General features: G+C 40.2%; 12 protein-coding genes and 1 non-coding gene across 32 annotated transcripts in view; 7 read left to right on the top strand and 6 right to left on the bottom strand.

The window, feature by feature from the left end:
- Window positions 1–240: 240 nt before the first annotated feature.
- On the bottom strand, window positions 241–4655 carry LOC114570175 (cd7 antigen-like). The gene is made up of 4 exons (XM_028600432.1): window positions 4546–4655; window positions 2647–3000; window positions 2442–2548; window positions 241–1151 (listed from the first exon to the last, which is right to left on the bottom strand). The coding sequence occupies exons 1-4, from the start codon at window positions 4592–4594 to the stop codon at window positions 939–941; spliced, it is 723 nt and encodes a 240-aa protein (XP_028456233.1). The 5' UTR covers window positions 4595–4655; the 3' UTR covers window positions 241–938.
- A 9571-nt stretch (window positions 4656–14226) lies between these two features.
- LOC114569408 (uncharacterized) lies at window positions 14227–20330 on the top strand. The gene is made up of 18 exons (XM_028599208.1): window positions 14227–14752; window positions 14829–14944; window positions 15038–15141; window positions 15212–15386; window positions 15828–15945; window positions 16035–16117; window positions 16209–16378; window positions 16500–16658; window positions 16759–16851; window positions 16927–17117; window positions 18333–18725; window positions 18821–18933; window positions 19012–19106; window positions 19210–19387; window positions 19461–19578; window positions 19688–19773; window positions 19972–20066; window positions 20166–20330. Exons 1-18 carry the CDS (start codon window positions 14315–14317, stop codon window positions 20219–20221), a joined length of 2781 nt encoding a protein of 926 aa, XP_028455009.1. The 5' UTR covers window positions 14227–14314; the 3' UTR covers window positions 20222–20330.
- A 4377-nt stretch (window positions 20331–24707) lies between these two features.
- On the bottom strand, window positions 24708–34203 carry LOC114569023 (BUB3-interacting and GLEBS motif-containing protein ZNF207). 6 transcript variants are annotated; one of them, XM_028598781.1, is made up of 12 exons: window positions 33201–33929; window positions 32641–32767; window positions 32427–32565; window positions 32164–32346; window positions 31527–31602; window positions 31359–31429; window positions 31061–31215; window positions 30777–30869; window positions 27761–27982; window positions 27407–27545; window positions 26382–26569; window positions 24708–26133 (listed from the first exon to the last, which is right to left on the bottom strand). In XM_028598781.1, exons 1-11 carry the CDS (start codon window positions 33239–33241, stop codon window positions 26406–26408), a joined length of 1410 nt encoding a protein of 469 aa, XP_028454582.1. In that variant the 5' UTR covers window positions 33242–33929; the 3' UTR covers window positions 24708–26133; window positions 26382–26405. The 6 variants fall into 6 exon arrangements, with proteins under 6 accessions (XP_028454582.1, XP_028454584.1, XP_028454581.1 ...); XM_028598783.1 differs by lacking the exon at window positions 24708–26133 and adding an exon at window positions 34043–34203 and having other exon boundaries at window positions 26284–26569; window positions 33201–33395; XM_028598780.1 differs by lacking the exon at window positions 24708–26133 and having other exon boundaries at window positions 26284–26569; window positions 33201–33395; window positions 33676–33929.
- c15h17orf75 (chromosome 15 C17orf75 homolog) lies at window positions 33125–39770 on the top strand. Of its 2 annotated transcripts, XM_028598786.1 has the most exons (10): window positions 33125–34177; window positions 34622–34696; window positions 35081–35206; window positions 35489–35617; window positions 36576–36636; window positions 36723–36842; window positions 37228–37292; window positions 37443–37582; window positions 37670–37773; window positions 38132–39770. In XM_028598786.1, exons 1-10 carry the CDS (start codon window positions 34035–34037, stop codon window positions 38345–38347), a joined length of 1179 nt encoding a protein of 392 aa, XP_028454587.1. In that variant the 5' UTR covers window positions 33125–34034; the 3' UTR covers window positions 38348–39770. The 2 variants fall into 2 exon arrangements, with proteins under 2 accessions (XP_028454587.1, XP_028454588.1); XM_028598787.1 differs by lacking the exon at window positions 34622–34696.
- Window positions 39771–42670: 2900 nt separating this feature from the next.
- On the bottom strand, window positions 42671–62164 carry rhot1a (ras homolog family member T1a). Of its 3 annotated transcripts, none has more exons than XM_028599189.1 (20): window positions 61734–62164; window positions 59674–59732; window positions 59514–59595; window positions 59365–59408; window positions 59214–59267; window positions 59001–59053; window positions 58400–58508; window positions 56940–57041; window positions 56560–56658; window positions 56260–56368; window positions 55949–56069; window positions 54188–54272; window positions 53410–53555; window positions 53121–53221; window positions 52460–52590; window positions 52098–52181; window positions 51834–51956; window positions 51526–51728; window positions 50516–50638; window positions 42671–43884 (listed from the first exon to the last, which is right to left on the bottom strand). In XM_028599189.1, the coding sequence occupies exons 1-20, from the start codon at window positions 61768–61770 to the stop codon at window positions 43767–43769; spliced, it is 1983 nt and encodes a 660-aa protein (XP_028454990.1). In that variant the 5' UTR covers window positions 61771–62164; the 3' UTR covers window positions 42671–43766. The 3 variants fall into 3 exon arrangements, 2 of the variants coding, with proteins under 2 accessions (XP_028454990.1, XP_028454991.1); XR_003694399.1 differs by lacking the exon at window positions 50516–50638 and adding an exon at window positions 45216–45332 and having other exon boundaries at window positions 43798–43884; XM_028599190.1 differs by lacking the exon at window positions 50516–50638 and having other exon boundaries at window positions 61734–62163.
- Window positions 62165–63353: 1189 nt separating this feature from the next.
- adap2 (ArfGAP with dual PH domains 2) lies at window positions 63354–68846 on the bottom strand. Its single transcript, XM_028599812.1, has 11 exons — window positions 68393–68846; window positions 67711–67835; window positions 67284–67375; window positions 66931–67019; window positions 66527–66639; window positions 65699–65848; window positions 65518–65601; window positions 65243–65305; window positions 64844–64921; window positions 64520–64748; window positions 63354–63854 (listed from the first exon to the last, which is right to left on the bottom strand). The coding sequence occupies exons 1-11, from the start codon at window positions 68472–68474 to the stop codon at window positions 63826–63828; spliced, it is 1134 nt and encodes a 377-aa protein (XP_028455613.1). The 5' UTR covers window positions 68475–68846; the 3' UTR covers window positions 63354–63825.
- Window positions 68847–68972: 126 nt separating this feature from the next.
- On the bottom strand, window positions 68973–82161 carry atad5a (ATPase family AAA domain containing 5a). The gene is made up of 22 exons (XM_028600296.1): window positions 81766–82161; window positions 81097–81160; window positions 79203–80983; window positions 78991–79075; window positions 78690–78848; window positions 77995–78139; window positions 77662–77904; window positions 77083–77231; window positions 76592–76742; window positions 75868–76188; window positions 74850–74946; window positions 74595–74677; window positions 74367–74500; window positions 74115–74286; window positions 73773–73940; window positions 73399–73641; window positions 73232–73296; window positions 72677–72866; window positions 71797–71954; window positions 70778–71622; window positions 70510–70668; window positions 68973–69849 (listed from the first exon to the last, which is right to left on the bottom strand). The coding sequence occupies exons 2-22, from the start codon at window positions 81145–81147 to the stop codon at window positions 69771–69773; spliced, it is 5478 nt and encodes a 1825-aa protein (XP_028456097.1). The 5' UTR covers window positions 81148–81160; window positions 81766–82161; the 3' UTR covers window positions 68973–69770.
- Window positions 82162–82984: 823 nt separating this feature from the next.
- On the top strand, window positions 82985–93583 carry LOC114569489 (far upstream element-binding protein 2). 2 transcript variants are annotated; one of them, XM_028599327.1, is made up of 18 exons: window positions 82985–83205; window positions 86889–86991; window positions 87268–87327; window positions 87580–87616; window positions 87786–87841; window positions 87972–88043; window positions 88157–88214; window positions 88567–88738; window positions 88937–89035; window positions 89140–89238; window positions 89327–89429; window positions 90752–90873; window positions 91101–91394; window positions 91479–91594; window positions 91727–91815; window positions 92186–92392; window positions 93131–93318; window positions 93490–93583. In XM_028599327.1, the coding sequence occupies exons 1-18, from the start codon at window positions 83077–83079 to the stop codon at window positions 93496–93498; spliced, it is 2013 nt and encodes a 670-aa protein (XP_028455128.1). In that variant the 5' UTR covers window positions 82985–83076; the 3' UTR covers window positions 93499–93583. The 2 variants fall into 2 exon arrangements, with proteins under 2 accessions (XP_028455128.1, XP_028455129.1); XM_028599328.1 differs by lacking the exons at window positions 93131–93318; window positions 93490–93583 and having other exon boundaries at window positions 92109–92277.
- A 5058-nt stretch (window positions 93584–98641) lies between these two features.
- On the bottom strand, window positions 98642–109854 carry rfx1a (regulatory factor X, 1a (influences HLA class II expression)). Of its 8 annotated transcripts, none has more exons than XM_028600079.1 (19): window positions 109723–109854; window positions 107647–108027; window positions 107177–107286; window positions 106999–107094; window positions 106470–106751; window positions 106178–106275; window positions 105641–106055; window positions 104749–104930; window positions 103910–104029; window positions 103475–103602; window positions 103127–103245; window positions 102669–102775; window positions 102415–102566; window positions 101573–101670; window positions 100699–100848; window positions 99839–100047; window positions 99280–99433; window positions 99153–99198; window positions 98642–99051 (listed from the first exon to the last, which is right to left on the bottom strand). In XM_028600079.1, exons 2-19 carry the CDS (start codon window positions 108005–108007, stop codon window positions 98891–98893), a joined length of 2988 nt encoding a protein of 995 aa, XP_028455880.1. In that variant the 5' UTR covers window positions 108008–108027; window positions 109723–109854; the 3' UTR covers window positions 98642–98890. The 8 variants fall into 8 exon arrangements, with proteins under 8 accessions (XP_028455880.1, XP_028455878.1, XP_028455879.1 ...); XM_028600077.1 differs by lacking the exon at window positions 109723–109854 and adding an exon at window positions 109419–109520; XM_028600078.1 differs by lacking the exon at window positions 109723–109854 and adding an exon at window positions 109419–109520 and having other exon boundaries at window positions 104749–104924.
- Window positions 109855–112123: 2269 nt separating this feature from the next.
- On the top strand, window positions 112124–113209 carry rln3a (relaxin 3a). The gene is made up of 2 exons (XM_028600530.1): window positions 112124–112283; window positions 112926–113209. The coding sequence occupies exons 1-2, from the start codon at window positions 112124–112126 to the stop codon at window positions 113207–113209; spliced, it is 444 nt and encodes a 147-aa protein (XP_028456331.1).
- A 1981-nt stretch (window positions 113210–115190) lies between these two features.
- Window positions 115191–130137, top strand: il12rb2l (interleukin 12 receptor, beta 2a, like). 2 transcript variants are annotated; one of them, XM_028599783.1, is made up of 15 exons: window positions 115191–115311; window positions 115814–115909; window positions 122758–122905; window positions 123025–123176; window positions 124055–124197; window positions 124364–124502; window positions 125188–125264; window positions 125378–125615; window positions 126588–126782; window positions 126965–127069; window positions 127202–127348; window positions 128019–128180; window positions 128341–128410; window positions 128783–128888; window positions 129121–130137. In XM_028599783.1, the coding sequence occupies exons 2-15, from the start codon at window positions 115840–115842 to the stop codon at window positions 129517–129519; spliced, it is 2151 nt and encodes a 716-aa protein (XP_028455584.1). In that variant the 5' UTR covers window positions 115191–115311; window positions 115814–115839; the 3' UTR covers window positions 129520–130137. The 2 variants fall into 2 exon arrangements, with proteins under 2 accessions (XP_028455584.1, XP_028455583.1); XM_028599782.1 differs by lacking the exon at window positions 115191–115311 and adding an exon at window positions 115579–115658.
- Window positions 130138–131356: 1219 nt separating this feature from the next.
- LOC114569117 (transportin-2-like) overlaps window positions 131357–140360 on the top strand; it is a 19653-nt gene continuing 10649 nt past the window's right edge. For 2 of the 3 annotated variants that reach the window (XM_028598959.1, XM_028598957.1), the window contains exons 1-12: window positions 131357–131469; window positions 133215–133314; window positions 133522–133597; window positions 133801–133950; window positions 134246–134352; window positions 137003–137136; window positions 137569–137650; window positions 137812–137934; window positions 138256–138374; window positions 138634–138694; window positions 139647–139821; window positions 140077–140229. In XM_028598959.1, coding sequence (XP_028454760.1) covers window positions 133216–133314; window positions 133522–133597; window positions 133801–133950; window positions 134246–134352; window positions 137003–137136; window positions 137569–137650; window positions 137812–137934; window positions 138256–138374; window positions 138634–138694; window positions 139647–139821; window positions 140077–140229 — 1279 coding nt within the window. In that variant the 5' untranslated portion in view covers window positions 131357–131469; window position 133215. Of the gene's footprint in view, window positions 131474–133214; window positions 133315–133521; window positions 133598–133800; window positions 133951–134245; window positions 134353–137002; window positions 137137–137568; window positions 137651–137811; window positions 137935–138255; window positions 138375–138633; window positions 138695–139646; window positions 139822–140076; window positions 140230–140360 lie in introns of all 3 variants that reach the window. The other variant, XM_028598958.1, reaches the window with a different exon arrangement.
- LOC114570442 (small nucleolar RNA SNORD41) lies at window positions 133024–133092 on the top strand. The gene has a single exon (XR_003694518.1). It is a non-coding gene; the product is annotated as a small nucleolar RNA SNORD41 (small nucleolar RNA).

Here is a 140360-nt window from a genome sequence, read left to right as displayed (position 1 = left end):
TTGAATCTTTATTGTGTTTTCTTAATGAGGTCCCGTCCTGACTGAATCAGGAACATTGTGCATTACTCTTTCTTTCCTCTGTCTCTCTTTCTCTCTCTCATTCTCCCACAGCGGGTATGATTAGAAGATAAATCAGACTTTTGTGGAACATTTTTCACATTTTGGAGGATGTTTGTAAAACATGAGCTGGTTGTAAAGGATCATGAAACTATGCACAAGTGTTTTTTTTTTTTTGGGGAGATGGGGATTTTATGGCCTACTTCTAAGTGGCTGATCTAATGCAGGGGTTTTTGGGATCCAATGTGTTTTTATTTGTTTGGGTTTTTAAGGGGGTGGAGGCGGGTGGAGGGGTGAGTCATGTAAAGCCCTCCGCCTCCAGCTTCCTTCCCCTTCTTCAGATTGACCTAGCGCTACATCGCCATGCTGTGTATTCCTAAAACCAATGAGCGTCTCACTCTTTAGCACTGTGGGATTCTAGCCTATTACCCTCAAGGGTTTTTTTTTAGGGTGGGGTGGGTGATATGTGATTAGGGCTGCTTTTTCTTTTCTTTTTTTTTTTTTTTTTTTTTTTTTGTTTTGGAAATATTAAGTAAAAATGTATGTACTGAGATTTAATGAAAAGTCAGTGGCTTGTAATGTTTTATTTTTTTTTTCTCTCTGTATATCTTTCTCCTCATAGAATGTGATTGTTACATGACATGCACCGAAACAAATGTTTTCATGAACTATGGAGCTTCTTTCAATATTAATAAAATAGCGTTTTTTTTTCTTGGCTGTTAAAAATGTGCCATTTGGTGTTTGTCTCTGTGGCTTTTTTCCACCAATCTTTTTTTGATTTCCTGGATGAGAAGTCAGCCCTCGCTCTCATATTGCTGCAGTAAAGCTGGTGTCTTCCTGTGAATGTTCTGTGCACCATTAGCGCGATGCCAGAAGTCACGTCAGGCTCTGAGGGCGAGCTGTCTGGGACAGGCGTAATAGTTTTCCTGTGGCTGTCGGATGTTGGAGTTAGCGTACACAGGGAAGTTGACTTCCTCCAGGTGTGATGGGGCCTCTGGGTTATTTTGGTGTATTCCGGCACTCTGCTGCTTCCTGGTCATTTCCTCATATATAGGAACCGGAGGTTGTGGTCTGTGATGATGCCTCGCCTTCACCTACAACAAATTATTTCAGTTTATCGTCATTTAGTTATTCAAAAAGTAAGATCACTGTAAGATGGAACCAGATCATGTTTGGCATCTTTGCTTTAGAAATCACTCACTGTAAATGATTAATAAATAGTTGCAGATTAGCTTTCTGTTGATCTTTGTGCATGTTTAATAGAGTAATACCACTGAGATTTTATTCCTGCACACAACAACTTTCTCCTTTCAGATGAGAAACAAACGCAATTACTTTAAACTGAACATAAACAAATTATCTTTTGTCTGTGTTAACCTTTCTTTTGGTTTAGAAAGAGACAGTTTTATCTCACAATTCTGGTACATAATGATTACTCTAAAATTAATGACCAACAAAAAACCAAAATGAGAAAAAGGAAAAATAATTTGTGGGCTGGGATGTAACTATAAATTCTAAACATGTCTTTTGGGCACGTCTGGTACCCAGCTGGTGATTTTACACCCCTGTTCTAAGTAATAGTAAGATATACAGTACACTGAACAGAAAAGGTAAGACTTGTTGAGGCCCACTCAGCAGAATAATGCACAATAGAGGGAGTAGACAGAATAATATGAACACTTTACAACCCAAAATCCCTGCAATAAACACTGATTAAGTGAAGCCTAAGGTTGTTTTTTTTGGACTACAAGATGTTTTGACTGACGTTGATGGTCATTTTTGAGGCTGTAGTTTGTTACAGTTGTTAACACATATCACACTGTCTGTCAGTTAGTAATGTTGGGGGTCCACATGTGATTACTATTTTTCCTTTTGGATATTTCATATTGATGTGGAGATATTTCCCTTTGCCACTTGACATAATGCCACATACTGTATGTTATGAGACATACACCAACAGTTTCAGCAATAATTATCAGGCCTCTTTTTTTGCATTACTTGCCTTGAAAACTCCTTCAAACAGAAGTAAAGGTACTTTATTGTCACATACACATACATGTAGCGAAATTTATTCTCTGCATTTAACCCATCCCTCAAGGGAGCAGTGGGCAGCCAATCACAGCGCCCGGGGACCAACTCCAGATCTGAGCCAGTGCCTTGATCAAGGACACTGACTGGAGAACCTAGTACATGTTTTTGATGTTTGTCAGGCCTCTATTCAAGCTGACACATTAATCGGTATTAAACTTAATATGTCTTACTTGCGTTGCTGCCTGAAAAGCTAGTGTCAGTCAGAAATACTATCAAACACAGGAGCACTGTTGCTTCACAACATAATTAATCTGCAGCCTGCTGGGTGAAATATTAGTTGATATAATACTCACACATTTCTCTGTGGCCAGCCAGCTGAGTGTGAGCAGAAGAAGCCCTGTTACTGTAAAGATGGTCAAGAGCAGAGGACGGTAACTGGGAGAGCACTGGCATGACCTCCCTGCACCAAAAACACACACCAATACACATCAAAATCTGCACAGAGTGACCTGGATTTAACTGCAGCAAAGTGTATCGTGAGTTGTTTGAACCACATACCTGTCCCTTCAACCAACAAGAACACCTTTTGAGCACTGAGGATGATCTGATTAGAGCTGTTCTCTCTGTATCTCAGCTCCCACATGTAGAGTCCCGTGTCACTGCGCTGTAAATGGGACATGGTCACATTGACCTGCAGGGAGTCCAGACCTCCACAGATCTGCAGCCGCCCTCGGTATTCCGGGTCGACCCTCAGCTCGCCGCCCTCGGCCATGGACAGCAGGGTGGTCTGGCTCTGGGCACTGCGGTGGTACAGGTGGAGGGCCGTCAGGCTCCTACGCTCCAGCCGAGGGAAATAGGAGAGCTCCAGTGACTGGCTCTCCGTCAGCTGCCTAAAGATCAACTCTGTGGAGGCTGGAAGAGAGAAAAAAAAAACACGTATTTCAAGTTTTAGTAGAAATACACAGTTAAAGGAACACGCCGACTTATAGGGAATTTAGCTTATTCACCATAACCCCCAGAGTTAGACAAGTTGATACATACCCTTCTCATCTCCGTGAGGGCTGTAATGCTGTCTGACGGCTCCTGCGGCATCAGGCCAGCACAGAACATGCAGGTGAATGGTTCCAGTAATCCTACTGCTCCGAATAAATGACAAAATAACGGCAACATGTTCCTATTTACATGTTGTGATTTATAGAGTCACAGCGTGTACAAAAAACAACGTAACATGAGACACAGCTGTCTTCTAACTGTAAACAAACCGGGAACTATATTCTCAGGCGGAAGAATATAGTACTTGGGCGGAGTGATATGCTCGCAGCAAGCCTGTCTGAGAATATAGTTCCCGGTTTGTTTACTGTTAGAAGGTGGCTGTGTCTCATGTTACGTTGTTTTTTGTACACGCCGAGACTCTACAAATCACAACATGTAAATAGGAACATGTTGGCATTATTTTGTCACTTTTGTCACAATTTGGAGCAGTAGGCTAGTTGGAACCAGTTACCTGCAGGATCTGTGCTGGGCTAAGCTAATGCTGGAGCCGTCAGACAGCGTTACAGCACGCACGGAGATGAGAAGGGTATGTATCGACTTTTCTTACTCTGGGGGTTACTGTGAATAAGCTAAATTCCCAATAAGTCGGCGTGTTCCTTTAAAGTCTTAAGTCATGCTAACAGCATAGCGATGGATGGCAGTGTTGGTTAGTCCACCACTATGCTTCAGACTGAAATATCTCAACAACTACTGAATGGATTGAAAGGACATTTTGTACATGGTCCCCAGAGGATAAATCCTACAGACCTTGGTGACCCTTAACTTTTAATAAAGCGACACCTTGAGGTTCACAATTGTGGCTGTGAGTGATATGTCGATCACTCCACCACTTTGGTCCATTTCTATTGGATGGATTGCCATGAAATTGTGTGTGCATATTCATCGTTGTATTGTAATAACCTGATCCCCTGACTTTCCCCTCTAGCACATGGGGAGAACATGCAAACTGCCTTCAGTCAGACGAGGGGGAAAACCCAGAACCTTCAAGCTGTGTGGCGACAATACTAATGACTGCATCACCTTAACCACATTTCTAATTGTGTCCATTACTAATACTAACAAAACTAATGATTATTTAGTGAAGATTGTAAATACGTCAACATTTAAATAAAATTTAAATACAAGAATGTTTAGCGCTAATTATCTAATGTTAACATGCTAAACTATAATGGTTAACATGGTTAAAATTATACCTGCCAAACATCAGCATGTTAGCGTTATCATTGTGAGCAAGTCAGCATGCTGATGTTTGCATTTAGCTGTACAGCCTCACAGAGTAGCTGTAACCAAAGCCACACACAACTGTGGTCTGATATACCTCCCGGTAAATTCAAACAAATACTATATACGTTACAAGTACATAATAGGATAAAGAAGTGTAATTAAAATGTGAATTCCTCTTACCTTCAAAAAGCTGAGTGAATATTAGAATACATGCCAAGCTCGTCTTCATGGCCTTTTCAGTTATAAACACACTAAGAAATACCAAAGCTAAGTCATGTTGTACTCCTCCTGTTTCCTTCAGTCTCATGTGAGACTTTGTGGACAGCCTCACTATTGTTCTGTACCTCAAAGCAGGAAGAGGACTTCAAAGCGAGAACTGCTGTAACCACCACATAATGATATTATCGTTAGTCTTGAACACATTTTTATTTTTGAAATATTTATCAAAGTCAGACTTTAAAGCCTTAAGCCACTGGGTGCACAACACTTATGTATACAAATTTGTTATTATTTGTAAATAATATAAAAATATTCCACCACCAGAGGACTTTAATATAATGTTGTATTGAGTGCTAATTGTTACATAGTCTGATTAAGTTAACTGAATTGTGCAAAATATTTGAGTTGTAACTCTTTTGTCTGCCTCCAGCAAACACGTTTTGATATTATCGATTAAGAAAAGAGTATATAAGAAGATCACTGTCATGCTGTATCACAGGATATGTCAGATGTGTACAAGATCAGTGTGAAAGTGCAGTTCAGAGGTAGTAAGGAGGACAGACAGTCAGCAGCAGCAGAGGGATTATTGTGTGAATGCTGATTCAGCAGCATTTGCAGTATTGTTATCCGATTCTTACGTACGATTTCCAGTCACCTACTACTTCTGCATACTTTCAGCTACAAAAAACATTCAAATAAATTACTAAACTAAACAGTCGATGCTGTCCCTTTTCATTATATTTTTTCGACATACAATATTATGACTTTTTTTCGACCAAACTTTTTTCAACATTCTATACTATGACTTTTTTTCGTCATTCTATACCATGAGTTTATCACTTTCTTTCGACATACAATATTATTACTTTTTTCAACATACCATACCATGACTTTTTTGTCACTTTTTGAGACATGCTATACTATAACTTTATCAAATTTTTTTCGACATACTATACCATGGTTACTTTATCACTTTTTGAGACATACTATACTATGACCTTTATCACTTTTTGAGACATATTATACTATGAGTTTTTTAGCATTTTTTGAGCCATAACATACTATGACATTTTCGACATTTTTTCAATATACTATATTGTGATTTTTTAAACATTCTATACTTTGACTTTTTTGACATATTATACTATGACTTTTTTCTACGTACATACTATTCATTTTAATTACTTTTTTTGACATGCTATACTATGACTTTTTTCAACTTACTATACTATATTGTTAGCACTTTTTGAGACATACTATATACTATGACCTTTTTCGATATATATTAAGATTTTTTTTTAACAAATTATACTATGAATTTCCTCAACATACTAAGCTTTGACTGTTCCTGACATAAATATTTTGGTGGCAGAGTGTATAGCACTGCTCCAACAACAAACCAACAAGTAATCACAGCAAACTCTGACCCAGGTTCAATTCCCAGTCCAAGCTTGCCCTTTTCATGACATTATTTTCGAAATACAATATTATGACTCTTTGACATATCATACTTTGACTTTTCTTTTTAATTACTTTTTTTGACATTTGTTAGCGCTGCTGACAACAGGCAACCTGCAAGTAATCACTGCAGACTCTGAACCAGGTTCGATACCCAGTCCAGGCTGGCCCTTTTCATGACGTTTTTTTGACATACCATACTATGACTTTTTTTTTAACTTTTTTTCGACACATACTATACTATGACTTTTTACTACATACATACTATTAATTTGTATCACTTTTTTCGACATGTTATACTATGACTTTTTTCAACTTACTATACCATGACTTCATCACTTTTTTTGACATACTATACCATGACTTTTTTCAATTAAATTCAATTCAATTTTATTTATAGTATCAAATCATAACAAGAGTTATCTCAGGACACTTTACAGATATAGTAGGTCTACACCACACTATAATTTACAAAGACCCAACAATTCCAGTAATTCCCCCAAGAGCAAGCATTTAGTGGCGAAGACAAAGTCCTTTTAGGGAGAAACCTCGGACAGACCCGGGCTCTTGGTAGGAGGTGTCCGACGGTGCCGGTTGGGGGTGTGATGAACAGTGGCAATAACAGTCACATTAAAGATTACTTTTTTGTCAATTCTTTCAACATACTATGCCATGATTTGTTTTGATATACTATAATATGACTTTTTTCGACATACTACACCAGGGTTGGCCAACCAGTTTAGCATAAATGTAGTGATTGAAACAGGTAAGTGTCCAGAACAAACCAGGACGAGAGGCCAATTACAAAATATGAATTGAGTTTATTCACAAAGTTGACATAGATAAAGAACACTAAGAGGAAAAGGCCAATAAGGCCAGCATAAAACTACACAGTAACAACTTTAACGGGGAAAGTGCAATGGCATCAACACAATCACTTATATAGCAAATAATGCACCGGAATAATAGAAGCTAGTGATATGCCTCAGGGCCCAATATACACAATAAAAGAGCAAAAGAACAAATTAGCACTACACACTTTAAAACATTAATTCCATGCAAGGAGTAATAGAAAACAACACCTCAAATCACACTAATAGGCAATAAGGGGCCTCCAAAGCTATATCTGAGCCTATAACCAGCTTTAGAATTGCACTGGCGCCCGGTCAGTGATATTGCCCTTTACCCTTTTAATAATAATAATAATAATAATAATAATAAAAAATGAAATAAAACGAACAAACCCAACTAAGAAAGAAAACCAATTGTACTAATAACTGCCCGTTACTATAAATAAGGGTGGGGAAAAAAACAATGACAGACAATATTGCATTCAAAAACAGACCTATAACAAATCAAAACAATATTAGTACATTTTTCAGCATATTTTAGGACACAGTATAAATAATAAATAATTCATAAAATCGTCGGACAGTCTGCCGTACCTTTAAGTCATTTACGTTTCATTCAGACCAGCAGTATGTTTTAATGTCGTTTTGACCGGTACTAGAAAGAAAAACAAAAAACACACTGAACATCTCAGTTATATTCTACTATATTTAATAGATTTCACGGTTCATAACTTACAATCATTATCTCCGCTCCAAGTTTGGGCTCATCTGAACAGCTGACTGGATTTGTTTTACAGCGCACCTATAGCCTATGGCAACCTGTATTCTGTCACTGCAGTCTTCTGCACTCTATGAAAACAAATGCATTTCCTAATCAAACAACTTTTCTTACACTTCTTATGCTGTAGAGGTTTAAATGAAAACGGCACCTACCACAAGGCAAAATGTTTGGCCGTCGCACATGTACACCCCGTTGCACTTCCTGACTTTGCGGGTCGATAGAGACAAAGAGAGAGAGAGAGCGCAACTTACCGGTGTCCCTAAATAACCTCCGCCCTCAACAGGGCCATGACGTCACACCCATTACAATAGCCCAATTTTGAAAGGTCACCGTCCCGGTGACAACTACAGCCATGGTCTAAACACTTCTTGCACGTTATTACCAACATGGGGCACTGGTGATGTTCTGTCTAAGGTGACTAGGGTTTGATTTACTGCCTTTGGAAGGTGGAAAGGGTTAGAATGCTGCCCTGCTCTGCTTCTCTGAGGCCGCTTTTGCCCCAGGCTAGACTTCCCTATTGCCACTACATTTAGATTACTGCTTAGGCCATCTCCTGTCCATGATAAACTGATGGTGGGGTGCCTGGGCTACCTGATTCTACAGCTCTGGTTTGACAAGCTGACTCAGGGACAGTAGGGGAGGGGGCCCCGACTCGCCGTTGCTCTGGCTCAATGGTGATTATGACTCCCTCAGAATCGTCATCAACTATGTTGGGATTTGACTGTTGATGTGGATCCGCTTGCAGCCCAGGGTCTGGAACAGGTTGGGTTTGTATCGAAGGAACCTGGGTAATAGCGGTAGGCAACACTCTAAGCTCCGATCTGTTAAGATTCTTTTCTGGACCAGCACAATCTCTGGGGCATATTTTGTAAACCCTTCCGTCCTCATCCAGGTGTTTTAAAACCACATAGACAGTTGGATCCCAGGCGTCTTGAATTTTATGACGACCTGTAGGGTGACTTTTCCTGTAGACAAGGGTTCCTGGGGCAAGCAGGGATGTTTCTGTTGGCTGGTAGTATCTGTTTCTTTGTTCCGCTGCCCTCTGGAGCTGCTCCTTCACACGAAGATAGATTGAACTCAGACGATTTGTGTGTTCATCCATCCAGTCCTGTGCTGAACTGGGCCTAGATTCTTCCTCTGATGAACCCAACAAGAAATCCACTGGCAGTTGAGCCTTCTGGCCAAACATGAGTTCGTACGGTGAATAACCTGTAGATTGGTGTTCCGTAGTGTTGTAAGCATAGAGCACTTGAGGTAGGTATTGTGGCCATTTTCTTTTCTTTTCTTTTGGGAGGGTTCGCAACAAGTCATGCAATGTTCGATTAAACCTTTCACATTGCCCATTGCCCTCTGGATGGTAGGGTGTGGTTCTGCTCTTTTCAACTCCATACAGATGGCAAAGTCTTTTCATGAGGTCCCCTTCAAAACATTTCCCTTGATCACTGTGAATTCGTTTTGGTACTCCATAAATGTAAAACCACTTCTCTGTCAGCACATGGGCCACTGTGCTCGCCCGCTGATCTGATGTTGGGTATGCCTGGGAAAATTTAGAAAACACATCTGTCACCACCAGTACATTCTCCCGTCCATCACTGGCTTTATCCAAGATGGTAAAATCAATGGCAATGACTTCCAAAGGTTTAGAAGCCACCAGACCCCCCCTGAAGGTACGTACTTTTGGTTGTACTGCTTTTCGCCAGCGTGCAGCGATTACACTCCCGACAGTATTGTTCAATGTCGTTCCCCATGAATGGCCAAAAACACCTCTGCCTCACGAGACTCTTGGTACGTTCAATACCTTGATGCCCATGATCGTCATGGAGGCTTTTCAGGACCTCTGATTGTAAACACTGGGGCAACAACAACTGAAACAGGACTTGTCCTTCCCCCGGTATCTGAATTTGACGATACAGGATACCATCCCTTGATTTTATTCTAGCCCACTGTTGCACCAACTTCTTCACACCTTTGCAAACACTGGCCATTTCTTGTTTCACCGGAGGTTTTCCTCTTTTCCAGTATGGCAAGAATATGCCAATCACTGGATCTGTGGCCTGTAGAGCCAATAGGTCAGCTTTTGGTCGTGATGGGAAAGCAGCTATAGTTTGGCAGGTGGCTGCACGAGCATTGGCAACTTGAGGTGTGCTTTCGGTTTGTTCGTGGACTTCTTATGGTACTTTCACACCAGGAAATAGAGAGAATGTGCTCTGGGAGGGAAACTGGCGTGACAAAGCATCCGCGTTACGATTAGTGGGTCCTGGTCGATATTTGATTTCAAAGTCGAAAACTGCCAACTCTGAGGCCCAACGTTGTTCCACAGCTCCCAGTTTAGCTGACTGTAGATAACTGAGAGGGTTGTTATCTGTAAACACCACAAATGTATTCCTCAGCAGATACTCTCGAAATTTTTGGGTAACTGCCCATTTCAGTGCTAGGAATTCTAGTTTTCTTGAACTATAGTTGGACATGTTCCTTTCTGTAGGTCTGAGGCCTCTGCTTGCGAAAGCAATCGGACGACGTTTTCCGCCTTGATCTTGGGATAACACTGCTCCGAGTCCAGCATAACTGGCATCGATTTCAAGGACAAAGGGTTTAGTGAAATCAGCATATCCCAAAACTGGTGCGCTAACAAGCAACCTCTTAAGTGTTTGGAATACATGTTCACACTCATCGCTCCAGCTGTCGCCAATGACACTTTTCCCCGGGGTCTTGTGCTTCTTCTTGGTGCCCCCCATTTCAGCCACCAGCCGGTGGAGTGGAGCCGCATACTTTGCAAAACCTTCAACAAAGCGACAGTAGTAGGAGGCAAACCCCAAGAATGATTGTAGCTCTTTACAAGTGGTCGGTCTGGACCATTCGGCTACTGCACTGATCTTCGAGGGGTCAGTGGAGACACCAGAGGCTGAGATTACATGGCCCAAGTAACTGACCTCAGATTGGAAGAAGTGACATTTCTGTAGCTTTAACTTCAGATTGTGTTCTTTGAGACGGGTCAGTACCAGGTCAAGACGTTGGAGGTGCTGGTCAAAGGAGGAGGAGAAAATAACAATGTCGTCTAGGTACAATAGTAAAGACTGAAAACTCTGATCTCCAAAAATCCGCTCCATCAACCTTTGAAAGGTACTAGGGGCATTACATAGGCCAAACGGCATCCGATTAAACTCAAAGAGTCCAAAAGGTGTGCAAAAGGCAGTCTTTGCTTTGTCCTTCTCTGCCATGGGTACTTGGTTGTATCCACTTGCTAGGTCCAATGTTGAAAACAACTGGGCACCAGTGAGGGCATCCAAGGACTCCTCAATCCGAGGCAGGGGAAAAGCATCCTTTCTTGTCTTGGCATTGAGCAACCGGTAGTCCACACATAACCTGATTTCTCCATTCTTTTTAAAAACCACCACAATTGGCGAGGAATAGGGGCTACAGCTTGGACGCACCACCCCTCTATCCAACAGTTCCTGGATGTGAGTTTTAACTTGTTCATACTGTGATGGCGGGAGTCTGCGGTAGCGTTGCCGCACTGGGACAACATCCACTAAAGGAATCTCATGCTCCACCAAGGTAGTACATCCCAGGTCGCCCTCTCCCTGGCTGAAAACTGTGCTGTGTTTCTGCAAAAGCGTCAGTCCTTGTTGTGTCTGTTCAGAGGAAAGGTTAGACCATGACAAGTTGGAAAGATCAAGGGCCAGGGGACTCTGAGCAGTCACTTGATGAATCACTGCTACAGTGCTCTGATTCTCGGTCTCCTCAATGAAAACTGTGTTTTCCGATTGCAGTGGGTCAACCATGTGCAGTTCACCTAGCTGTGTGTGAGGCGGTAGCCATACATCTTCTGTGCCCACGTTGACCACAGGGATTTCAATACGGCCCTGGTGGACAGAAAGAAGGGCTGAAGACACAAGGACGCCTGCCGGAAGTGGATTCCCCGTGACCAGGGGTTCGAGGAGTACTGAGGGAGAGTGATGTTGGCGGCAGCAGGACAGGCAGTGCGAATCCACTTCAATGTACCAGCAGGGACCCGGATGGCTCGACCATGAACTTTGGCTTTACCCAAGTACCCCCGTGTGTTCAAAGCTTCCATGCGTTGACACCTAGAAAAGGTTTCTGTCCACTCCTTACTGGCAGCTTGGAGAACAGGTGATTCAAAAAGACTGGAGCCAAACTGTTCAAACAGCAAGTGGTAACAACGGCCAATGATGTTCATTCCTAAGAGGCCAGGTACAGCTTCTTCTTGTTGTCCGGACTCACCCTGGGGGTCCTCTACAACTAGCACGCCCATTTGTGTCAGGGTCTTACCCAAAACAGTGACATCGAGCTCCATATAACCTTTATAGGGAATCTGTAGTCCATTGGCAGCCTTAAGACGTAACCAGTGACATTTCTTCAACAGCCCAATGCCCATTGCCTTGAAGTGTTTCTCAAAAAACTTTCCCTGATCGTGGTAACCATTGAGCCGGTATCCAATAAGCAGGGTACCATAACACCACCCATGCTGATTTCCACAACTGGGCAGTCTCCAATTAGTCGAGAGGGATCTTCCATTTTATCTTCACGTGAGCCTGTGAGACCCTTTCCCGGTGCCTGGCTCTCTGCACCAGAGGGGTCTAGTTTTCCGACAACTGGGAGTCAAAGCCCGCCCCCCCCACCTGACTATGTACCCGAGCTTCAGGGCCAGACCCTACCTGGGACTTAGGGGCTACCAGGTTAACCCTACAGAACCTGGCAATATGGCCAGCCTTATTACAGCGGTGGCAAATTAACTTGCCATCTGTTTGGAAGGGACGCTTAGTTGAGTAAGGAACAGCTTCACTCTGAGTCGGGCGGCAAAGCCTGGACAGTGACATGCTTCATAATCGTATCTAACTGAGCCTGCTGTTTGCGAAGGCACTCTTTAATTTCAGCAATTTCATCATTAGGCTTAGCAGTGACTGTGTTTGTGCTTCCCTCAAAACTATCTGCCACCTGGGAGTATGTATCACACGAATAAGCACGAGGCTTACTTCTACCTCCCTGTCTGCTTGTTTCTGCCCACCTAAGAGCAATACCCCGAAGGTTAACAAAGGAAACAGCTGGTTCCTGAAGAACACGTTGTTTTAACTCTCTACGCAACATGTCATCTAACACATGCTCAATGAATTGATCTCGCAGCAGTGCATCAGAATTAGTGATACCACCTGGTGTTTTGAGTATAGCAACATCCATTAAGGATTTAAGAGCATGTGAGTAATCTCGTAAGGACTCCCCCTCCCGCTGAATACGTTGGAACAGTTGCAACTGTGCTGCGACATAGGACTGAGAGCAACTATAGTTTTCAGTCAAAATAGCAAAGATTTTTTCCGGTGTATTTTTTTTTACTTATCTAAAATGTTTAAAAAAGTTTAAAAAAAATCCACCAATAACACAGTACACAGTAAGAGCTTCAAAGGAGCAGGCAAAGAGCCGCATACGGCTCAAGAGCCACAGGTTCGCCATCCCTGTACCACCCCATGGCTTTTTTATCACTTTTTGAGACATACTATACTATGACTTTTATCACTTTTGGGGGGGGGGAGCATTTCAGGCCTTTATTTACATAGGACAGCTGAAGACATGAAAGGGGAGAAGGAGTGGGAATGAAATGCAGCAAAGGGCCGCAGGTCGGAGTCAAACCTGCGGCTGCTGCGTCGAGGAGTAAACCTCTACATATGGGCGCTTGCTCTACCTGGTGAGCTTCCAGGCGCCTTATCACTTTTTGAGACATACTATACTATGAGTTTGTGATCACTTTTTTTGATATACTATATTATGATTTTTTTAACATTCTATACTATGACTTTTTCGATATACTATATTCTGATTTTTTTATACATTCTATACTATGAATTTTTCGATATACTTCACTGTAACTTTTTTCGATATAGCGTACCATGACTTTTTTCGACGTACTATGACTTTTTTTTATCACTTTTTTCATCATGCTATACTAGGAATTTTTTCAACATACTATACTATGACCTTTTTTTTAACATTCTTTACTATGACTTTATCCATTTCAGATGTGAATGCAAACTGGAGCCTATATTATAGCTCACAGAAACAAAACAGTTTTCTATGATACAGTGATACCAATGTATTTCAAATAAAAGATAACATAAGAAAATGTATTTAGGTGATAATCTGTAATTGTTTTTGCTCACACTTGTGTTAAAGATGTTCATGCCAAACTGGAACTTGTAAAGAACAGAGAAGCAAATGACTGCTGGGTATTTTGTTTGGGCCAGGAAAATGAATCAGTCACGATAACATTACAAAATATAATGTAATTATTGGACAACATATGGGAACATCAATTATGTGCACTGTGCAAGTGATTGTGTAAAGTGTAAATTATGTTGACGCATTTTCCATTTGGTCTTTATGTTTGAACTGCATGGCTGCATTTCTATATTACATTTCTTTATGTTTTTTTGATGCACTGTAACAAGCAATGAAGCCAATAGGTGTGAATTTTGAAACTGATGCACCTGGTGAAATCCCCCTCAACTTCACCAGACTTTTGTCCTGAGTCTCAGAGGGTGTGTATCCAATTGTAAGCTCATTAGTGGATGATTAGACAGACACAGGTGTGCGGTGCTTCTCTGATTAAAATGCTCTTCTGCTCAGACTGATGTGCTTTCTAGTAGGTCAGACAGGAGGAGTGCTTACATTCTGCACAAATTTGCTGTTTTCAGTGGCATTTATGGAGGCCTTGTATTTTTGGGTTAGTCTCCTAGTTGGACTCTGTGTTGGGTCATCTTTTGCTTTACCACCCAAACTGAGAGATCCTTTACTTCAAACACCTGAGATCACAGGGAGCTCCAAACACACTGAGCAACAAAAGGCTCCAGTTGAAGAACGACAGCAGGTGAATACTGTGAGAGTGATCTGCCATCCGGACTCGTTGGAGATTGTAATCAAAGCTGACCTGTTTGGTGTTGGAGCTCCTGTTAACGTGCATGAGTTGCGCCTTGGAGTGAAGTACAATGATTACTGCCGAGCTACCGTGTCTTCATTAGATGAATACAGAATCCGTGTTGGACTTGTGGACTGTGGCACCAAGCACTGGGTAACTTTAATTTATTGCAGCAGACATTTGTTATAGCCTATGTCGATTTCTAGTTCTAAACACATATTCTCCACAGATGACCGATGATTCTCTGATCTTCACAAACCTCCTCATATACTCTCCTGTGGCCTCTTCAGCGGGGGTGGTTCGAATGGATGAGGCTGTAATTCCAATCGAGTGTCATTATGAAAGGTCCATTTTAAAGCTAAAGCTCATCTTTAAAGATCTTTGGACAATGTCCCACTTTTTAATTAATTTTTTTTTTTTTTTCCTTCTGTTTCTTAGGAAGTATAGTTTGTCAAGTTCTTCACTTACACCTGCCTGGATCCCCTTCACGTCTACCCTATCTGCAGTGGAAACTTTGCAGTTTGACCTGAGAATTATGACAAGTGGGTTTCATTAATCTCTCATGTTGCGTTTTGTCTTACTTGCACTCACTAGTTTGTTACTTTTGTGCAGATGACTGGCTATATGAAAGAAGTTCTAACGTGTTTTACCTCGGTGAGCCCATTGGCATTGAAGCCTCAGTCAGAGTGGGACATCACGTGGGGCTCCGAGTGTTCCTGAGCAGCTGTGTGGCCACGCTTTCCCCAGACATATACTCTGTTCCCAGATACGTCTTCATTGAAAATGGGTAAGCACTTTCAACTTGATGTTACATTTTTAAAGAGGGGAAACTCTCGTGTTTTGTGGCTCCAGAAGGGAGCCTGATAAGTGATGTCACTTGTGTTGTGAGTCAGTTTGTTGGTTCTGAAAATGAGTAATCTGGGTGTGTGGAATTGGAAGGAAGGTTTTATTTTTTTTTCTTACTTTTGACAATTGTGTAGTAAAATGCATGTAGATTCTGGTTTTAACTTGATTGTGAATTTAGTTAAAATAACTGCATTTTGGCTTAAAGATTGGCCGCTACTAGCATCACCCACCCAAATTTCAAACCTAGCATCACCCACCCAAATTTCAAACCTAAACTGTTAGTAGAGTTACATTGTGGGTGATGTAGGCACTGTTTTTACTGTCCATTTGAGTGACAATTTAGTTTCGCACTTAACACTGTTGGTACTTCCCCACTTCACAGGTGCTTGGTTGACTCCCAGCTTCCAGGTTCAAGGTCCCAGTTCTTAACCAGGACACAGGACCACAAGCTCCAATTGGTTGTTGATGCCTTTAGGTTTCATAATGAGGACAGAGGAGAGGTGAGGCTGTACTTATGAAAATGGTTAACTTGTGATTACATACATTTGTTTCCCACACTTCATTTTTATTTTTTCCCTTTTCTTTACAGCTCTACATCACCTGTCACATTAATGCTGTACCAGTATTTGATGCAGAGGCACTAAATAAGGCGTGCACTTTTGTAAATGGAAGGCAAGTGAGATCCAGTCTGAAATGTGTCAAATTACACACGAAATGGAGTAAAAGCAGAAATGTGTGCTGAATGTTTTCTTGTCCTTTTCAGATGGAGGTCAGCTGATGGTAATAACTACTTATGTGGGTATTGTCAAAGCCAAAATGAAGTTGGCCAAACCCCCAGTAAGCCCAGCAGCCCAGCCAAGTTTGGTCCTCGTGGGTTTGGGACAGTGGATGAACCTGAACCCTTATGGAAGAGTGCAATGAAGACCAATACAGGTTGGGGTTTCTTGTAGAATGAAAAATGGGTTTCTTGGCAGCAGATACGTTTATCACCTTAGATGTCCGGCTTCACAAATGGTTTTTGGACTTGTAAAGATGTATAATGCTTGTTATGCAGTGTGGGAACAGGAGGCGAGAGTTGGTCCGATGATGGTCTTGCCAACCAGGCAAATAAGTGGACCTATACCTGTGGAAGAGGTTCCTTCAGTTCTCAATAAAATAAGTAGACTTTCACTGTACGGCAGCCAGTGGAGAAGTGGAACAAATGACAGAGTTGGTAAGAGTTAAACTCAATTTTAGGCCCTAATTATTGTCCATTTAAGAATTTTCTGCCCAACAAAAAAAGATCTCCATGCTAAATTGTATTTCTATCCTAGATCAGAAGAAGGGACTGCTTCCTGGTTCACAATCTACACCAGACCAGGTGGTGGTTAAGACTCTTGGTTCTGAGCAGAATGAAGATCTAAAAGGTAAAATGTGAAACTTTTCTAAAAATGGCCCTTTGGCATGCACATTTTTTAAAAACATGGTTTCTCTAATTACAGATGGAGATGCTGAGGAAGCTTCTGCTCCTCTGGAAAAGGCATTCCCCGAGGTCCACCTGAAATCAAAGGCAGCAGCGCTGGACAATGACACAACAGCCCTCGGTGACGTCAGCCTGACTGCTCAGTTTTCTCTGGCTACCACCGAACTGTTGAATGCAACTGCAGCAGAATCTAACATTACAGACCCCAAAAGATAATAAACAATTAAAAAAAAATTTGCTTTGGAATTATTTTTTTAAATGGTGCAGTTTATTTATTTTTTCCTGCAATGCACAAGAGGATTGGCTCATAACTGACCAAAAAATCAAATTAATATTTTCCAGAGGACAGTATCTTCCCCAGGATCAGTACAATCGGGATGGTGCAGTGACAACATCGAAACACTACAAAACCAAGACAGGACACTTACTACAAACAAAATGGTACTAAGACTAGGGACATAGAAATGCATACTAGAAATTGTCCCACAATTGAAATGGTGCTAAAATACCTGATCATTCAAGAACATCTGGAAAGTCTAGCTCTTGTATGTGGAAAAAGGGGTCCCACAAATTTTCTCATGGCATGCCTTTTTATGTGCCAAGGACTTCACTTTTCCATAGGGTAAACAAAGAAGGTATTGCTTAGAATTAGTATATTTTTGTAAACCTCTACCTACACTAATCACTTAAGGAAGCAGCCACTATAGATACAAGGGTTCAAATGTAGCAATATGGTTCAGTATAAATGTGCATTTAGTCTAAATATTAACTCAATCCTGAAATTCTGGGTGGAATTTTTATCAAACTTTATACTGAAATGTATAATGTCACACTGTTTAGAATGGAGGTGGGAACACTTTCCTACAATATATGTACATTAGTGAGACCATTTTGGTGCAAAGTTATGGATGTCCTGAGTTATTTCTTTGATTCATGACTCCTGTTTTAGAGGACACATCTCAAATACATCAAATGTAAATTTCCAGATGGGTATGATATACAGCCGCCATTATTTTAAGGTAATTGCGGGAAAAACTGGAGCAAGATTTCAAGGATTGGGTTATTGCAGTGTGAGAGATGATATCCCATGTGGCTATGCTCAGTAGATTAAAAGGCTGTTTAGAAGATAGGACTTCCTCCTGGGATGTTATTTGGATTTGCATAAAAAAGGGCCTGTTTAGACTAACCATGTTGCTGGGTGTGGGCCAATTACAGGCATGTATCTCAGGGTGACTGCAGCTTTAATTCTCCCACATCAGTTAATGGGTAATTGCTTCCAGCTGTTCTCTCCATGTGATTTGATTGGTCTGAACTGGGAAGTATTTGAGATTTAGTGTTTGAACCTTCTGCATCTCATTCAAAACACAGTACTTGTCTTGTAGATTGTGTTGAGCAGGAGGCTTTGTTGTGTTGTTCTGAGAAAAGAGCACAATGGTGATTGCAGGTCACTGCGCCTCTCTGGCACTGTTGATATCATTTGCTTTTGGTGTTGCAGATGCCATTCGACCTTTAAAAGATGGACCCATGATTGATGCTGAAGGAAGGGAATATAAATCTGCCACGTTAAGAATTGATGCAAAAAACATCAGCGGACCACAATTCAATCACGCATCGGCTGTCCGCGTACGATGCAAAGAAGCGTCCATGGTCATTGTGGTAAAGGCTGACCTGTATAAAAATGGACGCCTTGTGTCTCCTGGAGAGCTTTTTTTGGGAGGAGCCGAGCATTCACAGAGCAGTCCGTGCCGAGCTGTTGCTGCTAGTGACTCTGAATATATCATTGAAGCTCCATTGCAAGACTGTGGCTCCAAATTAGTTGTACGTTCAGTTGTTGTTGATTGATAAATGATGATTGGTATATCTGGCTGTTTTTAGGAAGTTCCCTGATTTTATTCTTTTATATTCATCTCAAGATGTCTAAGGACTCTGTGATCTACACGAACAAGCTGATAATTTCACCAGCTGGCAGTTACCCTGGCATTACAAGAAGGAATCATGCTGTCCTTGTTTCCTGTCACTATAAAAGGTGAGATTATATAATTGTTTTGTAGAGAGAAGCTGTTTTGTGATTTCATGATGGCTGATTTGTTACTCTCTGGAACAGGACAAACATTGTGAGCAGTAACTTTCAGCAACCTCCCCTGATCTCCACTCCTGCAAAGTATTCAACAGCTGCCTTCTCTTTAAAGCTGATGACCGGTATGTGTGGAACTTTAGCTAGGTTCTTTTTTTTTTTTTTTTTTTTTTTTTTTTTTTTTTTTTAAATGAGTGTGCATGCAGTGATATTCGTGTCTACATGTAGATCATTGGACGAGTGAGACGTTCTCCCGGGTCTTCTACATTGGAGACCTCCTGCACCTCGAGGCATCTTACACTGGTCCTGATTCAGGTCAAAGACAACTCTTCATCGACAGCTGTGTTGCCACTCTGTCACCTGACGCAACATCAATCCCCAGATACTATTTTATTGAAAACCATGGGTAAGAGTAGCTCAGTATACAGTATGAAACAACAAATTTGCTTTCAACTTGCATGAGAAATTATTTTTGTCAGGTGCCTCGTTGATGCAAAAGAGGAAGAATCAAACGCACTGTTCCCACCCAGAAAGAGGGCTTCTTCTCTTCAACTGCAGCTCGATGCCTTCCTGTTTCACAAGGATTCAAGGAACTCAGTGAGACACTTATATAACCTGCATTTTTATTTATTTTTTATGTTTGGAAATGCTCTAGGTTGTATAAAGACATTTCTGTGGTGTTCTTTTTTTTTTTTTTTTTTTTAAGATATTTATCACTTGCCATTTGAAAGCAACCTCTAAAATGTGGAAGAGCAGCCCCATCAACAAGGCCTGCAATTATGTAAATTCAAGGTGATTGTTACTCTTTTGTGTGTGTGTGTGTGTGTGTGTGTGTGTGTGTGTGTGTGTGTGTGTGTGTGTGTGTGTGTGTTTAAAGGTTTTATAAAAAAAGTCTATATACTTTTCTTATCAGATGGATAAATGTGGATGGGAGTGATGTGTGTGTGTTAAAGGTTTTATAAAAAAAAGTCTGTATACTTTTCTTATCAGATGGATAAATGTGGATGGGAGTGATGTGTGTCAATGCTGTGACAGTACCTGTTCTCCCAACGGTAATATAAATCGGAGACGACTGATCCCAAAAGGTATGTAGATCCTGACTAGAGTTTCATAACTAGTGTAACCCTGTGGTAGAAATACCAAAACAAAATGCTCTTCTATGACCATTTTATGATTTGTTTCAGATATGGCTTGTGGAACTGTAACGCTTGGCCCTTTGATGGTTTTCCCTAGCAAGTAGGCAAGGGACAAAAATCCAGACAATAAACATTATTTGTATTGTGTTCTTTTAATTTTCTTGGCATGGTGGCATTAAAATATTAAATCTGAGTAAAGAGTGTTTAAATAGGCCTACTGAGTAAGTGCTGTGTTCTTTCAATAACTGTAATACTGCATTTTATTAACCTACTTGGCAGTGGACGACTACTTTAAACGTAGCAATCTTTGTTTTAATTTTTGAAGGGTTGTACCTGAACAAGTGGTGTAGTGGCAGCAGGTAGTCTACTATACTGACTTGACTGTTTAGAAGTGTGAACATTAATACTCCCTCTAGCGGCCACAGTGAGGAACTGCGACACTTATTTTAAATTGCTTAGCTAGTTATAAGTAGTGATGGCGAACTGAAGCTTTCTGAAGCAGTGAAGCTTTCAAGCCAATTGTATCGAAAAAAGGTTCACTACTCGAAGCTTCAGAACTCTTTGAGGACATCTGGTGGTGAAGTTAGGGATAGCATTGTGTCAACCTGTTTCACAGTTATTAGCCATGAATGTCTTTAGAGTAAGCCCGACCCAACCCGAGCCCGTGCGCGTTGTGTCCAAGCCCGGCCCGACACATTAACTGGAATCATGAGCCCGATTTTAACCCGACACTTTTTTAATACGTCTGACGTTCTCATACAATTCAGAGTTGTTTGAACTGGAAATCTGTTTAAAATGATCTTAATGAATAATGCAACAAGGACGAAGCATGTAAACTGCGCTGTTTGTTTATTCAGAATGGAACGGATCGCAAATGGATCTGAATGAAGAAACGTAAAAAAAAACTCAACGTATTTCTCTGTGAGGGCTTTCCTCGCCCTCACGCTTGGAGAAGTAAGAGGACGTTGAAGGCTGACTATCATCTTTTCTGCCACGGCAAGCCTGCTTCATGTGTCTGTTGTTCATCATCCAAGTCCCCGTTTTATTTGCTGTTGTAGGCGACAGCGTGCCGCACTTAATGCATTCAACAAAGCCGACACATATTGTCACTGCCCACGAATTGTTTAAAATGGTTCCATACCTCCGACTTTCCTCCAAACTTGCTCAAAGGTAATTCTCCTATTTCTGATTATAACATAGCTTTCTCCCCACCCAATTAGGCTATAGGCCTAGTAAAAAACACAAAAGCTTGATCAAGGGCCCGGCCTGGCCCGGCTCGGCCCAGGATAGTGGCGGAAAATAACGGCCCGGCCCGAAAGTCTGGCGTGCTCGGGCTTGGGCAGAGAATCTAAACTCTACTTTAGATTTGAAGATGAACACATTTTGAGTATGAATTCATTGATAAATAATGACATAAATAACTAAGCCTATATGTGGGACCTTGCATAAATAAAAATGTAATTGCCTTCTCCGCCAAAAAAAAAGAACTATAAAGTTAGGATTTTGGTTGTGAACTGTCTTGTGTTTGAAAACAAATACATCAATTTGGGAGGGAAATGAATGAAGAACACATTGCACATTGCACACTCATTTCTGTGATTAAGTCTACGTAGCCTAGAGAAACATTGTCTCCTCAGCCAAATAGGTGAGATAGGCATGTGCAAGGCAGTCTAAACTCTCTTTTATAAACTCTCTACTCACTATAAACTAGGCTACTCGCTATGAACTTTCTATTGGCTATACACTTTCTTACTGGCTATAATAATCTCTCTATTAACTAACTCTCCTGACTCTGTTGACTCTCTACTGCAACAACCCCAGCCCCGTGTCGCGCTGTTCGCGCAGCTTTTGAATTGAACTTCGAAGCTGTGACGTGGGTGTGTGTGAAACGAAGCTTCGGACGTCACTGGTCACGTGATTATCTCCAAACGAATCGAGCTCCGATACAAAGCTTCATTCCAAATTGGTTCATGTTTTCGGTACATGCCTCGAAGCAGAGGGTTCACGGGTAACATCACTAGTTATAAGATATCGTTTTTATAAGGCAGGTTATATGTACAAGTTACAACTAGGTTAATTACTTGTATGCTAGCTACTTACAATGAGTAACGCCAGTATGTGTGATTTAATAAAATTAGTTTTTTTTTAATAACTAAGTTGTAAAGACACCAGTCCTCATACTAATAACGTAGCTAGCTAGCATGTGTGTAGCTACATCTGTAACGTTACCTAGCTAGCTACATTTATGGAACTTTTTGGTAGCGTTCTTGCTAGCTAGGCTATACTTCCTGTTAGGTTACATCCGTACGGTAAAAATGTAATAGTTTTAACTACTCAACGCAACTGTTGACTTAGCTAGAAATTAGTAAAACGCTCAACAACAGAGGAATCAACTGACCCACGTCCTTCACTCTTTGACCACTGTGGACCTTTTCCACAGCAGACATTTTGACTTGTCATAGTAGGAAAAGCACAGCTTAACCTTAACAATGGCTTAATTCCATCAGGTGTCCCGGTAAGCTATTTCAGTGAGTAAGTATGCACAATACCAGGGAATGCAGCCATCATTAATGGTTTTGAATACACCTGTCATGTCAACATATCAGCCGTGAAAAAGGTCTGCCAAACTCAACCTGCTAATCACGAATCACCTCTTGTGGTTGCATTGAGTAACAGCACTCTAGTAGCATCAAGATAAATTGCATGGTAAATACTTCGTTTATTCATTAAAAATAAGTTTGAATATAGAAATGTGTGGAAGCGCGCATTGGCCACCGGAAGGCCGTGGCCTAACTCATGGTTACAATACTTAAACACGTTCAGTATTGGGTCTGTTGATGTCACCTATCATCTCAGGGTCTAGCTAAACTGCATTTTCACCACCAAGGCCAGTGAGTGAGCACAACATTCTTAACTCAACTGTCAAGTTCACTCGTCAGACGCAACACTAAAAAATATTCTAGATATCTATAGGTTCTCATTAGATTTCACAGGCGACCACAGAATTTAACTTCTTTGTATGCCACCGTCATTAATTCAAGTAAGACTTGAAATACATTTCTTTAATCAAAATACATTTGACCAGCTTAACTAACGGTAGAAAGGTTTTCCTCTTCAGTGTGTTTTTTTTATTTATTTTTTTTTGTCTGCAATGACTGCATTTGACAGCTTATAAATATGGCGATGATCAGACAAATGGAAGGAAAATTACAGGCAGATTGCAGACGTGCAAGATTTATTAACAAAGTGTAACTGTGCTGCAAAATTGTGTCTGGAATTACTTATCGCACTATCCCTCTAAAAATCATACCATTGGTTCTATTGACAGCCTAGTCTATGCTCATAACACACCATTCTAATTATGAGTAACTGAGTACAAAGACATAAAGAGTTTAGGAACTGGTTTATTTAAAAATAAAAAAAACAGTATACATTCAGACAGTGGCGCATTCATCACAAATCAAATCCAGTTCTTTGAGGGACTGATCCTAAAATAAATATTCATGATGAAGCTGCAATGTTTCACTCAACTTAAAACCAGAAAAACCTTTTCCAAAGCTTTAATAACTACAAGCTGATGAAAATGTATATTTTCATTTAACTGTATTATTTAGCAGATACAAGTGTTCAATATTAACTGAAAATTAGAATACATTCCAGACTTTGATTGGGGTGATCCAAGTGGGACACTCACTTATACAGGTGGCATGTAAGGTGCGCAGGTGAACACACAAATGCATGTCAGAATAGCCTGAACATTCTGTTATCCAATACTCTTATCTACTTTAATTACTAACATTACAGTGTCTTACAGGTTCTGACATTCCTCTGTTTTTAAAATGTTTATTTCTAAATGTAGGCTACATACAACAGAAAACAATGCACATTCAAAAGTCCAAGTATAAAGTACCAACAATTAAAATGAATCAGCCTGCATGGACAATACTGTATCAACAATAGTGTATTAACAACTTCCAATTTCCAGCAAAATACAAACTAAGGTACCGCCCCTAACCTGGCGCATTGGGTGACCTGTGCCACTCCCTGGACACGGCCCTGTTGGCACATTAAACAGAAGTGATGAACCCATACTTACCAGTGAAGACTCTCCTTTTGATACTCAAGTAAAGCATTAAATCATTAGTTTAAATGGAGGTCATTCCCATCAAAAACTATAGATGCTGATCACATTAAAGTGATGGTTCGGAGTAATTTCACCCTAGGGTCCTTTGCACCATGACCTCGAGCCAAACACCCCCCCAGAAGCTTTTTTCAGCTGGGTCTAACAGTGGGAGAGTTAGCGTAGAGTAGCGTTATCAGCTGAATAGCTTAGTGCAGGGGCTAATGGACCCACGTTTGTATCTCGTAAATGACCCCGTTTTATGAGTACATAACCTATTTGTACTACAGTAGACGTTTGGTATCATTTCGGGCATTATTTGTGGGGTCATTTACGAGATACAAACGTGGGTCCATTAGCCCCTGCGCTAAGCTATTCAGCTGATAACGCTGCTACGCTAACTCTCCCAATGTTAGAACCAGCTGAAAAAAAGCTTCTGGGGGGGTGTTTGGCTCGAGTTCATGGTGCAAAGGACCCTAGGGTGAAATTACTCCGAACCATCATTTTAAGAGGAACTAGTGGAAAGAAATGTGTTGCACACTCATGTTTTCTGCCCCAAATTATTCTTCAATCATATTGAATGATTGGCTGCTATAAATGTAGAATGCTTAATTATTATGGGCTCATTTTGTTTTAAAAATAAAAAAAGGTGACAGCGATAACATCTAATTGTGTGAGCACACAAAACACAGGTTAATGGAAGTTAAAATTACAGCAGTGGTACTTACAGCTTTAACTAACCTGTTACTCGTAGGGATTCGCCTTCATGTAAGTAGTTAAACTCAAATGATCAAGTGAGGACAGCTGATGAAACAAACAGGATTAAGTAGTAAAGAAATTTTCACATTCATATGAAAAGGCATTTGTTCATCACAAACCTCCCAACAAACATTTAATGTATTTATGGCTGTTTGTGACAGACTTTTGACCAAGCTTTAATATTTTAGGCAGTAAATTGCTGTTGACTGTAGGACTAGTTATTATAAAAAGCTTCTTAAGGAATACGGTTTCATTTAAAAGCTCCATACTTTCAGTATAAAGTTATTAAATGAAAACTGAGCTTCCTGATGCTCTCACCAACCAAGAATGGAGGATACAGGTTCAATGACACATTAGAGGTTAACAATCAAGAACATAATTTACATGCCTGAAGAAAATGGTGCCTAAACGCAACAACACAAACAAGGGCCTTCACCAAACTTGCTGCAAGTTTGGGGACATTGAGATCCAACAGCGTGTAAGCTGTGAGGGCCCCTGGTAATGAATGAGAAGACAGAAAATGGTGAGACTTGCCTCAGGCTGAAACAGGGCTACACTGAGACAGGGCCTCAGCCAGTCCCCCATGGCATCGCTACAGGGAGAAGAGAAATCTGGGTTTTAGCGCTACAGCGACCCAGAATTATGCAGCTGTACAATGCACTTGCCACGTTCAGAGAATCAATAAAAATTAAAAATCAATATATTGTTTCTAGCCAAAAGAAAACATTTACCAACATATTTCAACTGGAGTACAAACCTGCAGTGACATCTCTTTTCCCACTAACATCCCGCAAAGAAGAGTCTTACATTTTTGCCACATTTTATTACAATACAGTTTTACAACAATACATATATCACTTCATTTAGTACTTCAACTATTTAAGGTTATGGGAGTACCTCTCCATTAAAACTATGCACATAAAACAGAATGAATGCATTAACAGTTATCTGAAGCCCTCACCAAACAAAGTTGGGGACACAAAGTCCAACAGCACTACGTGCTGTGAAGGCCTCACTGTTAAGCTTAGAACAGAAATGTATTTACATAAAACTTGCCTTGATAAAGGGTGGGTACTGCTCATGTAACTCCAGCGCCTTCACAACACTACGAACCATATCTACTATACTTCTATAAACCTGAATGAAACATGAGAAGGAAAAAAAAGCCACAGAACAGAGAGGGTTTGAAACAACAGTACATAGTCTTGGTTAGGTACAGTGTAAATACTTCCCATGCGCTCTGTGATTCTTTTGTTTGCTGTTTATTCAGTGTCTCTTCCTCATAGCTCAGTAGTAGAATAAACAGTACGTTGTGGTACTAAAATACCAATACTGGTTTGTCTACTAGCAGCTGAGGACATTAGAAAAGGGTTGAGTGTCCAAACCTATTGAAGAGAAGATGGCAGGCTTCAGTAGCGGGCTCCAGGAGACATGACAGAGGGTCTCATACCCATGGGTGGCCGTGGAGGGGCTCCCTGGTACCCTGGGGGAACCACAGGAGGGGCCTGTCCGTACGGAAGCATCCCTCCTGGCATGTAGCCTGGCAGCCCCTGGGGAGGACCACCGTACTGGCCTGCGAAAACATGGGTTTGTTGGCTTTTTATTACAAAAAACAGCAAATACTATATGGCAGTCATCAAGACAGTTGTATGATTAGAGTTAATTGTGTGAGGATTAAAGTACTGTGCATTGTCAAGCTAACACTGTATTCGTTAAATTCTTTAATTACACTGACGACAGACTTTGGCTGATGGGAGGCGTCCACACTGGTTTGGTTTTCAGCCACTTTTATATTTGTTTTCCCAGTCATAATTACAACGTGGACGTTGACGTGAACACTATTTACAAGTTGGGAACCCTGTAATTACGATACGACATGAATGCAGCATTAGGCCCAGTGGGGTTTCAAGCTAAAGGTTATCCGCGGCATGCTAACATGCTGATGCTAAGCAGCTATGTTTACCATGTTCACTATCTTAGTTTAGCATGCTAACATTTTCTAATTAGCACTAAACAAAGTATGGCTGAGGCTGATGTAAATGTCAGTTTAGCAAGTAATTGGTCACTAACCAAAGTATTGGACAATTTGAAGTTTGCCCTGATGATGGCGCTATAGGTTAAGTCAGGGGATCAGCAAAGTCATTAGGATTCATCCATTGGGAACCACGAATCTCAAACCATTCATTAGTTGTTAGAGATATTTCCATCTGCACTAAAGTGGTGAAACAACATCATTGCCATCCCTAAAGACATGCCGCTGTCACACATTTCATTCAAGGTAAGTTATACCATTTATTAAGAAATCTTTTATATAATGACACAGAGGGATCCTTGTCCTAGAGTAGACAGCTCTGGTTAAAAGACCAACAAAATGTAAAGTATTTCTCAACTAGAGGCAGACGGGGTATACCAGGTATGGAATGCCTCATGCTGGGCTGCTGAGGAGCCATCATGCCACCCACAGAACCCGCTGACGGGGAAGCAGCACTGTTCTGGCCTGGGCGGAGAATACTGCGCTGGTACCTCTGCAGCTGAGCGCGCAACTCTTCCTACAAGACACAGAAAGAAAACGAGGCGCAATAATTTGATGCTAAAACTCTCTAGCTCCACCAGGAGAAATAAACAAGAACATTTTTTTTTTTTTTTTATTCAAGAAAAGCCATTTATTGTCTTTAATGTAAACAGAGAGTATGACTTAAGCTATGATTAACAGCTAGTTACTGTAAAAACTATAAATAAAAGACAGGGCAGCTGGACTACTTACCAGTGAGATATCCTCATCAGGGTGGATCAACTTACTGGTTGCACTGGAGGTGGTGAGGGTGGCAGGCTTACTGGTCACAGTAGAGGGAGGTTTGGAGACCGTACTGCTGCCAGCATTGGTGCTGGCCACAGCTACGGTGGCCTGAGTGTAGGCCGGGAATGTGGGCTTTGAGGGATCAGAGGAGGTAGAGGAAGGAGGGTGGGGGGACCCTGACTGCAGACTCTAGAGGGGGGAGAGAAGAAAACACATTAGAGAGACTCTGCTGAAAGGCATTTACATTTCACAGGGGACACACTTTTAGTCATACTTTGAGGTTACTCCCATTCTTGAGTTTACATGTAGTAATTTGAAGCTGGCATTAATGCTACTGTTTGTACACAGGCTTAAGATGGATTGGTCTGGAATATTCCATTAATGGTTGCATCTCCACTTTTTCTTTTCTTTACAGTGTCAGTTCACCCAAAATAAATAGTAATAATACTTTGTCACTTTCCCCTTAGTAAAGCCAAGCAGTAAATAAATAGACAATCAACATGATTGCACCTACATTTTCCCAATGTAGTACAAGTTAGTAGGTTTGGTTTCAGAAGTGCTTGGGACATTAAATATGTGGAAGCTATTTCATGTGTTTATATATTTTAGAAATACATTAAATTGCAGTATTATTAAAACCTTTTCCTGAAGAGATCTGATACTTTATGGTAGATAATATTGTATTTGGTCCTTTAAAACAAAGAGCCCTGTCTTTTACTGCCTTATCTTTGACAATAAACACTGACTATAAATAACTTTTAAACAGAAAAACATGCAGAGGAGTTGCAGTATTTTACTGCATTACAGGGTTTTTTCCGATTGCTAAATGACAGTGGGCACAACTGGAGCCACATGTGAAAAACTCTGACCGCAGTCTGCACAGCAGCAGTTGTGCACCAAACTCGTTTGTTTTTCATTACTTGAACTCTATACACCTATAACATGGCTTTAACCACAACCTTCACAACACTAAATTTACAGCACTTTGTTCAAATGCTAAGCACTGCTGTCAAAAGTGTTAACCACACATTCAAAACAGAATAGATTTCAAACACTGCTGATTGCAATTTCAGCTAGCCTAAGCAGGTGTCTTGTTTTAGACTAGTTAGTGAATACATACTGTGTATAGGGAAAGCTCAAAATACACAAAATAAGAATGAAACGGTTATACACTGTACCGTTCAAGAGAAACAGTGAAGAGGTCAAACAGGTATATGTCCAGGTAAGATGTCTGAGGTTACATACACAGCTATAAAAAAACACTACCTTTACTAGAGTACAACTGTGACTTACTGTTTTTCAGAAAGTAATGGAGGTGGAAGCAATGGAAACACCACATTTATTTTTTTTTCAGAAAGTAATGGAGGTGGAAGCAATGGAAACACCACATTTATTTTTATTTATAGATGATGCAGGTGCATGGCAAGAGAATGATGACGGTAAGAGGCAGGGTTGGTCACACTATTCCTTGTTACTATTACGTACCTTTAGTTTGTAACTTTTTTTTTTACCAGTAATTACATAAATTACTATAGACAACATAAATATAGTGAAGTCACTTACATTATTCAAACTGTAAACATTAAAAGTTTCTCATTTCTGTATTGGTGTTTGATGCTTGTGTTTTTACTCTGTGTTGTCTCGGTGAAGATTGTTCAAAGTGTTTCACTGCACTGAGCCTGTTTTGAGACGTGAAGAGTTGTGTTGTGGTTTGGCAGGTGATGTGAACTGTTGAGCTCAGGTGACTTTTGGTAATGCAGACTGTGGTTAGAGTTTGGCACATGTGGCTTCAGTTGACCACTGTCGTTTAGCAATCAAAAAAAACTGTTAAATAGTGCAAGCAGGTCTTCCTTTCAGGCTGCAGGTACAACCTCCACCAATCAAAGGGTTGAGCAGTAGCTCGAGAGGTAAAAACCAGGGCAACAAAAGTCTGCATGTCACTAACTGCCACTTAACTCTAATAACTAATTAAAAGCGGCCTAGATGAACATGTCAACATTTTGATATTGGCAGCTGGACAGTACGGGGACTGTGTTCAAATGCAAACCCTAAAAGCCTCAAGTGGAAATTACAACCTAGCCACAGTACAGCCAAGAAATATACTGCGGTCAAGCTCGATGCTACTCATATCTCCGTGGTCAAACCAGGTGCCGCTAAAGTGGGAGACAGACACCGGCAGAGCAGAGCGAAGATTCGGTGAGCAAAGTTGACGTAGCAACGTTGCTCGCAACACAATCTCTGGAAAATTATTTTAATAAAGACATGATAATGCGAAAAATATCCACCAGTCCAGAACGCAGGACCGTCTTCCTGTATTTACATACTTGCTCCTGCCCCAGACAAATCTGACCAATGTGAAGGTTTTTGCGTGGTTTGTATTGATGCATTTTGGTTCAACGCATTTTTCTCTGTGTGAAACAAAACCGAAACAAGGGGGAAACGCTCCAAGTTTTACAAACGCATCAACTGATTCAGACCAGAGCAAACGAACTACAGGTGTGAAGAAGCCCTTAGTTATCTCTGTAACATGTTAACAACACTGTTGTTTCACACGTGGGAGAGTAACCCTATAAAGTATGACTAAAGTTGAATATATTTCCTCAGGTCTGCAAGAAAACAGATCCAAAAGAGCATGCTGTGCTATAGTGCCCTATAGCAGTTCAGAAATAAGAAGCCCAATTTTCAAATCTGCATAATTCTCCATTTTCTGATTTTGTTGAGGTGATTAAACAAATGTTTCAGTCATATTCTATCAATGCAGATTTGTAGCTAAAGCAAACAAAAGGCATGTTGCTGTACATTTAAAAAAAGTAAAAGTATTTTCTACCCCACACATGGTTGGATTTCATAATTTCTTTCTTTGGCAAATCAAATAGAACTAATCTGCCCAAGTACATCACAGCAAGCAAACTATACACAATTGTGTGCATGCCACTTGTAAAGCTGCACGTTGTCAGAGTAGAGCAGGGAAAAAGCTGCATACTTGTGACGTGACAGGGAACAGAGCTTTAGGGGAGGCGGACTGAGAGTCTGCACTGGATGAGCCTGCATTTGTACTTGCAACACGACTGCCCATCTGCAGCACAGGAAAAGAGTAAAGAATAGAAATGTAAATAAAATAATTCTTCATTTAAAAGAATTGCTGGGTAAATTCTCTTTTTTATCCCATATTCAACAGGAGAAGGTATTGTTCTGCCCCATCAAAGTGCTGAGGGAGATGAAAAGTGTTAAACAAAGTGGTAAAAAGTGGTGTCATAAAGATTTTACCTGTCCAGCAATGGGAAAAAGAGGCTTTGTTACATCAGGCTGGCCTGAGGGGACAGTGGCAGCAGGGACAGCAGGTCTAGTCAGCATGTTTGCAGCAGGGGGAACCTGAGCCATGTGTGTGATGCCTGGACGGTGGCCCACAGGAGGTGGCATGCCTGACACCAGCAGAACAAGTACATTACATAAGGTAACAAGTAAAGCCTCACCACAGCAGTGTTACAACAATATTTACAAACTTTCATTTATGAAATAATTTTAAATTAATAATTTCACATTAAGGAATTACGCAGCGCATTACCTGGTGGCACACCTGGCATCATTGGTGGCATCCCTGGACCTGGAGGCATCATCCCGCCCATTGGTATCATCCTAAATACATGAGGGAAAATCCCCATGTTTTAAAATATCAAGATATAATGAGGACTGGATTAATAGGAAACTAAAAACTGTATTAATAAACATTTACCCTGGAGGCATTCCTGGCATTACGGGGGGCATTCCTGGCATCATTGGTGGCACACCTGGCATCATTGGGGGAATTCCTAAAACAAAGAGATTAATTAAACTCAAGTGGGATACCATGTCCCCAAACAGTTTATGTATTTTATATTAAGCATGCTTTTGTTAACATCAACAATCCTATTTTAACATGGCATAAACAATACCTGAATTTAAAGTTTAAATTGCATGTAATTAATATTTTAGGACATGTGAGGCTATGGCTATATTATAAAAGGGAGAATTCTTAATTTAATCACAGTATTAAAACACATTTATAGTTATTTACACCTTGATCAAACTTTGACTATCAAGAGATTTGGAAACATTTTAGAAAAATGCAATGCAATCAATGTGCTTGAAAAACATCTATCTGTCTGAATATAGTCTCATGTGTAGCTGTAAAAAGAACAGCCTGAAGCAGAGCAGATAGGGAAAATTGAAAGAATATACAGCACGAGGGTAAACCATGTCAGCAATGGGTTTGACGTTAAATGTTGGACTTACTTTGTAAACAGCATGATACAAAAACAGTGTGTTTATGAAAAGCTCTATAGTTAGCTGATTGCAGTTGCAGTGAAGTCGCCTTTTTTATGTTTTCTTACCTGAGTAGCTGCCTGGTGGTATCCCTGAAGCAGCAGAGCCAGGGGGCATGCCAGGCTGGGTCATAGGGGGTATGTAACCTGCCTGTGGCTGGCCTGCAGCAGGCTGCTGGAAGGAAGGACCAGGCTCGTCATCTTCATCATACTCATCAGAGTCATCCTGGTTCTGCTTTTTCTTTTGAGTCTCTGAAAAAAGAGAAGAGCACAATAAGTCTCTAGAATAGACCATAACAATAAGTTCATTTAAAATATGTTGGCGCCAATACCTTGGTTCTTTTGTTCTAGCACTCTTCTTCTCTCTTCCATGTCTTTTTCGGGAATACCCTCCATGCCATATATTTCCAGCTCAATATCAGTTCTTCCAGGTATTGCATTGGGGACTCCATCAATGGTCTCTTTATGTACCTATGATACATATGATAAAGTGAGGTATTTTTCCTATACAAACGACTTTTATTTGATTTTATGAAGTTTCCTCACCTGCATACAGTGAATTGCAAGCCCAGGGCCAGTGTACAGCTTTTTATGACAGATGTGGCACTTGAAATGTTTGGCCTTCTGATGCTGAATGAGAATCTTTTCATCATCAAAATCTCTGTTGCAGTACCTGAGATTATGATTTAGGAAACCCTTCTCAAATACTCGATAATTATAATGCTATTTTACAGCTGGACGTGTCGTACATTTGTTTACTCAAAAACTCCGTGCTTGCTAACAACACATTACAGGATATCAGAAACCGACAACGCCTGACTTAATATTCTGTCATGGTATTTCCTTCAGAACTGACCATTCAACTAAAGCAACACCGACAACAAGTTTAAAATCATCTGACATGCTGGCAACATAATTGTGAGCGTGCTAACGTTACACAGCTGTTATTGTTGTTATTACAACGTTAAGAAGCGTATGTTAACATACAGTTAACCTTAACGTTAGCTTAACTTTAGTAAACAGAGGATATGGCTGTCTAATATAGACACAGGTCTTGATATGACCAAGATTACGTTATAACACTAGCTAAATATGGAAAAGGATACCAGCACCAAGGCTTCATTTGCTTTTTCTTCTTTCTTCCCATGATTTCTGTAATACTAACGTTATTTCAGTGAAGTAAACCAGCTAACACACCGACCAGAAGAGAACAACTGGGGATATTGAAAATGGCGTCGGGTCTGGTCTGGTCTCAAGCCCATAGACAAGCCCCACAACACACGCCATCTGGTGGTCCAAAACTATATTGGTTTAAGGAAAGTATATTGGACTATTCAGTTGTACTATAATCCTTTGTTTGCTTTTACTACTAACGTTATTAAACGGACATTCGAATCCACGCTACAACCACTTTTACCATATTTCTTTCAGCCAATCAGCTCTTACGTTAGCTAGCTACAATATTGCAAATGTGTACTAGCTAGCGATAGCTAACTTTAGGCTAACGTTAGCTAACGGTACATAGATTCACAATTCATACCATTGCAAGCTAACAATTTAATTGATAAGTATAAAACTAACCTAATATTTACACAGCCAATTTAAAGACAAACACTTCGTCATAAACAACACTAAACGCTAGACCAAAGACCTTCAGGAACGAAACGTGCCCAGTACCAGAGATACTGGTATTCACAGTCGGACACTATTATGGTTGGACACAGAGTACCGCGCATGCGTACAAGGCACATAAACGACAACTGGAACCTTTGACACTACTGCCGCAGTTACATATGCGATGTTACAATCTTAATATCAACCGGAGATCCCAGCGTCAATAACACCCGTCTACTAACATAGCACAGCTAAACAATATTAATACGTCATTGTTTTCTGTCATTTTAGCCGGCTGCTAGCTTGCTCCGTGCAGCAGTAGGATCATGTTTACCTCCCAAACCTCGTCCTTCCAGGAGTCAATTGACGTGGAAGAGAGAGATGACTTTGACAGCGAGGAAATTGCTGGATACAGCCAGAAAATTCAGCTGAACTGCTACTACACCATCTATCTTTATCAAGGCACAAGGTAATGGTCCATATTACCCTTCCTAGTTTCTGTTCTCTGTGAGATGACAGCTCTGTTACAACTTCTGTCACTCTCTAATATAACTAATATACATTTGCAGTTTTGCAATTGTCATAATATCATACTTGGTTTTATATTATTTTTTTTGTTGGAGTATATATTCACAGTAGCTTAGTTACCCTAATTCTAATACTATTGTAACCCTACAGGACATCACACTATTTCTACTCTTTCTTTTTTTTTCATAATACAACCAGCTCCCTGGTGCTTAATTAGTGTTTCTTTGTGTATCATTGCTTTAATTGTTATACAATCTATGATTCTTCCCTACTCCTAAAGCCCTTATGAGTTTCTGTAGTCCCAAAACTGCTGACACGTGAAGGTAAAACCAGATGTATACATTACAAACTAACTAGGTGATGAGTACACTGTCAATTGTCTTAGATCTGAGGCTTCTGGGGCAAATGTGGCGTGGAACCAGAGACGAACAGACTCCACAACAAGTCAGGATGACTTTAGGTAACAAAGGAGACATCCGCCTACCTTCTCGTTGCTCTCAGTGGTCGTTTGTCTTTGGCTTTCACTGTTGTGCATTGGTGTATCCACGGGCTGCAACAGACAGGACATCCAATCAACATGGAATCAATGCTGTTTTCATTTGTGATTTTGTTCTGATTGGTCATTGCTGTGCTGCTGCTGCTGCTTAATGTGTCTCCACTTCCACGTTTCAAGTGGAGTTGGCAAGTTACATCTATGTGACTCAGTTGTGTGTGTTGTGTTGGTTGTGTGGCTAATGCTCATCAGCTTTCTCCATCTGATCTCCATTGACTTGCGTGGCTTCCAATTTCTTCATTGCCTTCCCTGGCTGCTCATATCCATGCTGACATTCTTCTCTGCCCACAGCCTGACACTGATTGACAGCAGCCTGCCATCAGAGGCGGAACCTGAGCTGCGGACCTACATTTCAAGGAGGCTGAGCAAAGGTGCCCTGCTGGGAGGCATGGGCAACATCGCTACTGTGGAACTAAGGTAACAATTTTACATATTCCCTCACAACTTTTTGTTGTAATGATACATAAATACAAGGAGGGACACACTATTAAGGCTTCATGACAAAACAGCACAAGATCATGTTCATTCTTCTTGGACTGATGTAGCACATGCTTCAACATCATATTATAAATGGTGTCATAGTGGATGAAGTCTATTTTATTCCATCACAGCAATAATATTAATTAAGCTGCAAATGAAGGTTCAGAGGTGGACAAAATAAGTTGCTTAACACAAATCGGTTGATTATTTACTTCCCAGTATTCCAGAGCAGGCAGTCGGCTGCTACTGCTGTCTCCTGGAGCAGGAAAGGTCTCCTGAACAGCCTGATGCTGATGGAAACGGATACGTCATCTGCTTTATGGGCGGCTCTGAAAAAGGACTGAACTTATATCCTTTGCACTGTTGTCTATTGTATAGTGTTGTTATGAAACCAACCTTAGTTATAAGCATCATGCAAGGTCCTCCAACATTAAATGTATACATAATCCTTGTCCTTTCCTGGATTGTTGTTCCCTAGTTTTACCATATTATAATTACTTTGCTGAGGTCTGGGGAAACAACTATAAATGTTCATTATATATCTACTCACCAAAAAAGAACAATAAGGATTATTCACAACGCTGGGTATCACACTAACTCATTATTCTTACAGTCAAAATGATTACATTTTTTAGATCTTGTAAAATATCAAACGCCGCAAATAATGTTCAAGGCTAGAAATATGCTATTACCGGGAAACATTCAAAACATATTCAGGATAGAGAGGGAGGTTATAGTTTAAGGGGGACATTCAATTTCAAAACAAGCAGTTTACAGACAACCAGGAAAAGTTTCTGCATTTCAGATTCTGGAGTAAAGCTATGGAACTGTCTACAGGTGGAACAAAAGCAATGTCCAAACATAAAGCAGTTTAAAATTTAAATAAAAAAAAAAATCGGGTATAAGGACATGGTTTTGACGGGTTACAGGGAGAAAGAACGGGGGTTGATTTTCAATAGGTGTTTTTTGGGGTTTCGTTTTAGTTTAGTTTATGTTCCTCTTTTTTTGTAAATAATTTATGTCAATTTGGAATTGATTTTGGTTAAGCAGGTAGAGTTCCCAATCTCTGAAGTGTGTTCACACAGGGGTGGGATTAAATAAGTGAATACTTCTTCCCACTCCTTTGTGGTGTTAAGAAGTTGTTATTATTATTCATTTATTGTCTTCTTATTTGTTGTTATTTATTTGTTTTGTTTTATTTCTTGTCTGCTGTTCTTTACATATTCGAAATAAAATCAATCAATCAATCAAAACAAACTTTGTAACAAGAAACGGGAAATAGTTTCAATTCCTTGACCCAATGCACATTTAGATTAGAGCTTGATAAATATGTCCAAGGCCTTCATAGCAGTCTGCAAACCCCAGAGGTATGTAATAGGAATGTAATAACAGTGTCATGAAGACATATTTGCCATTACATTATTAATGCAATATTGATTTGTGCGTGCGTCAGCTGCAGAACCTTGAGACAGAGGTGCGCCCCTATCTGAGCCAGTGGTACGAGGAGTCTGTGATGCACATTTATCGGGTGGTGCAGCTGGTCCAAAGCAACATCAGCTTTTTGCTGCATGCTGTGAGTATTTTTTACCTCTAGAGTATGTCCAAAAAAATAGAGTGAACAGCTTCTCTCTGCTGTGATGACATAATAGAAAGTGAAACTTAACAGTGAGGTATGAAGAGTATTGTTAGCAAATTGTACTGGTTTGAGCCATAGCAAAGGGGTCCAAGCCTCAGTAAGTTACATCACAACTATCTGGATGCATATAATGCATCCTTGGTAAGAGGGAGAGAAAGTATCAGTGTTTTTCAGGAAACTGTTAATTGAAATGCCCATTTACCCTATGCATTAAAATACCGCAATCCAATTGATTTATTTTGACATTTAAATTAAGCATGTGTGCAAGTTGTAAGTTTTCCACAGAACAATGCATTTCAGCCATTAAATGTTCTGTATACAGGCTCTGAATCACACACATGTGGAAGTCAATAATTCAGATGAGAGGACAAAGGCTGATGTGTCCAGGTGAGTTAGGCGACAGACTACACTAACATGTCTTTAAATCCCAAGACTGCAGACAGGTAGCAGTTCTGTTGTTTATTCCCATGTAGTACAGATTCTTTAGATTAGCCTTCCGTTTGTTAGCTGTTAAGTGTCTGTTGTACTCTGTACCAGGTTCATCAAAGCAGCCAGTTTGCAGGGTCTGTCCCAACAAGACACTACAACAGCTTCTCTGTGTAAGGCTATCTCAGAGGACACACACTCTGACCTGATCATAGATTGCTCCACCAGCCCACCCACACTCTTGAACACTGGTAAGTCATGACATACACTTGATGAGGAAACATTATTTTGTATCTTTGTCCTGTCTAAAAGTCTGATAAAGATGTTTTCTCCCCCAGTCAGTAATCGTTTCTGTGACAGCTGGATTCAGGCATTTCTAAATGCTGCAGAGCGTTGTAATCCTTTCCTGCTCAGACAGATTCTGGAAAACTTCAAACTTAAGGTAAACAAAATAACAAGTTTTCAGGTCCTAAAATTTCAATGACAGTTTTGTCATTGTCAAGTTGTCATGTGAATTTGAGTATAGGATACTTTTGTGTTTTGTGCACTTTAAAATTATACAGATGGAATAAGTTTTTGTTCATAGAGAAATTAAACAGTTAAAAAGTTTGACAACTTATCAAACAAATATATAGAAAATCCCACTAACCCACAAGATTGAAAAATGTTGGACAACAGCTCTCTACTCCAGATACACAGTAAAAAAATGTTTTTACTCTGCTGCAACTGTTCATCCAAATTGCTTCCCTTTTTTAAAAACTTGTTTCCTCCTCTCTATCAACCACCACTCCACTCCGCAGGCCATCCAGGACATGAACAGCCTGAAGCGTTTCGTGCGACAAGCAGAGATGAGTCACTACGCCCTGTTTCGCTGCTGCCAGTTCCTACAGGGCTGCGGAAATGGGGATGTGTTGCTGCAGAATGCCAGGGCGGAGCACAGCGACCTGCCTGAAGCCTGCAGCATCATCAGTGTCTTGGAGGAGTTCCTCAAAGAACAATCCCAGGCCCAGGCCTGATTCCATTACACCTAACTCCAAGTTGAGGGGCCTGGGTACCTTGTCTGTTGCTGGTAAGACAGTCTGCTCTTCCAGCCACAAAGCAGATAACCGATACAATTCTAAACCTAGCACTACATTCTATGTTTAACATTAGTTCCTCAAATAAAAGTTTAGCAGTGGGGGCATTTTGAATCTGTCATCTGTTAGCAGATTCAGAATTTAAATCTAAGTTATAGGTTCCCTGTGCTGGCACTTCTGCTTCTAAGATAGAGTGGTGGTCAGATCTGGAATATGTACTGTAAAACACTGACAACTGACACTCAGCTTCCATCAACCAAGGTTTATTGACTCTGTAACATCACTGAACTTATCTTAACAATTAAGGTTAGTTGCTAATTGGAGATGATGGTAAAATGAATTGACAAGGACCTCAGTGTGCGGATCAGTTTAGATCAAGTTGTTGAGTGGCATGTTCCCAATCTTTTTCCTTTTGCAATGTATGTGTTGCATGTTGAGTGTGGAACAATACTTTGAACCAAATATTATTGCTAGTGTTTTTGCTAACTGACAATGATCACAAAACAGAATTGATCCAAGCTAAAGCTTCTACTCATTGGAGTGGGATTTCTTTTGTTTTTACTTATTTAATATCCAAATATAATTTTGTGTGATTGTACTAGCTTTCTTTTGAGAAGAAACCCATTGAGGATGCACAAATCACATTTATGCGTTGCTTTTTACCTAGGCCTTGTGTGTGCTAAACATTCCAACCCAATACCTGCACTACAATATTATTTTTGTCTAATGAATACCGCTACTGTATGTACGTATGTCTATAAAGTGATATTAGATGTAAGTTTAATCCTTCTTTATTGATACAGTGTTGTAGATAGCGTAGTTTGTGGATAATAATTTTCTATTTACAAAATCCAAATAGCATTCACCAGCTAAATACATCATGAGAACAAAACAGTCACTATGTGACCGGTCACTCACTACATTTACTAAGCATTTGTTTGGTTTCAAAGGTTGTGCATAAATAATACCCACAGGAAAAAGTAGAAAATAAACATGTTGAAAAAAGTAGATGATGTATAACAGTACTCACAGTAAATGTTAGCATTCTTACGTTTTATTTTCCTTTCATTGTGTAACTGCAACAAGTTTTTGTATTCCATTGAACCCATAAAGGGTTTTAGAAACTCAAACCATTTCCATTCAAACCGGTCCAAAGTGTGTTATACAGCAATATGGTTGGTGGTGTACTATACTTTTAAACTGTGAAGAAAGTAAATGATGAATTTTCTTTTTTAACCAGTGTGACTGGCCCACAGTGCGTATATGTTGACATTTGTGCACAGCGTGTACTCTGTAGTTATAAATGACTAAGTTGTTCTTGGTCTTGAAGTAAATACTAAAATAAATACCACAGTTGAACCTATGTTTTGTGGTTTTGGATGTTGTCAAGCATATAAAAGTTTAACAAAGATGACAAACAACATTTGCACTCATTACATTTGTTTGTTTCACTCTAACCAGTAATATAATTAAACACAAAGCTATAAATGTTAGGCAGCAACAGTCTTCTGTGTCTGGTCCAAAAGTTACATGTATGGTGAGTTACTGCTACCCTCCGGTTTGCCACTTTTGTACTCAAACTGGACCTCATATCCTCCAGTAGACTTCGTCTTCCAGCTGCTCCTCTGCAACCACAAACAAACAGGTGAAGGCTTGAGATATAAAGATGAGAAAATGTTGCACATGTGGCTTCTGTTACATAAATCATTCTGTGTAAATTTAAGCAACTGTGGCTGTCTTATAAGAATTAGTGAGAAGACATGTTGACAAGGTGGAAAGCCACAATAACACGAAGCAGGATTTACCTAAAGTGTGATCAGGCATCCTTCTCAAAAGAGAGCTTGGTACATCATAGATGCTCTCTGTGGGGTCTGAGATGGATGTGAAAAAAACATTTGACATTTACGTTACCCATTCTTTTTAAATTATTTTGGTATAACTGAGTATTTGAAAGCAAGCCGCTGGTAAATAAACAAAAACAAAAAAAAAAAAAAAAGTATTCTCACTCGCATGTTCGGCAGACCTCCTGTAAGAGAGAGGAAAGTCATACACGCCCTCGTCCGTCTCTGTTGAAGCGCTGATCTCACATACCGCTGAAGAGACATATCATAACACATGATAGGGCCAGTTTGGACATTTGCAGTAAACATCATCATACTGTATGTTGATGTTAAAATAGTGATAGTACATTGTGTATATTTTTAAGATCATACTGGTTCTACGTGGTAAAATGTCATAGTCTCCTTCTGCATTGCTCAACCCGCTGGACCATTGTGGACTGTTGAGACTGTCACCTGAAAACAGAGTAGTTAGAACCATGTACAACTCAATTTAAGACTTGAATTTAAAAAAAGAATACTTGTCAAGTTGCAAACGGGCACATCAATGTAAAGTTAACTGTTGTAATGCTGGTAGCTACAGGCTGGCAGTGTGTTTTGCTGCATGGCCTCTTCACATTCTGGCTCCTCAGACAGGCAGATGGGGGAGGCGATGCTCTTGATCTTGTGGTGGACGTGGCCTGTAGGGGCAGAGAGGGGCCGAGCAGGCAGCAACTCCATTACACGCTCACTGTGTGAGGAGATGGGTGCGCTGCTGTTTAACCGCTCTCGCTGCTCACACACTTCATGCCTGAGGATTAGAGAAATGGTCAGCGCCTGGAACGTGGATTATAATTTTAAGTTAAAGTTCAGATCTGTCATGAAGGTGACATCCTTTTTTTACATACTGTGTGCTTCTGGAGTCTGAAACCCCAGAGGTAGAAAGATTCATTGCTTGCCATAGGAGTCCTACCCACTCTTTTCTGAGAGCTGCAGTCTCTGCTGCCTACACACAGACACACAGACACACAGACAGACACACAGACACACAGACAGACACACAGACAGACACACAGACAGACAGACAGACAGACAGACACACACACACACACACACACACACACACACAGTTGACTGGATATGGTTAAAGTTGCCCCCCTGAAACCAGACCTGTCCAACTCACAGCTTGCAGATTGATAACCTTTGTGGTTTTACCACAGTGGTGACTCACCAACAATTTCCTCTTTCCATTGGTCATGATGATCTCAAACATAAAGCGCTTGCTGTCAACTCTCTGGACCTCTCGCACCGACTGCACCTGGCCCAAGAGGTTAGACAGATAGACAGATACTGAGGGTACCTAACTAGAGCCAAAGCAACAGCAGTGGAGGAAGTACTCCAATATTTTGCTTAAGTAAACGTAGCAATACCACAGTGAGAAAAGCTACAAATAAACTGTACTTAGAAATACATTTATTCATGCTTTTAAAATGTAACTTAAAGTACATAAGTATCAGCATCAAAATATACTTTGGAAAAATATATATCATTAAGTAACGAATGACTGAATCTGTCAAATAAATGTCGTGGAGTATAAGCATGAAATGGAATTACTCAAGAACAATGACTTCAAAATTGTACTTAAGCACAGTACGTACTTCACTAAATGTATCAGTTTCTCTCATATATTAACAGTGATAAGTGGAGGACTTACTGTGTAAATGTAGTAATAGCCTCTCAAGTGTGCCTGTGAAGAGAGCTATGTCAACATAACTTTTGATTGTACTGTAACCATCCTTTAATTGATTTATATTTTGGCTTCAGCAATAAGAGGTACTCAGCAGGACAATCGACAAGAATTTTGAGCCTGAATTTTATTCACTAGTGTGGAATTTAAAGAACTTTACACCACAGAAAATCTCTACTTACAGCGCTGCCATTCTTCCGAGTATAGAAGAACAAGGTTGTATTTTGAAGCCTGAACCAATACGTCACCCATTTTATTTTCTATAGGCAGAAAAAAGTAGATGTATAGCAACCAAGTTGCTTTATCAGTTTTATTTATACCTTTGACATTCTTATATACATATACTCACATTAAATAACAAGATAGTTTGTAACTTACCAAAGTATCTTTTCTTTTCTGCAGGAAGCCTTCAAACAATAATTTAGTCCCATCTAAAGACATGTCAGCCCTCAGTAGATAGACCTAAAACTACTAGTAGCCAAAGTTTGAAATGACCTGTGTACGTTTGTGGTGTGACTTCCTCCTCATGCAGGCTGAGTACAGTATTGTTCACAGCGCCATCACATACTCACTTCTCTATTCTGCTTCACAAAAGTCCCATTTGTTAACACAACAGGTGATCACATCACATTCATGTCCACACATCTACTTTTGAAAAGACCACTACTGCTCTCAAGGACACACAAACACAAAATGATATCAGTGGGTGTAAATGTCATTTATTACAGATATTTAAAACCATTTTCTTTTCCTTGTCATTGCTGTTAAATTAGCTGTCATTTCACCCAACAACACACTGTGCCAGATCGCACAATTTCTTATTGTAAATGCTGGAAAAGAGAAGAATGAGAAGAAACACTTTTATAGTTTTAAGGTGGGAGAGGTGCGCTGAATGGCTGTTGTTAATAGCATAATCTGTTGCTCTATGGTGCTTCGAACTTCATAAAAATATAACATGAGGGACAAAGCTCTATTTAAAAACCAGAAAAAATAAAAACAAGCAGAAACTCATGATACACCATGAAGACAGCTTTGATAATACTAAATACAAAAATACATGTCAAATGTAAATCCCTCCATCTGTTTCATGCAGTGTACTCTAAACAGACAAGAAAACAAAGAAACTGGTTAATAAATTAACACACAAAATAAACATGCCAATTGTGACCTTTCTAATGTTAGATGTATAACTAACACCTTCTGTAGGTGTTGCTCCTGGCTTGTGATGCCGTCAATGGGTCCAATCCTAAAATTCTTGAGGAATACATATATAATATACTGCATATACATACTATTAACAGATTCAAGTCCCTTTGTGGTGTTGCTGTATATGGCTGCCTCTGTCTGGTCTCTAACCATCTAAGTAATAATACTGACCTGAGAAAAAAAAAAAAAAAAAAAAAAAAAAAAGGACTGGATCAGCTGAAAACATCCAGTGACTAGCTGTGTCTGACCTGGACTAGACTAGACCAACAGATCACGCAATGTCAGCATTTACAAATTGAATGATGGACAAATGATTTAAAATGTAATCTGCCCCTTTCCCCACAACATTAACAAAAAAACTAAACCACACTCTTCATTTGTAAATGCATATAAAATGTACCTATGATTTTGCTCATTTGTTTCTTGCCCGTGCTGCATTGTTGGAAGGGGATGAGGTGGAGTTGGGGACTGAGTCAATGGGCCTGGTTGGTTAGTCAGCCAGTCTTTTTGAGTCTTTCAGGTAGGAGGGAAGGGGCAGAGTCAACAGAGGGACCGGGGGAGGAAGGAGCCGTCTCATGCTGTCTGATGATCACCGCTGTTTGAGAAGTGCTCTGTACATGGCAAAGCCCAGCACGGCAAACACTGTGGCACCGACGCTCGCTCTCAGCCAGAAGGTTGAGTTCTTCAGGTCCGCCTGAGCCATGTGTCTGTGAGAGGGAGCAAGAGACAGAGAGCAGGTGAATGGAAAAACGAAGCAAGAAAAAGAGGCAGCAGCTTGTAACATGATATAACGCGGTTGTTAAAACCACGTTGCCAAATGACAAAACAAAGCTATGTGCTCTTTCTCCAGTGCATAGTTCCCAAAATCAGGACCATAAATGACTACCAACGCCCTGTGATACCAATTTGAAATAAGAACACATGCTTTCTCTTGACAGTTGGTTTAGTTTTGGTTTGGGGAAAAGAACAAAGGAAAGTTGTTGAGCTATGAGAAGCAGCTGCTCTGATTTGAGCTGGGAAGTAGAAAACTAGAAACAAATACAAATAATGGATTATTAAAATTGGGTTAAGACCATCCCTACCAAACACAGATCCAGCTTATCTGGCAAGAAACACAAATACTGGGGAGCTATACAGACTGATAACAGCAAGCAATGAAAAAAAGGCAATGGAGACAGCAAACCCAAGTGTGACTGGTGTACAACACACTCACAAGAACCCTGGTACTCATGTAGGACCAGGAGAGAAACCAGCCTAAAACATGTTCACACAGTTCAACATGCTCCCTCTACTGGGAAGAATAAAAAGGTCTAAAACCAAGTCTAGCTGCCTTTTAATGAATAATAAATGAATAGTTATTTTAAAAAAATTCTTATAATATAAAATGTACTTATTCACTTTTTGGTGGAGAGTTAGATGAGAAGATCACTCACTTTCAAAACTGTTAAATATAAATATAAGGCTATAGCCAGCTGTCAGTTAGCTTAACTTAGCACAAAGACTGGACACAGGAGAATTATTTCTTGGCTCTGAACAATTGCCAGGCAACCAGTGGAGCCTCCAGGAAGTTAATGCTGCTGCTAGTCAAGAAATAGTCCGGCACATAACCCAGGCAAAATGGCAATTTGTCATTTTTACACGTCTTTTTTGTGCAGATTAAACAAACAAGATATAACGTGTTAACTAGTGAGCTTTAGGAGGTGATGGTAGGCAGACTTTTGACAGAGACAGGCTAGCTTTTTACCCCCCCCATTTCTAGCTTCATATTCAACAGCGAGATATTAGAGTGATATTAATTCTCTCCTGAAACTCCCCATAAGAAAGTGAATAAACATATTTCCCAAGATGTAGAACTATTTCTATAAAGACTCCAATAATTCTCTCTACAATGCTGCGGGAATAGATATGAATATTGATAATTGCTGTTAAAATAATGACCTGACAAACTGTCAATGCAAAATAGGGAATAGTTCATCCAACACATACTCGCTGGCCTGGTGTAAAAAAATATAACTCCTCCTGTGTTTTCAGCCTTTACCTTTCTGGCAGAATTAGCAGAGGCCTCCATTAAGATGGCCCCCTCCACGTTGGAGATGGTTGAAACCTGCTGTGTCAGGCTGAAATCCTCACCACAGCCTCCACCCAGCCCAGTAGCCTTCCACACACACAGTCACATGGTTGCCCAGGGTGTGCGCGCACACACACACACACACACACACACACACACACACACACACACACACACACACACACACACACACACACACACACACACACACACACACACAAGGTAGAGCTGGGTGATACGTCATATTAAAATTGACTAGGGCTGCAATTAACAACTAATTTATTGGCAATTAATCCATTTACTTTCTTGATTAATTATTAATTTAGTCTTTATGAATGAAGCTTGCACTTGCTTTTGTACTCCTCTTCATTACCATTACATTATTTACATTTTCTCTCTTTTCAAAACTTCAGAACCATGGCTGGGAGACATCAAAATAAAACTTATATTGTGATCTAAGGCTACATGTGATCTGAATTTTGGAAGAATATGATTCAGTTGATTCCGTTTATTGGCGACATTAGTAATGATTCTTTTGGGCAGGTGAAATATTAAATTTAGATTAAATGTTTTGCTTAAAAGGTGCTGTAGGTAGGATTGTGAAGTTCCAGGACTTAGCCAAAAAATATGAACATCGACAACTTCTCAGTCCCTCCCCCCTTTCCGCTAAAGCCCACAACGGTCTCCTAAGCCCCTCCCCCCACAAGGGAGAGCTGTGCACGATAGAGCGCGTATGAAGAGGGGGAAAGGGGAGGAAACCTACCTGCAGCTCGTGCGTGGGGAAGGGGGAGGGGAGGACGCTATGAAATGTTTGCCTGAGCAGTGATTGACACGCAGTTAGACCCCCCGGCCCTGATTGGTGTATCTGAACAGGGAGCGTTGCAATTTTTCAAATCTACACTACAGGCTGTAGGTGATGCCAGATTTTATTTTTTTTAATTACCTGCTTCATGTGGTTCTACTCAAACATAGGGTCAGTTTCAGGAAATATGACAGAAAATTAGTTTTATAAGGCTTACCTACTGCACCTTTAAGTATTAATAGTTACACCTATCTCTCTCACATCACCTAGCTCTACCCAGCCCGAAAAGCAGAGAACTTCCATCACCATCCAAACCCTTAAAGCACAAGCTCAACCATGACTGCATACCTGGTCAAATGTCACCACACACTTAAATCTATGACAAAAAAGGCTACACACACCTCACATATCACATATGCAGACTGTACACACCACATGGCAGCCAGACTGAAAATATTGAGCCATTTCAAGAGTGAATCTCGTCATTTATTCGAGTAGAGTGCGAGATTCTTGGGAAATATAGTACATCTCCAGTTGTCTTAAGTTTGTTCGTACCTTCTCTACGGCTAACCCTTACAGACATATGGCACTTTTTTTAGTAGGGATTTTCTGATTTTTAACAAATTAAAGAGCAACCAAAATAAATCGTTAAAGACTCTACATTTTATTTTCCCTCTGAACTAAGTTTCTTAAGTGGCCCGACACAATTTCCTATTGTTGCTTGTAATTTTGGTGACCTAAGAAGTTATTTCAGTATTGCACACTATGCAAGATGACTTAGATTACAATGTCATACTATGTAAAATTAAAATAACATCATCTAACCCAGTCAACCAATCCACTTTTCAGAAAACCAGTGGGCATTCAATGTGGTGTGTCGGCCCCCTGGCCCATCAAGGGTTATGCTATGAAGGTTGTCAACAACTCCCAGAGGTTAAAAAAAGTACCAAGACAAAGGGTTAGTACTGGATGCACCATACAGTATGCAGCTCTGCCTGGGCCCATGAACGCCCAACCAACATTTTATGCCATTGTTGGGCTAACAATAATCACTTATTTGCCAAAAATATGAAAACACACAACACAATTCAACACCATAATCAGCCATTCAAACCCTGCTTTGTGGTTCAATAACAACCCCCTAATCATTTTAAAAACACCAAGCTCTCTGTACTGTAGAGTTGGACAGATTCCCTAGAGAAATCTATTCCCAGCTAATGACCGAGGCATGCCTTCGTTTATCTAAAGAGGTAGCGAACAGGTTAGCCATGCAACACAACAGCAGACAGATTAGCAGAGGGTGAACACGTGCAAGAGAAAAAGGAAGAGGGGCAGCCACAAACATGGGAATGAACACCTATAGAGTGGAAGGAAAAACACAGACGGAAAATACAAGAAAATAAGAACAGGATGAAATGACAGTGTGATTGGTACAGTACAATACAATCAATGTAAACATCAAAGCAACACATTGTGATTGATTCTAAACCTCAGCCTGTTAAATGTATGAAGTCTAAACCCACAGGAGAACAAGTGAACAGCAGTCTTTATTTTAGTATATACTGTATGTACAATTACAATTGTGCTTTCAAAATAAGGTTGTCTCCTGCTGTAATATTCCTTTGAAAAAGTCAATACAAACTGAAATTATAAAAAAGGGTCTCCTGTAGGTTTAGACTTCAGTGTTGAGAATCGAAATTAAGAGAAAGGAAGACTGAAAACATCATAGATAATAAATCAATCACTCCATCCATTAAGGGTAGTGGCATATAGAAATTAAGAGACAGGTATAAGTTTAATACTTTTATGTGATTGAAAAGAAATCACATAGCAAACATGCAGACATCAATGAGGTTTTCAGTTTGAATGAAGCACAAACCAAAGTTTGTTTCTGTCATTCTCCATCCAAATAATATGCTTGTTAGTCCAGATTTACAGTTTGCATATCCGCTGCAGGGCAAGAGGGAGCAAACAACTCTAAATAGGTCTGTTTGTCAGAATTCACACCTGGAATCCCTGTGACATTTTTACCACAAAAAACTTTTTTTCCTTTTCAAGTGTTTCGTAACTACACTTGATATTTTGCCAGAATGACTAACTGGCTGGACAACATAGATATTGTGTATTATAGTTACTATAGCATTATAACATTCTATAAAAACGAGTTATAAATTTACTTCTACTCCGGAAAAATAAAAAAACTACTCATTTGAATAAAATGAAAATGCTTTTCAATTTTACAACATATTTGTGTTATGTATGGGGGTTAGTATTAGGAGTTAATTTGCAGTGCACAAGCAAATAACATCATGCTTTTTTCACACAGATTCCAACACACTGTCACCTCCCTGGCTAGCTGTGTTAGCTGGCACAGCCTGGTCACACTTCGCTGTGTCAAACTGTACAGAGAGCAGGTGGGCTGGCTGGAGCTGGAGTAGACACCAAAACACCTAACATGACCAATAGGTTTTAGGTATAGGACACAGAAAGTAAATGAAATGTGTAGGGCTGCAACAACGAATCGATAAAATCGATAAAATTCGATTACTAAAAAAGTTGGCAACGAATTTAATTATCGATTCGTTGTGTCGCGCAACTATTAGGCCATCTAGTCGCGGAGATAAAAAAAAAAATTGAGTTGAGCGCAGAGCGGAGCAGCGCGGAGCGAAAGAAAAGGAAAAAGGGCAGAGCGGGGGTAGAGGAAATACGGAGAGAGACCGGAGAGACCCGTAACGTTGTTCTGAAACACTCAGCAGAGGCAGAGAAATCTGTACGACCCAAGTCATCCAAGGTGTGGGAACATTTCACACTAAATAAATCAAAAACGTGCATGCACACGGCATGGCAGGGGCGCACCACGGTGATGAGTCAGCACCTAAAACGTAAACATGTTGGAGTCCTTGATGAGGAGGAAGGGAGTTCAACAGCAGGGTAAAGTCACTACACTATCCTACTTCTGTTCCGGTCTGAAGGGAGGAACGTACCGTCCCTCCAGTAGCTCTTCTGGTGTGGTGTTTACTCGTTATCCAGCTGACTAGCATGACAAGCTAGCGTTAGCTCGGTAATAACAGTAATAAAGCAGGGGTGGTATACTTTGCAAGACTAAAGACACGGTTTTATTCACTCGCCTTTTTTGGCCCATTCATTTTTCAATCTGTTATGATTGATATGATAATAGTGTGTGGTGTATAAACGAACGTAACTTGCACTTACTACAATGATGGTAATAATTTAATGAATAAGTGTGTGTGTGTGTGTGTGTGTGTGTGTGTCTGTATCTGCTATTTGGGTTACTTACCTTTACACAACTATTAACTAAAACAATAAGTATGCATGTATTGAGTTGATGTAAATTAATGCTTTTTTTTATCCGATTCATCGATTAATCGAAAAAATAATCGACAGATTAATCGATTATTAAAATAATAGTTAGTTGCAGCCCTAGAAATGTGTTTTGATTTGGCTGTGAAGCATCTATTATCTTGAATGAAAGCTGCTGAGAGCAACTTTTACAAAAGAGAATTCCTACAAGAAGATGGCGGACATAATGTTTTATCATTGAACCTACACACCATGTCTACAGTGATTGGTTGACAGGTATAAAATAAATTAAATTAAATTAATTTATAACTAAATTTAATTAAAATATTGATTTTTTTCCCAAAACACTGAAGTGATTAACCTCAATACCTGCAGCATTTGCCTGATTGTGAGAAGGGATTAGTGATTTAGGGGCTACTTTTAGGGCAAATACTTTGTGAATTACTCTAATGGTGTAAGACCAAAAAGTCCTGAAGTTAGGACCGACATTCTTATTTTAAGGAGTTTCTTCTTACTCGACCAGGTAAGAGCTACTTTTCACATTTAGATGCTTTGCCCCTGGGTGGATATCACATTTATAAAGAACTGAGTTCGGACTTTTTTTTTTTTTTTTTTTTTTTTTCACATTCAGTTTGAAAAAACTAAAAATAAATAAACCAGCAGAAACAATTACCCCTAGGACCGATGGTTGATCTTTTGGTTTGAGAGAGTAACTTTAAGCTATACAACCAAAGATCCCTCTTTGTCAAGAAGCATCACCTAGCTGAGCAAGACAGCTGATCCCTACAGGTGACAGCTATGCAGCAACACAGCAGCAAGCTAAATGAGATTTTCCCCAGAAAGCAACCACCAAAGTATCAAATTATTCACAAATGGAAAACTATCCTATAGATCTAAATCACTACCATCACGCTCAATCACATTTACTATTCCCTTTTCCCTGAAGTGGATATGCAGTGTAAACCTGACCACGGGCGAGCACTGAAGCAAAGCAGAAGAGCTGTCACAATCACCCGTGTTAGAGAGCTTGGGCGAAAAAGAAGCCTCTCTGTGACCCACCCTGGTGGTCACACCCGAGGGTGGGAGACACAGAGAGGAGGAATGAGTCACTAGAACTAAAACACTAGAGCTTATTCTACGTATGAACCTGTTGAAAACGACCCTGCGGAGTTGGGCCTTAATACTGCGCAGCAGCTCCAACTTGAGGAGGTTCTGACACAGGCAATAGGTGCACCTGTTGCAGGCGCACATGCAGCGGAGACGGGCGTGGCTGCGGAAAGACACACAAAAATGCGTGTATTCACCACCACAGAAAATTAACACGTAACAAACAACACACACAGAGTAGGAGGAGGCCAAAGCTACAGTAGGTAGACAAGAACCTCAACCTCGTTTAACCACTAGGCTGAATCAAATGACCTGAGCAAAGAGAATACATACTTCTGAATTTAAACCTGCCCTGCTGCAATTTAACTTAAACTCCTCAACTCATTAACAAAGTAAACAAAAGTATTGACAAGGAAACATCTATAATGAACTTTTAAAAGTCTAAACTTAAAAAAGGAGAATGAACATAAGGAGAGGAAAACCACAAAGAAAGGAAGGGAACAGTCACAACAGACAAACATTCTAACGATTATTATTATTATTATTATTATTATAATATAATTGTAAATGAACAAAATGCAAAAGCTCTCACAATCTGTAATTGTTGGCTCCGACGACTAGAACCTTTCTGTGACACAACAGGTATAACCAGTTTAAGAACATAAAGCATAAATCCACCACTAAAAACCAATATTTATCTCAAGACCATTGGCTGATATTAGACGGCTCTGTAGAGTTCAGCTGGTCTTAATTTTGCTCTTAGATTAATCAAAACTAAATTACTCACTTCACTCACTGACTAAAGTGGCTGGAGGAGTCACAAATAAATACACTGATCAAGACCAGCATTTACACAGGATATACCTGACGGCTTTCATTAATTTTCCCATCCTGTAACCTTTGAATATTACCGACACTGTCTGACACGTACATCCAGGAGAGAGGTAAAAGTGGATAGGCACACACAGGAAAAGATGGGCAATGAGAATAAGGTTGAAACACTCACAGAGGTGTAAAGGGTTAACTAAATAAATAAGGTTTAATACTCACGGATACATAGCCATGGTGGTGAGTCTAGTGTAGATGTCTTTGTTGGGTGCTTCGGTCGTACTGCATGTGAACGGCTGGGGTGGGTGGAGCTTGTGCTTACGGCAGAACTCATGTGGTGAGAGACTGTAGTGCTGCCGTACTTCGTGCAGGTCCGACTTGGCTGCAATCACCATGCATGGCGTCTTGCTATCTATGAAGTATTGCTGCCAAACACAAACACCCAATGTTACTGGTTAGAGTGTAAATAGCAGACAGCCTTACAAGCCTCAGTGCGTCTAATGAGCATTTTTACATCTTCTGAAACATACCTTGTACACTTTGGCGCAGTATTCAAAAGAGCGTGGATTGTTGATGTCATACACCAGGCAGACCACATCACAAGCTAGGTCCGCCTCAGACAGGAAGTCAAAATCTGGCATGACCTCATGGAGCTTGTAGTGTGCAGACCAGGTAGGGAACAGAGCAAGAGAGTCAGAGTGTGCAGATTGAGGCATTAACGTTTTGCAGAGTGTATTATACCCAGATTATGTAACAGTAATTCAAAAATCAGATGGTGAGTAAATGGTTCTTACCAGCAGGTACTTCTCTTGACCATAAACATAGGTCGTGCTGATGGCATAGAAGGACTTGTGGTCTTCCCTAATCCGCCTCTGTCCCTGGGGTGGACAATAAACAAGGTCAATAACAGAAACCAATCAAGACTATTAACATGTTCATAAAATGGTCCCTTTTGGCCCTGGCTTGTTAGCTCCAACTCTGGAAGTTGACTAAATTACACACAGTAATTAGACTAACTTAAAAAGTTTACTTGAGATGTGATATAAATGTAAAATGTAGCCCCCATGGAAGCGATCCCCCAGAAACTGAGTGTGTCCAGCAAGACAAACTGCTAAAAAAGGGAGTTTAATAATTTACAGCCATGATTTAAACTAACCTGCAGGTTCTTGCCCAGGAAAGCTTGGAGGAAACCACTCTTCCCGCTGCCTCGGGCCCCCAAGACGTTGCAGCGGAAGACACTGCGCTGGGTCTGTTTCTTCTGCAGATCGATGCGCTTGTTCCTAGTCACTGAAAGAACAGGGAATGCATATTTTTACTAAGCAAGAACATACATGCACAACGGAAACATTCTGTACAGAAATTAGTCCACAATAGAGGATGGATACCCGACCCGAGCCCGATGGGACCCGATGGGCCGTGCCGGATTCAGACAGATATTTAGAAATTATGTTCGGGTCGGGCTCGGTCACATCAGCACAATAAGGCATTGAACATTTCTAAATTTAAAACAGCTTATTACATCATCTGTTGACATTTCCGATTGCCTTCCTACAGTTGCTTAATAAAAGCGGGCTTCCCACACAAACAAACATACATGTGTCATTAGTACGAGAAAAAAATGAGATTTTAACTGTGTCGGGCTCAGGTCAGGTTTGGTTACTGCTCTGTCGGACGCGGGCCGGGCTTGGACAGAAAAACGCGGCCCGATCCGCACTCTAGTCCACAACTACTTACTACTAGTTTTGTTAGCTTATCAACATACAGTGCTGCTCGGCTTAAAACACAAAAATAAGTTCAATTTAATTACATTATCTTACCTGTAATAGCAGCTGCCTGGGACTCCTGTTCACAGATGATAGAGTAGCCAAGATAACCTAAATACTCCAAACTACGTTGTACATCTAGATATGTTGTTAACCTACCACAAAAAAACAGGTCATGATGAGTCTGACAGAATGAGAGATTTATGAGCATGATGTTCAGTGATCTATGTATTCTACATAATGATGTATGTCATACAGTATTGTGAATGTATTCAGGTTACATAAAACTAAAATAGATATGAATGTGCATAGGTGTATATTAATAGATGTGTTTCACACTCACGTCCACTGGGAGAGGTATCCCTGGTATGTGATCCATCCCTTTTCGTTAGTGCAAACCGTGTGGTTGACATCCGGGCCCCAGGGCATGTAGGGAAACACTTTGAACAAGTCCTTCACCTCCTCTGGCGACAGTGCACAATCTCTGTCCTGGATCATACCAAGTTCACATACATGGACTCAAAAATTTGGACATAAGAAATGTGGCTAACAGGTAAAATGTTTTTGAAAAATGGCACAAAGATTAGAGATGGTCCGATACCATTTTTTGCTTCCCGATACCGATTCCGATACCTGAACATGCGTATCGGCCGATACTGAGTACCGATCCGATACCAGTGTGTCATATATTTTATTATGTTTTAACAACTTTATACTACTATCCCTGTATGGATGTGATATGATTTCTATCTTTGTTGTCGGTCTGGCTCAGGTTAAACTCTTTGTGAAACATGAACAAACGCAGAACTTTCTTTTATTCTCCAGTTTGACAGTCAGTTATAACGGAAAAAGAACATAAATAAACTACTTTAACGTAGATTTTCTCTAGGGCTTTATTACGTGGTATCGGATCGGTGCATAAACTCCAGTACTTCCCGATACCGATACCAGCGTTTAAGGCAGTATCGGAGCCCATACCGATACTGGTATCGGACCATCTCTAACAAAGATACAGAAGGTTTGTTTTAACTAATTGAGCAGAAAAGCGGTCATCCTTAAAAATACAAACTATATACATAAATATAAATAATAAAGAAATAAAAACATTTCTAACCACTCACTTTGTCATGTTTGTCAAAGACACTCTGGAGGAAGAGGTAAGCATTGTGGTTAAGCTCTGTGGTGCAGTCTGGGGGCATCTTTATCCTGCGATACAGGCACAGACAAAAGCAATCATTTAACAGAGAGCTCTGGAATATTGACTGAGGCTCACTCGGATTCTGCTTTCAAAAGTGACAAATGAAGAAACAATCTGACTGAATCCATTCAAGTCACATCAGTCAACCAGAACAATTCAGTGGATAAGAGGAAATTATGTGAAGTCTGTCAACTGTGATGAACAGGTCATTTTAAAAGAGGAACAATACCTCAATACAACTATGAATTATACAATAAAGATGCTGTTATGGATATACAATACAAACATTTTAAATATCATTCTTTGACCACTGTGTCACCGACAAAGATTTTTTTTGGACATTTTAAATGCGTTAGTTTGCAATGCTGGTCATCATAATAAACACTTATATCATCAATGTAGTAGGATCATCAGCAGCACACCCTGCTGATATAGCAAGGTAAAAGTTCTGGTCACATTTACCTCTTTCCTGTCACCACTGTGCCTTCAAAATAAAAAAATACTAATCAGGGCTCTAACTCAAGGGGGTCAATGTGAAATAAAAATAACCAGGGACAATAAAATGTCCATCCTTCCTTCCTTCTGTCCGACTCAATCACTCAATCACTCAATCACTCATTCCTATAAAAAAAAAGAAAATTTGATTCATGAATTGAATGCATCAATGAATATGTAACAAATGTTTTTTTATGAAATGTAACCTAATTTATAATTCAATCATTTCCATGCTGTTTGCTTTGGGGCATGCATCACTTTTAATTATGGAAACCATTTTATTGAAGAAAAACAGAAAACAGAAAAAACATTTCATAACTGTGATGGCGAGCCTTTACTTTGGGATTGTATTTCAGAATGGTGGTCAAAAAAGTTAAAGATGCAGTAGGTAAGTCTTATAAAACTAACTTTCTGTCATATTTGCTGAAACTGACCCTATGTTCCAGTAGAACTACATGAATTATGTAATATAAAAAAAATTCAGCTCCTCTGGCACCACCTACAGCCTGTAGTGCGATTGGCAAAATTCCACCGCTCCCAGTTGATTTTCTCCAATCAGGGCCACAGGGGGTGCCTATCTGCCTGTCAATCACTGCTCATGCATGCACACGCATATAATAGAGTTCTCCCCTCCCCCCTTCACCGCGCACAAGCTGCAGAAAGGTTTCCCAAAACTCGGGTGAATATTGGAGTGGCTTTTCAGAGGTGGCGTGAGCTGCGGGATTTTAAAGATCTAAAGAACGATGCAGATATAGCCACATTTCTTCTCGACAGGTAACATAATTACCATGAATGATTTACCTTTCACTTGGTTATTAGTAGTCAAAAGTCCACAAAGCTACGTTGGTGAGGATAATTGTAACGTTTGCACAGTGGTCGGTCTGATATGATGCTGAAATGGCTAACGCTAGCCTGCTAGTTAGCATCGTTTTACTGTTGGTAAGTAAAGTTAACGTTGTGTTAGTGTTTAGTTATTGAACATGTTGTCTGACATGCTGGCAGTTCTGTCAAACTCCCTTGTGTGGGAGGGGCTTAGGAGACGGTTTGGGCTGCAGCAGAAAGGGGGGAGGGACTGAGAAGTTGTCGATGTTCAAATTTGTTGGCAATTGTTGTCCTAGATCTTCACAATCTTACCTACAGCAGCTATAAGTTAGAGTCCTCTGATTCTGAGCTTTAAATCTGCACTTACATGGGGAAGAGGTATTCCTGTGTGAGCTCCAGGTCATCGTCATAACCAAACCTCCTCAGCACAGTCCAGGTGGTCTCATGTCGACCTCGCTGTATAAAGAGGGTGTGCAGGAACAGGAAGCCTGCAATAAAGAGCCAATGACAGGAGAATGGATGGTGTCAGCAGTCAGCAACCGTCATAAACAAATGGACTAAAAAGACGAGCAAAAAACAGGGAGGGATTGTTAAGGAGACATGAAGAAGGGAGTAATTAAGTGGAGGACGGAGAAAAGAGGAGAAATATGAAAACAAGAAAACAGGAGAGTGTCTGACCTTTGAGTGAAAGTCCGTTATCCTTGACTCCATCCGTCATGTTCCTCCTGACCACATTCTTCACATCCTCTAAGGCCTGAGGCGCCAGTGGTGTATTGAAACATGTTCTCTAGACATACACAATAAGCGATACATTGATGTGTGCCTGGAGAAAGCTGCTAAGGTTTTTCAGGTTTGGTTTATGTTAAAAAAACCTTAATGCAGTCTAGCTGTTTAACTAATGATGACAATTTTGAAATCTTAAGTAGTCATGAAAATTCTGTTGAAAGTGACTTTACTAAAAGGTGAAGAAAATATTACCTGGAAGAAATTGAGCTCGTTGTCATTAAGGATGCCGTCGTTGTCCAGATCAGACACTTTAAAGATTCTAGTTAAGGACTTAATGCAAGAAGGCTTCAACTGTAATGGAGGAGAAACAATCATTTAGGTGGTTACATGCGTACCTATATAATGCAGAAATATTTAAATTCAATAGTAAGCATTGTGGCAGCTAACCTTAGGGATGCACCAATCCAACTTTGTCTCTCCAGGTAAGATTACAAAAGCTCAGGGTATCTCACAATAACATTGGTGTGATCCTGGCTGCCATACATTTGTCAGTCGTTCAAAATAGGACTTTCCTGACTTTTTCCTACTATGACAAATCAAAATGTCTACTGAATCTAATGTGTAGACCTCACCTCCTTTTCCTCTGGGCAGTACAGGGGTCCTGTCGGGTGGAGAACAGCCTTCTGGGCGTAGTAGAACAGCTCAGAGATGTTCTTCAGGTTTTTGGCCGAGCACTGAGGAAAAAGAGGGCACGTGTGTGTGAATGCCTTGAACAAAAGCAATGCTGGAGGAAAACGATCAGGATATATCACAGACTTGAAAAGTTCACTTAGAAATTAAAATAATAAAAATCTGATTACCTTTACCTTTCAACAACTTCCCAAAAAAGTAAATGAAGTTATTTGAAATCACAATTCAACAGTGTCAATAGAGCGTCAATGGTCAAACACAGTTAATAAAGAACTGTGGCACAAGGTAACTAATTACATTTACTCAAGTGCCGATCTTAACAATTCCAAGTTACTTGTACTTTCTACTCCACTACATTACAGTGGGAAATATTGTATTTTCTTACTCTACTATGTTAATTTGGCAGCTGTAGTTACAAGTTAATTTGCAGATTTAAACTAACTGCTATTAAGAGCATATAAAATGCAATGCATTGTTATACAGAAATTAAACCATCCAACAGTATATGAAATCGGTATAATAACAGCTACCAAAGTGCAGCTTACATTTTACTGCATCAATGATAATAATCCAACAGTATAATATATAATAATGTAACACAGACAGAGACAATTTTGGCTGCAGAATGAATTCATTAGCTTTTATACATTTGTCCATTATTTGCGTACTTTTCCTTAAGTAGGATTTTGAATGCAGGACTTCACTTTTAACAGAGTATTTTTAAATTGCGGTACTGCTACTTTTACTTAAGTAAAATATTTTTCTTTTCGCCACTGATAAAGAAACACAGAGATGTGAGTGACTAAATAGAAGCAGGACATACAACCAACCCTGGGCCTGGTCAAACACTGAGCCAGCAGTAAAACATTGGTTCACATGTCTTCTCTCTCACCAGCTGTGCAACTGCCCCCCCCAACTGTATCCACACTGTATGTGCCTTCTCTCACGTCCTCCTCATCTCCCTCTTTAACCTTGTAACTAATCCAGCTGAGGAGCACATGACTGAGCCGTCTCATGCGACGGAGGGAAATTTGAATTAAATAGTAATGCAAACACAGGCCAGCTTCCTCCATGAGAGCCAAGTCTCTCAACACACTCACAGTCCACCAGTCAGCAGGCTATGGCCTTGGAGCGTGGGGTTTAATAATATAAATCTAATAATGACTCAGTCAGTGTGTAAGTGGAGTAAGGAGCTGGAGTGCAGCCCGAGAGCCACTGGGGGCCAATCTGTCCTGCACACAGCCAGCCTCTCTCTGACAGTCACTGCTAGTATTGGATTTCATACTTTATTTGCCAATTCATCACTCTCAAATTGGTTCAAAGTATTTTTTTTTTATATTTGACTGAGTGGGTCCAAACAGCCCTGCCTCAATGGATGTGAAGCTGTGTATTGATCTCTTACCTCTACACAGGTCTCGATATCCTGGTATTGATTCATGATCGGCAGGATGGTCTCCATGCTGCTGTGTTCAACCAGGTCCGACTTGTTCCCCACAAGGATCAATGGTACCCTGCAGAAAAGCCTTTCATTACTACATTATTGAGCTGCCACGGTCATTTAATTAATCCGTTAGTGGATTGACAGAAAAATAATAGGCAGCAAATTTAATAATAGATTTATTGTTTACACCATTTCTTTAGGCAAAAATGCTAAATTCTCTGGTTGCAGCCTCTTCTCCGTTTTATATTATTGTAAATTGATTAGCTTTGGGTTTTGGACTATTGTGTGTCAACAAGGACCCTGGGAAAATGTGGAGCATTTATCACACAATTTCAGGTTCATATGGCATACTCATTCATGTAGTTTACAATAATTAGCAAAGGCAAAAAACAGTACTAATGATTCTATATTTCATACAGTGTTACATTCAGTTTAGTAAGTATTAACTTACTTCACACTACTCTGATTTCAAGCTTGTAGATGCAGCACCACCTAGCTGACATGACCCAAAGGGAAGACAGACACATATACACAAACACACATCTATTAAAGTGACACACACCTGCTATCCTTGTCCGTTCTGTCATTTATGAGGGGAATCCAGTGGCTTGTCACCTAGGGTAGTAAAGCACAACATCAAACATTGCAGCCGCGCACATTAATTTTCTCAAATTAAGATCATGCGCATATGCAGTGTCCTGTTTCAAATTCCAGACATACTGCAGTTACGTATATTATGTTAACTATGCTGAGCACAGTGAGAAACCATGCTCACCTTTTCAATGGACTTCTTGTTGTTGACTGAGTAAACTATGCAGATGACATTTGCCTGTAAAGACAAATAGCAATATTAACTTGTGATGCGCATAGGAAATGGGGTACAGACATTACATGACCAGATGAGAGTGAGAATTAAGTCACCCCACCTTTGATATTTCTTGGTACAGCTGTTCGTCTGACTGTTCTGCCTCTAAAAAGGTGTCAAAAAGGAACAGGATCAGTACAGTGTTTAATATGTTATCAAGCTTTTACCAATACCAAATCAAATTATTTATATTAATATGGAGTTGGGTACCAGAGTAGTCCACAATGTGTGTGGGCACCCTCTCTGGAGTGACATCAGCTGGGATGGTGATCTCCTCAGCTCGAAGAGGAACCTGGAAGACAGAGCACAATGATTCCATCCATCCATCCATTCATCCATCATCCATACATCCATACACACATATACATACCTCATCAGGAAACTCCTCACTGACCAGAGACATTATCAGTGATGTCTTCCCCACCTTGGCTGTACGGGCAAAGGAAAATCATTTGTTATTACAATCTGGCATTACACACGTCTTTTACTGACGGTTCTCAAATAAGCACTTACTAGCAGAGAGCAAAGCAACAATACAAGGTGGAGATATATGGTCTAAAAATAAGCCTATGGTAGATAGATTGACAAAATAGTTGCACATTTAGAAGAGTTTCATACTAATGTTTTAATGACATGATATTTTATAGGTATCCCTACGGTTACACATACAGTTTCCTATCTTACATTGGGAAATGCAAAACTTAAATAATAAAACGGGAAATAATATTCTATTTAAGTGACTACCAAACACTTTCTTATAATTTACACAGTATTTCACCACATCCCCTCTCAAATAACAGAGAAAAAGCTTCTAACTACACTACATTTCCAATGTTCTCTCGGTATTTTGCATAGACTGTATAAAACAGGTATTTTGTAGTTTGCAAGAATAACATATTCCTCCATCCAAAGATTTGATAATATATAAATAAAAACCAAATATTCTTTCAAAGGCGTTCCTCAGCCTCTTAAAACCTGACTTATTTTAGGCTTTTGTATTGGAGGATTTTGAGTTTGCTGTAGTGTTGAAACAATTAGTTGTTTATTATTATTATTATTATTATTATTATTATTATTATTATTATTATTAATTAGTCTATCAATCCAATTATTTTGGTAATTAATAATGTATCCACCTCATAAAATGTTAGGATCTGATGCTTTTCTCTGTTTTATATTATTTTAAATAGAATATCTTTGGGGTTTTGTACTCTGGGAAGTATAATGGCCTTTTCACTATTAAATAACATAGTACGAGATTAATTAGATTAATCAAAGAAATATTAGTGTATATATTCAAAATAACCCTTAATTGCAGCCATAGTTTGCAGTACCTCTGGCCCCTCAGTGTCTTGACAGGCTATCTGCTATCTGTAACCCCGCAAACTGTACTCTACTAAACTTCACAACACTGGAGTAGGCACGTAGCATTTTGGCTGCACCTCTCTCAGGAATAGTCAGTACTAACTCGCCTAATGTGGCAATGTAGGCCATCCTGCATAGCCATAACTGAAATATAAATAGTACTGACAACACATGCACTTTAAAGAGAACAAACAGACCAGGTGAAACGCAGTTTAATGAGAAAAGGATCTATTGCCTTTTTGGCTTAATTCTGCACTCACCAGAGACTCCAGAGTCCTGTGAAAAGTCATAATCTTATCACAAAGTACTATTTACCCATAATTATGTTTAATATACAGTGCATATATGTGCCAACTAGAGCTGAAACAATTAACTAGTTGATTAACAGGACATTAATCAGCAACTGTTGCTGATTAGGCTCTAGGTCATTATTAATCAAACATGCCAAATAGTCTCTGCATTCAGCTTCTAAATTGTGAGGATTTGTTGCCAAGCAAAAGGATTTTAGACTGATTTTAAAACATCACCTGAATTAGGCTTTAAAAAATTATGAATGTGAGAAACTATGATTTGTCACTATTTTCTGACATTTTAAAGACCGACCTATTATCGAGAAAACAATCTACAGATGAATCGATAATCAAAATAATAATTAGTTTAAGCCCTAGTTGCAATAATAACTGTATTGCATACTTCTGAATAAAATGGTATAATGGTATAATCTTTCTTGCCTTTTGTTTTCTGTTGATTTTTGTTATAGGTTAAATACAGAGTTGGCAGTTCATAGTAGGTATTCTGGTACAATCTAATCAGAAACCAATGTCAAGGATATGTATGCTAATCATGAACTTTGGATAAGTTATAGTCACAGTGCATGATTCTTATACACTATAGACTTATAGACTTAACCAACTAGCCCCCTCACTGCACATATAATCACACTGCTTAGTATATTGGTAGTTGATTCACTGGGTGCATCTGCTAGCTGTAGCCTCTAGCTCCTTCATTAGCATGTTAGCTAATAAAGCATTCAACCGCTTTGGGATTAAAGACACAGGTACTTACGTTCCCCAACAAGTAGTATCCTCACGTCCTTTCTCATGTTTCAGCTTGCTTCCCTCTTCAGAAAGGACTGTCTTTATAATGTCATGTAGTCCTTTGGATGCCGTCCTCCTCCAGCAGTTTACCTAACGTCAGGCCTGCGCACAGAAGTCCTGCCGCTGTCAAACTCTCGGCGCCTTTGTAGGACAAAACGGACGCACAGTTTTCGGCGCTCCTCTTTGTTTTCTACGCGCTACTTCTCAATTTACGATTAATCAGCTCAGCAGGAAATCATATTTAAAGAGTAATTTGTGGCACACTTCTCTGTAATTTCATGTTATTCACACTCTTTTCCGTGCTTTCATTGCATTTCGCAGTGGATGCTTCATGGGCATGCCCGACCTCCAACACCCGGCAACTACAGCAAGTCGTCCAGGACAAACTTCAACTAGAATTTGAAAAACGCGTTATGCTACTCTGGTGCCAAAGACAGGAACTGCATTTATTTTATTTTATTTTATTCACATAAGGATAATTTAAAAAAAAATAGCAGCACATACAGATCAAATATAAATCAATAAATCCAGTTCCTCTAAAACCTCATCTTAGTCTTGCATGTAGTGTTTTATAATTTTGTGGTTTTATTATTTTATTCAATTATCATTTTTATTATTTATTTTACTCTTCTCTGTTTATCAATATTTTACTACAGTGTAATGAGAAACAGTGAAAACTTAGGTAATGATTTACAAAATGTCTGATTGTGAACAAAATGTTGCATAGAATAATGAAATGTAATAAAAAATGTATCAGATATTCAAGAGTGCCATCATTACTATCAGTATTATAGTAGCAAATAAGCAACTGCTTTTATTTCATCCTTAATAAATGATCAAAATGGTTACAAACAACTTTTTTTCAAATAAAAGATTCAGGATAGGATAATTATTATCTGTGGCATTAGTAGGGTAATACTCGCTTGCTTGTATTACGTTTTTATTTACTTTTGGTGTTGTTATAATGTGTTATGCTTCAATTTTATGAATAAATAATTTCTAATAAATAATATAATTTCTAATAAATAATATAATATAAAATGAATTGTTTATTTTGTGATATGTATGGTTGTATGTATAGTATAATTTTAGTTTATATTTTCTATGCATGGATTTGTTCTGACTTTTTGTTTTGCTTTCTCCTTTTTTTGTATCTGTATTTTTGTTTTGTTCTTTTTTAAATAGTGTGTTGTGTTTATAACAGAACAAAATCTCATCTAATCAAATCCTGTTTTGAATGTATTTTATATTTTAATTATTAAATAGCAATCTTTTTTAATTCACTGAGAAGCATGTGTTAAACATTTATGTTAATAATAATTAATAAACAAATTTCCATTGTGGTTGCAAGAAAGAATGTTATTACAGTAACATTATCATGATTTATCAAGTTCCATTTGCAATAAAATGAAAAAAAAGTGTTATTGAAGTCATGTCTGCCAAAATTACATTTACAAATGAAAAAATTAAATAAAAAAAAGAATGAAATTAAAGTTTTATCCAACATGCACTTAATATGTAATCTACATCGATGAATTTTAATTCATTGATGTAGATTACATTTTAAGTAAGTAAAAAAGTCATTTATTTAGCTTAGCATGATGCAATGAAACATGTTCACTACCAAATATAAAATTAAATGCATGTTTATTAGGAAATTAAAAATATAAAAATAAAATAAAAACATCATAAAAATAGCATTATATGCAGTGATTGTAACATATCTCCTGTTAACAATATAACAGTGTTGACCCCGTGTCAGGGGTGTAACTTTAGCCATATGAGTGGATTTTACATAGTGATACGGTATTTTCTGAAGTCTGAGATGGAGCATCAGATCCAGTGTCAGTTAAAGTGAGTGAATGGAAGTCTTAAATCCACACTGTTGCACAGAGCACAGTTAGTCATGGTTCAAGATGCATTACTGCAACACAAACACAAATAGAGTAGGAACAGATGCAGTGACAGATCACTGTTCATCTGTCCTGCTGCAGTAGTCAAGTGAAGTCACTTGTGTTTCCAAACGCTGCAGTCATCCTGTTGACACACCTCTCTGTAGTTCACCTTTTAAAGTTGATGTTTGCTTCAACTAGAATGAGAAACAAAAGTATTAGAGCAGGGTCATATAGATGCATAATGCAAAGGTTGATGATAACAACTTTCTGTGGCGATGTCAAAGCATGAACACAGTGAGCACAACAAGTGGGTACAGGTGCTTTGTTTAGACTTATGGTTTGGACTAACTTGCAGAGAAAAACTTGGACCGGTTAATCAAGATACCTGAGTAATCCAGATTTTTTTTTATTAGGCACACTAGCAGCATTGCTCTATGCATGGTAATGTCAGTCTGCTGGTTTGTCTGTCCGCCACTTTAGTGCAGACTGAAATATTTCATATCTGGATGTATTGCCATACAATTTTTTACAGACATTCGTGGCCCAAAAATGATGAATCATACTGACTTTGGTGATACCCTGTCTGTTCCTATGCATGCTAACAAGCTAAACTAAGATGGTGAACATGGTTTGTGATGTGGCTAAATTGAGACATGTTCAACTTGGGGGAAAGAAAAGTATAATGTGGAAAATAAGATCTTTTATGGGTTGAGAATTTCCATCCATCCTATCATATCATCACTGGACAGACCCAAAAAAAATGCATGTTTCACATGACAGGAATGACTAATTTGTGCTAGCGTGTGTGTATATCAGAAAGCATATCTGTGCACTGTACATTGTTTCAAGCCTTGCTTACTGGTATAATCCTGCGGTGACATGGGCCTGGACAGGACTTGTCTGAGGGCGTCCAGCCACTCTCTCTGCTCCCTCTCCTGCTCGCACATGAAAACAAACTGTCGCTCGGGCGTCCCCACCATAACGCCACACTTCCACCTGTTTCCCCGAGAATGCTTTGGGACACACTCCTTCACAGAGTAACCTTTGTTTGCGGTGCCGATGAAAATGACCCCTAACTCCTCTGCATCCTACTTTGACAATAATGACACACATTCAAACAGAATGGTGGGTAAAGTTCTTGACAAACATCCTCACAGCAATGCAAAGCATAAAAAGTCCATACCAGCTGGCCTTTGAAGTAGAACAACTTCCTGTTTTGAGAGTCCAAAATAAACCACCTCTTTTTGAATGGCTCCTTTTGCTGTTAAAAAAAAAACACATTTAATGTAAACACTTCACATGAACAATTACAATATAAATAGACATTTGTTGCCCCATTTTCCCATCTCTTTCTATCATATCAATCCATTCTCACAAAAAATGTGTGTGTGTGCGCGAGCGTGCGCATTTGAGTATGTAAGAGGAACAGAAACACACTTTCAAATGGGCTACTACTGACACAAACAACGCCTTTCTCAATTCATACGTAAGTCAAAGCAGCAGTTGAGTACTGACAAATAAGTACAAATAAGTCGCATAAGAACATGTATCTGTAGCCTACCTGTATATGTTAATGACTTACCGATGGCCCTGTCTTTTCCATGTATCCCTCTTTGATGTAGTTTCTTGTTATCTTTGGTATTAGCTGACAAAGAGGCGTAAAGGAACACGTTTAAAACATAAAAGCGAAAAGAGGCAAGTTTCTATTCTTATTGCGTTTGACTGCTGAAAGTTAAAGTTCACTACATTAGCTGGGAATAAACTGAAATATGTCTAAGTATTTAGAGTGCATCTCAAATTAATCAACATCTAGGAGACATTTTGTCAGTTTATTCGGTTTTGAGGTTTGATGCCTACTTCTTCATCGCTTCCAGTCGGGTACGCTGTCTTCAAGTACGCATAGCGAGCAGCACGAATGGCGTTGTACCATGTCACTATTTCCTAGAGTAGAAGAACAGACTTTGAGCTTCATGACAATCAATATATATATATATGCTGGTTACTGTTATTTATACTTTAGATGATCATGCAGTCCCACCTCTGGACTCTCGTGATAAACATAGAGGTTCCTGGTGTGATCGTCTGCTTGGTAACTGATCTGCAGCCCATGAGGATGACCAATCTTCTCTGGTTGAAAGGTGGCGTTTAGGTCTTTGACAGAGATTACAGCTTTAGGGCCTTTGGACTCCTGGATCACACATTTATAAATGTGCACATTAGAGTTTGTAGAAATTTCACAACAACTGGATTAAATTAGCACGGGCTGTTTGTACACTAATGTTTAGCCCCAATGGCTCAAGGGATGGCAATGTCGGTCGGCCAGTCCACCACTCTGGTCTGGACTGAAATAACTCAAAAATGTTTGGATGGATTGCCATAAAATTGGGTGCAGACATTCATGGCCCCAAATGATGAATTGTAATAACTTTGATTCCCCTGACCTTTCCTCTAGCACGATCATCAGGTCAAAATTGTAGTTTGTCCAGTACTTTGGTAAATACTTGCAAAACTAATGACACTCCTATCAACTGTTCTTGTTTAGGGCTAATTAGCAAATATCAGTTTGCTAACACTGAGATGGTGAGCATGGTAAACATTGGATCTACTTAAAATCACCATGCTAGCATTGTCATTGTGAGCATGTTTTGCATGCTGACATCAGCATTTAGCTTAAAGCACCACTGTGCCTCACAGTAAATAAAGGAGGAAAGAGATCCAGTCAAATCAATGCTCATGCTTTTACATTACACATATACTGTAAGCAATATTAATATCAACTCCACATCTTGTAGTAATTAAGAATTTAAATGGTTTAATTGATGTCATACAGTGCAGTTCAACTGTGTCAGAGCTGCAGGAAACTCACATTTTCCTTGTTATAGTAAGTAAGGGTAAATTCTCTCTCTGACAGTACAAACTTCCTCTTCAGAAACTGTGTGTTCTCTTTTCCTTTCTTCCACAGCATCCCTTCATAGAAACCTGGTATCAAAACCAAGAAAACATACTGAGTCACAGGTGATTCGAAACACACAGGTCTTACTAAAAGTAAATACGTTTTGTAACGTAATGTTTTGCAAGGAGTAACAATTTGGCCAGCTTTCACTTCCTGGCTATTACTGTTAACAGGTTTTTCTTGCACAGTTCTGCATATGTATGAGGAACCACATTGTTCAACTTTACACCAACATAATGCTCTGTGATAGATATATAATGATGTTAGATGTATGTTCTACAGTAGAGATGTGTGTTAGAAAACAATGAAAACATCACCTGTGGTGTATGAAAGTGGTGGATACTTAGTTTCTCCTGTAAATTCTGTCCTTTCATATTTAGCCCGAATCCACTGCTCTCTTAAGACACTGAGGTTCAAAGGGAAAAATAAAAATATTCTTAGACAATTCTACAGAAAGACAACATTAGCTGCCGTAAAAGGACAAGAACATGGTTCATTAAGCTTTGATCTAGCGGCAGAAATTCATCTGTTTTTCACTTCTACAGTCAGTAGTTGCACTTCTCTCTATTTATTGAAGCATTGCCCTGTCAGCAGTTGGAACGAAATAATCAAATATTCCATCACAAAGACTGTTTTCTGAAGAAAATCAACATCCTGGAAATTTACTTACACACAGTCATTTTCCTTGGGCCGATAGTAGTACGCTGGAACAGCTTTTTCATACAAAGCTCTGGCGCTGGCGTTGCCATTGGATTTCATGAACTTCGCCAGGTCCCAAAAAAAGACAAACATAAAGATTACACATGGGCACGGCCATTTCATCCTTTCATCTGATGAACTAATACGTTATTGTAGCAATAGTAGTGGGGTGGTGATGGTGCAGTGGATATGACACAAGCCTTTGGTATGGGAGATCTGGGTTCAATTCTCACTGCGATACATCAGCCAATGTGTCCCTGAGCAAGACACTTAACCCCTAGTTGCTCCAGAGGCGTGCAACCTCTGACATAATTATATAGCAATTGTAAGTCACTTTGGATAAAAGCATCAGCTAAATGACATGTAATGTAATAATAACAGAGATGGGGACCATATACCTCCACCAGCTCATCCTCCCAGAAGTCCAGCTTTATGGATTTGACCCGGCTGGACAGGCTGCGATGGATGCCAGAGCAGGTTAGACACACAAACACACCCAGCTTGTAGGATGCCCAGTCTGGATCTGAGGTGTGCAGAAGAAGTGGGATTCAAATTCAACATTTTGCACTCATGGTGATATTGTCCTGCTTGGGGCTTACAGTAGTGGCTACTGTATGACCCCCTGTTCCTCCCACTCTGTGTATTCTACAATGTAAACACATGCTGGAATATTAGTCTCATGTTTTGTCTTTGAAAAAAACTATAATTAAAAAAAATTAGGAATATGAACCATGAGAGTACAGTTTCACCTTAAAACTATATTCAATCACAGAGACCTTCATGGGGTTATAAAGGGCTTTTATCATAGCAGTTGATATCATTCATCAGAGTGCATATTCCCATACAAAGTCTGACGGAAAACCTTGATAAATGTCAACGATAACTAAACTTTTCAATTGCAGCCTAGGCTATTATTACAAAAAAATGATCATTTAAGATGAGAAGCCTAAATCTTATTTTTTTTAGGTCGCTGGCTCTTCTTGGCCATTAACACATTCTATGTAGGAGAGATTCTGATCAAATAAATGTAGGTTTACCGCATATACTTAACAGTGGTTACCAGTGAACTGACTTGCTTACCAGGCGCTCCGCAGTCAGCGCACCGACTGTTGTCCGGCTGCTTCAATAGTTCCAATAACATCTTTTTGTTCCACTCTGCCATTTCGGTGCAAAGTCACGGTCTCTTCTTAAACAACGACGAATCCCGCGGTCTAAACCAAACATGGTGGTCACATATTTTCACACGTGGCGAAATGCAACTGACAAAAGGTCTGTGATGATGTCCATATAAAAACTGGAACTTGCGACACTAAAGGTTTTGAATGTTGCGACACAATGCAGACGCAAAGCTCCCTCCTCCTCTGGTGCACGTCCAGCTCCACTGTCGGAAACAGTGAGCTGAGCCTCGGTCGCTGGGTATTGTTTATAACATGTACCTCTGTGCAGTGCACTCCCAAATACAGATGCGGAGAGGCGTTCATTCATGACTTCACGATTAAACTCAACAGAAACCAGTCGACCCACATACACGCAGCACGAACAAGTACAACAGGTTATGTCAGCGTCACAAAACACCATCCATAAGTCAAATCACACTGAAATCAACTCAGGAACCAGGATATACACAGTATTTTTGTATTTAAACAAGTACATGGTGAGACTATTTCTTTATTTATGAAGTTGTTATAAACCTTTATTTGGTCCCAACAAAACCCACTGTGAATAATGTGTACAAAACTAATAAAAGATCAAATCAAAAGAAAAAAAACAAATCACAATAATGAAAGTGAAGGGGATTTAGGGCTTACAAATATAGTGGAACTTTCTGTCAAAAGCTTTTATGAAGTACAACAAGATCCTGAGTGCATCAACAGTACTTTGTGTGGAGAATGACAATTTACACACAGACTTTACAAATTATATTTTACATATGCTCCTCAAAAGCAATTTCTACTATAAAAATACATTGGGAGACAAAAATCAAATTGATAAAAAGAGGCTTCAATGTATAAAACCCTAACTGTACAAAAACCTCACACTCCAGAACAGCTTAATATTACAAAAATCATATAATAAAGTAGAAATCTTAGTGCATTCTTTGAAAGCACCAAAAGATGTGCTGAAGCAGACATTTGAGGTTATTTAGCTGTGTGCCCTTCAGGTAAGAATACCTTTTTCTGTATTCAGTGATTCAGTCATTTCCATCTTCCATATGGGGAAATTTCACCAGACAGTCCTTTGTGCACACACACCTCTAACCAGCTAGCCACCTCATCTGATGTACTGTATGTTGTTGCTCGACAATTCATCCATGTGTCACAATACAACCTGTAAATGTGCTCCTTCTTCTAATTTAATAACCCAAATGTATGGACCTTAAAACTGTGTCCAGTTAAAGGGCAACATTTGTTCAAGGCTTCTGTGTGATCACGAGGACACGTCTGATCTCCTCTATGGTTCAGGGGAAGTCTTCAGAAAGGTGCTGCAGAATGCTCTTTTCAACACCCAGATGGATTGCATCGAGGTAGTGCAGGAACCTGGAGGAGGAAAAAAAAACTGAGTTTTCTGTGGAACCATTTTAAACAGACACATTGAGTTGCATGCATGCACCATGTCTTGAATAAAATTACAATTCAGTTTACACTTTATATTATGCTTTTTGGCTTTTCCCCTTTCCTTTATTGTGTTACATATCTTTTTTGTGCATGTTACAGGTTTACAAAGTGAAAAAGCCCAAAGTCCACCTCAAAAGGGATTTACCATCTCCAACAGAAAACACTGTTCACAAACCAGGCCAGCCTTTACATCCGTGAAGAACGTGCGTCACTTTGTAACACACGTTATAATGCTCGCCTAGCTGGTAGAGTGGCACGCCCTCATACTCTGCTTTTGACTGGCTTGTAGTGCTGACCTAGCTACTGCGCACGGGCGACTCCCAACAAAGATGGAACAGAAGTGAGATATCAAACTCTGTAGCTAAAACAGAGAGCTCAACACACGGGGTGAAAAGAGGAGCTGCAGCAATGTGTAGTACAACAAAAATATGGTGTTTTTTGAAAATTAAACTATGTAAACCTATTCTGATATAACCTCCAAATACAATTATGAACCTGAAAATGAGCATAATATGAGCACTTAAACATTTATTTGTAGCCTGTCAGTTAAAAAAAAGCTAACTATAGTTTATGCATGCTCACCTTCGTTTAACCTTTCCCTGCTCTTTTAGCTGCTCTGATCTGCAGATGGTGCGAAGGGCTGGCAAGTAGTCCAGAGCAGCTGCTGGTCTGTTGACCTGAGTACCAAACACTCCTCTGAACATCAGTCTCTCCATCACTTCTCTCCTCTGCTGGACCAGCCTGGAACATATCAATACAGATTACCTTTCTTTGAATTGGTTCAACTGGTCAGGCAGAATAAGTTCATTATGTGACCAATATAATGCAAAGAAAGACTAGTAAGACTCACTGTGGTTGACAGGGGCCGTCCTGAGTGAAGCTGTAACCTTCCTGATGAGCGGCTACAGGGAGGGTGAGTTCTGCTGCAGCCTCCTTTCCTAGCTCCCCTTCTAGTTGTTGGGTTTTGCGCCAGGCCTCTGCTACTGAAAACCGACACTTGTGGAAGCTCAGAGCCTCCACAGCAGCCGGGATCTCCAAGACGTGCTCTCCTCTCACCCAGCGGTCAGTCTCAACCCTTGACTCATCTGTCATCCCGTCTTTCACCACTGCACCGACCGGTGACATTCTTCTGTGATTGTCGTCCCCTTCTGGATGAACAAGTAAGGAGGAGTCCATGTATGACATATTGTCTAAAAAGTCAGCTATTGATTCTAGACACTGGGAGACTGGGAGACTTTTTACTCTCTCCTCAGGAGTCAGTGCCTTCCTCTTTACCGTCTCTGAAACTAAACTCTCTTTGACGTCCTCAGTAGCCTGAAGAGCTCCCTGTGGCTTGCAGAGAGACAGAAAACTATCTTCTGAGTCAGAGTCCAGTCCATCCTGGTCAGGTATACTGTGCCGCTTCTTGTTCTTCCTCATTCTGCTGGACATTTTAACTGGACTGTTGTCGTCGGAGCAATCCGCTGACTCTGCTGTGTGCAATACCCTGGTATGGGATGGCAGCTCTTTTAGATTAACCGAAGGATGGTCCCGTGATGCAGAAACAGATTGCTCCAGTTTGCGGATAGAGGTAGTTAACTGTGTGAGTGGCAGAGGTAAGAGGGTCTCCATGTTGGAATAGAGCAGGTCCACTCCTCGTCGCTTGCAGTTTGTTAGCAGCTCCCAGCATAACGTCTCTTGCACCAGACTCTGGCTCTGTTGACAACACGTATCCGGTCAATAATATGCAAGTACAATAGGAAAAAAACAAACACACAAAAATCATAAGGAGGTCATCGCATGGTGACATTGTTTCCGACCCTTACTGAAACACTGTTACATGTTCTTACTCTAAGCAGTGTTACTTTAGATGGTAAATGAAGAGTTTACCCTGAGCAGGTCCCAAATGTCTCTCTCAGGTTCAACATTCAGCAGACCCAGCATGCTCTCTGTGCAGCCGGTGTCACAAGGAGGGAGAGCGGATGGGACAGTCACTGCACACACAGACATGCCTGCTGCCACTTCATCTGTCTCTGGCTTGAGTTCAGCTTTTAATGTGAATGAGAGGGGAGGGGGGGTAATACTTAGTTTAAAAAGTGTAATTTATAATAACAACAATTTGTATTGCACTTTTCTTAACAGTTACAAAGTGCTTTAACAAAGGACATGAGAGAGAGTAATACAATGATACAGAAAGTTACAAATAACATGAAATAGAGTACAACAATTATACAGTAAAGTATAACAATTACACAGTGAAATGTAACAAATGACATGAGAGCGAGCAATACAATTATACAGTAAAAAGTAAATAAATTCAATGTTGTCTAAGGGAAATCAGTTAGTTTAAAATTAAAAAAAATTAAATACAGATGTTGCTGTGCGGATTGTGAACGGTAATTAATTCTACAATTTATGTATCATAGCAGCAAATGCAAAATTCCCATTGGTTGCCAGTCTAGACAAGAAAAAAACTCTTCTTGCAGTTTCTAAAGTGTGTCCTTATACGTCTGGGCTTAACAGATGTAATTTGGAGCAAATCGGTTTAACGCTTTGAGAGCCATTAATGCATTTTATTAACTGTATTCTGGAAACCAAAGGAAGGGATGAGTGCGGAATATAGAGTTATAGTAATCCAGAGGGGATGAAATAAAAAAGGCATGAATTCTCCAGGTCAAAAGCAGAAAGAAATATTGATTTTAAAAATGCTTATTAGTTTGTTTTTTTGTTGTTTGTTTTTTAAAACGTGTCTTCCAGCTCGTCTCCTTACCATTTCTGCCAGTGTGTGTCAACGGTCTGGTAACATGGCGGCCTCCTGCGCTGCGAGTCCAGAACTGCAGCTGCAGTAAACTCTGCCTGATGTCACATCCGTTGAGTCTGAGCAGAGAACTGATGTCCAACAGGTCCGTCCTTGTGTCCTCTGTCAGACACAACAGCCGCAGAAAGCTGCCAACATCCAACTGTACCAAGGAGAGAAGGACAACTGAAAATCTGACTGATGCACAAACATGTATTTTTGATAACTGATCTCCTTCACTTGATTAGTGTCAAAAGATCACGCCACATTAAAACAACCCATACAGTCAATAAGATCTAACAGTGAAATATTTATTAAAGAAAAAAGTGGCAGGAGCGCTTCTGGTATCCTTTCATGGAAGGGAATAAAGTACATGGAAAGGAAGAAGAATTATGACTAATAAAGTCATAAAAAAACATGTCTAATTTACATTTACAAAAATACACCAAGATTCGTATTGGCTTGAGCCTTTCTCACGGCAGGGCGATACGCGTTCTAAACATTTATGTTTAGAAATCATCCACTCACCACTGACGGCGTTTGGAAATGGATCTCTTCGAAGTTTCCATCAAACATGGTGCTGAAGGCAGGATCTACAACACATGTAAGATTTGATTTAAACTCAAAGGAGCAGACATAAATACAATCTAACACAGACCAACTGTAAGACATTTGACCTTTCTCCTTCTACTCACCGCTGGTAGTCATGATGACTGGCCTCTTTGTAGTGGTCATAAATGTCTTGATGGCAGCTAGAAACCCTGAGTCATCGTCAAAAATAACATCCACTTCTTCAAACAGTATAAGCGAGGTGGCGGTCTTCTTGTTTGGTTCTTCATTGTTCTTTTCTTTATAGGTGGTAGATGTTGGTGATTTTACTGCAGGGTCTTTATGCGTATTGGCACATTCTTTTGCTTTTATGACTTTCTTGGAAGAAGCTAAACAAAGAGATGGGGCAGAGAGAGAGAAAAATAGCAATGTATTTACTATTTAAGTCCTAATTAAAACTTTTCTCATCATATAGGAAAACATACAAGTAAACAATTGACACATTGAACTTAGAATTTACCGGTTTGTTCATTCTTCTTAGTGTTAGGTGTCTCCTTAGCGGTGGGTCGACCCATTTTGAAGAAGTTAGCTAAAGAGGTGGGAGCCAGGCCTCCTCTTTTAGCACCTCTTGGGGACTGGGGGTGTTTCCTGGGAGAGGAAACAACCCTACGAGGAGAGTTAACTTTTCCTGGAAGACGAAGAAAACAATGATCAATTTCCAACAGTATGTGTTCATCTTGTAATATCCTGCTGTATACAAATCAAACCACATACAAAATATGCATAAAACAGATCCTCTTACAAGCCAGCAACTCATTAGAAACAAACTATATAGTGCTATAAATGTTATCTCTGTACATACTGGGCGAGGATCCAGGCTTTAGAGTGCCAACACTGCTGCCGTAACTGTTGAAGTAGGTGGGTTTGTTGGCGTTGACACCCTGACTGTCCACCTGGTGTGACTGAGTGGCTTCTTTTAGCTGAGACAGAATTAGACGGCCACTCCGCTGAGATGAAGCATTCACCTCAAATACCTGGGAAGACCATAGGGAAGTTAGGAAATGAAGATGCTAATTCCTACACATGTCAGTTATGTACCTTGAAGCTTTTGTACCTTAAAGCCCAGTTCCTGGGCACAAGCATAGACTGCAGCAGTCTTTCCTACTCCAGTGGGCCCTGTGATAAGCATTGTATTGCACATGTCCTCTCCATCCTGGAAGTCTTCTTCTCCGCAGTCCCAGTCTGAGTCTGGACACAAAGACCATCATGCAGTCAACACAAACATGCATCAAGCCCACAGAAGAAGTTATGAAGAGAAAAAAAGATCTCTCTAATCTCTCACCATTGCTGCCTTCCTCTTGCTTCTTGTCTTTCTGCTTTTTTCTCTCTTCTCGGTCTGTACGGAGTTTCCATTCCTTAAGCCAGCTGTACAAAAAAAAAAATACAATACAATTGATACAATGTCAACAGTGGTCTCAAGCCCATATCGTGGGTGGTACCATTTAAGAGGTAAAGTATAAAGCAAATACAGCGGCTTCTGTTTTTACAAAAAACAGTACTGTAGGTGCAGTGAAATTAAGCAGTTTTAGTTCCTCACCTGTGCAGCCTCCTCACTGAGGCAGTGTTGCCTATGATGTCGCTGGAGTACTGGGGCTGATATTTGTCTGTCCATAACACTTCCTCCTTCACCACATCTGTAGAAAAAAACATTTGCCACATTACTTACAACAGCCAATCAATTCTGCAGACACTAACTATATTAATTTTAATGTAGAACACTGACTATGTTTACATGCACATAATATTCAGTTTTTTGCCCTTATTCCAAAAAAGACAATACTCTGACTAAGCTGTTTAAATGGCTAATAAAAGTAAATAGTCCACTAATATTCCCGTTTACATACAGCTGTGCAAAACAGGATTTTTTCAAAGTTTTCCACGGGTGGCAAAAACGGCGTCCCTCTTTTATTCCTTCAACCACCTTCTAAAAAGGTCAGCGTTGCGATGTTTGCGCATATCAAAAAACCTGTTCGTATCCAAGTTTTTCATAATGTTTAAAAGTAGCAGTGTTTCTTCTACCGCAGCCGGATTCACTTGAACTATTGGCTGGTTGGTTTGTGCACAACAACCGTAGCAACACACAGACCTGACCGTAAGCCATAAACAGGCCTTAAACTCTTACAAAATGCGGTAAAACCCCCGATTGAGACGCATATTCTGAATGCGCTGTATACATGTCCTAAGAATGCCTCTAAACCCTGAATAATTTCGGCATATCCCACATGTATTCATTGTAAAATACTAAATTCGGAAAAAGGCCTTATTTGGAATATGCTGTTTACATGACCTTAATCAAATTCTGAATATTGTCATATTCTGAATAATAGAATATTAGTGTGCATGTGTTTTCCTTTTGTGGTTTTTAAAATAATTATACATTGTTGTGGTGGAGTCAATGGCCGGAGCTCTATTTTTTTTTTTTTAAGTACTCCAAGCACTAAACCCTTACTTCTTAAAGTTTGCCCACACACTATAAAGTATTGTTTACTGATCCCAAAGTTCATATAGTTGTAATAAAAAATGGGTGATTCAGACCATAAAATGTGATACCTCACCTTTTTTTCCAGGGTTTTCTCCCAAAAGCAAGTCATCAATCACAACCACAGAGTCATCTTCAGATTGTATGGGAGCAGTTTTGACTGAAGGCTTGGCTTTCTCATCGGCCCCGTCCTCTGGCCTTGATCTCCGAGCTCGTCTCGAACGGCCCCCCCTTTTTTTTGGCTCAGGCTCAGAATTATTTTCTTCTGCACAGTTGGCCCGTTGCTTCTTAGCCAGCTTCACTGTCATTTCCCCCTCATCGTCCATCCTCTTCCTCTTCCCTCCTCCTGGTTCAGCTGGCAGTGCTGTGCTTGTGACTCTGGTTAGAGCCTCTGGTTCTATTAAGTAACATGCAGTAAATGTTGAGAAATATTTGGATTTATTGCTCTAATTTTGGCTGGTTTGTAAAACATTAAAGCAACACTATGTAACTTTTCCCACTTTGGCCCCCCTACAGGTTGTCTCATTGGAACTACAGCCACGCGAGCTGTAGTTCCAATGAGACAACCTGTAGGGGGGCCAAAGTGGGAAAAGTTACATAGTGTTGCTTTAACTGATTAAAATACTGCCCAAATATTTGTGCTTTCAGGAGACAATGGATAACTTAGAAATTCATGAGCACTTGTGCAAATCCTTTTCATGTAGATGCCAGTAAATAAATATAGGGTAAATACTGAAGTTGACCTTAAGCTTAATAGCATCTTAAAATAAACTCTCTACTTTTTCTCTAATCCAACTGACCTGAGGCTATGCACTGCTGCTGGTGGTCAGTGTTTCTCTTTAGGAAGCGAGTGATGAACATCTGAACAGGGAAGGGTGGGTTAGAGGTGCTGACCTCCTCCATTAGAAGCCGACGAACACTTTCAGAGATCTCAGGCCTCCAGCCAGAACCCTTCAAAAGAAAGCAATACTATTACTAAATCCTGTGTCTGCTGTTTAACCCCCCTGTAGCTCTGCAGGGGGAAAAATCCTTGTAACAAGAAGAGAAGATCAATTTTGATCATTTATACAAGGTATAAACCACAAATTTCACAAAAATACAAACAAATTGCACAGAAATAAGCATTTAAGTGTTTTAAGTAGTCTCTCTCTCTATAAGTCTTTTTAAATACAACATAGCTATACTGGCAGACAGGTAGCAGCTATAAATTAGACAAATATGTTCTGAGATAACAATCCTGCTAAACACGTAATTAAATCATACCTTCATCATTACAATAATTTCAACATACCCGTTCACAAACGGCTCTACAGGCTGGTTCTGTCTTCACACAAAAGGAGCCACTAACGGATGGAAGGGAGTTGGATGTTTGGCACCAAAGCTCTTTCAGATGACACAATAATAAAGACTCAGGCCACAGTAGACTCCAAAGAGGGCAATCTGTCAGTACACAACAAAAACAAGTTTTACTTGTCATTCTTGATACATCTGTACCTACTAGTCCTCAAAATAATAAAATAAGAAAAAAACATTAAAAGAAAATGAATTACAAAAAAAACTTTATTTTATATTATTTAATTTTTTACATTATTTAACTAAACTTTTAATTTAATTTTAAACTGCAGGGTAGCTTGTGAATTTGCACCCAGGTTCAATAAAGTTTTATCTTAAACTATAATAATAAATAATAATCTATTTGTTGATTATGTTTTGTATTATTAATCTGAACAAGCAAAGTAAAGTTATCAAATAAATGTAGTGAAGTAAAAAGTAATATATTTTCCTCTGAACTATAGTGGAATAAAAGTATTATGTTTTCACCACTGTCAAATGAAAACCAAATGTACATTTATATGAAGGAACAGCTTACCATTTGATGGTTGCTTCATGTGAATAACTGGTTGAAAGGAGGAACAGGAGAGAGAGTAGGCCTCCTTGGTGGCAGCGGTCTTGGCTATCTGTTTCCTAAAGGACTCGGGAAGGCCACTCTTCAAGAACTCTCTGCGTGCCCTGAACTGCTCATCGTCCTGAGAGTTTTCAGAGCAGCTCTCATCAAAGATGGAAACCACCACAGACACCTTCTTCTCTTGGCCCAGCGAAGCCCCTTTGGAGCCTGTGAGAAAGAACACAGCACCATTAGATGAGATTTCAACAACATGCTAAACAGTAAATTATTATTATAATTTAGAGTGGGAAAGACTACCTGGGACAGCTTTGGTCTCTTGGCCAACAGATTTGGCTTTTCCCAAAACTTCATTTAGACTGCGTAAAGGCTTCTGGGCTTTAGTCTTTCCTGGTGCAGTCTGAGGAGTAGCAGTCTGGTGTTCCTCCAGGCAGATGACAGAATCCTGAAGAAAAAAATAAATAAAAAAAGCACGAGAAAAAGACAAGGAAAGTTATTTCACAAATTAGGTTTTTGCCTTAATTTTTGTGTTGCATTGTGAAAGTGCCCAATTGTGCCATTGTTGAAATGCTTATGTTGAGCTCATTAGGGTTGACAACAAAGGGTCGTTTCTGTTGAACTGCTGCAACACCTTTTCTGTGAGTTTGGTACACTTTTGTTATTTTCACAAGACGGACCACTGAGAAAATAAATGCAAAACTGTCTACAGGTCTATAACAAGGTTGTGACCTTAACGTAACGTAACCATGTTATGTATGCATAAATGTACAAGACAACAGTTGCAAGATAATAAAAGATAGGAGAAAAGAATCATAGTTACACCAAATATGCTTTATTCTATTGTGGGTGTTTTGTTTTTTGCTTAAATGTTTTATGGGCAAATGTTTGACAAGCCAGAAAAAAAAGGACTGCAGGACTGTTTTTACAAACAAAAAACAAAACATGCACCCCCCTGAAATTAGTGATTCATCCATTGTGTTGGTCTTTAACTGTACCTCATCTTCACAGTAGCTCCTCTTGGTGGAGGCCTCAGTTCGTGATGAACGCCTTAAGGTGCCCTCATCCTTGACAGCAGTTTTTTTATTCTGCTGAATTGCTCTGGCTTTCTCCACCAACTTCTTTGCCCGACTCCTTTTTTTAGAGTCAGCTGATGTCTGAAAAAGTATTAGAGAGCATGTCATCTACATCATCAGCCCATAATTACAATAATGTTTAAACATGTTGTTCCTTGTCAAGTCAGGACACCAATTCATTACATTCAGAATTTGTCCATTTTGTGAAAAATATAATACTTACTTTAGTAGCTAGAGAAGTGTTTACGCCACTTCCACTTTCAGCCTTGGTCGTGGCAACATTTCTATGGACTCTAGTGAATTTAATCCTTATGAATAAGAAAACATTGAATTAGAACATTAAACAAACATAAAAAACAACCATTAGACATACATATGCATCCAAAATGCTTTTCATAGTAATCGTATTAAATCATAACTTTTTGCATGTGTCACCTGATTGGACTTTCTTGTGTGTCAGGTGGGCCAACCATCTCTGCTACAAAGACTCCGTGTTTGGACTTGCGTATCTTTGGGGTAGACATATTTGCAGGGATGTCATTAAGTAAAGCAGCATCAGCATCCTTTGACTTGAGTGTCCTGTTTTTTCTGATAGGGGTTGTTGGGGTGGCCTCCGGTGCTTGCCTCACTACGGTCTCTCTTCTGGACCTCCTTACTGTCGGGATGGAGGGAGTTGAGGTGTTGGGAGGCTTCTCTCTTTTATTAACAACTTCAACAATTGGTGCCGCTGTTTCTTCCGCCGCCGCAGCAGCAGGTGGGGTGGTGACTGCCTCCTTTGCTTCTTTAGCTTTCATTCTGCCTTTTCTTGCTGATTTCTTTTTAGCTATTTTGTTTTCCTCAGAGGCAACAGGGACTTGCTCAACAGAGGGTGGGATTACGGTGTCCTCTTCAGCAACTTCGTCTGCATCATCCAAAGCCTTTTCTCCAGGATGCTTCTGCTTGCCCTGGGTCTTACCAGGCTTGATTTTGGACCCTTCCAGACTAGGCTGTTTGAAGGCAGCCATGAACTGCTTCCTCTCTACCTCACTGCACTTGGGCATTGATTCACTCTCAAGCACAGCCAGTACTAGATCCTCCTCTTGAAGTACTACATTGGATTTACGCTTGATCGTTGAAGAGGTAGAAGGAAGTTGTTGACTGGCCTCTATTTGAGGAGATGATACTACTTCTGCAGGGCTCATTGCCCCTTTTCTCTTGTTGAAGATAGACGCTAACTTCCCCCCCGTCTTGGCTGCTTCCTGTTTGCGTGAGACTACATGAACTTCTGCCTGAATGGTGACAGTTCGGGGTGAGACTCGAAAAGGTGACTCCACAGAACCAACATTTACTTCAGCTTTAGGGATGTCCAACTGGTCAATGTCCATTTCTTTTGCCTCGGTTGTGATTTTACTTTCATCTTCTTTGCCCTGTTCATCTTCCATGTCCTCTTCATCCCCACCATGGCTCCGCACAAAATCTTCAAAGGAGATTGTGACTGTGCTGTTGTTTAGCTGAGAGGCCTCATCCACATTAACCTCCATACTAACATCACACAAGGAGCTATCTTGTTCTTTCTCCTCTGGTTCTGAATGCTTTGCTTTCCTAGAATTCCTTGCAACGGTTTTGATTCGTTTTGCTTCATCTTTTGAAAGTACAATCGGAGATAATTCAATACTGTTCACTTCTGAATTAAGTTCGACACTGTTCCTACATTTGAAACCATCTTCTTCAGCCCATTCAACACTGTCAGTCTTAGTGGCATTCCTCTCTGATTTTCCTCCAGTGATACAAGCCTCGGTACTAAGCTGGGCCATCAGGGATGCTGTATTACTGCCAAAAACACCACAGCTGCTAACTGCTTCGGAGTCTCCGCTATTATGTGGTTCCTCTACAATAAAGCAGCTCTCCTCCTCTGTGGAGCTTACGGTTTCAGCCTCCACAAGTTTTCTTACAGCTTTGCTGGCCTTTCTACTCCTTTTCTGAGATGGCTGTTTTACTGTTGCCTCTGGGCTGGTTTGTCTTTCTGCAAGCTGAGACATCTGACAGTTTCCTTTTGACTGTTCAGGTGAGCTGGTTTTTTCTTTAGAGGATGGAGCCTTGCGGCTAAAGTAGTCCATGATGTTGTTGGAGCGTGGAGGTGAAAAGGGTTTCTCCACAGGCTTGGGCACAGGAGAAAAATAGTTTGTGATTGTCTTGACAACAGGACTGCCACCATCTTTGCGAGATTTCTTGCACGGCTGTAAAAGGATTGACAAAGTTCATCAATTATGAAAATGCATAATGAATAAAAACACTTCACAACAGATACTGCGTATACTATATATGGCCCAAATCAGTGTTATAGACAGACCTGCATGTCAAAGTCCTCAATGACAGATGCCATAGCCACAACACCAGCCATAATTTGAAGAGACCTATAGCAAAAGGAAACATTGATTTGTACATGAGGAGCAGAGACCGAGTTGTATTATTATTCAAATATTAAATACCTTACTTCAATATTTGACAAAAGTTTCATAACATTTACGTTAAGCACAAGTATTATAGTTTTCAATAACCTTTCATGCTTCAACACTTAAGTGAAAAACCACAACACTGAACAACAATGTATCTGAATGTTTTAAATAGACAAATGTACTTGTGTAAACACAATTTAAAATGTATCAACAATACTTTACTTAAAAGCAATCGCCAACTTATCTGACAATGTAAACAGCAATGTAAACAGCACTGTAACGTTACATTACAACGATTATTGTGAAGCAGCATTAATACCATGGTATGCAGAAAGATAAGTTCTGGTGAAGCAAAGTCAGCATAAAAAAAATATTATATACAGAATATTTAATTAATTTAATATAGTGGTCATGGACAGCAACATAAAAATTGATATTATTCATGACATGGCGCCCTGTAACGTTAGTTCTTTTTTTTTTTGTAACGTTAGCTCTTAACGTTACAATAGTTGGGCCAAATGACAGGCAACCAAAAAAAAACAAAGGTCAAGGAAAACACTCACTGGTGAAAACGGAACCGGTAACTTGCTGCAACTTCAGAGACGGTCTTCTTGCCTTTTCTTATTCACTTCACCGAGTGTGTAAATGAACAGAGGCAAAGTTCATCGTGTGAAGCGGACAGCTGTACGTTGCCACCAGACATATACATTTCACTGTAAAACAACAAGCTAGCAGACTCCGGTAGATGTTACTCTCAAAGCAGCTCCGCTCCTCAACGGTCCCAAAAGTGGTCCAAACATTTTTAGCATGTCAGCTACCAACATAGGAACGCAAAGTGACAAACGTTAGACGGATATTTTCCAAATTGTTCCGAGCAGGAATTCAAAATATATGTTTCTTGACGTATGTTGCTCTTTCAAAAACGCGCCAGACTAGTCGTGAATGAAGAGCGCCAAATATACGTGACCTTTGGCATGACCGAATTCCACCAATCACAGGAGAGAAAATGCCTCCGTCATTGCCGGACGTAGTTTGCCCATAACAAACATGGCGTCTTTGGGTGTAGCATTTAATCGAAAGAAAAAAGTGACAGCTACCTCTGCTGGCTGCGCCAATTCAACATGAAATTCTAACTTTACCAGTGATCAATATATGAAATCCTGTGTCATTATATGAGCCTGAAAAACTCAGATATTTCATATATATATATATATATGTAAAAATACCAATACCAGTGTAAAACTACTCTAAGTAGCCTAAAAGTTCTATATTCAAAATCTTTAAGTAAAAGTAATAACTAGGCCTATTTCATTCTATTTCTATATTTACATATATATATATATTTACATATATATATATATATATATATATATATATATATATATATATATATATATATATATACACACACACACACACACACACACACACACACACACACACACACACACACACACACACACACACACACACACACACACACACACACACACAATCTGGACCATATTAACCCAGAGAAAACAAAAGATTGTTTGAAACAGTTTTTTATGAAACCAATTTATTCTATTTGTGAAAATATAAAAAATGGGGGAATTCACTGCTTAAACAGAAATGGTCTAGTGGTATGTAAAAACCTGTAAACAGCATCTAATTAAAGCAAACACTAATTCATTGTATCATTTTCCCCATTTTCCCCAGAGGCTTAAGTGATTTATATATAATTTTTAATAAAAACAAAATATGGTAATAAAACGCGAATGCACCTTCCCGGCCGCCGTCGTGTCTCCGGGTGTACCCGTTAGTTTCTTGACTTTAACACTCCTGCGCAGATCCCGGTTTTTGGCTGCCTTTTCCTCGCCTGTTTTCTGGTCAACATGTCGGATTATAATGTGGTGCCGCCACCCGGATCCGGGGCCCCTCTCGGCGGACAGGCGGGTCTTGGGAACGGAGCTGGAGACATCAAGAAAGATGCGTTTGCGGACGCGGTGCAGAGGGCACGGCAGGTGAGGGGATGGGACAGGCAGGAAGGAGCATGTTTGGAGGGAGGGCTAGCTAAGTTAGCTTGAGGGCTAAGATTGTTGACACAGACACATAAGATTGATATTATAAATTCGCACATATTTACGCTATATAAAAGCCAGTTACGTGATGTCACAGCTGTTACAGCTTGTTGTACATTAGCTAGATAGAATACTATGTTGACGTTACATAATATTAGCTAGCTATCTTAAGTGTTACAGCAGCCACTTCACAAAAAACCTCACAAAAACAAAATTAAATAAAAAAAAATAGAAGCCATATTATTCACAATAACTAAGAGAGGGACTAAAAAGACTGATAATAGAGATTCAAGATTGGACCATAATGTTAACTTTAATATGTACTGTGCTGAATACACACTTTACAATCCCAAGTAGATATTGCTAAAGGCTATGCAGTCTTTTGTAAGATGCTCAATCCAATGTGTAGCTTATACACGAGTATTAATATGTAGGCAGTGGGCACACTTGAGGGCCAGAGTAGTAGTATAAACAGTGTTTTTCATAGCTCAATTGTTCAAAAACCCCAATGAAAAAGCTAAGCAGAGATGGAGTGACCCTGCCGGAGGAAGCCGGGGCCCCGTCTGGAGCCAGGCCCAGACGGTGGGCTTAGCGCCTGGTGGCGGGTTTGCCACGGAGCCCGGCGGGCACAGCCCGAACAAGCTACGTGGCAACTCCCTCTCCATCCCATGGGCCCACCACCTGTGGGAGGAACCGTTGGGGTCGGGTGCGATGCCACATGGGTGGCAGTGAAGGTCAGGGGCCTCGGCGGACCAGACCCGGGCAGCAGACGCTGGCTCTGGGGGCGTGGGCGTCACCTCTCTGTGGGGAAGGAGCCGGAACTGGTGCGGGAGGTGGGCGCTACGGTTAGATCTGGTGGGGCTTACCTCACGCACAGTCTTGGTTCTGGAACCATACTCCTGGATAGGGGTTGGACTCTTTTCTTCTCCGGAGTTGCCCAGGGTGTGAGGCGCCCGGGCGGGTGTGGGGATACTCACAAGTCCCCGGCTGAGCGCGCTGTGTTGGAGTTTACCCCAGTGGGAGAGGGTCGCCTCCCACGCCTGCGGGTTGTGGGGGAAAACTCTGACTGTTGTTTGTGCATATGCACCAAACAGGAGTTCGGAGTATTCGGCCTTCTTGGAGACCTTGACTGGAGTCCTGCATGGGGCTCCAGTGGGGGACTCCATTGTTCTGCTGGGGACTTCACGTGGGCAATGATGGAGACACCTGGAGGCGTGATTGGGAGGGCGGGATCTAAACCAGAGTGGTTGTTTGTTGTTGGACTTCTGTGCTAGTCATGGATTGTCTATGAACACCATGTTCGAACATAGGGATGCTCATAAGTGTACCTGGTACCAGAGCACCCTAGGCCGAAGGTCAATGATCGATTTTATAATCGTTTCATCTGATCTGAGGCCGTATGTTTTGGACACTCGGGTGAAGAGAGGGGCAGAGCTGTCAACCGATCACCATCTGGTGGTGAGTTGGGTCAGAGGGTGGGGAAGACTCTGGACAGACCTGGTAAGCCCAAACGTGTAGTGCGGGTAAATTGGGAACGTCTGGAGGAGGCCCTGTCCAACAGACTTTCAACTCACACCTCCGGGCGGAGCTTTTCGTGCATCCCTGTGGAGGCTGGGGGCATTAGTGGACAATGTTCAAAGTTTCCATTGCTGAAGCTGCAGCGAGGAGCTGTGGTCTTAGGGTCTTAGGTGCCTCAAGGGGCGGTAACCCCACGAACACCGTGGTGGACAACGGTGGTCAGGGAAGCCGTCCGACTGAAGAAGGAGTCTTTCCGGGATATGTTATCCCGGAGGACTCGGAGGCAGTTGCAGGGTACAGGCAAGGGCAAAGGGCTGCAGCCTCTGCCGTGAAAGAGGCAAAGCAGCGGGTGTGGGAGAAGTTTGGAGAAGACATGGAGAAGGACTTTCGGTCGGCACCAAAGTGCTTCTGGAAAACTGTTCGCCACCTCAGGAGGGGGCGGGGAACCATCCAAGCTGTGTACAGTAAGGATGGGACACTGTTGACCTCAACTGAGGAGGTAATAGGCGGTGGAAGGAGCACTTTGCAGAACTCCTGAATCCGACTAACACGCCCTCTATGTTAGAGGCAGAGCTGGAGGATAATGGGGGATTGTGATTTCCCAGGCGGAAGTCACTGATGTAGTCAAACAACTACACAGTGGCAAAGCCCCGGGATTGATGAGATCCGTCCAGAAATGCTCAAGGCTCTGGGTGTGGAGGGGCTGTCCTGGTTGACACGCCTTTTCAACATTGCGTGGAAGTCTGGGACGGTGCCAAAGGAGTGGCAGACTGGGGTGGTGGTTCCCCTTTTAAAAAGGGGGACCAGAGGGTGTGTGCCAATTCACAATCACACTTCTCAGCCTCCCTGGTAAAGTCTACTCCAAGGTGCTGGAAAGGAGGGTTCGGCCAATAGTCGAACCTCGGGTTGAGGAGGAACAATGCGGATTCCGTCCTGGTGGGTGGAACAACGGACCAGCTCTTCACTCGCAAGGATCCTGAGGGGAGCCTGGGAGTATGCCCAACCGGTCTACATGTGTTTTGTGGATTTGGAAAATGACCGGGTCCCCGGGAGATACTGTGGGAGGTGCTGCGGGAGTATGGGGTGAGGGGGTCTCTTCTCAGGGCCATCCAATCTCTGTACAACCAAAGCGAGAGCTGTGTCCGGGTTCCGGTAGTAAGTCGGACTCTTTTCAGGTGAGGGTTGGCCTCCGCCAGGGCTGCGCTTTGTCACCAATCCTGTTTGTAGTATTTATGGACAGGATATCAGGCGTAGTCGGGGTGGGGAGGGGTTGCAGTTTGGTGGGCTGGGGATCTCATCGCTGCTCTTTGCAGATGATGTGGTCCTGATGGCATCATCGGCCTGCGACCTTCAGCACTCACTGGATCGGTTCGCAACCGAAAAGTGAAGCGTGTTGGGATGAGGATCAGCACCTCTAAATCTGAGGCCATGGTTCTCAGCAGGAAACCGATGGAATGCCTTCTCCAGGTAGGGAATGAGTCCTTACCCCAAGTGAAGGAGTTCAAGTATCTTGGGGTTGTGTTCGCGAGTGAGGGGACAATGGAGCGGGAGATTGGTTGCGGGTGCGGTATTGCATTCAATCTATCGCACCAGATGCTTAGCCAGAAGGCAAAGCTCTCGATCTACCGGTCAGTTTTCGTTCCTACCCTCACCTATGGTCATGAAGGCTGGGTCATGACCGAAAGAACGAGATCCAGGGTATTGAAATGGGTTTCCTCAGGAGGGTGGCTGGCGTCTCCCAGGGTGAGAAGCTCACTCATCCGTGAGGAGCTCAGAGCCGCTGCTCCCGCTGCGTCGAAAGGAGCCAGTTGAGGTGGTTCGGGCATCTGGTAAGGATGCCCCTGGGCGCCTCCCAGGGAGGTGTTCAGGCACGTCCAGCTGGGAGGAGGCCTCGGGAAGACCCAGGACTAGGTGGAGGGATTATATCTCCAACCTGGCCTGGGGCGCCTCGGGATCCCCAGTCGGAGCTGGTTAATGTTGCTCGGGAAAGGGAAGTTTGGGGTCCCCTGCTGGAGCTGCTCCCCCCGCGACCCGACACCGGATAAGCGGACGAAGATGGATGGATGGATGGAATTGTCATGGTGAATTTTACGGTTTTTTTGTTTTAGATTGCAGCTAAGATCGGGGGTGATACTGGTCCTCCCATGAAGAACAACACTGCATCAGATGGCTTTCCATTCACTGCACAGAAACGACAGCTGGAGGATGCAGGTATCGTGACTGCACTGCTCAGTGCGCAGTCTCCTCGATCTACTGTGGCTTGGGTTGTGCTTCATTTGTGCGTCGCTTTGGACAAAAGCGTCTGTCAAATGAATACATGTAAATGTTAATGACCTCTTTATTGCACGCTTAATGGTGGCTTTAGATGCAGAAGATATTCCCTGTGCAGTCCTCACAGACCAACACACACACACACACACACACACACACACACACACACACACACACACAATTACAATAGACATCTGTTGTTTCCTCACCTGACAGATGAACCGGAGAGCAAGAAGCTGGCTGCACAGAGTGACTTAGATTCAGCCAATGCATTGTGTAAGTTCATCCCGATTATTTTATGCTCTGTTTTATTTTTGCTTTTTAATGTTTAGAACTCACAGTTGACACTATTTAATATAGACTTCCAGTTGTACAGTACTCCTGTTCAAGTAGTTTGCCCTTTTACCGTTGTCTGTACATGCTTCCCGGCCCTCCTCTGTCTGCGTCTCACAGTCCATCAGTAATCCAAAACCTCTACCTTGGGCATTTTTCTCACTCTCTCTTTTTTCTGTTGATGTCCCATCTCAGCTATTGGTGCACAGCTAGCTGCTCTTGCACAACAAAGGTGAGATCTCATAGCTTTCAGTTGATTGTAATGCAGAAGTATGCAGCCTTTGTATCATTGCAGTGGAGAAAAACCTAATTGTGGCAAAAATGTAATTAGAAAGTCTCCTATTGCATGATTTCTTGCCTTTTTTTCCCTCATTGTAATCCTCGCTTGCTGATGGTGTCAGGCCCGCCGCCTACAGCACAGAGGAGTACAGTGTACCAGACAGCATGGTGGGACTCAGTGAGTGCAGTCCAACTCTGTTTTGGCACATATTGATGCTACTCTGTTTCTGCAATATAAGATACAAACAGATGCCATATTGAGAGTGTGACCCAACAACAACACACAGTTTGTCTCTCTTTGTCCCCAGTTATTGGCCGTGGAGGTGAACAGATCAATAAGATTCAACAGGAGTCAGGTTGCAAGGTTCAGATAGCTCCAGGTACTGTCTGAAGTTAGTCTAATCGGTTACCTACAGTTACATTTTTATTATAGTTTACAATTTTATTTTGGTGTTTAACTCATATGTTATATAAGTACTCTGTGTGTGTCCAGACAGTGGAGGCCTTCCAGACAGGAGAGTCTCTCTCACAGGTTCCCCAGACTCCATACAGTAAGTGTCAGGCTTTATGGAAATAGGCTCATTGTAGTTTTGTGGAAGCATCTGAAGAAATGGGTTGCCCTGCGTACTTGTGTTTCCCCAATCACAAGATTTGTCAGAAGGGAGGGCAGGGCTAGAATATATCAAATGTTTTTCAAAACAATGTTTTACCTAATTTTTTTAAACATTTTCCAAATGATAATGCACTTTGTTTGAAGCCCCATTATGTAATTCCATTTTTAAATGGGTTATCTTCTATAGTGACCTATTTCCTAATTGCTCAGTGTCACTTGCCATTATATCAGCTTAATTACATGATTTTGTATAATGGATGTGGAGTAACTGGTCATCTCGCCCCGGCTAGGAATGCCAAGGGGCTGTTGGATGAGATAGTCTCACGAGGGAGGGGTACACCCCCTTCTTCTTATCACGAGTCTACCAACGGGCAGAATGGTACGGTGCATGAGATGATGATTCCAGCTGGCAAGGCTGGTCTTGTCATTGGCAAAGGAGGCGAGACTATCAAACAGCTACAGGTATATTGCATAGCAATTGCGTTTGCATTTTAGAAACTGTAGTTATCTTGACACTTTTGCAATGTGGTATCTTTAGTTTTATATATGAAAAAGTAGAGCCAGGAAAATATAGTTTTTTTTAGTTTTTTTTTTTAGACACCAGTAGTGTCAATCATAAACATGCACATAAACATAATCTTTAATTGTGTGATGTCCCAGGAGCGTGCGGGGGTGAAGATGATCCTGATCCAGGATGCCTCTCAGGGACCCAACGTTGACAAGCCCCTGCGCATTATCGGAGAACCCTACAAAGTCCAGGTACATTTATAAAATCATCTCATCAAGTTTAACTTGTGTTGAACACATTTATGTGTGTGGTGCTGAGTTGTCATGTGCTGTAATCATCGTGATTGCCTTTTCAGCAAGCCCAGGAGATGGTGCAGGAGATTCTCAGGGAGAGAGACCACGGTGGCTTTAGTGAAAGAAATGATTTTGGCCCCCGAATGGGAGGAGGCATGGATGTGAGTTTGTGGGAGCAAAATTAGAAGTAGTCTTAGTTGTCTTTGAAACAAATCCAAGTTTTAAAAAAAACTTCTGTTTTCCACTCAGATCCCTGTACCAAGACACTCAGTCGGTGTGGTCATCGGGCGCAATGGAGAGATGATTAAGAAAATACAGAATGATGCTGGAGTTCGGATACAATTCAAACAAGGTAGGACCCTGTGATGACTTTCATGATCATGGTTGCATTTATAATAAATATTTATTTTGCATGAACAGCCCATTCAGGTTCTCAGTTTCAAGACAACATGAAAGTTGATGTCTGATGCCACTGATGAAGGAAAAGGCACTCATGGTCCCTCTCCTTTTTTTTGTTTTTAATGAATGATAAATGTAAACACCACACACCAGAGCATACACCTTATTATCCATTTTTATCCAGTTTATAGGCAGCTGCATGTACTGTAATCCTGCCTAATGATGAATGGCTACTGAATCAGGCAAATCCTTCACTGTGGTTGAAATTCTCAAATTACTATGTGAATTTTAATTCTATTTTTAATTGATACTTTTATTGATCCCCAGTGAGGAAATTAAAACCATTTTTGGTTACACTTTACTTGAAGGTATCTACATAAGAGTGACATGACACTGTCATGAACGTGTCGTAAACATTATAAACATTCATAAACGTTTATGACATAACGCTCAGTTTTTGTCATGACAAGTTAGGGTTAGGGTTTATGTGTCATGACAGTGCCATGCGTTCATGACCGTGTCATGTCACTATTATGTAGATACCTTCAAGTAAAGTGTTACCCAATTTTTTTACTCTATTGTTAGAACACACAAATGCCTTTTCACATGAGTTTGTGTGTACTGCGCAGGTGAAAATCTTGCTCTCTTTTTTGCTTTTCTATTGAACTAACGTGCATTATTGGAAAAATGTGTCTGAGCGAGGGGTGTGCCTGCAAACAGTGGCATGACTGCAGGAAGTAGGGCTGGGCAATATATCGATATCGTGATATGAGAGTAGATATCGTCTTAGATTTTGGATATGGTAATATCGTGATATGACATAAGTGGTGTCTTTTACTGGTTTTAAAGGCTGCATTACAGTAAAGTGATGTACTTTTCTGAACTTACCAGACTGTTCTAGCTGTTCTATTATTTGACTTTTCCCCAATTAGACATTATGTCCACATTACTGATGATTATGAAGCACCAATTGTCAACCCTAGAATATCGCCGCAATATCAATATCGAGGTATTTGGTCAAGAATATTGTGATATCTGATTTTCTCCGTATCGCCCAGCCCTAACAGGAAGTGACGTGACTTTTATTTAATTTTTTAGTGTGTTGAACTGATTTTAACCACTATGAGCAGGTAGCCTACACCTGGCTTGTGTGAGGTCTTGAGTTACAGAGTTGGGTATAGATTCTCAGCACTACAAGTGACTCTTCCACATTAGTAATGTGATTTTTAAAATATCAAAAATATAGCTTAATGCAAATGGAAATCTTTCTTACAGACGATGGGACTGGTCCAGATAAGATTGCTCACGTCAGTGGTCCCCCTGACCGCTGCGAGCACGCTGCCCAGATCATCAACGACCTGCTACAGAGCATCAGGGTCAGGGAGGAGGGACAGGGGGTATGGATCACTCCTTCTCACATGCATGAACTCTATACACGCGTTAATTAATAGACACACACCCTAAAATGTAGTAAAGTATCATCTTAATCAGTCTGGGATAACAGTTAATGTATGGCAGCAGGCTTGTTGCAGATTTTTTATTTATTTTTTGCTTTCAAGCACGTTTGCATCAGCAGTAAAATAACGTTGCTATAGTACTGAGGCTTTCTCTCCTCCATCCACAGGGTCCCCCAGGTCCTCCAGGCATACCTGCAGGCAACAGGGGCCGAGGTGGGGGACAAGGCGGTTGGGGGTCCCCTGGAGGGGAAATGACCTTCTCTATTCCTGCCCACAAGTGTGGGCTAGTGATTGGCCGGGGAGGAGAGAACGTCAAGTCCATCAACCAGCAGACCGGGGCGTTTGTAGAAATCTCTCGACAGCCGCCCCCCAACGGAGACCCCAACTTCAAGCTTTTTATCATTCGGGGCTCACCGCAGCAGATCGACCACGCCAAGCAGCTCATTGAGGAGAAGATTGAGGCACCTACCATTCTAATTTGCAGTTCAGAAAGTTGACACTTTTGTTGTTCTTCATTTGATGTGTGATTATGTCATGTGTTCCAGGGTCCTCTGTGTCCTGTGGGTCAGGGGCCAGGTGGACCAGGTCCTGCTGGTCCAATGGGTCCCTTCAACCCCAACCCATACAACCCCGGGCCGCCTGGGGCACCCGGACCACCACAGTGAGTAGCTACAACTATTAAGCAGCTGTCTGTATAGCTTTACTATAGCATTTAAGTAGATAATGTTTCTCATCGTGTCAGGATGATGATCCTGAGAGGTTATTAATGATAAACCATTTCTTTTCTCCTCAGTGGCGGTCCTCCAGGACCTCACCAGTACACCCCTCAGGGCTGGAGCAACACCTTCCAGCAGTGGCAGCCTCAGGCACCCCATGACCCCAGTGAGTCACCTTTGACTTCACTGCCTCTCCTGGTTTTCAGGAATACATATTTTAGTTTTTGCTCATTTTAGCATGTTGACTCAAAATGCATCAACCCTACTACAGGACTTTCATCGCAGGCTATATGTTTTACTGTATACCCTCCCAGTCATTTCAGATGAGTAATGAGATTTCTTTTTCTAAATCTGGGAAGGTCAACAGGAGTACTGATGGAAATGTTGTGATGAGTTGCACTGTCGTTACTTTAAGCAGCTCTGGCTAACCCTGTCTCTGTTTCCCCCCTGGTCTCCAAGCCCGGTGTCCAGGCCAGTAGCAGGGGCTCACCCTCACCCTATGAGGACCTCACCCCTCCACCCTGCATCTTTTCTAGGCAAGGCAGCAGCCAATGACCCCAACGCAGCCTGGGCGGCCTACTACGCTCAGTACTACCAGCAGCCGTCGGGGGCTGTGCCAGCCCAGTACCCTGCTAACCCAGCTGGAGGTGCCCAAACTTCAGGGGACCAGACCCAGCCTGCACAGACGCCGGGGGGCCAGCCAGATTACACCAAGGCCTGGGAGGACTACTACAAGAAGATGGGTGAGACTGCCAAAGAACACCATCTGTAATTGTACCTGCTGTTAACTAGCATTAACATAGCTTATTGATTTAAAAAAATATATATATTTAATAGTGCTGACACGATTTGTTGGTTTAAATAGTCGATCCACAGAAAAATCAATCACTTTATTTTAAGGACAATTGGTTGTGCAGCAGTAAAACACAGAATACAAGAGGAAAACACAAAGCGCATGAACACATCATATAAATAATAATACTGAAATCATCTCAAAGACATAATCAATTCAATACTGTCAATTAAATAATCAATCAATCATATTGTTTTTTAGTGATTTATTCAGTAAAACTGTCAACTTGTTTTGGTTTAAACTTTGTAACGTTTCATATCATACTAAATTTGTCTATTGCATTCTGGGAGAATTGCGTGCATCAACAGCATACTCGAAAATCCACCACATTTAGTATGCATTCTGGCTGGTCTTAGTCCGCTACATTTTGTCACTTGAAAGACCTACGACTTGTGGCGTTGACCGGCTCTATATGAAAAGTGTTCAGAGATAACTTGTGTTATGATTTGACAGTATAAATCCAATTCAAATTAAACTACATACTCTGAAAACTGATTAGAATTAGTATGTAGTGTAGATTTGGGACACACCGAATGTTTCGTTCCGAAGGTGAACTATTGAACTATCTTCAAGTCAAAATGAATGTAGCGATGAGCTGGGTCATGTCTCTTTTGTCTGTCAACTCCAGCCCAGGCAGGTGGCTCGGTCCCTGCGACAGCAGCTGCAGCCCCAGGAGCAGCTGGAGGAGCAGCATCCACAACGGGGGGCCAGCCGGACTACAGCGCAGCCTGGGCAGAGTACTACAGGCAGCAGGCTGCGTACTATGGACCGACAGGACAGGCCCCCGGCCAGCCAGCCACTCCCCAGCAAGGACAGGTCGGTACTGAGACTACAGCGAGGTTTTCATCGTGTTTCTGTGGTATCATTCTGTCTGCTTGTTTCCATTTTATCTGTCTGAAATTAATACAGTTAAGATTTTATAATAATAAGTTGATCTTTGAGTGATTTTCACACAAAGGATGTGCTTCCTTCCAACCGTATTTTTAGACGCAGTGAGAGTTCATGGCAGGAGGTCTTGGGAGAGAATCGGGAAGACGGGATAAAGAATGACAACCCTGAACTTAAGGCCAGAATCTAGCCTGTTTTGTATTTCTTGTGAGGGGAAATGAAAGTCTTTCTCATCACCAAACACCACCTGGACACTTTTTAATAAAAATGTGAACTGAACAAACGTTCTAGTGCTTTGCCGCTGAGGGGAGGGAGAAGACTGATAATCTCGCCATGACAGGGAAAACGGCTTCTCAATGCCTCTACGTACATTTACAGTATATATTCCATTATGAACGTGGAAGCCTTGAAACGCTTCAAGGCTAAATCTATCTCATCTTCCTTTTATTAACTTTATTAACTAACCTATTTTTAAAGCACTTCATTCCCATGTGGTTTTTTTTTTATATTATATATATATATATATATATATATATATATATATATATATATATATATATATATATATATATATATACACACACACACTGCATTTCCTGAACATAGCTATTAGGAATATAATCACATTGTGTAAGATAATCCTGAATGAAATCCTCTTTAAAGCTCATCTGATTTGCTTAGCGTTTAGATAATTATTTTGTATGAAATTGTCACCTTTCCCTCAGCTGAGGCTTGCATGGTATTTTTTTACGAGTTTTACAGTGTACAAATGAAATTCTACAGTGCTCATTCCTGCATGTGGGCTGACTAATAACTGCTGAAAGCTGCTAGAGGTAGATGACAAAACCCTTCAAAAGTAAGGCACCTAATAAAGAGCAGGGCCACCCTTCACCTGCAGAACGGCTTCAGTTGGTCTTCTGCTGGTGACATGCAAGTTAATTAGGAAGGTCACATCCGGTGGCGAAACTCCCTTAATTTCAGGAAACAACAACAAACTTCGAGCTAGCAAGCTACACGCTGAAAATGGTTATGAAGAAAATTTGGTTGATGCACTAAGGTAGGCCTGCTTGGTTCTTTTGGGGAACGATTGTAAAGATTTACAAAGAATATGTTTACGGCATTTACTATCTAACTGGGACGTTTTGGGACTGATTGGCGGGGATTTGCTATGGACAAAATAAACACTGCACTGGTAAGAGCAATGTATCCAGCTAATTTAAATGGCTCACATTACTGTATTGTGTTAACAGTTAACTTCATTTAAAGCAACACTATGTAACTTTTAGCTGCAGCTGTAGTTCCAATGAAACAACCTGTAGGGCTAAAAGTTACATAGTGTTGCTTTAATATTGTATGTGGCTTGTTTTTGTTTTTTCCGGGGTGCAAATGTGCCACTAAAACAAGTTCCTTCCCGAGATCCACCTTCTTTGTGACTGGAACTTAGGGCCGCCCAAGACGATTGTGATTGGTTTAAAGAATTGCAAACAACCCAAAGCGTTTTTTTTTCTCCTATCCAGGAATGTATGTGTGGAGGAGCCAGACCTTACTCCGCAGCGCTGTGGAGATAGGTCTGGCAATGCAAGACTACCAGTGTGAGGATCACTACATAAAGCAATATGTTTGGTTTATGCTGCCATGATTTAAGACTTTTCTTCGTTCCTCAATTTATTTTTCATTGTTGTCACACGCCCATCTGCTTTTCAAGCACCTTATTTGAATGTCCATTCAGGAGACAGGAAAAGATGCTTTTTAAAAATGTGATTAACTTGGTGTGAACTAGTTGTTATCTTATATTGTTTGGAAAACTTAAAAACGGATTGTTAGATCAAACCCATGCTGTTCGTGGGCATTTACTTTGCGGCAACTGCGTATCTGTCTTTGTCATGTTTGTAGTGACTTTCATGTGGAGGTTCTGTCACCCTCTGTAGTTCATACAGCTGCAGGTTCTTCTACACTGGGGACTAGGTTACATTCACCACACATTTAAACCATGCTGTTATTATCTCAAGGTTGCAAGTGATACATCTGTTAATCAAAACCAACAGCCTTTTTATATATATATATGTGTATATATATATATATATATATATATATATATATATATATATATATATATATATATATATATATATATATATATATATATATATATATATATATATATATATATATATATATATATATATATATATATATATATATATATATATATATATATATATATATATAAAAAGGCTGTTGGTTTTGATTAACAGATGTATCAGGTATGAATCTTGTATTCTGAATGGCAGCTGTAAGCCTGCCTTTGGCAGCAGTGTTGATATTGTTAATAGATGACCACCACCAGCAGCAATACTCTGAATTAAAATGGGGCAAATGTCAGTTACTTTAAAATGTGTGTTGAACATTTTGTTGTCTTCATGTTCTTTTACAAACACCATGTACATAAAGCCCACTGTCACCAGAAATAACAAAAGCACAGTTGAGAAATCACCACCAGATGTCACTATTCGTCTTCTTTAGATCAATCAGACTAAATCCGGTTAATGACATTTTTAAAAGATGATGATGATTTTGAAACGTATAACTGAATCAAAAATCTGTGAGGATGATCCTGTGAGTCTAATTTGGTCTGGGTGCTCATATTGGCCCAACACCTTATTCAAACACTATACGTTGTTTTTTTTTTCCCCAGTCATCTGTATGTGGATTCGTAATTTGACCCAAAACCTATTTGTGCCTTAACACATTAGACATACTGCCATGACGTACTATTCTGTGGTTTTACACTAGTCATTAAAAGTTACTAGATACTTTTAAATTCCATACTCTTGATTCGATCAAATTAACTTTTACCTGTATTTCTGCTCTGTTGGTAGAGCGGGCTCCCATATGTGGAGGTTTGCTCCTTGGCGCAGCGGGCCCGGGTTCGGCTCCGACCCGCGGCCCTTTGCTGCATGTCACACCCCCCCTCCCATCTTTCTCCCCTTTTGTTTCTTCAGCTGTCCTGTCAATAAGGGCCTAAAAATGCCCAAAAAGATAATCTTTAAAAAAAAAAGTGAGATTATAAATACTGATGTACTAAGACGTCTGACTGTAACTGTTCATAACTGACACTTTTGCTTAACTTGGAGGGAAATAAATCTACAAGAGTGCAATTTTAAAAATTCTTTAATTTATATTTTTAAAATTAAAAACATCTGAATTGCATTCTACCACCTCCAAAGGCACAGTCATACTTATAGCAGACCAAATTCAATAAAACACTGCCACGGAACAACTTTTTTTCCTCAAATTTGTTTTGTACATAAGAAACAATGAACTATAAAAATGAACTAAACATTTTTCTTACTGGGTAAACAATGGCCATTCTATATGCTGTAGATCATTAAAAGACTGGAGTGATATGTACTGAGCTGTGGTAGCATTAGACTTCATATAAAGGATGATGTGCTGGTTTGAGGCTGGCAATGCCTGTTGAAAACATGAGCATTGCAGCTATTTAAAGACATTGTATTCAAAAATCCAAAAATGACATGTTTATAACAACCAATCTTGACAAACAGTGTTTAAGAATATGGATGTTTGAAGCAAAACAAAGCCATTGGCAGGAGGGCGGAAATGCAGTGAGATGAAAGCACAGTGGAGGGAGATTTGTGTCGGTGGAGGACTGTGCAGAAAGAGCAATCTCAACTCTCACCACAGAGAGTAGTACGAGATGATTGCACAAAATCTGACACCTGCACCCCACCAATAAAAAACACACACCAAAGACTTCTAAGAAAATGAAGAACATTTCAGATAATGTCAGCGATTTAAAGACAATAGTCAATATGTGCAAAGAGGCAGGGCCTTAGCCTGTTTGTGGAAAAGTCATAAGATATGATAGAGGATTGATAACTGAACGTACAATCACAAATCAATAATGCATACAAAGGTTGCTTACAATGTGTGACAACACAGCACCATACACTGCACAAGAGGTTCACTTAGTGACAACAAAATTAGAAATAGTGGATAAATATACAGTAGAATATAAGTATATCCCCGTTCTTACTCAGGCACTGTCCTCCTTAAAACATAGAAAGAGAATTTAAAAACAATGGGATCAAACGGGTTTGGCACACATATGGAAAAGTATATTGAAATAAGGCGGGAAAATGATACTGTATGTCAAAGGAAAATTAGGCCACAGAGGATTGAATGGACAGGAATGAAGCACTTTGAACATAAAAATATGACACATACAGTACCTCTCTCATGGAATCAGATGTTAAATAAAAGAGAGAGGGATTTTTGCAGCAACTAATGAGAGCCCCAAATCCACAGCCATAGCTTTTTCTTTACGTGTGTGTGTGTGTGTGTGTGTGTGTGTGTGTGTGTGTGTGTGTGTGTGTGTGTGTGTGTGTGTGTAGCAACTGCGACAGGCACTCCAAGAACACAAGAACATTTCTATACAGGAGAATAAAATCAAACAGGAAATCTACACACGTCTCCCAAATCAAAACCTGAACGTCTTAAAAAATATCTACAGAGGAAACAGTCAACACAGTCAACACTTGGCATGACTCATAGCCACGTAGCCAGACACACACATGTACGCACACGTGTGTATGGAAAAGCATGTTCAGTCAGCCTCCAAAAGTAACAGCAGAGTGGTGTGACCCTAGTGCTCAAGTGGAAAACACACAAACAAACGAGACAAACCCACCCAAAAATCCAAACCGCTTGCCGTCTCTCTTCCCTTCTGAAGGACACAGCTTCCAACTGCATTGAATGAATTAGTAACAACGAAATTTAGATATTAACTGTTGAAGGTTCACTTTGCACCCTCCTTTAGAAGTTACTTTTACACACACTTACACACACTTACCCACACTTACCCACACACACACACACACACACACACACACACACACACACACACACACACACACACACACACACACACACACACAACAGCATTTTCAAGACCACATTAACATGGCAGTGGCAATTCTAGGAGGATCTACGGTGAGTTTCTCAGCAAGGAGACAGCGAGGCTACAGGTTGCAATGCAATGAGAGAGAAAAATGCCTGGCTTTAGTTCATTTTTACAAATAAATACAACTAAGGGTTAAATGCTCTGTGTTTCTCTCTGGGATTTGAAGCCACATCCTATTGCAATGGTGCCAACAGGTGGTTGTGCCATCCAGGCAACAGCAGTACTGAATGTTTTGTGTGTGTGTGTGTGTGTGTGTGTGTGTGTGTGTGTGTGTGTGTGTGTGTGTGTGTGTGTGTGTGTGTGTGTGTAAACAAATAGGGCTGTTACAGTATGCCGCAAGAGTGTGCACACACTTTTATCAGATCTATATACATGTGTTGAGTGTATAAATTAGTGTTCTTTGTACATCTCTGTGTGTGTGTGCGTGTGTGTGTGTGTGTGTGCGTATGTGTGTGTGTGTGTGTGTGTGTGCATAATCAATATAATCAACCCACTGGTCTGATAGTGTTACTGTGGTTAGTTGTCAGCTGATCCGGTTGTGAAGAGGACTCTCTGGTCCATTCTGGCCAGCTTGGCAGGAGGCTCCAGAGACTCGTCTCCTAGCACGGCCCCGTCTGAGGGGAGGGACAGCTCTTGACCTTCCTCATCACTCTCCTCCTCCTCTTCCTCTTCCTCTTCTGCGACGGACAAGGGTAAATAAGGAAGTAATGAACAATGCTTGAAACATAACTATAGTTAGTCTGAGATACGATAGAAACACAGTCCTTAGGCAAATTACCTTTGTCGGGATCCAGCTGGTTCAGACCCCGGCCTAAACTGGCAAACTAATGGCAAAAGGGGAATGTGTTAGTCCTTTAAATATGGCTGATATTATTTAGTTCATTTATGTCTGTGTGCTTTGGTACCTCTCCCATGACAGCAATGGGGGTCTCTCCTTTAGCCTGGGCCACTCTGTGCTCTATCAGGTAGTACATGTACTCATCGTACAGCAGGCGGATCAGGTGAAAGGAACCAAAACTGGCTGCACTCCTCAGAGTCAGGTCCCTGATCACCATGGAACTGGAAAGCAGAGATGGGGGAGTTAAGCCATTGGTAACTTCTTCTTCTTAACCGCAAATAGGAAATACTTTTCAGTGGTATACTCTGACAAAGTTCAAAGCATGAGTCAACTCAATTTTGATCTCTCAACTTTTAGAGAGAGAAAGAGACACCACATCTCACAGTGTCAATATTCATTAACATTAATAGAGAGCGAATCCTGCTGCCTGTTTTATCCAACAGTGAATTGACATATTCATCAACGCAGCGCACAATGCACAACTGTACATTCACACATCATGATTCACTGTTGGTGACTGTAAGAGCATAACATGTACTTATTTACTGTGTAACAAAAGCTTTTAGCTAAATCTAAAAGCATCGACAAAGACAACAAAGTGGAAATGAAAAGGTCTCTCATCGCACCTGTAAAAGGACCACTTGAGTAGGAAGAGCTTGGCGGCCTTCGGGAAGGCAGGGCTCTGCTGGTAGGGCTTTAGGACCTGGGAGACTACACCATCTAGCCACGCAGCCCACTGCTCGAGGGAGTTCTGCTGCTGGAGGGTCAGCTTGAAATCCTGCTCCAGCCGCTGAACAACACGGTCTTCACACCGGCACACCCATGAAGCCTGCTCCTGCAAAGGGTAGACAGGATGGGGGAAATGTAAACTGTTAAAAATATTTAGCTAAAAGTTTATTGTTATTCTTATAATGTATTTTGTCCATCTTTTTTCTATTTAAAGAGTGTTTTGTAAGATGCTAAAATCCGCTGCTGGAAATGTAATTTCCTTGCGGGAGTCATCCCAAAGGGATTAATAAAAAGAAGTCTAAGTCTAAGGCTAATGTGTCAGTAAGAGGCAGTCACACCTGGCATTGTACCGGTACAGGGCAGCAGGGTAATCTAAAATTTAGGCAGACTATCCTATCCTCCTACAGAAGACTTAAGGTTAAAGTCCTTCTGTGGAGGAATACATTCTTTGCCAAACTGTCTTAAAGCAAGACACTAAATTCTGTATCTAACCAAGTGCTCTTCACTCACTGGAGGAAGGAGGAAGACAAGGAGCTTCTGACATAAGTTTTTACATTTCCTCTGTAGGAAAGTTGCAGAATTGACGCATTGAGTGAATAATTAACTTACATGAAACCTCATCAAAACCCACAAGCTACAGCAGAAACTGTTGCATAATGCACAACACTAAAACATATGCAAGATTAAACCACCAACACTGAAATTCATGTGAGGTGACATGAATGCTGCCAGCGCACACTTCAGAGACTAAACCAACCTGGACGTTAGCAAAGTCGACGCGGTTGAGGTCGGAGAGCATCTGGTTGATCTGGGCCGTGTTCTGGAGGACAGCGCGGGCTGCCTGGGCGAGGTGGTTCAGACTGGTGTAGCGACGCAGCGTCTGGGCAAATGCATTGGCTGATGTTACCTGGGAGACCATAAGGAGAGAAGGATGAAGTTTACATAAAGGCATACAAATAAAAATACTAATATCTCTATCTCTACCAAATGGATTTTGGATGCCACTTATGGTGAACTACTGAAAGGAGGATGTTTTTCTGTCTTCTGTCTCTGTTTGATGAAAGTAAATGTGATGTAAATGGTCTGTATTTATACTACTCAAAGTGATTTTACACAGTACAAGAACCATTCACCATTCACACACATTCACACACTGTGGCCGAGGCTGCCGTATGAGGTGCCACCTGCTCATCAGATATACATTCACACACATTTGGCGCAGCATCGAGAGCAATTCGGGGTTCAGTGTCTTGCCCAAGGACACTTCGACATGGGACTGCAGGGCCAGGGATCAAACCACCAACATTCCGATTTGGTAGGCGACCGCTCTACCACCTGAGCCACAGCTGGCCAGATATGATACTGTAATGTTCCCCACCAGGAGGGTTTTTGAAGGGAGAGTTGGGTAAAATGTCTCTAAATGTTGTATATCCCCTATATTACATGTGTACTGGATGTAAATTCCTTGCTCTCCTTTGACAAAATAAAAAACATTTGATCACCAAAAAAAAAAAAAAAAAAAAAAAAAGTATGAGTATGTAATGGTTGATCCTGCAAGCCTAAAAAGCTTGCTCCATGGCTCAGAAAACACGTTGTTCTACCAAATGCAAGCTAATCCAAGGAGAGTGTACCTTGATGCGGACCATTTCCTCTGGGATGTTCATCATGGCATTGGTCAGCCAGCTCTCCAGGCTCTTGGCAAAGTTGCGGATGGCTTGAGTTAAGGCACCTGGGGGCAACAGGAGTTAATACTGGTCAATTCAGAGTATGTTTTCATTTTCTTACTCCCTGAGAATGTACCAGGAGAAAGGATTGTGGAATACCTATGTTTCTGCTGGAGTTGGCCATGTACATTATATGCATAACAACATTTCCAATATATATGTTCAAGACCTAGGGTGGGGAAAATGTATGTGGCAGCAGTGCTGCAGGATTTACCAAGCTGTGTTCAAAGTAATTAAATTCAAAGTCTGACTAAAATTCAAACCGAAAGAAATAAATCTAAACACTAGTAAGTCAGTTTCCACAGCGGAGCAGTTGGCATGCAATAAGGAAAAACTTTGTGTTCTACAACTACAGAGCCAGTCCATTAGTCCAAATGTTTCAACCAAAAACAGACAAATCTCACAGAAATGTGGAATTGTTTGTATATGTAAAATATCGTGCTGACCTATGTTCTCTCAAAGGTTTATTCTAAATAGTTCAAAGTTGGCACTGAAGTTAAAGAATAGCTCTGTTTAGGCATATACTGTAGGTATGGACAAATATGTTTTACTGGCAACCTTAATTATGTCTGTCATTACTGAGATTAGAGTGTATAATAAATGGGCAAATTCTAAAAAAGTCACTTTTGAGGTAAAAATATTGTTATTATTATTGCCATTTTTTTTATGTGCATATCACTCTCTGCGCCATACTGTATTTGACAGTATTAACGTTTTACTGCATAATCATACTTCTTGTAGAGCCTTACTGGGGATGGGCCTGAGGACATCAGGGATGAGGATCTCCACCAGGCCCTGGTACAGACTGTTGTCACAGTCCCGGCTCCAGCGCAGCACCGGATCATACTTGCACAGCAACACCAGGCAGGACTTCGGGAGGCGCTTTTCTGACTCGTCATGACTGCCAACACACAAACATGCCAGTTATAATTATCTGCATTCTTTATAAAATGGTGCTGCTACTGCAATAGAAAAAAATCTTCTTAGAGTCTTGACCACTCACACAGCCAACGTAGCATCTCCAGCCTGACTCTGACTGAACCTCCAGAAGGTCTTCCACAGAGTTTCCACCAGGGTGAACTGCAGGTTGACCATCACATCTAGTATGGCCTGACAGAACACGGAGAGAACATCTTATACATCAGTGACTGATAATAAACAACTGAGCATATACAGATTATTACAAGATCAATTAGACGGACATAAAGTGAGGAAAACAACGACATTATTTATTGAAGGACATTACTTTCCAATATTGGCTGAGTACTTTTGGACCCATCTTCCCCTCAGCTCAACAACATGTCTTTTCATTTGTCAGTAAGTTCTGTCCTACCCTATAAGTTACAGTGGGTACTTTAATTTAAAGTAGTCTTCCACTGTCCCATTAACAACTAAGAAAGGGAACTCGATAAATATTTAATGGGCGCCCGCCAGTTATCTGATGTACTTTCATTCAGTTACCTCACAGTGTTCTCTGTACAGCAGCTGAAAGCTCTTTATGTGCTCCACCTCAATTCCCTCTGGCAGAGACTTTCCTTGGAGGTCGATGTCTGGAAACTCTGGGAGAGCGCGTGAGGCATCTAAAACACAAGATATACTGGATCACATTAAAAGGTCCCATGGCATGAAAATGTCACTTTATGAGGTTTTTTGACATTAATATGCATTATTAATTAATTAACATTATATGTTGTATGTATAGTGTATTTTCAAAATAATACCATCAGACTCATAATTCTTCTTTTAGGCAAATCCTTAACCATCACTTTAATACTTAATAATTAATTGTTCACTGTTTACTAAACTCACCAAGGAACTGCTGGTACTGCTGAACCTGGGTGCTGATGTCCACCTGCCCTGAGCCCTGCTGTTGGCCTGCTCCTGCTGTTGCTGCTGTGCCATTGGTCATTCCCTCTACTTTATGCACAGGCTTCAACCTGATGCGACAGGGATAAAGCGCATAAGATAACGTAGAGGAAAAATTCACATCCACACAAAAATTATGAATAACAAATTGAACATTGTCACATATAGCATATGTCTGGAATAGGATTTAAAATACCGGTAACATATACTGTATAATGTGAGAGACAGAGGGAAAATAAAAGTCAGTTAAACAACTGTTCCAAGGAAATAAATTCAGATGGAAAAAAACTGAAAATAGAGATTTAAGAGAAATTGTTACATAGGTGTAATGATAGACAACAGATGTGTGAATGTGTGTAAGGATGTTTATGTGTGCACCTCTGTTTCTGTGAGAAGGGCTGTTGCCTCATGGCCAGATGTTGCTGGTCTTCCATCAGACGGAGAAGAGAGGAGCCTGCCTTGATCCTCAGCCCGTAATAGTGGTATTTAGAATTACCCCTGTCAAGAACAGGTAAAATATGTATAGTAAATCTATAGAGGAAAAAACAAGTAGATGTGAGAGCGGAGGGTTTATGTTGTCTTTATAAACCTTTGGTAACTCCCCCAAAGCTACATACTGCACATTGTCTGAATACAGACCGAGTTAAAAATACATATATTTAATTCCATAAAATATAATAACCAACATATGGTATCATTTAAATAAACCCATGTTACCAAACATTTCTAAAAAGTCAATCTCACTTGCTTACTCTCCCCTCCTTCATCAAACTACTCACTCGCCCACACACACGCTGTCTGTCTTCATCTCTACCCACATTTCTTCCTACACCAGGCGAACATTTTGCAATGCTCTAAAGAGCTTTATAGATTTTCCTAGAAAAATCTCCATTGTTGTCCAGTAGGAAACTTTGTTTGGGTGTTCCACTAATTGAGATTTATATCTATATGGATCATAAAGTGTGTATAAAGAGGGTGTCTATGCTGACGTGCATCATTGTGGTAGGGAGAATGTGGGTGAAGTCTTACTCTCTGATGTCATGTTGATATCTAACATTTTATATACATAAAAATACATTTAAAAAAAATCTGCATATTAGTAATGGTGTCAATATATACAACCCTGTCATGTCAGGTATGAAAGGGGTATTAATGGGTTGTGTATTTGTGCACACGTCTTCTATACCTGAGTTTGGGTGTCTGATGACCTGTCTTACCGTGTGCCCAGGCGTCGTGTGCGTAGCCCCATGAACACAGATCTAATGAGTTTCCCGAAAGAGGCAGCATTAACAGGCTCTAGTTTCTGCTCCTGGCAGTGCAGCAAATAGTGGCAGTAGAGGGTAGAACGTGGCAAACTCACTCCTTCAGCTGTCTCATAGTTGTCCAGCAACCACTGTACCTGACACGCAGGCAATAAAAAAACAAACAGCTGGTGCAATTAGCAAAGCCAATAGATACAAGGAAAACACACAGAAAAACACACCTCAACATATGTGAACACAAAAATAGGCAGGCTTACTTGCAAACACATTACCCACATGTTTTAGTTAATATACAATACATGCGCACACAATTTTCTAATCAATGAATTATACAAACAAATTGGCTCACATTTACAGTCTGTTGACCATTTGATAATGAAAACACAAATACATTTGTTTGCGTGCCGTGGCATACAACTTTGGTATGCAATGAATAAATGACCTGAAATACTGATGGGATGTTCGCCAAACAGGTTGGTTACCATTACCATATAGGGTTCAGTAGGATGAATTTGGGATGAACAATATAGTGTTGGGGCATTTCAATTAAAAATGCCCCTCGTCACATGCACGGCAATGAAATGAAAATGGTGAGGCCATGGTTTTGTTTTTTTAGGAGGAAACCACAGTTAAAAATACTGTATGCAACAACAAGTTTTGTTGTGATCAATACTCAAAGCATATATCACCCAAAGCTAACATTTTCTGACCCTTATAAGAATCTCCAGATTTTTAATTGTGTTTTCCACTGGACAAAACTATGACATCATCAGTGTGCGCCACCAAAGGGTTGTGTGGATGAAAACAAAACGGGGAAGAAATTCCTGCGCTTGGCGCCTCTGCATACCTTCTTGTCTGCCGACGGCACGCTACTCTCCTCGCCCTCTGTAATACTCACAGTGGCTGGGGAGGCGCGGGCTGTGTGTGAGTAGTTCTGACTGTTGCCAGCTGCCCCTCCGCTGCTGCCTAGCATGTAACCCCCCTGGATCACATAGCTGCCTGCTGCGCCACCGTTGGTGCCTGCCCCTTCACCTGCCCCATTGGTGGTGCCACCTGTGGTCACCACTGTGGCCCCTCCCCCTGCTGCACTGGTGGGCTGGGCAACAAACATGGACACACCCCCTGTTGTGCCAGCAGTCACAGAGACGGTTAGAGGTGTGCCAGGAGTGGATGAGCCTGAAGTTGGCTGACCTTCATAATACTGGGCAGCTGTGGTCTGGGTGTACAAGGGTGTGTCAGTGTAAGGAAAGGCGCTGGAACGGCTGGATGAAGGACATGAAAATATGTTAGAAACAAAGAAAACTGGTAGACAATAAACTGTAAAAAGGGAAAAAGTTCTGTCTGGACATGTGTTAGAAAATGATGGACACTGTTTTATTCTAACATTGTGCTGGTGGTGTAGTTGGTCTCTCCTCCTTCCACATACTGCACTTGATTGGTATACACATGTTGCACTGGCACTGGTGTGAGCTGCTGCTGGACCTAAGGAGTGAGCACACACAAACATCCAATAAATCCTTCCCCGCCTTGTGATACCGGATCAACTGTATCATCTCACATTTAATGTTTACATTCTTTTGCAATCATAACTTATATACAGTACATTTCTTAGCTACAGACAGATTCTCTGTTCCCTTAACTATATAGCAGCAGTCACCCTTGTTTCCCTGACCTACTTGGAAAGTAGTAGTTGTAGCCTGCAGTGGTGGCTTATCAGGGCCTGAGCTTGTGACTGCAGGGTGGGCTCCTATCTCTTTCTCTTGCACAGACAGCAGGTACAGTGATTGGTAATACTGAAGGAAGTCCAATGGGAGGTAGAGAGGCTTGCAGCAGCATTCCCTTTTGTAGTCTGCTGATGCCCAGGCCTGGCACTCTGGCTGTCCTATCTCATGTTGTAGCTGGCATTCTTCTAGATTGTTATCCCTGACTAACGCTGCCACCTCGGTGCTTTGGAGGAACTGGAAGCCGGCAGAGGCAGGTTCGACCAAAGATGTGATTAGTCAACTAATACTAAGTCATAATGTGAGGAAGTTGGAAAGTTTTGGATGTTAAATGTGATCACCATTTGTGATGGAAGCTATGATGAGGTGTCAGTTTGTTTGTATTCCACAAATTTGTGTTGGTCAGTGACAGTACACGTGATTATCCGACGTCATATTTCACCACCAATGATTAACTGTGTTACTGTGTGTGTTTTTGACTTACCTCCTGGCTGATATGAACAGGCTGTAGACTGGTGACACTGAGCTGAGTGCCTGGCTCAGTCTTGGCTATCTGAGAGGTGGCCTGCACAACAGACCTCTGCAGATAAAAAATATACTCTATAGTTTTAAGATTCAAGGAAACATTAATTTCATGTTGTGTTTGTGTGTGCATATTTTACCTGTTGAGCCGTCTGAACCTGCTGAACAACCTGTGTGGGAACTCCTGTTTGCACCACAGCTGGAGGGGGACTAGAGTCCGACACACTGTCACTTGAGTGAAGGGAGCCCTCTGAAGGACAAAGTTGGTGACATTTTACTGTCATGAAGTTGTTTGTGCCATTTTGTAAGTGCACCACACATCCCTTCCCCCATTCGGGCAAGGCTCAAACTTAGTCATGATAGATAGTCACTAAACAACAAACCCAGAACAAGGAATTATGTAGCAAGGCAACTAAAGTGTTTATTTGAACATGTGAAAGTATATCTTCTTTCTACAATTACAATCCATAAACATTGAGGTATCTTAACAATTTTAAGAGGCGTAACCACTAAAATATGGATGGATTAAGTAAATCGCTGCTTCTGCCCTTAACTGGCCTGGTCTACATTAGCGCCAATGGCATAACGGTATGTGAAGTTCAGCCCTTACCTGTGACTGTAACAACAATGTACTGAGGAGTGCTTTGAGCATTTCCAGACTGCGTGGGGGAGCCCTGGATTTCTGCAGTCACATACTGCGTCTGAGGAGCCTGGGTCTGTGCTGTGGAATGGGATAAACTACCATCTGCAGGCTTGGGAGTGGTGATGGTGGTGACTTGATCGGTGGGAGTAGTTTGGACTGTGGATGTGACAACAGTGGGTGTGGCCACAGCAGTCTGAATCTCAGCCAGAAACTGAGGGGCAGTTGCAGGGGTAGAACTGGCATCAGGTTGCCCCGGTGTGACACTAACACCAGCCCCCTGGGGTTGGGCTGCTGGCTGTATCTCACCTACGTAGCCTGAGGTGGCCATTACAAGAGCTGGGAATCCCCCTAGGAAAAAGAAACAAGTGACTAGTTACGCATTTGTTGAATATATAAGGGATGCTCTGAATGCTCCAGGATGAGCTACAGGATGAATCCAGCTGGAATTGTTTATTTCCAGGTTCTATTTGCTAAGGTTCTAACAGCCCAATGTCATTTGGACTTTCAAGCCACTGTACAATCATTCAGATAGAGGCGAGGCAGGGTATAGAGATCTAGTCAGAGTTTTGAAGGTAAGATGGATACAATTCCCGACTTTTGGATTATGGAGCAGAACAGAATGTAATGAATCACAGCTTCTATGTTACTTTTAAAATGTTTAACTAGTAGTACAGAGTAAATTATTAATATTTTGGAGTAGGGAGTACAACTTGTAAAATGACAGGGGGCTTGAACATGAGGCAAAGTGATGTTTGTTGCAGGATCTCTATCTATCTCTTCCCCACTATTTTAGTACCTCTAGCTGTAGCTGACCTGTTGGTGGTGCAGCTGATGTGTAGATGTGGGGGAGGAGCACTGACGGGAACAAGCATTTCGGTGTCTCATTACCTGTAATGTGATCACACATTCTATGGTAGTTCACTTCAGTTGCAGTTGGGAAAATCCCTTACCACATTGCCCTAAATGCTTTATGTCACACCGATTATGAGGGGATTATACGTAACGGTACACAGTGTCCTTAATTTGTGACATATTTGGATAAAATATCCTGGATACCAACTTATAAAGCTCGTGCCATCGTTGTTGGACTATACGCACATAGCACAGATAAAAGGGTACATCTGTGTTTTCAAACCCAAATGAGGGGTTTTAATCCTGACGTTAACGTTAATTGTCAATTGGCAACAAGAAACCTTATTACAAGTCTATAAAGTTGCTCATATAGCAAATGAGTGAAGAAACACGTTAAAGTGAACTCGGACCTGCAAAGCACCTGCAAAACGCCTTTGATCGCCACACCCCTCAGATGTTAAATGTCCGCCACCTGCCTTTTAGCTCTCAACTTTACATGATCGAGGACGATATTTCAGTTGCAAGTTACTGATCCAATTCTGCCCCTGCGTCAACACTAAACCAAAAACTGTCTATGTACTTACATATTTAACTTGACTATCCTAATTTGATCTCCCTTTTGGGTAGTTAGCGCCATGTACTCAGGGACTTGGTTTTGTGTCGGCTGCTGAAAAAACATAATGTCTCAAACCGCCACAGAATGCGCGTACATCGTTAAAAAAAAGGAAGACGTGTTTACGTTAACGTTACTTGTAACGCGTTCCGTTAACTGTAAGCAGATGCGAGCACAAGCTTGTCGTGACAGCACTGATGCTAGCTAGTTATTTAGCAAGGTACCACGGGCAGCAAGCTAGCTACTGGTCTCTACAACAACCGCCATTTTGTACCTTTTGCATTTGACATCGCCATAACAACGGCCTGCTTGAGTATGCATCTGTGGCTGCGTCGTCATGGCAGGCACAATTCAGTGTCACTCGAAGGAGTAGCGGGCAGAAACTAGCTAGCTACCCCATTCAAGAAACGGACTCGGCTGGTTATCATTACGACGGCTAGCTTGCAGGCTAACCTCAGCTAACACTAGGAGGCAGTTGACTGTTATGGCTACTGAAACAACAAGGGGGAAAAGCAATAGCACAATTCAGTTGAAGCATTATTGGACATAAAATATGTCCTATGTGTAAAGAGCTTCACCTCTGTATCCACGTGTGTATTTCCCACCGGTAAATGTCTTCTTTTATTTTTATGGCGGATTCAGTTGTTGTTGTTGATTCTCGTTGCTGGGTTCTTGTCGCCAGGGCTACCGTGGCTATGGCGCTTCGTCCTCACCAGGGCAACTGTTGCTACCCACCCGCTCCTTTCCCACCCCCTTCGTCGCTCTGATTGGCTGAGTATTGCCAAATTGTCTTAAAGCCACAGAACAGCAAATGTCCACTACAACGACTTCCACGCCCATTTGTGGAACATCCCTGTCTATCATAACGTTCTCTTATACATCCATGTATCATAGGCATACTTTTTTTTTTTTTTTTTTACAACTAAGGTGGTGCTATATAGTAATAGGTTCTTCTTAGTGCTTGTCAACATTCTGCAGTTATTGATTTGATAGTGTCATATAGGAATCTTAAAACAGTGTCTTTGGTGATTCATGATACATCTGTCTAGTTAATCTGATTACATTGAAACCAAGCTCATTCAGTGAGTTCCCTCAAGGTCTACCAGTTTGACTTATCTGACAAATAATAAACGGTAATTTTGAATCTAGTCACTGTTTTTGTTCAACTAGGCTAAGACTTTGTCTTTTATGCCTTTTTTATTTATTTATTTATTTTACAAATATGTTGGACACACTTACTTGATCTATTCTAGCTTGAGTACCAGTATTGCAAAGAAGCAAATTTTCTTTCACTTCTGACTCTTACGTACCTGTCACCACTTCCACTTTTGTATAACATTATACCACAAAAACACAATAGGCTACTTCTGATTCCATGTATTTCTGTTGTAACATAACTGCATGTCGGTAATGAAAACGTGAAAACAGCCTAGTAAGCAATTGCTTGCTGAAGATATCCAGTTGAGTTGTCACTTTTTTTATGCAGCGACCATACAACAGAACATATGAAAGCTGCTGTGTACTGAGACACAAAAGTAATTTGTAAATAATTTCAAAATTACCCCGTGAATCAAATCATATAGTATGTAGGACCATATTTCATACATATATGTGTGCATTTTTTATAAACCACACATTAATAAAAAGTATGGGCCATTGCATTTTCAGTCACTTTTGTTGACAATGGATGTCAGGGTTGATACCCTCCTAAAATGCCATTCTGTTTGCTTGTTATCATCACATTAATTACAAATTCATTATTTTCATTGTAATTTCCTAAACGAGCGACCTTTGACTATGTGGATACACCGATAAAAATGTTTTATTTTTTGCCAGACTCAACTTAGACTTCTATGTTATCTATGCCTTTGAAAATGTCACTGGTCCTGTCTCAGTCCTCCCCGTTCACCTTTTGGCAAAGAGATTACAGAATAAATAATTTTCAAGAGCAGAGGAAAATGATAGATATAAGTTATGCAGGGTCTTGTGTGGAATAGAAATGGCAGAACTGATGTTAATAATTGTGATATTGGTCACAATGTCTTAAATATATCCCTGGTGTCAGCAAATGTTAAATCTTATCAAGGGAATTTATGGTAACATAAGTAACTAGGTCTGAAATTTCCTGTGTTCAGGCAATGTCAGTTCACCATGTCTTTTTTATTTTTGAAAGAAATTACCTTTACAATGCACCTCTTCTTTTAGGACTTAGACGTTGCTCTGTGTTGAGTATCCCTATACTATTCACTGGTGTCAGCTGCCAACTTGAAGATTCATTTTTCAATTATGATAATTTGTCATGCTCATTTTCTTGCTTTGATTTGTTTATTTGTTTGTCTATAGGGGACAAGAGACCATGATATCTAGTGATTTAGCAATGTATAGTGCCAATACATCAAAGAACATTGAAATCTTCTAATGCCATGCCCTATGATAAACCTATATATGGATAAAGAGTTGTAATTAACCAGTATGCTATAAAAGTTTTTTTTATGTCATATATTCTCATACTTTTTGCCATTTCTTGACATTGTCAATATGCTCCGCATATTCAAATCCACTACATGACCCATGATTATGGAATAATTTACATATTAAATGTAAGTGGGATCTGATGAAGTCATAATATTGAGGAACATTAACGGTGACAAAAGTGCTTCTCATGCTGAAACACAATTCGATCACTGGGGCCTCTGACATATTCGTTAATTATGCCACCTTTGGTCCGCTTTTTGTCTCCATAAAGGTCTCTGAGGACTGTATCTCTCTTTTGAATCTGTTGTTCTTCCGGAGAAGGCCTGCATACGCAGTATGTAGGGCTCCCTTGCAGGATTCCAAACCCCTTTATAAACCACGCCTGGGTCAGCTAGAAAGTCATAACTCTTACAAACAGGGAGACAGAAAGCGAAGTGCTGCTCAAACCAAAGAATATTCTGTCATTTTAACCATTTTTGTTTTGCTTTATTTCCTTGGGCTACTATGTGGAAAGCTGTGGTACTGGTGGCGTGTCTGCTAGTGGCTGGGGTTCAGCCCATGGACAGCCCAACATATGGGGTAAAGCTATGTGGCCGGGAGTTCATTCGGGCAGTTATCTTCACCTGCGGAGGCTCACGATGGAGGCGGTCACTCAGGAGTTCAGGTAAGAGGCTGAGGGCGCTACATCTTCACCATGACTGGCCTTGTCTCAATCACTGTTAGGGTTTCGTCTGGTGACTCAAACAAGTCCATTCATTGTATGACATCAACTTATGATTTCTCTGGATCTCTATGAAATAATTGTATGTCCATGATGAAGTTTCTGTTCTTACCTTCTTATTTGTGATTGTGTGCAATTGTGCAAATAAGGCAGTGATAACTTCAATGGAGGGAGAAGAAAATCATGTGTTATTTTAAAGTGCATATAGAAAATACCACCACCAAAATGTATTGAACAATCATGCTGTTTGGTATACTTGGTTCAGTCAGTGTTTACAGTATTGACAATCAATGCTGGAATCAGAGAGCTATAATTCTCATTTACATTGTCATTTGATGTATTATATTGAACCACTTACTTGAGCCTTTGACACTGAAAGAACTTCATTTTATGTTACATCCTACATCCTGTAGGTTTGCATTTTCCCTGACACTCACTCCCTCCATCATGTCATCTTTAGCAATTGACATTATGTTGTATGATATTACAGATAATGGACAGGGACAAATTATTATTTATTCTGTGAGTGTATGAGAAAAGCACGAGTGTACTCAGATTTTTCATTTGCCCATTTTACTGCTGCAGATGTTTCAGAGGACCCATTCAGCTCCCGCCAGGAGGAGTCTTTGGAGGGCTTGAGTCACCATCCTGTGGTAGAGAGTCTCCTCCAAAGCAAAAGTGATCTAAGCTTCACAAGTAGGAACGACCATGAGGGAGTGTTTAGCAGGCCGGCACGTTCTTTCATCAGTGACGAAATCCTGGAAGTCCTACGCAAGGCTGACCGCAAGGGCCGGGACGTGGTGGTGGGCCTGTCTAATGCCTGCTGCAAGTGGGGCTGCAGCAAGGGCGAGATCAGCTCCCTATGTTGAGAGTCAACCTTTGCCACACACTTCTTTTTTCACATTTCTCATGAATTTTAGGTCATTTTACATTATATCCAGTGTCTTACAGTTAAACCATCATGTGAACGGTTTAATTGTGAAATTATTTATTATTATTATTATTTATTTTTTAAGTTTTTAATATCTAAAAGTCTATGGAAAGGGCTGCCATGTGTTCAAAAGGTTTATATATATTTCTGTTTAAAATGATTAAACATGGGGCCTGGTTAGCTCACATGTTTGAATGTGCGCCTCAGTCCTTGTCGCAGCGGCCACGGGTTCAGTTCTGACCTGCGGCCCTTTGCTGCATGTCATTCCCAAACTCTCTCACACTTTCCTGTCTTAATCTGTCATATCAATAAAGGCAATAAAAGCAAAAAAAATCTTTAAAAAAAAAAGAAGAAAAGATTAAACATGAATATTATGTTTGTAATAAACAGCCTTAATTATTCAATCTTGAACCAAGCTGTTTTGTCCTTCCCAAACACTAACACACACAAATAAAAAAATAAATGTTTTTTCCCCATTACCTGAATTGTGCATCTGAGAATTCAAGGAAATAATATGCTTTGTTAAGATCATTTGATAACAACTGTAAGTCACAAATGTCTCATCTTGTTTGTTAATTAGAAGTAGATTGTTGGTATTTTGCATTTGTTTCATTGTACACAGAACACTAAATGGGTTTAACATTCAGATGATAATAAAAAAATGTGTTGAAAAAAACATGTAATTGCCTTTTTAAGTACATGTTAAAATCTTGTCTTTCCTTAATTGCAAGGCTAGCCTTACTTCACCTGAAATAGGCTGTATAGCATATTTTGCATTTGATGCATCCATACTTTGATAAAAACAAAATGCAGTGATATTATCGGTGATGGAGAAGAAGTATCCAGTTCCTTAACTTAAGTAAAAGTACTAGATTAATGGGAAAATGCTACATTGAAAGTAAAAGTCCCACATTTACAACTGAGTAAAAGTGCAGAAGTACAGCAACATGAACTTATAAATCAAAAGTAAAAGCTTCTGCATGTAAATTACCCCTGTAACCAATATAATACAACTTATATTAGTATATTATACATTATTAGATAGTTAATACTGATGCATCAATTTGTAAGCATGATTTTAATAGTTGGTATGGGTGGTGCTAGTTTCAACTACTTTATATACATTTTAGTTGAGTGGTTCCCAATCCAAAGGTAGGGCCTCTCCAAAAGGTCACAAAATGAATAAACCATCTGAAGAGTTTAGAGAAGAAGTCACTATGTAGGGGAAGTGCAAACAACTCATAGTCAAAACATGACAAGGGATCCCAACTAGAGACACTGCTTTTCTGTAAGAAGTCACAAGCCAAAAAAAGGTTGGGAACCACTGGTTTCACCTTTAACAACGCATTGTATTTCATAAGTTTATGTCTTTTTACAGTAATGTAAAATCTTAATCTTAAATCTTAAAAATACTCAAGAAAAAGTAGGTTGTACTTACTTAAAATACCACTTTATACCACTTAAAAACTGTACTCACTCTGTGTGAGTTTCAGTTGAGCTGTGGTGCCAGGATATTATGCCTACTCATAGTTGATAAGTAACCGTTCTATCATGTGAGGGATTTTTTAATCACTAAAATGATTTAAACCTACTCCCCTGTGTGGTTTCTATGTGAAGCTATTGCTAAATGTAGCCTATTATGTTTTTGGACCTACAGCAGTCAGAGAGCAGGAAGTGGGCTATACAAGTTGAGTCAAAGATCCTTTATACTACTGTTCTAAACGGTCTATGGTTGAGTACATGGATGGATGTTTTTTCTACAACTTTATTGAAAAATATATAATATAATATACAACGTTTCTGACACGTACTCAAAATGAATGGTACAGAAAATGGATATTTCATATTGTTGTGAAATGAAGTTACACATTTATAGTGTGATTGTGAGTGTGTCTGCGTCACTGGTTATTCCAGATATGGGCGGGGCTATCTGGTAAAAACCGAACTATCAATTTCAATTTAACAACAAACTTTCTTTGTAAACTGTGTTTATATCGCTGCAGAATGCGCGAGAGACACTCCGGTGTGTCTCATAATGAGGTAAGTAATTTATAGTCAATTTATATTATACATAGTATAGTCAATAGCTAATATTGTAGAACAAAACAGCTTGCTATAATTTGAGACAGAACAATGTTTAACTAGATACAAACTCCCGGGTTGGGCTACTTACACTTACACTGAGTGCGGTGTGCTTTCATATGCTAATAATATACCACTTATATCTTTATTTGCTCATTTATATTTGAGTAGGCTACATCTAACAGGAATGTGTGTATGACAGACGGACTGTCGGCATTCAAAGTTAGGCGTTTTACAGTAGGCTAGCCATATGTCAAACTGCAGAATCTACAGGAGCCTATCTTTCGATCGGTTTCGATGCACGTGTTAGTAGCTCACTACATTTACTGTGTCAAAAACACCAACAATGCTTGGATTTGAGGAATGTATCTGTCACAGGATATAGCCATAGACAGTAAAAGAAATATAGCCTCCGTGGTTGATACATTTTCTGTGTGTGTTTATGTGTGTGTTTCCACAGGCACTAGAGGCCAGGGTCCAAATGTAATGGCCACATTTCGGACAAGGTGGCGTCTGTCCATCTTGCTGGTAATCCTGCCAAATTGTTTTGCCCCAGGTAGGCTTATCCAGTACTTGTGAACATGTTATTCAAATACTGTATAAGTTAAATTCTTCCGTTAGGTGCTTGTACTTCGCACAGTAAATGTTTCTTTCCTAGCTTTGTGCTACTTCATTTAGAGGGAAATATTGCCCTTTTACTACATTTATTTAATACTACTACTTTTTTTTTGTGTGCTGTGATTTTACACACAACATACATGATCAGCCTGTAAGAAATGATGTATTGTTAAAGAATAAACTACCCAAGGGTAGATTAAGTATTTCAAATTAGCTCCATTTCAATCAGCTACAGCACTCACTTGTGTAAGCTTTTTTTTTATATCACTATTCAAGTTAAAGAACTTTGGTAAAGTTAGACAGAAATTGGCAGATTCGCGGGTTTGCGGTTCAATAAATCTTAGATGAAACGTGTTACTTACACAATAGGTAGCTCTATCTAACCGTAGGAAGGTAGACAACAAGCTACAACCCGGTTTTCATCCGAAATAACCATCTACTTATGTGGATGAATACAATGCATCCCTGTGAGCGTTATGCTTTCAGCCGAGCGTCTAGGGACCGTCTGCAAAGTGCAAAACCGAAAGTGGATACAAAGATATAATTCAACAGCTTCACTGTTAGTGAGCCTAGCTCTTCCAAAATCACTCCACACATCTATGGCCTTCCTCTGAACATACAACACCGACTAATTTTTTACAATATGCCTCAGCCTATTTTTTATGAATTTTTATTGCCAAAAATTCAATACCGTCAATGTTATTGAGTCTAGCTCTTCCAAAATCACTCCACATATCTAGGGCCTCCCTACCAACATACTACACCTTCTTATGTTGGGTAAGCAGGCTCAGCCTATTTTTAAATAATTGTTATTGGGGAGAACATCCAATAGCTTCACTGTTACTGAGCCTAGTGCTTCCAAATTTACTCCACACATCTGGGGGCTCCCAAACAAAATACTACACCTTCTTATGTTGGTAAAGCAGGCTCAGACTATTTTTTAAATAATTTTTATTGGGGATAACATCCAATAGCTTCACTGTTACTGAGCCTAATGCTTCCAAATTTACTCCACACATCTGGGGCCTCCCTACCAACATAATACACCTTCTTATGTTGGGAAAGCAGGCTCTGCCTAAATTCAATACCGTCAATGTTATTGAGCCTAGCTCTTCCAAAATCACTCCACACATCTATGGCCTCCCTCTGAACATACTACACCCGCTAAGTTTTGAAAATCTGACTCAGCCTATTTATAATATATTTTTATTGGGGAAAAATTCAATACCGTCAATGTTATTGAGTCTAGCTCTTCCAAAATCACTCCACACATCTATAGCCTCCCTCTGAACATACTACACCTGCTAAGTTTTGAAAATCCGACTCAGCCTATTTATAATATATTTTTATTGGGGAAGAATTCAATACCGTCAATGTTATTGAGTCTAGCTCTTCCAAAATCACTCCACACATCTATGGCCTCCCTCGGAACATACTACACCCGCTAAGTTTTGAAAATCTGACTCAGCCTATTTATAATATATTTTTATTGGGGAAAATTTCAATACCGTCAATGCTATTGAGTCTAGCTCTTCCAAAATCACTCCACACATCTATATTCTCCCTCTGAATATACTACACTGAGTAATTTTTGAAAATATGGCTTAGCCTATTTTTAATGAATTTGTATTGGAAGAAATTCAATACCGTCAATGCTATTGAGTCTAACTCTTCCAAAATCACTCCACATACTTAGGGCCTCCCTACCAACATACTACACCTTCTTATGTTGGGAAAGCAGGCTCTGTCTATTTTTAAAGAATTGTTATTGGGGATAACATTCAATAGCTTCACTGTTAGTGAGCCTAGTGCTTCCAAATGTACTCCACACATCAAGCTATAGGCTCACTAACAGTGAAGCTATTGGATGTTATCCACAATAAAAAATAATATAAAATAGGCTGAGCCTACTTTTCCAACATAAGAAGGTGTAGTATGTTGGTAGCGAGGCCCCAGATGTTTGGAGTAAATTTGGAAGCACAAGCCTCACTAACGGTGAAGCTATTGGATGTTATCCCATATAAAAATTCATAAAAAATAGGCTGAGTCAGATTTTCAAAACTTAGCGGGCGTAGTATGTTCCGAGGGAGGCCATAGATGTATGGAGTGATTTTGGAAGAGCTAGACTCAATAGCATTGACGGTATTGACATTTTTCACAATAGAAATTCATTAAAAATAGGCTGAGCCAGATTCTCAAAACTTAGCGGATGTAGTATGTTCAGAGGGAGACACTACATGGTTGGAGGGATTTTGGAAAAGCTAGACTCAATGGCATTGACGGTATTTAATTTTTCCCCAATAAAAATATATTATAAATAGGCTGAGCCAGATTTTCAAAATTTAGCGGGTGTAGTAAGTTCAGAGGGAGGCCCTAGATGTGTGGAGTGATTTTGGAAGAGCTAGACTCAATAGCATTGACGGTATTGACATTTTTCACAATAGAAATTCATTAAAAATAGGCTGAGCCAGATTCTCAAAATTTAGCGGGTGTAGTATGTTCAGAGGGAGACACTACATGGGTGGAGTGATTTTGGAAAAGCTAGACTCAATGGCATTGACGGTATTTAATTTTTCCCCAATAAAAATGTATTATAAATAGGCTGAGCCAGATTTTCAAAAAATAGCGATTGTAGTATGTTCAGAGGGAGGCCCTAGATGTGTGTAGTGATTTTGGAAGTGCTAGACTCAATGGCATTGACGGAATTGAATTTTTCCCCAATAAAAATATATTATAGCATTGACGGTAGCATTGACGGTATTGACATTCTTCCCAATTAAAATTCATTAAAAATAGGCTGAGCCAGATTTTCAAAACTTAGCGGGTGTAGTATGTTCAGAGGGAGGCCCCAGATGTGTGGAGTAAATTTGGAAGCACTAGGCTCAATAAGAGTGAAACTATTGGATGTTATCCCCAATAAAAAGTATTTACAAATAGCCTGAGCCTGCTTTCCCAACATAAGAAGGTGTACTATGTTGGTAGGGAGGCCCCAGATGTGTGGAGTAAATTTGGAAGCACTAGGCTCAATAAGAGTGAAGCTATTGGATGTTATCCCCAAAAGGAATTCTTTAAAAATAGACTGAGCCTGCTTTCCCAACATAGGAAGGTGTAGTATGTTGGTAAGGAGCCCCCAGATGTGTGGAGTACATTTGGAAGCAGTAGGCACACTAACAGTTAAGCTATTGGATGTTATCCACAATAAAAATTATTTAAAAATAGACTGAGCCTGCCTTCCCAACATAAGAAGGTGTAGTATGTTGTTTGGGAGGACCCAGATGTGTGGAGTAAATTTGGAAGCACTAAGCTCAATAAGAGTGAAACTATTGGATGTTATCCCCAATAAAAAAGTATTTAAAAATAGTCTGAGCCTGCTTTCCCAACATAAGAAGGTGTAGTATGTTGTTTGGGAGGCCCCAGATGTGTGGAGTAAATTTGGAAGCACTAGGCTCAATAACAGTGAAGCTATTGGATGTTATCCCCAATAAAAAATCTTTAAAAATATCCAGAGCCAGCTTTCCCAACATAAGAAGGTGTAGTATGTTGGTAGGGAGGCCCCAGATGTGAGGAGTAAATTTGGAAGCACTAGGCTCAATAAGAGTGAAGCTATTGGATGTTATCCCCAAAAAGAATTATTTAAAAATAGACTGAGCCTGCTTTCCCAACATAAGAAGGTGTAATATGTTGGTAAGGAGCCCCCAAATGTGTGGATTAAAGTTGGAAGCAGTAGTCCCACTAATGGTGAAGCTATTGGATGTTATCCCCAATACAAATATAAAAAAATAGGCTGAGCCTGCTTTCCCAACATAAGGTGTAGTATGTTGGTAAGGAGCCCACAGATGTGTGGATTAAAGTTGGAAGCAGTAGGCACACTAATGGTGAAGCTATTGGATGTTATCCCCAATACAAATATTAAAAAATAGGCTGAGCCTGCTTTTCCACCATAAGAAGTTGTAGTATGTTGGTAAGGAGCCCACAGATGTGTGGATTAAAGTTGGAAGCAGTAGGCACACTAATGGTGAAGCTATTGGATGTTATCCCCAAAAATAATTCTTTAAAAATAGACTGAGCCTGCTTTCCCAACATAAGAAGGTGTAGTATGTTGGTAGGGAGGCCCTAGATATGTGGAGTAAATTTGGAATAGCTATGCTCGATAACAGTAAAGCTGTTGAATTTTATCTTTTGTATCCACTTTCGGTTTTGCACTTTGCAGACGGTCCCTAGACACTCGGCTGAAAGCACAACGTTCACAGGGATGCGTTGTATTCATCCACATAAGTAGACGGTTCTTTCGGATTAAAACCGGGTTGTAGCTTGTTGTCTATCTCACTAAGGTTAGATTGAGCTGCCTATTGTGTAAGTAACACGTTTCGCCTATGATTTATTGAACCGCAAACATGCGAATCTTGTCAATCTGCCAATTTCTCTCTAACTTTACCGAAGTAGTCAAGGACCCCTTAATTGAGAGAGAGACGGATCAGGGACCCCCTACTACATAAAATTAAGTTGCATATTTAACTCGGCCTACAATAACGTGTGGGCGGCCTAAAGCCCTTATATATATATATATACACCTTTTTAGTGCATAGAAAACTAAGCTATTCAAATATTGGTTGGCATGATTTTATAAATCATGTCAGGTAGAGCAGGGCCAAAAATGGCTGATAAAGGGTTAGCATCAGGGGAAATGCCAAAAATGGCTGATAAAGGGTTAGTGGGGATAATGTGCCCATAGGCTGGGGCAGTTTGGAAAGTGGGGAAATGTCTTCTTGACAAAGTCCCTAATCTAGAAAAAGCGAAAGAGGTGTGATTTAGGCAAATCATATTGGGAGGAGAGCTCTTTGAAGGATGCAAATATGCCATCCTTGTATAGGTCTATAGGGTATTTGACACTTACTGTGCCAGTCCCTGAATACCAGGTCTGAACTTGAGGGTGCGAAGACATGGTTTTTAAGCAGTGGGGTCAAAACGGAAGGGCTCTGTAAGCCAAAGTTTTTCCTAACATGACTCCAGATCTTGAGCGAGAAGGATACAACCGGGCTTGTGCCCACAGATGTTGAAGGCAGAGGGAATTGATAGCAGAGGATTGACCGCAATGAAAGGTGTGAACTCGCCCTTTCCAAATACACCCAGCCAGGTAGTGAGGCGCAGTCCTCGCTCATCCAGTTTCTGCAAATTAGCTGCCCAGTAGTATCGTCTGTAGTCAGGGAGCGCCAGGCCCCCCTCAGCCTTTGGAGACTATAGTATCGCCTTTCGGATCCTGGCAGGTTTGCTGCCCCACAGAAATTTAGATATCGCCCTGTCCAGTTTGACGAAAAAAGATTAAGCGATAAGTACCTGGATGTGCTGGAAAAGATAAAGAAATTTGGGGAGGACAACCATCTTAATCAAATTTATCTGGCCCATGAGGGACAGCGGTAAGATCGCTTTCATAAATTAGGTTTATTATGATGGCTACCTTAGTGACTACCTTACCTATAGGCCAGTAAGCCTATCATCAATGTGTTGTTGTTTTTTTCACAAAGAGGCTGATATATATTTGCTAATAATATGTTGGAATTATGTTAAGACATTTACATTTTTGAAAAAACGTTCAAAAAATAACTCAGTAACTCTGAGCACCCACTAGGGGCCCCGGACCACCTGTTGAAGATCTCTGCAGTAGATGCTTCATGCACTTCTGTGATGTGATACTAATACTTAAGAGGGTTGTGTTGTTCAAAACTAACTTGATAAAGAATGAGGTGTTTTATGTGTAGCACATGTTGTTCTCCCACTGAAGGCATTACATCAAGCTTTACATGTTTTGATTAAGGGCTCATTGTGTTAATATATGCAGGGCACATGCAAGTTTTCTCAATTGTGGACTGACCCTATACTGCATTACTTTCTGCATTGAAGAGGAAGTGGTGACATGAGAATGGTGCATTTTGACGCAGATGTATTTACGCTCTCATTTCCTGTTAACGGTGTGCTTTCTTGCAACATGCTGTGTGCAGGCATTGAATTGATCACCGCTAAGTTGTAGGCTTTCGAGAAATGGGTAAAGGTGACAGTCTTGTGATGAATAGAAAAAAAGGTGTGTGTGTTTGCAGGCATGAGCGAATGCATGTAGGACTCTTTTTGTATTTGTCTTGTGGCGAAGTGTGGCGAAGTATTCTGTCTATTGCTTTTATGTTCTTTTTTTAATCTTCTCTCACAGATATATATATATTATTATATTATATATATATATATACACACACAATCTATCTGACTAAAACAATGAATATTAATAAGAATTTACATTGAATTTAGTAGTTTATTTTAATTTCTTCAGGCTACTTTTGTGCATCTTTTTTTTATTTTAGCTGTGTTCTTTTGTAATTTGTTCTTTGTGACTCACAATATCCTGGTTTATCACAGTGGGTCTGTACCTTTGCTTGTTGTGACTCATGGTGGTAGCATTTTGGATTACATATTTCAGTCTGTGCCACTGTCCCTGTCTTCACTGCTTTTTTCTACTCCGTCATCTAATTGAGCTGCATGTATTGGTTTGGACAATACAATAGACCAAACCAAAAATCCAAACCCGAGGGGTTCTTTTAAATGTCATGGTTGGAATACTACATTACCAACTTTATTTGGTACACCTACCTAAAACTAACATAGTCTAATTCAACAGGCCTGCAAGAAATTTGACCTTCATGTAGATTTTAACGTTCAATTTTAGTTGAAACTATTTTTGTTACGAGATAAGGTCTTATGTTTTTCATTGTTTTTTATCCCTTCCGCTCTTTGTTTCTTCAGGTCCTCCTGCTGCTCCCTCTATTCCTGACTGCTCTATCCCATGTGGTGAGATAAACAATTGTGTAAATATCCACTGTAGTTGGGATGCAGGACCGGATCCTCAGCTCACCACCAACTACAGCCTGCACTGGGGGACAGCAAATAGAGAGTAAACATGATAAAAAAAATATTCTTTCATCTAACAACTTTAAAGTTTTGTTGACAATAATCTGATAACTTTAGGAGAAGCCTTCTGAATTTGTTTTACTCTGCTTGTCTTCTCTTTAGAGAGGGGCATGTGATCATTGGGCCCAGTTTGAGTGGGATTATCCAGCGTGAAAGCTTCCGCAGCAATGAAGAACTTCATGTGTGGGTCCAGGCTAAGAACCAGAATGGTTCTGCCAAATCTCAGCAAGCTTTGTTGCATATAGCACATATCAGTAAGTCAATCCTGCACATTCTAGTTCATGAATACAGACACCACCAACAACAGTAATAATAATAATAATAATAATTAGGGCTGCACAATTAATACAATTTTATCAAAATTGCAATATGGATTTGTGCAATATTAAAATCTCAAGGGGGACGCAATCTTTGTTATAGGCAAAATAAGTGTCATACCATTCTGAATTGCTGCAGAGACGTCCCATACTACAAATCGTATCCTACAGAGTAAAGAAATGTTTTTTGTTTGGTACAGATTGTCGCAGAAATCACACCATGATTATTGTTATTTTTAAATATTTTATATGTTTCAATGCAAATGAGAATAATGATACAAACATTGTCATTCCATCCAATATCGTAAATCATATTGCAATCACAATATCAGTCAAAATAATCCCAATTAGATATTTCCCTCAACCCTTTCAGTTCTAGGTCCTAAGCTCTGGAGTGCTCTTCCCCTCAATATTAAAGCAGCTAGCTCTATTGAGTCATTTAAATCACTTTTAAAAACTCATCTCTTTGAAATGGCTTTTAACACAAGCTGAGCTGTGACATTGTTAATACTGTTTGTAATCATGTTTTCATGTGTTCAGGTTTTTACTTTTTCTTCTTAGCTAATTAGTATGCTTTTTATGCTGTTACCGGTATTAGTATCTGTACAGCACTTTGGGGCAGGAGTGACTGCTTGTAAATGTGCTCTATAAATAAATTTGACCTTGAAGTAGTACTCGATGCCTTTTCTGAATCACAATAATTTACTCATTTCAATGGGAAAAAAAGTTGGTACTGACTTGTCATTTATATCCTAATTATAAGTTTTGATTTAAGTGATATTTCATATAAGATGTTGCTGTGTATCTGTTTCTAGTAAAGCCGCCCCCTCCTAAAGTCACATTGAGCCATAAGGAGTCAATGGAGATTGAATGGATTTCCCCTTGTGATGAGATGCAGCTCTCTTTGGGAATCTGTTTTGTCCGATATCGGACAGAGGCTGACCAAGTCTGGCTTGAGGTGTCTGGTTTATGTTTTGTCTTCCACAATTTTCCTATTCTTCCTCTCAGTGTAGTCCACACTTTGTAATGGAGTATGTTGACTTTTTTTTTTTTTTTATTGTTGATTGACTAAAGTTTTGTTAACTGAATGCATGTTCAAGCTCGTCTTTTTCCTTTCCACACAGGAAGAGGTGGGAATCCCATGCTATACATTTGACAGTCCCCAGCCCAACACGGTCTATGAATTTCAAGTTCGCTGTTCCTGTGACCCAGGCTTGTTGAGTGACTGGAGTGCAACCCACAGAATACGAAGCACAGAGACGGGTTGGTCCTCATTCGTGGACTCTTAAGTTTATCATCTGCAAAGAACTTGAGGAATTTTGACAAATGTTTATAGTTTCTTTGTTTTATGTTGATTTCAACGGTTTGAAATTTTGAAAAATAGGCTTTTTGGATTTCGTACTGAGGATTAGATGAGAAGATTGTTACCACTCTCAATATGAATCAGCCGTACAATAAAGTGACATTTTACAGTGGTTAGGTGCGGTACTATTTATTAACTGGGACTTGGTCCTAGGCAACCAATGGAGAGTCCAGGAAGTTAACATACAATTGTCATTTTTACACATTTACACACCGATTACACAAATAATATATATAACATGTTAATCAGTGAGCTTTAGAGGTGCTGACAGGTGGATTAGCTGTTTCCCTGCCTCCAGTCTTAATGCTAAACTAAGTTAACCAGCCGCTGGCTGTACCTTCTTAGTATACCATACAGATATTTACTGTTTCAATATGTACAGTATTGTGACAGTAATTATGCAAACATGAAACTAGAAGGACTATTTATCCTAACAGTTACGTCTCTCCCACTAAACAAAATAAACATTTTCTCTGCTAAAACTATGAACCACTGAGTTCCACAAACCTGCACTGGGTTCTGTTTTTTTTGCATCATCTCTCTGGTTTTCTCTCCTACTTGCTAATTTGTCCCTCTCTTGTTCAGCCCCTGTAGGAGAGCTGGATGTATGGAGGGACTGTGGGATATCCCAGGCAAGTTCTGACTGTGTTCTGACCTGGAAGGTAAGTAAACAAATTACCCAAAATCATGATTCTCTGACTGAAATAATGAACCAGAATCTCACTTTATGCAGACTCACCCCTCGCTATCGTCTCCTTTTCTCCATCCCATCCAGACGCTTCCTGTATCTCAGGCTTGCGGCCTCATTCTGGGATACGATGTCAGACTGTCTTACAATAATGGGACTGCTGTGTTGGTGAATATGTCCACAGCTGAGCCAAGGGGGCGATTGTTGTGTGATGAAATGCGATGCCACTTCGCTTTCTCTCTAAAGGATGTATCATCAGTCAGTGTATCTGCCTACAACGCGCATGGTGCCACAGTGCCTTCTTATCTGCCTATGCCACTACCAGGTATCACTTGTCCAGACTGTCACTGAGTACAAAGTAGTAAGTAAAAGTGTGTAAAGATTTGTATCAGGGGCCGTATTCACAAAACATCCTGAGGCTAAAAGTAGTTGGCTGTATTTGGAAAAACTCTCCCAAAAATAAGGGCTGTGTCAGTCCTACGTTTTTGGTCAAAGTTATTCACAAAGTGTTTTAAAATTAAAAGTAAGAAATGGTTGTCCAGAGGACTCCAAAGTCACTAGGATCTGCTCACAATCAGTCAAATTTTGCAGGTAATCTGCAACATCATGTCAGCGGTTTATAAAAATAGAACAATAATGAACCTTTAATAGCACATTTTGATGGCAGGTGAGTTAATAAGAATCAGCTCCCTAATTTAGCCATCTTAGCTGAGAATTATTCCTTAAACCAAAAATCACTCTTCATATCCACATTTGTTTGACTTGTCATTGTGTCTCATCAAGTATACATTAAATAATCACCAAATGGACTACATAAATAAAGCTGATTTTATGGCCATTAACAGAAAACCTGTAGAATATGCGGTGAACGTAGAATTAATTGATTACCTCATCATTGAGGTAATCAATCATCAATGACACTCATTATTGTCACAAAACAAGAAAAAATTATTTGCTTTGTTTTACATATGGAATTTGTGACACAATATATAAAATATCTAAAATGTTTGTGAATGAAATCTAGGCTTTGGAGTAAAAGCTACTCTGAGCAGTTTTGTGAATAGGTCTTGAGTAAGGAGGAACTTTCAGTCACATTAAGGAGCGGTCCTAAGATCCTTTGTGAATACAGCACTGAAATGAAACTAAATTGAAAGTTATAGTTAAAGTGATGGTTCTCTCTGGGAAATAATGCTGCAATAATTCTATATTTGTGCGATATGATTCTCTAATTCCTTCATTTGTATTTCTCCTATTCTTCCGGCTCATCAGAACTAACAAGCATTTGTCTCTTGCAAAGGTAAAGAGAAAGACGAGCAAGCTATTCACTTTGTGATGAATGAAGAGAACCTCAATGTGTCCTGGGATCTGCCCTCTCAGCTTTTAGACAACCTGAAGGAATATGTGTTGCAATACAAACAAGTGGGAAGTCCTCCATGCCAAGGATTTGATTGGGTCAAAATAAACAAAAGCCAAACAACAGGAATTTTGAAAGGTCTGTTTGATTTGGATATGTTCATAGCAATACAAGCGGTAAATAGAAAAGTTTACTCATACAACACTGCTTAAGTAGCCCCAGGAAGTGATATACTGTAGAACATCCATTTAAAGAAACCATCACTTTTAAGGTTGGACTTGTGCTGGCTGTTTAACTCTGGTGTGTGTCTCCACCTACAGGTCAATATACAAAGTACAAACCCTACCAAGTGTCACTGTTCACAGTATCTCACAGCAGTAAAGTTCATGACCTCTCATCAGTTATTGGATATTCACTTCAAGGAAGTAAGTATTTATGCTTTGGTTTTGGGCTGCCTTTTAAGTTTTTTTTTTTTTTTTAACTTTGATTAGCTAATTTTGTCTCCTCGTATTAAATGGAATAAACTTGTAATCCTCATTTATTGTATCACTTTTCAGCCCCTTCCAGCGTGCCATCATTTAAGGTGTTTTCCATTGCTGCTACTCACGTGTACCTGTTTTGGGAGTCTATTCCCCTGTCCAAGCAGAATGGGTTGATCTTGTACTACCAAGTAGTAGTAGACAGTGGAGTAAACGGACAAAACGGTAGGCTACACAACATATATTATACAGTTGTAGTAATTGGTTAAGGAAACCCAAGTGATTTTTGCAAAGAACGACTATGGGATGGATTGCCATGAAATTTGCAACAGAAATTCATAGATCCCAGAGGATGTATCCTAATGACTTTCTAGATCCACTGACTTTTTATTTAGTGCCACCTTGGGTTACATTTGTGGCTTGAAGTAAAATGCCTCAACAACTATTGGGTGGATTGTCATGAAATTCGGTACACACATTCATGTTCCCCTCAGGATGAGTTTTAATTACTTTGGTAAACAAGTAACTTCTTGTCTAGCAGGTCAAATTTGGTTTATGACTACATACCTGCAAAACTAATTTCCATCAGCCTCAGCTGTACTTTGTTCTTAGTGCTAATTATCACATGATAGCGTGATCTAAAATAATGAAAAACGCTATACCAAAGATTCTCTATAACTAGGACTTCTAAACCAGTTCTGATTATACCTGCTAACCATCAGCATGTTAATATTGTTATAACCTTCCATATATTTAATGACGAAATAAATAAGCATAGAGGTGAACATACAAAAGAAAAAAGAAAAGTAGTAATAAGCAAATTAAAGCAATAGTATACTTAGTTTGGTGTGTCTCTTGTTACTAAACCTCACTTCACACAATGTGTCTCTTCTAGTGTACAATGTGAATGCATCCTCACAGCATGAAAGTAAGACTTTTAAGCTGCTGCATCTCAGTCCAGGACAGGAGTATGAGGTGCGGATAAGAGCTGTGACTGCAGCCGGGCCTGGAGCAAATGCCACTGCAAAGTTCAAAACAAAGCACCACGAAGATTTCGGTATTACATCACATCTTAATTATTTTCTTGTTGAATGTGATAAGCTTAGGATGAGCTGTATGACAAATATAAGAGTTTTTTTTAAAGAGGTGTGATTTGATATTTCTAACAACAAAAATCATAAATCAGTTTATCTCTCTCGTCCAATGCTCTTTTTCAGCGCTCTTAATAGCAATCGTGCTTGGAACCCTTTTTGTGGTTGTAATATGTGTTCTTCTTGCTTTTTACAGGTGAGATAATCATTTTAAACAACTTGTCTTTAAATTATGTTATATTTCTGAAGCTCTATTCTCCTATCTGTGAGTGATGTTTAGCTGTGGTACAATTTTTTTTGTTGGTAGATATTTGGACTATTGCACAAGAATTTGGTGTAATCCATTCTCAACTAATCTTTAATAACACTTGAAATACTTTTACAAGCAAAATAATTGAATTATTCAGTGATGGACAGTGTAAGGAAAAAAGGATATTAAATTCTAATCTTGTTGTCTCATAAAATGTCAATGTGAACATTGAAGTTAACAATACATTAATATACACATTTTTTTTGATGTGATTATGAGGGGTGTTTTATGTTTGTTCATTTTTCTTATGTCTGCCAGAGCTTGTCGAGGAGAAAACAAAGCATGTCCACTGGTGCCTCCTTTTTTCTATGACAAAGTGCCAGATGCGCGCAACAGCCACATTTTCAGACACATGAAGCACCAGGTGAGAGACTGACTGAAATGATAGGACTTTTTTGTCTTCTGTGAGCTTTAGTTTAATCTCGGAACAGGGTTTCCACTAATTGTTGATTGTTGATCCTGAGTAATGACATTATTTTGCTATTCAACTGCTTATCCTGTTAACACCTACATGCTCACTAATGTAGTCAAGTCCTAGTTTGTTACTGTGCATTACCAAAAAAAAAATCTTGGGTCTGTGTGTGATCTCCCTGTAGACTAATGACCCCTTGGCATGGATCTGCATTCCGGTCTATGAGCCACATCCCAAGATCTCTCTGTTGGAGGTTGTGGAAATCCAGCCCGGGGCCTTTGAGTCCTCCCTGGAGAAAACCACCAGCACCGACAGATTAACTGGGCCAGTGGTTGGAAATGGGTGCTTACAGATGGACTGCCAAGATGATCAGAGGGAGGAAGCTGTCACAGAGGAATGTCATAGGACAGACCACAGATATCGAAGAGAGGAGTACAGCAAAATGGTTGACTCAGATGAGGAGAGGGATAGGGAGGAGGAGGAGAATAGGGAAGATTGTTGGAGCTCAACAGAGGAAGAACAGTTAACGTCGGGTTACGAAAAGCACTTCATGCCAACTGCTTTTGAAATACTGGAAGTTTGATGTTTTCACTACGTTGACTTGTGGACATTTATCTCAGATATGTGTTGTATTTAATTGTGCAGAAAATTTTCAATGTAGGAATGTGATTTTAGATGATGACGGTCTGGACATCTCTCTGCAGGACCCAGGAGGGCGGAATCCGGTCATGGAAGAGCTTTATCTACTAAAGCTAATGACAATCGCCCAGTTCTTTCTACCCTGACTTTCACCTTTTGTATTTGTTTATTTTTATATTTTGTTTGGCTTTATCTCAATGATGTCTTCTGCTGAGCCTCGTTGTGAGTAGCATTTTAAGAGGCAAAAATAACAGAAATGTGTCGACAAACAATTTTTTTACTGGGTGTGTAAATTGTAATTTCTTTAAAATCTACACATTGATCCAATCTAGAGCCTCAATATAAAGTATGTCAGGGATTATTGTTTACTGACATTGACAGCAACTGCACATATACATAATCATATGTGTAAGTATTTCAGATGTTTGTATGTTAGAATAACGTAATGTAAGTATAATACAGACATGTAGAGGCAAAAACTAACTAACCAGATGCACTTGTGAATGTGTACAGAAAAGCCCATATAACCTATTAAATCTAGAAGAATTGTTGCTATTTTGAACCCACTGAACGTAAATGTTGACATATCAGGTGCTATTTAATGTTATTCTTTCCCTATATAGGCAAATTATCCACATCCATAATTTTGTTTACAAAAAAAACCTACCGTACCGTAAACTTTATACTTTGATACGTAAAATGTCCATTAGACATACGTGCAACTGTCATATGTGATTGCATAACAATTTTAATAAGGGTCTGGCTGCAGAGTTTCTAACTCACTAATTTACAGTAGTTCACTTTAATGACAACAACAGCCATTCTGGTAGAATATGGTACAATATGTAACAGCACAGTTCCCATACAGTCATCTCACAGCCATAATAAAGTATTACACCTAATAATAAAACACATGAAGCCACAATATACAACACATATCACCTTATCCAACAGCATGACACATATACAAAACATACCAGTATCGGATGGTGAACGTGCATATAGAATTATTTACTAGATAAACAGTGTTGAAGTGTTGAATTTATAAGATACACTCTTATAAAAGATCTGCTGCACATCCTTCCCAGTAATAAAAATGACATGAATGATCATTTGAAATGCAAACAAAGTCAAGGACATTTATCATATTAATTTATTTTGATGAGATTATACTGATCACAATATCATGATCAAAACTCCATCCACATCCTACTTCTATTTTTTTATTTAGTATTTTCAGGACAATACACATTGATGAACATGTACAGCAGTACACCTAAAAATGCCAGATTGTAGCCCGGGGGCTAATTTCCATCTGTAGTCCATTTGGCAGGTTTAAGTTACAATAAAAATTGACAGAAGATATACAATAGTAACATTTGCTATATAAAACAAGGAGAAACAGAAATAAAAAAATGAAAAACAGGACAATTCATTAGTAGGTGTTGAAACGGAGACACAATTCATTAGTATGCTCTACTGGGCTAATACAGTACAGCATACAGAGGTGGTTACACGCATAGACATAATATATGGTTACACGTTTGGTTATCTCTAAGCCACAACTTGGCTCTTAAAGTTGGCCAAAGTGGGACTTCTATGATTTATAAATATATACAATTAATGTAACATAATTTAATCTAATTTAATTGGTTGTTTGTAGGCCCACTTTATTTGTGTATTATGTTTTGTGCCTAATCATTAACTACTATATTAAAAGTATGGAAAAAACACAAAGGGGCTTCTGTAATCTCGCGTAGTTAGCGAAATGTGTACTGAACGGAAGCCGCCATAGGACAATTTCAGTCGGCGTGCTCTTTTGAACAAGAAGAACCGCTACGAAGCACGGGAGGAGAGCGGCCCAGTACGATAATTCAACGTCCAAGTCAATATTGTAGGTACAGTATCAGTAGCTAGGTTTGTACTTTGACAAAACGTTTTATACATATATTACGTCGATCAGACCGCCTCATCGAGTAAGGTGTTCTGATAAAGCGATAATTAAAGCAAGTGTCCGTTAACGTTAGCCTGGCTAGTATCATTAGCTAGTGTTGCCAAGCAGAAACTGCTTAGCGGCTAGCTAGCTAAGTGAGCTTGCAAAACGTGTTCACCAAGTTTGTACCTGTTACTGGTTGCTAACGATATGTTAACCGCGATGCCTTACGTGGCCATTCAGGTGTTATCTTATTCTAAAAGGATACGTTGGTACAGGGATGTATTTGGATAGCAAATGTCGGCATTTGTCTATTTTAATGCGGAGCACATTGTGACTAAGGTTAACGTTACCGCGCCTGGAGCTGCCCTGTCGACCAGGCCCGAACAAGAAGGGCAACTTTGGTAGCATCGATCAACTGTGTATAGGCATATCAAATGTTGCATAACCAACCGATAAGATAATCGATAATGGACGTTACAGTAAGAGTAAAATAACAAGCCCAGTCAAATGTAACGTTAGTTGATGTAGATGGCTAAACCAGACGGACTGCTAGCTAGGAAGTGGACATGGCGGCCCAGCTACATAGTTTATAAGCTAGCTATAGAACGTTAACTTATTCCCAGACGACTTTTATCACTCTGACCAACCACAATGAACGCGACCCCTCGCGTAAATCGCGAGACTCGTGCCCACGTGTTGTACAATACTAATTTGAACGAGAAATATTGAGACATAAAGCGTTTCTGTAATTTAGCTAGACCGACGGACCGGGTGGCATGGGGGTGGGGGTAGGATTAACTAGGAACGGCTAAGCCGGGTCACAGAGATTTTAGCAGGACGTGTTGTCTAATGTCCTAGTTTTTTGTGCCGCAAGCTGATTTCCAATTACAATTTTAGATGTTGGTCTTGCTGACCTTCCGAGGCCAACCGCGGCTGCATTTATATATATATATATATATATATATATATATATATATATATATATATATATATATATATATATATATATATATATATATATATATATATATATATCTATCTATCTCAAACTACCCCTTACCTATCTGTAGTGGGCCACTGTCCGCTTCAAACCTACACCATGTGCATAGATCATTTGCCACACTAAGAAGCTAACACTAAGTAGTGTCTGTAGAGGTTTATATAACTTCTCAGAATATTAAGCAGGGGCTTAATAATTAATAGCTTTTTGTAGTGTATTGCCGTGATTGGAAAAAAGGATCAGCATAGGACCATCAAATGATTTGGACACACAATGATTGCTGAAACTATCTTAGACTTTGAATTACGTCATATGATAGGAGGGACCGTTAAATGCACTATTTGGGTATACAGTCTGGAAGTAGAGAAGTTCTGCAGACTTGTTTGAAAAGTCTGATTTACATTATGAATCATTATAGTGTAAGCAAACTTAACTGCATGCAGTGGAGCTTTCTTATTATGTTCTGTACATTGTGTCCTTTTACATTGCGTTCTTGACCATACATGTGGACTTTGGAGATGATGCATCAAAAAACTTCTGACTGCCATTGATGGTGTTTGTATTCATACTGTCTGATTCAAAGACCACTTGCTAACCTATTTCTCTTTACTTGTACTTTGTAATATATGTACATTATAAGAATTCACTGGAAAACATGTATGGAATGAAGTTAATGTTAATTAATTTTTTACTGCTTTTTCAGGATGGAGTGGCAGCCAGATGAGCAGGGACTTCAGCAGGTCCTCCAACTGCTCAAAGACTCACAGTCGCCCAACACAGTCACGCAGAGAGCAGTCCAACAAGTATCCTACTACAGTGCAATCTGAGGGTGTTTACTGTAGTTGCCTGGAGTGGAGGGGGTGGGCAGTTGCATAGGTTTAAAGTATTGATGAGTCCATGTAGAAGATTGTGTCATTCTTTATTTTTAACATGTTACTTAGCATAGAGATTAAAGGTTAGTTGCTTAATTTTGATGCTCAAAGTAAAATGGTCCTGAACTATCATGCTAGAAACTTGAACAACTCAACCAATTCCCCGACTTCAACAACTATCTCATCTTTGTTCTCACGCGACTCAAAACTGAAGGTGAGTAGCCATGTGTGTGTTTCCTCTTTCATCAATTTAAACCACCAAAATAATTGCACAGGCCTGAAAATATGTTGAGTGAATGTCTTTGGTCATAGTTGACACATGACCTTATTGAAAAAAATGAACCCAATCAGTTCCACGCAGTGAAAAGAAAAAAATCTGTCTTGTCAGCTTATTTGTAACTTTCTTCCACTCCTCAGACGAGCCGACTCGCTCTCTGAGCGGTCTGATACTGAAGAACAATGTTAAGGCCCACTACCAGAATTTCCCCCCAACTGTTGCTGACTTCATCAAGCAGGAATGTCTCAACAACATCGGTGACCCCTCACCGCTCATTCGTGCCACTATTGGTGAGTTTGTGCGTTTTGTGGACATTGTATTGGCATGTGGTGTTAATTTATTTTGTGGGCTAGCTTCCTTCCACACACCCAATACACATGCTCCTCTGCCTGCTTTACTTCTGTTAACCTCTGGAGATGATGCATAAAAACATTAAAACCCTGAGTGCCCATGAAGGTATTTGTATTCATACTGTCTGATCCAGAGCTGCTACAAGGGCAGCTGCTACAAAGGCAACTGCTCATGGTCCCGTTATAAATCACTATCTGACGTCTGGTATCTTCTGCTTCTCTCTTGCTCCTCTAGGCATCCTGATCACTACTATTGCCTCCAAGGGAGAGCTACAAACATGGCCTGAGCTGCTGCCCCAGCTCTGCAACTTGCTCAATTCCGATGACTACAACACCTGCGAGGTCTGCACTTACCCTGCTCTGCCCTTGTTCTTTTTTTATATGCCGTAAAACTTTTTGTCACTTTTCTTTAAAGCCTTACACACTCGCACAGATTAAACCTTTGCTCAAGTTATAGGTATGTATAGCTACACTGGGAATTACATAAAGCCATCAAACATCATAAAATTAATGTGTCTAGCAGATGCAACAAAGCTAACAGGAGAGTGAGGGAGATGTCAATCAAGCATAGTGTGTACATGCATCCCGAGAAGAGGACTAATCGGGCAAAATAAGTGAAAACACCTGTGTGGGTGAACCATGAGTGCAGATCTTTCAAAGAACTGGCAGACATCCAACTGATTAATTTTTATATGTATGTGCAGTGCTTCCCACGGAATTAGATTCCATTTGTGGTGGCAGCTGACTAAGTGTGGGGGGTGCACGCGCGGAAAGATGTGCAGATTTCTTATGTTGTACAGCAAATATTTTATACAAAATTCTGCAAATTGTATAATGCAGTAAGGGAAGGGGGCTTTTGCATCTGACTACACTTGACGACAAAGTCAGGAGCACGTTTTGCTCAGTTGAAAAATGTAGGAGTGACTTACATAACGTAACTGCTGTTACTGTTGTAGCTAATTTGTACAATAATACAGTAGTGTTATGAATACAAAACATTATAAAATGTAATGTTTTCTATTTTGAAATATTGATGAATAAATCGTCAGTGATGTTGAATAGCCAATAGGCCTACAGTAGTGTAACAGACTGCCCCTACAGTTCAGCGGGCGTGAACCGCAGATTGTTGCAAATGTAACCATCATAGTTAGAGATGCACCGATAGACCGGCCGGTGACCGGAATTGGCCGGTTTTCACGTGCTTGGCTGTGACCGGCAGGTCAGTCTGACGTATGCCGATTTCATGCCGGTCAATGCTACAATTAACTGACAACATAAGTTATACGAGTTACAGTTCTCAAGGACTGACGCGACAGCACAGTCTCTTTTTCCCTTTCTCTCAACTTTTCCGCCGTGTGTCATGCGTATCCACTCGCGGTGTGAAGCGCGTGTCCGCGCTATTCTCGCACATGTAGAGAACCTCATGAATTAACCTGCAACGTGTCACCTGTTTGGAAATTCTTCAGCGTGTGTGCGGAAGATAACAAGTTTGCAATATGCAACACCTGCAAGGAAAAAGTAGGGCGTGGAGGGACGACACCAAAAATCAAAATCGCATATTTTTTTAGTTTGATATTGGATGTGAAATGAAGGAAATGGTTCTAACATTGCACTTTAGATGTGTGTGAATTTCCCACATCAGGAGTAATTTATATAGTTCTATTTTATAGTGATCCATTATCTGGTTCTATGATTTGTGCAAAATGTTTATTAAAAGATAAAAAAATAAACATTTGTGTGTGCTGTAAAGTGGTTAGAAAAAATGGAATCGGCTGAAATCGGCTGACCTAACTCAAAGAAAATCGGAATCAGCCTAGAAAGTTGTAATCGGTGCATCTCTAATCGTAGTGTGAAATACAGTTTAACTACTGCTGTTACGTGAACGGGTCTCAGCAGCGAGGCGGAGCAAGACGACGTCTCTGCATATTCAGGGAGTTGGGGCAATGTTGCTAAAGCACTCCAGATCTTTGTTTCATGCGTAGGCTACTCCCAAATCAGGTGTTAAAATGAACTGTACCAAAACACGTGGAGTGTGTAGAATAATCAATGGCATTAATTAATCTGCACGGAAGAGTTGGGTCTGTTGTGTTTGAGAGTGACCCGTGTGTGTGTGTGTGTGTGTGTGTGTGTGTGTGTGTAAAAAGAAAAAAGCAGGGATCAATCTGATCAGATTTTTTTTGGATGCACACTATGGAACATTGGGAAGCTAATTATTTTTACAAATGCAATTTGGGAGAGCAGCAGTCCTCTTGACAGCGTGAATATCGTCAACATGGATTTGGACTTTTAAGTCCGTCTTGCATCTGGACATGATGAAAAACCCAGCTCATTGATTTACAATGATACCTATAGTTCCTATATTTTCTGATCCAGATTTGTCAAGGCTCTGTGCTAGGCTGTTGCTTAATAGTGGAATTTCTTTCTCTCCGTCTCTATTCTTTTATTTTTTTCACACTTCGGAGTATACCCATTGTGAGAAAGATCTGTTGACTGATAAAAGTTTTGCATTTGTGACTAAAATGAATAAATCCTTACTAAATATCCCAAACAATGACCGCAAAAGGTGCATTACAAATTACAGCTAATAACACAGGAGAAAGATGCTGATTTAGAATAGGTCCTGGGGCTGTTTCTGTTTTCTTTTCTTTTTTCTGTGCTAGGCTGTTGCTAAATAGTGGCATTTTTCTCTCCATCTCTATTCACTTGAAAAATAAAAAATGCTCACACATCCAAGTCTCATACACCTACTTTTTCACGGTTGCGTGTTTGACATAGAAAATACCCATTGTGAGAAAATCTAATGACTTGAGAAATGTTTTGCACTTGTGACTACAGTGAATTTTTTTTTTTAAATATTCAGATGAAAAGTCAGTACAGTGCACTCAGTACTTTTGCTACAGTTTTATTTTCTGATGCAGTCTCACTCTCTCCTCTGTGTCCCTGTACGTTTGCGCTTGATTTGACAGCCTCTCTGTGTATGTCCGTGTCTCAGGGCTCGTTTGGAGCACTGCAGAAGATCTGCGAGGACTCCTCGGAGCTGCTGGACAGCGATGCTCTGAACAGGCCTCTCAACATTATGATACCAAAATTCCTCCAGTTCTTCAAGCACTGCAGCCCCAAGATTAGGTACAGGAGAGAAAGGGACTCATTCTGATTGTCATTCTCATCTGGGCGTGATGCATAATAACATCTGACTGACAATGAAGGTGTTCGTATTCATACTGTCTGATCCAGATATTCTGACCTTACTGTCACTTCACCCCTCACACTAACGTACGACTCAAGAGTTACATTATTGCCAGTAGGATTCCATTTGAAATGTTCTTCTCAATGCAATATTTTTCTTAATTTTTGTGGCCAAAAGTCACATTAGTTCTAGTTTTATGCTCCCACTGTCAAGTGTTTTAGAAAAACAAGGTAGGACCAGGCCAAATGTTGCTTTTGGTATAGGTTTATTAAACTGACACATTATGCATTTTTATCACTAACCTACCTCTTGTTTGCCCTGACTGTTAATGTTACACTGGCTTTATCCATTTTCCCTGTGGGTCGCTGCAGGTCCCATGCCATCGCCTGTGTGAACCAGTTCATCATTGGCCGAGCCCAGGCCCTAATGGACAACATTGACACCTTCATAGAGGTGAGCTGTGTGTTTTTGAACACTGAGGAAAATATGACTGTTTTGTTTTGAATAGCAGATGGGATTTTTTTTTTCCTCCCGTTTTCTTGGTCATTACAGTCGTTTTTTACCTTGCTTATAAAAAATGTCTGTTTTGTGTTATTTCTCCTCTCCCTCAATAGAGCCTGTTTGCGCTGGCAGCAGATGAGGACTCTGAGGTTCGAAAGAACGTGTGCCGAGCCCTGGTCATGTTACTGGAGGTCCGCATCGACCGCCTCATCCCCCACATGCACAGCATCATCCAGGTAAGCTGTAGCTGTAGACCTCTTGAATGCAATTTAGATGTGGGAGAACATTTAGACAACATTCGTAGTTCACTCCACTTAGAATGAAGTGGATTTTTAAGTCTGCCTTGCATCTGGACATGATGAAAAACCCAGCTCATTGATTTACAATGATACCTATTGTTCCTATAATTTCTGATCCAGGTTTGTCAAGGCTCTGTGCGAGGCTGTTGCCTAATCGTGGCATTATTCTCTCAATGTCTATTCATTTTTTGATGTGTCAGCTGACAATCTCAAGCACATACTTTTTTTTTTTTTTTTTTTAAATCTAATCTCCTGCAGTACATGCTGCAGAGGACCCAGGACCCAGATGAGAATGTGGCTCTGGAGGCGTGCGAGTTTTGGCTGACATTAGCTGAGCAACCCATCTGTAAGGAGATGCTGTCTGGACACCTGGCGCAGTGAGTAGCATATTAACCACTGTTGATGTAATGCGTGTGCTGTGTTGATAATGCCTGATGCCATGAAATATCAGCACAAGCCTCTGTCAATAGGTGTTATGCCTGTGTGTTTTCACAATACAAATTAAGCTGGTTATTATACCTTTTCTAGGTTTTTACTAAACACTCTATTCTTTGATCCTTTAAAGAATCAACCACATATCAGCTTGTACATTAGATCAGCTGTTTTAACCAAGCAAATCTTTCCCCCTTCATATAGACTGACACCTATCTTGGTAAATGGGATGAAGTATTCAGAGATCGACATCATACTATTAAAAGTAAGCTCTCTCGGACTTGTACAGTTTTTATACAATACCTTCTTATACAGCAATATGTCCTTAGATTGTGAATTGATAATTTGTCAATAGTCTTCAATGTTACAAAAACATTAATTAAAGAAGTGTTTATGATTTAGGGGATCTAATGATCTAATCTATTAATATAATCATTATTTTTTCATTAGTGTATAACCACCTAAAACTTAAAATTTCTCCATGTTGTTCGTACTGTAGCCCAGAACGTACACACCAAACACTGGCTCTAGAGAGGGCCTTTCACGTTTTTACGTGAAGGCCACCATACACCATCCTACGCACTTGGAAAGGGAGGGATGAGGGAAGGGGTATTGAGTTGGTTGCAATCTGCAACCTCACCGCTAGATGCCACTAAATCCTACACAATGGTCCTTAAAGTGATATTGTATGAGACATTGGGAATCTAATTATTTTTTACCATCACTTGGGAGAGCAGCAGTCCTCTTGACAGGCTGAGTATCGTCCACATGGATTTGGACTTTTAAGTCGGTCTTGCATCTGGACATGATGAAAAACCCAGCTCATTGATTTACAATGATACCTATAGTTCCTATATTTTCTGATCCAGATTTGCCAAGACTCTGTGCTAGGCTGTTGCTTAATAGTGGAATTTCTTTCTCTCCGTCTCTATTCTTTTATTTTTTTCACACTTCGGAGTATACCCATTGTGAGAAAGATCTGTTGACTGATAAAAGTTTTGCATTTGTGACTAAAATGAATAAATCCTTACTAAATATCCCAAACAATGACCGCAAAAGGTGCATTACAAATTACAGCTAATAACACAGGAGAAAGATGCTGATTTAGAATAGGTCCTGGGGCTGTTTCTTTTTTTTTTATTATTATTATTTTTTTTTATAAAGTGTCTAAAAGTACATATTACAATGCAGCTGAAGTAAAATTTGTGTTTGTCCAGGGCGATGTGGAGGAGGACGAGGCAGTACCGGATAGCGATCAGGACATTAAGCCCCGTTTCCACAAGTCGCGCACGGTCACTTTGCAGCATGAAGGAGGAGGGGAGGGGGAGGAGGGCGAGGACATTGAAGATGACGATGACGACGATGATGACACACTGTCAGACTGGAACCTGCGTAAGTGATGAAGAAATGCAGTTACAGAGACTTGTTTGTACATTTAGCCAGTTTGGCTCTGAATCCATCTTGTTTCCTTTGCTTATCATCTCCACTTTCTGCAGGTTGTACAATAATTTTAATAAAAGTAGAGGTATTAACAACCCAAATGTAGCCTACTCAGTTTAGATAACTAAAACGTCTTCTGCTGTCAAGTCACCTGTAACGCAAAGGACCAGCAGAATGATTTTAAGTGGGCTTTTCTTTTGGATGTAGGAAAGTGTTCAGCTGCAGCCCTGGACGTGCTGGCCAATGTGTTTCGTGACGAGCTGCTGCCCCACCTCCTACCGCTCCTGAAAGGCCTGCTCTTCCACCCCGACTGGGTCATCAAGGAGTCTGGCATCCTGGTTTTGGGGGCAATAGCTGAGGGTAAGACTTGCAGGACTAGATTTCTCACAGATTTGTCATCGGAGATCCAAAAAGTTAGCTGTATCTAATCCTTATTGTAAATGTCTTGACTACTTATAAAAGCTGAGTAACATGTATGTTTTGGATGATTT

This window comes from Perca flavescens, chromosome 15, assembly GCF_004354835.1.
Source record: "Perca flavescens isolate YP-PL-M2 chromosome 15, PFLA_1.0, whole genome shotgun sequence".
Taxonomy (NCBI): Eukaryota; Metazoa; Chordata; class Actinopteri; order Perciformes; family Percidae; genus Perca; species Perca flavescens.
Note: the sequence above shows the minus strand (reverse complement) of the source record. Positions and strands in the feature narration are given on the sequence as shown.

Bases quoted from the DNA above. Each gene is read 5' to 3' on its own strand.
- c15h17orf75 (XM_028598786.1), top strand. From the start codon at position 34,035: ATGTTTACCTCCCAAACCTCGTCCTTCCAGGAGTCAATTGACGTGGAA. The intron at 37,583-37,669 runs GTAAGTCATGAC...TTTCTCCCCCAG, and splicing joins ACCCACACTCTTGAACACTG to TCAGTAATCGTTTCTGTGAC. The intron at 37,774-38,131 runs GTAAACAAAATA...TCCACTCCGCAG, and splicing joins TGGAAAACTTCAAACTTAAG to GCCATCCAGGACATGAACAG.
- atad5a (XM_028600296.1), bottom strand. From the start codon at position 81,147: ATGGCTGGTGTTGTGGCTATGGCATCTGTCATTGAGGACTTTGACATG. The intron at 77,905-77,994 runs GTAGTCTTTCCC...TCTTTCTCACAG, and splicing joins AGAGACCAAAGCTGTCCCAG to GCTCCAAAGGGGCTTCGCTG. The intron at 73,941-74,114 runs GTATGTACAGAG...TTCGTCTTCCAG, and splicing joins AAAGCCTGGATCCTCGCCCA to GAAAAGTTAACTCTCCTCGT.
- rfx1a (XM_028600077.1), bottom strand. From the start codon at position 109,440: ATGGCGATGTCAAATGCAAAAG. The intron at 108,028-109,418 runs GTACAAAATGGC...TCTTTTTCCTAG, and splicing joins GGCGATGTCAAATGCAAAAG to GGGGATTCCCAGCTCTTGTA. The intron at 107,287-107,646 runs GTAAGGGCTGAA...TTTGTCCTTCAG, and splicing joins CATTGTTGTTACAGTCACAG to AGGGCTCCCTTCACTCAAGT.
- LOC114569408 (XM_028599208.1), top strand. From the start codon at position 14,315: ATGTGCTTTCTAGTAGGTCAGACAGGAGGAGTGCTTACATTCTGCACA. The intron at 16,659-16,758 runs GTAAGAGTTAAA...TTTCTATCCTAG, and splicing joins TGGAACAAATGACAGAGTTG to ATCAGAAGAAGGGACTGCTT. The intron at 16,852-16,926 runs GTAAAATGTGAA...CTCTAATTACAG, and splicing joins GCAGAATGAAGATCTAAAAG to ATGGAGATGCTGAGGAAGCT.
- adap2 (XM_028599812.1), bottom strand. From the start codon at position 68,474: ATGGCAGAGTGGAACAAAAAGATGTTATTGGAACTATTGAAGCAGCCG. The intron at 67,376-67,710 runs GTATATGGTCCC...GACCTGGCGAAG, and splicing joins GGGAGGATGAGCTGGTGGAG to TTCATGAAATCCAATGGCAA. The intron at 64,922-65,242 runs GTAAGTCATTAA...TTTTTTTAACAG, and splicing joins TGGAAAAGACAGGGCCATCG to CAAAAGGAGCCATTCAAAAA.
- LOC114570175 (XM_028600432.1), bottom strand. From the start codon at position 4,594: ATGAAGACGAGCTTGGCATGTATTCTAATATTCACTCAGCTTTTTGAA. The intron at 3,001-4,545 runs GTAAGAGGAATT...TCTCTCTTCCAG, and splicing joins ATTCACTCAGCTTTTTGAAG to CCTCCACAGAGTTGATCTTT. The intron at 2,549-2,646 runs GTATGTGGTTCA...TTTTTGGTGCAG, and splicing joins CTTGTTGGTTGAAGGGACAG to GGAGGTCATGCCAGTGCTCT.
- LOC114569023 (XM_028598783.1), bottom strand. From the start codon at position 33,241: ATGGGAAGAAAGAAGAAAAAGCAAATGAAGCCTTGGTGCTG. The intron at 32,768-33,200 runs GTATCCTTTTCC...TCATAATCTCAG, and splicing joins CAAATGAAGCCTTGGTGCTG to GTACTGCAACAGAGATTTTG. The intron at 30,870-31,060 runs GTAAAATCTTTA...CCTGTGCTGCAG, and splicing joins TTTTTCCCATTGCTGGACAG to ATGGGCAGTCGTGTTGCAAG.
- rln3a (XM_028600530.1), top strand. From the start codon at position 112,124: ATGTGGAAAGCTGTGGTACTGGTGGCGTGTCTGCTAGTGGCTGGGGTT. The intron at 112,284-112,925 runs GTAAGAGGCTGA...TTACTGCTGCAG, and splicing joins GCGGTCACTCAGGAGTTCAG to ATGTTTCAGAGGACCCATTC.
- rhot1a (XM_028599189.1), bottom strand. From the start codon at position 61,770: ATGAGAAAGGACGTGAGGATACTACTTGTTGGGGAAC. The intron at 59,054-59,213 runs GTGAGCATGGTT...TTACTACCCTAG, and splicing joins ACAAGAAGTCCATTGAAAAG to GTGACAAGCCACTGGATTCC. The intron at 50,639-51,525 runs GTGAGTATTAAA...GTCTTTCCGCAG, and splicing joins ACCACCATGGCTATGTATCC to CCACGCCCGTCTCCGCTGCA.
- LOC114569489 (XM_028599327.1), top strand. From the start codon at position 83,077: ATGTCGGATTATAATGTGGTGCCGCCACCCGGATCCGGGGCCCCTCTC. The intron at 89,239-89,326 runs GTGAGTTTGTGG...TTTTCCACTCAG, and splicing joins GAATGGGAGGAGGCATGGAT to ATCCCTGTACCAAGACACTC. The intron at 90,874-91,100 runs GTATGGATCACT...CTCCATCCACAG, and splicing joins TCAGGGAGGAGGGACAGGGG to GGTCCCCCAGGTCCTCCAGG.
- il12rb2l (XM_028599782.1), top strand. From the start codon at position 115,604: ATGTCAAACTGCAGAATCTACAGGAGCCTATCTTTCGATCGGTTTCGA. The intron at 124,503-125,187 runs GTTGGTCCTCAT...TCTCTTGTTCAG, and splicing joins AATACGAAGCACAGAGACGG to CCCCTGTAGGAGAGCTGGAT. The intron at 125,616-126,587 runs GTATCACTTGTC...TCTCTTGCAAAG, and splicing joins TCTGCCTATGCCACTACCAG to GTAAAGAGAAAGACGAGCAA.